Source organism: Anolis sagrei, chromosome 1, assembly GCF_037176765.1.
Source record: "Anolis sagrei isolate rAnoSag1 chromosome 1, rAnoSag1.mat, whole genome shotgun sequence".
In the NCBI taxonomy this organism is placed as follows: domain Eukaryota; kingdom Metazoa; phylum Chordata; class Lepidosauria; order Squamata; family Dactyloidae; genus Anolis; species Anolis sagrei.
This window is the reverse complement of record NC_090021.1, coordinates 75,381,881-75,526,059: the sequence shown is the minus strand read 5'-3', so window position 1 is coordinate 75,526,059 and position 144,179 is coordinate 75,381,881. Positions and strand designations below refer to the sequence as shown.

At 39.5% G+C, this 144,179-nt stretch overlaps 1 protein-coding gene and 2 long non-coding RNA genes across 3 annotated transcripts; all 3 read right to left on the bottom strand.

Moving 5' to 3' along the window:
* Positions 1-1,673: 1,673 nt before the first annotated feature.
* On the bottom strand, positions 1,674-6,973 carry LOC137096578 (uncharacterized). Its single transcript, XM_067466246.1, has 2 exons — positions 6,322-6,973; positions 1,674-4,548 (listed from the first exon to the last, which is right to left on the bottom strand). The coding sequence occupies exons 1-2, from the start codon at positions 6,884-6,886 to the stop codon at positions 4,367-4,369; spliced, it is 747 nt and encodes a 248-aa protein (XP_067322347.1). The 5' UTR covers positions 6,887-6,973; the 3' UTR covers positions 1,674-4,366.
* Positions 6,974-50,285: 43,312 nt separating this feature from the next.
* Positions 50,286-100,341, bottom strand: LOC137096575 (uncharacterized). Its single transcript, XR_010909538.1, has 3 exons — positions 100,264-100,341; positions 60,258-60,454; positions 50,286-51,657 (listed from the first exon to the last, which is right to left on the bottom strand). It is a non-coding gene; the product is annotated as an uncharacterized lncRNA (long non-coding RNA).
* Positions 100,342-121,945: 21,604 nt separating this feature from the next.
* LOC137096574 (uncharacterized) lies at positions 121,946-131,334 on the bottom strand. The gene is made up of 2 exons (XR_010909537.1): positions 126,156-131,334; positions 121,946-125,530 (listed from the first exon to the last, which is right to left on the bottom strand). It is a non-coding gene; the product is annotated as an uncharacterized lncRNA (long non-coding RNA).
* Between the last annotated feature and the right edge of the window lie 12,845 nt (positions 131,335-144,179).

Genomic DNA, 144,179 nt, shown 5'->3' with positions numbered 1-144,179 from the left:
GAGTTCTACACATCTTGCACCAGAAATAATCCCATACATCTATATAAATTGTGAGCAGAAGATAGCTGACTGCCCATTAGAGCTCATTGACCAATTTCTGGTGGCTCACATAGCACTTAGAGATGCTATGATTTTGTACTACTATTTACTCTTACCCTCCCTCTAAAAAAATAGGCTATAGAACCCGGTATTTGTTGCTTTCGTCGCATCAATAATATATAACAAGCAAAAATCTGGTCCTGGTCTAGATTATCCATGGACCAGGAATCCCTATGCAAACACTGATGCAGATACAGTGATACCTTGACTTAAGAGTGTGATTTGTTTGGTGACTGAGCTCTTAACTCAAAACACTCTTATCTCACAGCAAATTTTGCCTTTTTTCATGTCAGGAGCGACTTGAAAAACTGCAAGTTGCTTCTGGTGTGAGAGAATTGTCCATCTGCAAGGAAATTGCTCAGGGGGCGCCCTAATGTTTTTCTGATGTTTTACCATTCTTGTAGGAGGCTTATCTCATGTCCCCACATGGGGCGCTGGAGCTGATAGAGGGAGCTCATCTGCGTTCTTCCTGGATTTGAACTTCCGACCTTCAGTTCTGCCAACACAAGAGTTTAATCCATTGCGCCACCAGGGACTCCTTAATTTTGCCATTGAAATGCTATTAATTTTTCCCCACTCACCCCATTTCTTTTATTACATGTTTTAATATAAGAAAATGTACTTTATAAATAACAAATAATGTATAAATGCATATTTACATGGAACAATGAAAAAGAAAGATCAACTTTAAAATGGCAGAAAGTTGTGTGGTAGAAACACAAAGTTGTGGCAAGGAAGCACAAAGCATAAACTTAAGAGGCAGAAACATCAGTTTCTTCATACTGTACTCATTCCAGACCCCTTCCCTTTCTTGATCTCTCTACCCTCTGCATGAAGCCAAACATACCAGCAATAAAAACCACACAAAATCAACTAACCCAAAATTCTTCCGAGTGGACAATAGTGAAGCAGACAGCAATCTCTCAAAGCTGACATTAGCATGAAGCACAAGGCATGGAGGCACAATGCATGGAGGCTGCTTCCTTGAAGCCTTGAAGCCCTGTACTCTGGCGCTACCACTCCCTCTAGCATTTCCTCTGGTGCTAGCTCTTAACTCAGAACACTGTATACCATGCAGCTGTGGACAAGTCTACATAGGGACCACCAAACGCAGCGCCCAAACACGAATCAAGGAACATGAAAGGCACTGCAGATTACTTCAACCAGAGAAGTCAGCCATAGCAGAGCACCTGATGAACCAGCCTGGACACAGCATATTATTTGAGAACACAGAAGTGCTGGACCACTCTCACAACCACCATGTCAGACTACACAGAGAAGCCATTGAAATCCACAAGCATGTGGACAATTTCAACAGAAAGGAAGAGACCATGAAAATGAACAAAATCTGGCTAGCAGTATTAAAAAACTCTAAAATTACAACAGCAAAACAGCAGAGAGGAAACAACCAGGCACATCTTAACACCTCTCAACAAAAGATTTTCCCAGGCTCAGCCAGGCCTTCAAATGCTAATAAAGGTGGTCAGTTGAAACATTCACACCTAGCTCCAGCAGAGAAGAGCTCTTTGCCCCACCCCAGCCATTCCACAGATATATAAACCCATTGGCCTAATTCCAACAGACCCCACTACCTCTGAGATGCTTGCCATAGATGCAGGTGAAACGTCAGGAGAAATGCCTCTAGAACATGGCCCTATAGCCCGAAAAAACCCACAAGAACCTAGTGATTCCAGCCATGAAAGCCTTCGACAATACATCAAAACACTGTACTTATGTCAAAATGAAACCCGGGCCAACACTTTTAAGTTGGAATGCTCTTAAGTAGAGGTTTTTTACTATAATTCAATTATTAAAGTAGAGGTGAGCAATGGCAAATGGGGGAGCTGGTGATGTGAGTCTGTTTCTCTCAAATCCTCCAAGTTGTCCTTTAGGGCCTGTGAAAGTTTATAAATGGTTAAAACTAGAAAAAAGAATCTATGTAAGAAACCAGATCATTCCTTTGGAGAAGGGACACACTGAATGCATGTTCAAACCACATACAATTATCTCTGGATAATGTGAAAATACAGATATAGAAGAAGGAAAAGGTCCATTGTTCATATGCAGGTGCAAAAGTAAGTCTTCTGATCCAGATCAGGTACTGATGCTAGTCAATACTTTTTTTGTAAATTACTAGCATTGCAATAGGTAAATCCACATCAACATGAATACATTACACTAGTTCTAAAAATATATCAAATACCTCATGAGTTTCTTCACAAATTGAGCTAAGGTTGACTTTCATATAGCATGAAAATTTAGTTTTCAGAATAAATGTCAACCAATTTACTTACCAGCTAAAATGATATCCCCCTTGCTGCTTTACAAAGCCTTGGGACATAGACCACTGTGAATTTGTTCAGTCATCTTTCTAAGCTGCCTGGTCCTCATCTCCTCTCCAGAGGAAAACATTCTTATCATAGCAAAAACTGTCTATAGGAAATGAACACATTTTAGATATATTGAAGAGTGCTGGAATTTCACTTCCAATCCCCAGAAAGTGAAACAGGTTTTTGAAGATAAGCCGGGATCCTTGATTTATCAGGATTTACTGAGAGAAATAAGATTTTCTGATAATGAAAGAGAAAAGGGAGGAGAACTACAAACATTTTCTTTGCAGGTGACAGAGGAGCTTTCAGGGTGGATGAAGTTGTACCCTTTCCAACATTGAATCAATGCTGAAGGAAAATGTTCCTGGCTAAAACAATTAGAGCTGTTTCACACATAAATCAAAAGGCAAAGTATACACATTAAATATGTAAGGCATGAATGCAACCAATGTCTTCGCAAATATGTGCAATAACCATGACACACAGAACAGGAAGTAGTGACTGGTGGAAGTGGCACAGAGGCACACATTGTTAGAAGCACTCTTGGTGGCAAGTTCAGACTGTGCAATAATTCTTACAATCCTAACAAACTCTTGAAGGAGTTGGAAAGGACAACTGAACAAGAAAATGCATTAGGAAATATCTCCAGCCACACTTGGTGGCACTGTGAAAACATGGATATAGCCCTTGTTTTCCTAATTTTCTTTGTTGGTATATAACTACACTTCACAACTTAAACATTTGAATCCCACTTTAACACTCATGGCATCCATGTCAGTATCTTAGAGAATACTGGGGCCTATAATTTGGAGAAGGATTTGGAATTCTGCCTGCAGTACCTGGCCAAACGATAAATCTAGGTTTCCATAGGATGGGGCCATGGCAATTAGAATGGGATCACATTGCCATAAATGTGCATTCTGGATAAACTCTAGATCTTAATGCAATAAAAGATTATCACTAGTCCCAGGCATATTTTTCTGTAAACTGTATAGAAATAAATAGATGAAAACAAGTGAAATGTGAAATTCTTAGTAACATTGAATGCATATAATTGATTCCTATCTTTAGACTGTTTTGAGATTGTCAAAAACAGACTTTCTCATTTTTCAGCACTGGGGCTACTGGTGCTATTAGGACCAGGAGTAATATACACAGTGGGATGGTAGCAAATGAACTGGAATAATAAATTCAATTGTACTATTGTACCTCTGTTAGAATGTACACTTATAAATTCAGATAAAAATTGTTTGCACCTCTAAAGTGTTCCAAAAACTACATGAACTCATGGCACTGTAGACTAAAAAGGTAATAGCTGGCATCTTGTTGGGAAATTACATTATTATAAACAGATATATGATGACATAACTTGTATTATTGCACAGAGTTTGTATTCTCAGGAAGGGATGAAAGATGTTGCTATGCCATCAGGATAATTGCAGAAGGTGTAGCCAATTGCTACAATCCCAATGTGAAAAATTACCTACTGAAGTAGAAGGTGTTGCATTACACAATGTGTCCTGATGTACAGCATCCCTTTGTACAATGGGAGCTCCTATTACTTAACAGGACATTGTATGTAGTTCTCTATTATACATTGTTGCAATTTGCTAGCATGGCCGCATATTGACTCAGCAACATAGCTCCATCATCATACATCTACACATTACCGTCTCTGATTCAGGATCTCAGCCAATGTTGGCAATTTGGATTACCATGTATTTTTTTCTGGTATATTTATATGCCATCTTTCATCGACTATGCATATGTTGGGAGTACTTTGTGCTTTTACTGCATGACAAGGGGTTGGACTGGGTGGCCCATGTGGTCTCTTCCAACTCTATGATCCTATGTAACGGGGCCATGCCTGCCAGATCTTAAGAATGTCAGCACGGGCTTGTAGATACAGGGCCCTGCCGTTAAGAAGGCCCAGATCATTACCTCCGATATGGAGCACCGGCCCAACGAAGGCCCCGAACACCCTTCCACTCGACCAATGCAGTGGAAGCGCAACCCAGATGCTGGCCAAAGGATGAGTTCCTGGCGTATCTCTCCGCCCAGTGGACATAATTATGCCCACAAACAAGGATTCTCCATCTATGCACCAGCCTGGCAGTCCCTGCAAAATAAACAACAAACAACAAGCGCCGAGCGAACCTATCGCCTGTAAGCGTCCTATTTCCCCCTGCCCATTGATTTAATGGCCACATCATTATAACCCAAGTGAGCTGCCAAAGATGCCGCCCCTATACAAAAAGAATGAGTGCCAAATTTATGGGCACCTTAACCCCAGCATCTTCGGCGCCCTATCTGTGATGGCCCAAACTGATATTTTGTGAGGGGGTGGAATCCTGAAGGCAAAACAAATATCCCCTCGACTCAACCCTAGCTCGGGGTCCCTGTATCTAGCTAATGCAGCCAGCACACGCAGGGGATCACATCAGACTTAACATTTTTGGAATTATTCCTATACTAGTTGCAGTTAAATTATGGGTTGAGGCCTTTGCCAATTCGACCGAAGGGGCCTAGCGCCGCACACTATTAAGTCTCCGCTGTCGGCGTTGGCCTACTGGTCAAAAGCACAGGGCCTTTTAGACCCCCACGAACGATTTCCGCCTACATAAAATTATTGCAGGAAGGACCCGTCATCGAGGTCCATTGCAGGATAAGGGGGAACCCCTGTCACCCACAATTTTGAAGGGATTGAAGGGAACATGGGCCAAAGAGTGTCGGTCCGAGTATGAGCAGCGGTTATTTCATGGATCTCAAATTAGAGGATAATGTGGGAAACCGGGGACCCAACACAGGAATATGAAAACCCTCTGAAAAAACCTTCCCATAGGTACTTAACTGCCCCCCTATCTGGGTACTGATCCAGCCAAACCTTCAACTGATTTAACTTAATTGGGCTGGGGCCCTTGTGAAACTGTGGCCTGTCCTGAAGGTTTCTTAACGAATTGGGTGTCCCTAGTATTACCTCTCGCGGCTCTCCCCTTGGGGCAATTTCGGGATGGGTGGGTCCCATAACAAATAGAGCACGAGTGCGCGTATCGACAGTCCTTCTGTGAACAGGCTCCCTGAGCCACAAATTCCCAGCATAAAGGCTTTTGGCGCTGGGACTGCAGCTGGGGAGCCCCCTGCCGAGAGGGCTGTCCCGCTGTGTTCTGAATAGTGTGCCCACTGTCCCCCTTCAAGGCAGAGGAAGCCCTAGATGGATTCATAACTTCAATCCAAATTTGGTCATCAATCAAGTCCCAACGCTTATCCGGGTGGCAAGCCGCTTCGGCTCTAAAGCACCTATCATATTCTAGCCAAGCGTTGGGAGGGCCGCTAACATAAGCCTTGTTAATGATATTCTGGTACTGCCACAAGGCCGTAGCCCTTTCCAGGGCAGCATCAGAAAGCAGGTTCGCGTACATTGTGAAACAAGGGAGCCAGTTCTCCCAATTCTGCTCAACCTTGCGTTTCTTAATTTTCTCCTTACTGTCCTCATCTAACTCCTCCTTCTCCTTCTTATCAAGATCCCTAAAGTATAGAGAAAAGATATCAATATATTCATTTCTCAATATCTTTTCCATAGTTTTGGTTGCCAAATGGGAACCTAAACCTGAAAGGCTGACAGTAGGAGTCGCCTGCGGTGGCCATTTTGCTGTGCCCCAAAATTTGCTGGCTTCCCCAGTTCGGGCCGATTCCAAGGTGACAGTAGCCGGTTTGGCCGATTGAGTGTTGGAATCATCCCTATTACCTCCTATACTGGGTTCCAACCCACCAGCAGACTGAATCCCAACTGCAGCTTGTGACTGAACCCCCATCACAGGTTGAGCCCGCCCCTGGTCCCAGGGCCATGTGAGTGAGGTGGAAGTACTAGCTGATGTGAGTGTGGTGGAAGTACCTGCTGGGACAGCCGTCACCAACTGCTCGCGCCCTGCTACATCTGTGGAAGCAGCAGTCGACCCCACCGACTGAGTGGACCCGGCCACGGCACTGGACGTGGAGGCCAATGCCACGGACTGACTGGGTCCGGCCACAGCAGCCGCCATGGATCCGGACGAAGTCTGCCAAGATGGAGATGCTTCGGAGCTGGTGATGGTCTGCACAGCCGAAGACACCAAAGAAGAGCCCTCCACAGGCCCCGGAGCTGCCGGTTGGTCAGGAAGCCGCACGGCCTTTTCAGCCCCCGCGGTCGAAGCCGACTCTAAAATAGAAACCTGGGACAACAAGGATTTAAACAATTGCTTCTTGCTTGCCCGGCGAGTGGGGCGCGGACCCGCCCCGCCAATCCCCACCCCCCTATTCTTTTCAACTTGGTTAACACGCTGCAGAAGGGCCTCTAAATCTTCCATAGACACTCCGTCTTCATCCGACGATGACCCATCCTGACGTAGAGGGCGCTTGTGACCCATCTTCTCTGCTGGACCCTTTCCCTTAGGGCCCCCCTTATTCTTCTTTGACGGCATCCTAAAGAAATGAAGGGGAGTAGAAGACACCAGTGAGAGCAAGCTACACACACCATGCAATGTTGCTCCGATAGCACCCTCCTAACCGTTCCCAACCATAGAATCAAAGAGTCGAATAAACCAACACAGGTCCACCAATACCCCCATATCTATGCATGTAGCTACCTGCCTCCCAGCTTCTATTAGCCACGCTAATGCTAAAGGTGTGTACAAACATCCCTGAATGGCGGGTGGAGAGTGCCCCTAGCACCATAGAATCATAGAATCAAAGAGTTGGAAGAAACCCCATGTGACATCCGCCAACCCCTGCCCCTGGCGTCATAGAATCATAGAATCAAAGAGTTGGAAGAACCCCCTGTGGCATCCGCCAACCCCTGCCCCTGGCGTCATAGAATCATAGAATCAAAGAGTTGGAAGAGACCCCATGCGCCATCACCATCTCCTACCCACTGGGCAATAAAATAAAAGACCTGGAAGAGATACCACGTGCCTATTTCCCAATCTGCTCCATTAGAACACTAGTCTTCAAGTCATGTTCCATGGTTCTATGCCCACTGGGAGTATATAACCTGCAGCCACAGTTAACATTCCTCCGCACAACATCAACGTATAGCAGAACGTTGATATAACCATCCCACCTTAACTATGCGGATGTGGCTTTATACGTGTTTTGACAACATTCTAACGTTTTATTATTATTATTATTATTATTATTATATATTTTTTATTTTATTTTTATTATTATTATTATTATTATTAAATATTATAACCTAACACAACTTCCTAATGTGGACCCAAAGCCAATGGGAGTCTGCATAGTACAGGACATTCCCTCTGCCAACTTGCGCACGTTGACTTCAGTATGCCAGTAAACAGGCCAATCTATTACCAAGATGGCGGCAGCGCAGCTCACAAAATGGCGGCCGCTACTCAAGGGAATGAAAACCCTCATCCCTTCCCATAACGCGGCTGGCGAAAACCGCCGCCGCCACTAGCGTGGCCGGATCAGGGCCACTGCCTCCTCTGGAGCGCGGCCGGATCGAGGCCTCCACCTTCTCCATGGCTGCACTGCCCAACAGCAAAAGAAATGTAGCTGCGCCATCAACAAGAAGCGCCGCTCACAAAATGGCAGCCAAGGGCTCCAACAGAAAAATTCCTTCAAGATGGCGCCTAGCATAGCGGCGCTCGCATCTAAACACAAGGAGCCCAAGCCGCGAGCCATCTGCGTGTGCGCGCGAGAGACGCGCGAAACTCAGGCCCGGGACTCAACAAAAGCCCGCCAATTTAGCTGCGAGCCAGAGCCAAGCCAAAATGCACTGGACGGGCGGCCAAAGAAGGCGAGAAAAAGCCTTCCCTAGCCCCACCCACGGCGAGGTAATGGCGGCCGCCGCTCGTAACGCCACGAGCGCGGGCCACCCGATCGACCACCCGGGCCGGCTCCTTCCTTCGCGCTGCCGCTCTGCCCAGGATCCGCAAGGGAAGGAGGGAAGGAACCCCCTCCTTCCCAGCCTGCTTCCTTGCTGGAGCGCTCCAGACCGACCTGGAGCAATGGAGAGCACGTCTTGTCTTCTGAAACGTCCAACAAGACTGAGGTAAGGAGGCTGGCTCACGTGATGAGCCAGCCCCCGCCCCTCTTCCAGGAGGTTCTAAAGGAACCTCCTATTCTCTCCCTTCAGGAGGTGGGGCAAATCGCTCTCCCCACCAACTGTGTTGGTGTGGAGAGTCCCTTACGTTCTGAGAAAAAGTTTGTGGTTCTCACTTGCCTTGCAAAGGGATCCATAAAACAAAAAAGGATAAGAATCCTTGGTCAAGTGCAGGCCTGCACAACATGTGCTCCATGTGCAGGATGTGGCTTGCAAAGGCCTTCCCTGCATCTCACGGGTGAGTTCAAGCCTCTCCCTGCTTTGCACCATTCCCATGGGAATTACGAGAAGCTGAGAAAAGGAGAGGATTCCTGCTTGGTCTTTTGCATGCCTGCCTCCCTGATCAGGCAAGAATGCAAAGGGCCAAGTGCTCAGACCCTTCCACAGCTTTGCACCATTCCCATGGTGCTCAGCCCTTGGCATTTCAGACATACCAAGGGCCAAGCGCTGAGGGAGAAGCTCAGGCCGGGAAGGGGCAGGGAGGGAGGTATGTCAAGTTGTGTAAAGGTCCAAGTTGCACAAGCTTGATCTAGAGCAACTCTCATTGCGTCCATAGAGCTTACTTCTGAATAAAAATCCAAAGGATCAGACTAGAGAGAAACATCCCTAACAGACTGACCATCCATACTGCAGAATTTTATCACTTAGAATCATAGAATAATAGAGTTGGAGGATAACCACATGGGCCATCTAGTCCAACTTCCTGCCATACAGGAAAAGCACAATTAAAGTACCCCTGACAGATGGACATCCAGCCTCTGCTTAAAAGCTTCTAAGGAAGGAGCTTTTGCTTAGATACCACTTTAATTGTCACAGCTTTATCCTGTGGAATGCTGGCATATGAATTTTGTTGTTACAATACAGCTTTTTTCAAAGAAAAGGGTAAATAAAAAATACAAATCCCATGGATCCATGACAGTCAATATGATGTCAAACTAATATAATTCCGTTGTGTGTGTGTATGTCCCTTTGATTTCATTATTGTGCCCCAATATTTTGTGAAGGCCTTCTATACTGTTCTTTGGGATAAGGTATCTCATGCCTACAAATGCCTATGCAGAAAGCACCTGTTTCAAGTAGTGCATGCAAAATATTTTATTACATATGGCTCTAGTCCATGCATGCTTTTTTTTTCTTTTTTCTTGGAAGAAAATGCTTGTTGAATATTTTAAACTCCAAATTAAGGACAACATTTCTGAATATTAGATCATTTATAAGCAGAAAAACTGAACTTAATTCATAAACATTGCTGTAGGCTTTTATTGCTCAGACAAATGTTGTTTCTCACACGAATGGCCTGGGGACTATTGTACTGTCAGATTTGAATAAGTTTTTAGGATCAAGGAAGAACATAAAGCTTAGCCAAGATGTTAGGGAGTAGGATGCAAATGACTTGAACATACATGTCACGTTAGGTATGATATTTGGGGAGCATCTTCAGTGTAGAATTAACGCGACCTTTTTGCCATGCCTCAGTGTGATGGAGCCATGAGATGTGCAATTTTATAAGGTCTTCAGTCTTCTTTTCCAAAGAATGCTTGTATCTCACTCAGGTTCAGCCCCTAGGATTCTATAGCATTGAGCCTTAGCAATGAAACTAGGGTCAAACTGCATTGATTCTACAGTGTAGATGCACTATTAATGGGAATACACAAGCCTCTGCCACACAGCTGTATAAAATCCCACATTATCTGCTTTGAACTGGGTTATATGGCAGTGTGGACTCAGATAATCCAGTTCAAAGCAGATATTGTGGGATTTTCTGCCTTGATATTCTGGGATATAGAGCTGTGTGGAAGGGCTCTCCATTTCAAGGAGAAGTAACTCTTTAAAAAAGCATTTTAAAGTATTATATCTTGCCCTTATGGCACAAGTTACTTTAAGTAAAAAGCCATCCATTAGCATATGGAATTACCATGCCACACAAGGCTGCCAGAATATAAAAATGCATCCCAGATTCAGGGCCCTTCCATGCAGCCACATTACCCAGGATATCAAGAGAGAAAATCCCACAATATCTGCTTTGAACTGGGTTATCTGACTCCACATTGCCATATATAGAGCTTTACCTCCACCGCGAAGCTGTGGAGGGAAAGAGGATTGCCTCTATCAACGAAGAGAGACTTCCGGTTCTGGATAGAATGATCTGAAAAGGGGGCGGAGCTAGGCTCCTTGATCTGGCCGGCCCCCTTTCCTCATTCTGAAGCTGAGCATCGAGGAGGAAGGTCGCTTGAGGAGGGAAGAAGGCCAGGTCGGTCTCGGGGCTGGCGGGGCAGTGAGGCCTTTGGCCCTCCCCTCCCCCCCCCATCGTCACCCTGGAAAACAGCGGGCCTGGGCTTTACACCGGGGGAGGCACCGGGAGGGCAGGTGGTGCCCTCGGGTATGGGCTCCTCTTCCTCCTGGGATCCCTTACTTTCTCCCCACCGGGGGATGGCATCAAGGGGACAGATGGTGCCTTCAGGGATGGGCCCCTCTTCCCCCGGGGATCCCTTACTTCCTTCCCGCCGCCTGGCCATAGCGCCGGGCGGCTTTTTACCTGAGAGCCCGCAGTCTGTTGAGCCGGCCTCAGGCCTGCGCCGGCTTTAAAGGCGCGCCACAGCTGGGCGCACGCATGCCGTTCCCTCTCTCCCTCTTGCTCTGGCCGGCTGGGTTCTTGCATTGCCGCGGCGCCCTAAGGCCCCGTCGGCGCGTTTTCTTGGCCGGCTGTTGCTGGCATCGGGCCTATTCCGGAGTTTTGGGTGCGGTGCCGCTTGCGTACGCGCACCACCCCCTCTCTTGCTTTGCTTGGGTGGCTGGGTTCCCTTGCGGCGCCGCGGCGCTGCGCAGCCTGGCCAGCGGGGAATTTTTCGGCCGGCACTTTAAGCCTCCGAACTTCACTAGAATTGCGGTGCGGTGCCGCTTGTGTGTGTGGGCGTCGCACCCTTTGCTCGTCCCTCTGGTGGGTCACTGAGGGTCGCGGGGCACAGGCCGGCTGGCTCTTCACAGCGCTATGGCGCTGTGAGGCCCTGCCAGCGGTTTTTTCCAGCCGGCGCTAGCGGCCTCGTGCCAGAGCACGCTGCAGGGCCTGTGCTGGCCCTCAAGGTGCAGCACCGCTGGCGCGTGCATGCACCACCTCCCTCTCCCTTTTTTGCATTGCCTGAAGGGGGCTCTGGGCCTTGCTCGCTCCCATGGCACGGCGGCCATATTGGCCACGTGGCAGCGACCATTGCAGCTCCCGGGTTGGCCGCCATTTTCTCCTTATCCCAGACTGCCATTTAAGCCAGGCCAGCCACAGTGACCTCATGGTCGGCAGCCATTTTATAGAGGCCATCAACCATTTTGATCAGGCTCATAATACGTCACCCAATTATGTGACTTTCATAAGGCCAACACATGATTGTTGATATTAAAGCCATTATACGATGGGCTTATATATATGTGTGTGTGTATATATATAAAAATACACTTGACCAATAATAAGAACTGCCCACTGTTGACAGCCCTCAGGGGCACAGTGGTTAAAAGGACAGAGCAGCTCAACTAGCTGACCAAAGGATATTAGGTTCCTCCTCTATGTTCGGTTCTTGAATGAGGAAGAAGGCAGGGGATGGGTGCCGTGATCCGGGGCCTACAGGACTGACTTCATGTCAGGGGAAAACCTTTTATATATATATATATACACATACACATACGCACACACATCTAAAACAACAATCACAATTACCTGAGGTTGTGAACAGTTTAATGGAGGAACTCTCCGCCTGGGCGTGTGAAGGAGGTTGCCTTTGGGTGAATTTGAGCAGAGGCTGGATGGCCATAGGTTGGCGTTCGTTTCGATGCAACTTTCAGGTTTGTTGACATCACGGTGGGACTGGATGTCCCATGGGGTCTCTTCCAACTCTTTGATTATATGATGTCATATTTAACTACCAACATTACCATTAAAAATTAATGATTGGTTTTATTATCTAGTTCAACTATCTCTACAAAGCTTAAAACACAAAAGCTTGTGAACAAGTGGACAAATTACAAGGTCAACAAGAAGGGCTAGCAAACATACACAATATTATAAAACAAATTATCTTATGGTCGCCGAAGCCAATCATATGGCATTCAAACTATAAAAGATCCCATCTTGATGGCAAGAAGAGCTCCTTAATGTCAAGGGCTGTTTAACAGTGGAACTCTCTGCCCCGGCGTGTGGTGAGTTTCCTTATTAGAGGAGTTTTTAGGCAGAGGCTGGATGGCCATAGGCCGGCGAGGTTTTTTCAATGCATGCTTCTGGCTTCTTGTCAACTCTTGGAGGTTTGACTGGTTTGTCATGGTTTCTCTTCCAACTCTATGTTTCTATGAGCACATAGCTCGATAGATAAATATTAACAAAATACAGTTAAGCTTACTTAACCGATATGAAAATCGAATAGGATGTGGCCCAATTCCTAAAATAAGGAGCCAGGCCCCATCCTAACCAGGATATGGCCTCAGATATAATTGGTGCTCATCATTAAATCTCAAGGTTCACCCAGACAGTGTTGGATTACCCATTATTATAACTAAACATTGTTTTTTCACCAAAGGTTTTTTCACTCTGACATAAAAGAAGCTCGATGGTGAGAGTGCGTCATGGAGCTGGCTACAACGGCGTTTGTGAGTTTTAAAATGTATGTCACATAAGTACTATGACGCTAACAATTAACGTGCCTACCCTTGTTGTTTTATTCATACAGGTTTTGGCCCAAGAAAACACATGGGCCCAAAGTCTAGTCACATATTTGAGAACAGAAGCCCGAGTCAGCGAGGCATGGCCGGAATGAATAATTAAATAAAATCGATAGGCACAATATAAATTATTGCGGTGATGACTCTCTACATAATTGCTTTCCCACCGTCAGCTTTTGTGCCTAAACAACTGGTCGGCGAATACTCAGTTAGTGAAGCTGGGCCCCCAGAAGTCGTGATTTCTCACTAAGATTTATCAGTAATTCGACTTTGTTGGGGAGGGTGGGACTTACTAATCAACCCTGGAGGCATTATACTACAAATAGAGAGCCTTGCCCCTTCTTCCCGTTTGAAGGGCCCCAGCCATGGGGGCTGATACAATTTAAAATGTTGTAAGGCTACACGATGCAGCCCAGCCACTAAATTGTTAACGGTTTTTATTATTTTCCACAGTTCAGATAAAGGCTGATTTACAAAATTTAATATTATTTGGTTCCCCCCCCCCCCTTTTCTTACAGGACTTACGTGAGACTTATTATACACACACATACATACTTATAAGCGCTCAAACAGTCACGTTAAAGCATGTCAGCTATAAAGCCTACACCAGCTGGTGACTATCGTGTGGTTACCTAGGACTAGATAATTATATGTCTGAATGGATTCGGTTGACAATGTACAGCTACGGCCAATTCATCATAACCAGGGATGCTATAATGCATCCAACAATATAATATATGGCAGTATATTATAATAATATAATTATAATGAGAGACGAATTCAAGGCTACACTGGGCGGCTGCAGCCAGTTATTTATTAATGGCTCATATTTATTGTCCTCATATTTTAGAGTTCTGCATGTTTGTCTCTCTATTCAACTGGTTTGAGTTGCCTCACTAAAGTCAGTGAACTTAAAGGCTCGATTTAGATAAAATGCCGCCCGAGGGAATTCCACAAATTAACCGGCTATCAAGCTGGTTTATAAAATTCTTGTGCCAGATCGGTTTGCTATATATAGTTGGCGATCTCATTCCACACGCAGGGTCACCCCATCATTATGGCAGGTTGACGCCTCTGATAGAGCTGACCTGCTCGATGCCTAGATGCCTAGGCTTACCTAAATTAACAGTCTCCTAATTTGAAACAGGATGAGAGGCCAAATATACTAGTCGGTCCGTGATGCTCCCGAGCCATTACGACTAGAGTTTATTTCAAGGGCCGATGGGAACTAAGAGCTGGCCGCTCTAGAGATGTAAGCGACTTATTAGATATAATTAACTCTTATGTTCGTCCACTCGGGAAGCTATGAGGCTACGTGCCAAAGATTGGCTAACGCAGCTACAATTCAGTCGATAATTTGGCTACAGATATAGTCATCAATAATCATATATACTTGAGTTCACATGATAAGAAGGACACGGGACAAGGTGTACCGCATTGTTTAAAAAGAAAGCACCTGTGTTTGGCATTTCAAGCCAGGGGCTGGACAGTTGATAAAAAGATCTCATGTTCAGCTTACGCGTGCGGACGGTTAGCTGGGATGCGACGCAAGCACCTACACAGTTGGGGCCATCACCCAATCTACATTTGGAGGTATTTTCTTTGTGACAGCTTTCTAACCCAAGATATTGGCCAGCTAACAACTAAGGTTTGGATTGTGGTCATTAAGGCCCCCCCCCTTTTCTACGGGCTTCATACACATAACTTGAGTTATATTTATATTCAGTGGGGGTGCCTCAAAAGTTATTTGACCAGGCAGAAGGTGAGGCGACCCTGAGAGAGCCACGACTAAAAATTCATTCAAAGATCAATATTCATGTCATTTTCTTTACAACTACCTTGTTTCAGAAACAGTTGCGTTGGTCATTGATGGAAGCCCCCTCACTTTTGGTATAGTTCCAATGCTATGCCCACAGGGATGATCACAGTTCAATACCCATGATGACCATTTCTGGCCCCGTTCCCGGTCATCAATGATTTCTTGCCGTGGGTGTCATGATGGCGTTGATGTCCGGAAGCTGGCTAACTCAGGAGGAGAGCCAGGTGTTTTGTGCGGACCTGATGTCCGGAAGCTGGCTAACTCAGGAGGAGAGCCAGGTGTTTTGTGCGGACCTGATGTCCGGAAGCTGGCTAAATCAAGAGGAGAGCCAGGTGTTTTTGTGCGGACCTGATGTCCGGAAGCTGGCTAAATCAAGAGGAGAGCCAGGTGTTTTGTGCGGACCTGATGTCCGGAAGCTGGCTAAATCATGAGGAGAGCCAGGTGTTTTTTGTGCGGACCCAAGACAAAGGGGGCTCGCTGGCTGCTCAGTGTTTTTGACCCGTTACGAGACGCAATTTTTTAAAACAGATGGTATCCATCTTTCTAACTTTGCCAACATGTTTGGTTATTGGAGGCTGGTTTTTAGAACCCATCAGATGTCCCGGTCATCAATGATTCCTTGCCATGCGTGGCATGATGGTGGTGATGTCCGGAAGGGGGCTCGCTGGCTGCTCAGTGTTTTTTGACCCGTTACGAGACACAATTTTTAAAACAGATGGTATCCATCTTTCTGACTTTACCAACATGTTGGTTATTGAAGGCTGGTTTTTAGAGCCCATCAGATGTCCCGGTCATCAATGATTCCTTGCCATGCGTGGCACGATGGTGGTGAGGTCCGAAAGGGGGCTCGCTGGCTGCTCAGTGTTTTTTGACCCCTTACGAGACGCAATTTTTGAAACAGATGATATCCATCTTTCTGACTTACCAACATGCTTGGTTAATGGAGGCTGGTTTTTAGAGCCCATCAGATGTCCCGGTCAGCAATGATTCCTTGCCATGCGTGGCATGATGGTGATGATGTCCGGAAGGGGGCTCGCTGGCTGCTCAGTGTTTTTGACCCGTTACGAGACGCAATTTTGAAACAGATGATATCCATCTTTCTGACTTACCAACATGTTTGGTTAATGGAGGCTGGTTTTTTAGAGCCCATCAGATATCCTGGTCATCAATGATTCCTTGCCGTGGGTGGCATGATGGTGGTGATGTCCGAAAGCGGGCTAAATCAAGATGAGAGCCAGGTGTTTTTTCTGCGGACCCAAGAGAAAAGTGGGGATTGCTGGCTACACAGTGTTTTTGACCCGTTACAAGACCCAATTTTTGATACAGAGGATATCCATCTCTCTGACTTTACCAACATGTCTTGGTGAATGGCGGCTGGTGTGAGAGCAGTGGGGAGGACTTGGTGGGGGATGGGGGCGAAATGGACATTTGCCCCCAATCCGTGGCGATAATCAGTTAGGAAAAACTAAGAATTGGTATACGCCCAAGGCACCCCCTTCAGGGTCGAAGGCCATTAACTAAACACTCACCCAAGATTCAAGTTGATTAGGGGAGGGGAATTAGAATGGCCTAGAAATAAAGAAAATATGGTCTCAGATACACTGAGAGAGACTTCTCTGACACATTTCCTTCAGAAGTTGCCTAGAGTGGGTGTCCAGGGGACACGGGTGTTTTGCCCTAACTATCCGAGGGGTAGGCCAGACAGCGAGGCTACCTCGGCTTTGCCACCAAGTTCAAGATCCATTGATCGAGATACAGTCAAAGTTAAACAGGTAACAATAAATAAAAGTTGCCCATATTTTAAACCCAAATACTGGTGTGTGGTCTCGTTATTTCGGGGATTAGCAGGCAATCCAGTTCAAAACAGATAATATGGGATTTTATTCAGCTGTGTGGAAGGGATCTCCAAGACCTACTATGGACTAGGCATATCAGGAAAACTAACGTATATATCCTGTTTTCTTCTTGTTAATATATGCACGCATACAATGAAGATGTTTATCTTCTGTCTTATGTATCAAAACCCTAATTCAAGCAGCTGAAGGCAACTGAGTGATAACACAAACTGAAAGTACGAACTGGCTTCAAGGGTCTGAAAGAAGAACAGGATTTGGATCTGGTTAACCCTTTCCATTGATTGCTCCTGAGCAAAGGTTGCATGAAAGTTATATCTGACAGAGCCTTGAGCCCACTCAGATTTTTTAGTCAGGCTATGGAAATATTTTAATCTCAAAAGTTATGTAAGGGTTTCTAGAGCTTGCAGACAAGATGCTCTGGGCCAAGTGTAAGAAGTCTTGTCACATTAGAGTCATCATGAAACCTGTGTGCCTGAGGTACTGTTAATATCTGCTTACCCCCAGAAGGCTGTGAAAGATATGATTTCCTAAATGAAGCTCATGAAATGTCATTAAAATGAATGCTCCCATCATAACCTACATCTACTGTCTTCAATTGTGAGATATCCTGAAGCAACAAAAAGAACCCCATGCTGAATAAAGTGAATTAGACTATGGAACTTGTATCCCTTAGCTTTTAAAAACGTCTGATAGAAAATTTGGGAATAGGTGGATCTCCAGATATGACCTAAAAGGATGTCTTGGAGAAATTCATGCCAGAAAAACCTACATTTTCTACTACTGGAGATTTTCAGCAAACATGGAGCAACTGAGATAGACACATGGAATGTTGTTCAATGCTTGTATTTTTCAGATTGGATTAATCACATGATGTTCTAGTGTCACTGACTGTACTTGAGGCTTTAATCCTAAATTCGTTTACCTCGGGATAAAACACATTTAATTCATTGAGACTTATGCCTGAACAGACCAGTATAGCATTTTGCTTGTAGAAATTGCATCCCATACTATCATTACATGTGTTTCTAGATGGATTACATTATTCCTAGGCAATTCACTCATGGAAGGTTTTCCTACTGACTTTTTAATAGGCATAAAGATTCTCTTTGCTTTGTTATTATAGCAAGCTGCAAAAAGTGGCATGTCTTTGGTTTTTTAAAAATACTACTTTTGTCTAGACAGCTATCCATTTCAATATTTGCATAACTTTTTTATTGTGGAAATTCAATTTCCGAGCTTTGGATAAAGAATGCAATCTCCAGCGCCACAAATTGAAGGTGCAGAGAGCATAAAATGTTCATGTTCTGCCATGAAGTCAAATAATATTGTTAAAATCCAATGTTATTCAGAATTTTGAAAATCATTTTTTCTGTCTGTTTATGCTATAAGGAGCCCCCTTCTGATTTCATTTCTTTTTAACCCCTCCTCCCTCAGCAGTATTTGCCTTGTAGGGTACATCTACACTGTAGGATTAAAGAAGTTTGACACCATTTAACTCCCATGGCTCAATGCTATGGAATCATGAGACTTGTAGGTTTACAAGGTCTTACACCTTCTCTGCCAAAGAAGGCTGGTGCCTCACCAAACTACAACTCCCCTGATTCCACAGCATTGGTTCATGGCAGTTAAAATGGTATCAAACTGCATTTATTCTACAGTGTAGATGCACCGCAGTCATGTTGCTGTAGGTATCCGATCCTATCCTTCATGATCAGGCATGTCTACTTCCTTGAGAAATATTAAATACATAAATGAAATAAATAAATACATTCCAGTAGAAATTAATTATACGAGTATAAATAAATACTACTCCCTTAATATAATTGGGTCTTTGCAATCAATTCCAGGCAGAGACTGTAGCTTTGACACAAAGTGAACATTTCTTTGGACTTGATGACAATGTGCTTGAATCCTGTGACAACTCTGTGCTCTTGCTGCCTGATCAGAGAGCTGTCATGTCTCTCAGTTTGCTTATTTCTATTTTCCTCTGGACATAAAAACTCTGGCTGGTTGAATCCTCCTTGTCTGGCTCTTGATTTCTCTCACACAGATCCTTGAGGTGCTATTTTCCATTTTCTCCTTTTGTGCATTTTTCTTGTCTGTTCTTTTCTGTGGGTTTTTCTTTCATTATCTGCTCTACTGCTCCTCCCTTAAGACAGTCTCTCTCCTAATTCATTTTCTATGGTGAGATCTGCTAAGGCACAAGGCAAGGCATTTTCTGTAAAACTACCCATGTTATAGAATTGTCTCTCAAAAATACATTTGCTTCTTCCCCTCTTTGCTGGCAGATTTTTTTTCTGATCAGGTAAGCATTCACAAGGCATATTAGAACTTTTAAAAAGTTGGATACAACTGTTTTTGTCTCTGGTTTTAATATAAATTATTTAATTATCATGCATTACACAGAGTATTCCCTGGAGTATAATGTCTATAGGTAAATATTACTAATAGAGAAAAATAAAAAATAAAAAATTATTAATTGCTCTTTTACACGCTTTTACAAGAATGGCCAATTTTTGGCACTTGCACCAGAAAATAAATCCTCAGGAACTCCTCTCTAGAAATAAAAATCTAGTAAGAATATACTAGATATGCAACCCTCTCCCCCAGTTTTCATTACACCCAAAACTAGGTGGTTGAGAAGGCTGGCTGCCAAATAGGACAGAATAGCTATGCAGATTGCAGGTCCTGTCTATAAGTCTTGCAAAGAATGCTTACTAAACAGCAGCTGTACTTGTTACCACTTGTAGTAGATGAGTGGCTTCCACATTAGTGAAATGATTTCTTTTTTTCATGTCAGGAGCAGCTTGAGAAAGTGCAAGTTGCTTCTGGTGTGAGAGAATTGGCTGTTTACAAGGAAGCTGCCCAGGGGATGCCCTGATGTTTTACCATCCTCTGGGAGGCTTCTCTCATGTCCCCACATGAGAAGCTGGAGCTGACAGACAGGTGCTCACCCTGCTCCCTGGATTCAAACTGCTGAACTTTCAGCCGGCAGTCCTGCCAGCACAAGGGTTTAACCCATTGCACCACCAGAGGCTCCAGTGGAGTGATAAATCTGCAAGGTTTTAGGAGCTATCCAAGGTGCTGAAGCTCTTTGGGGTGATCGAGTTCCATGTCTTGTTTGGTTCTTTAAAATACTGATGAAAAGCCTCAATGCTAGAAGAAAGTTTTAAGATTAAACTCACAATGAGACTACAGTTTTATTTATACGGAATGCTGGGTGGCAATTTAACAAGAAAATTTGGAAGATTATTTCAATATATGATAATTGCAGTGAGATTTGTTGGTGCTCAGAAATGGAAGGAATTAGTTATTCCAACAAAAGAAAATTGGCAGATGAAGATTTGTAAACTGGCTGGGATGGTCAAATTGACTATGGTAATTAAAAATGAATCTTTGACCAATTTTAAGAAAGATTTGGATTTATTTATTACTTTTTCACGACAACAATAGGAGCATTTGTCAGATGCAGTACTCATGAATTAGTACTACCAAAAATAAAAGCATGTCCAATAATATTATTCAAAAGTAGTATACTAATAAGGTAGTGGTTGTGAGCTTTGTAAATATGTCTTTTTGTGTTTTTTTGTAAGTTTGTGTGTGTGTGAGTGTGTGTGTTTATGTTCTGTTATTTTAAATAGGGATTTAGTGGTTGTTCCATAGTAGTAGATAGACTGTAGATTGTTGCTGTACAGTATAAGTGTTATATATCCCCCAAAATTGGTTGTTTGGTTTTATCATTGCTGTTCTATTATTTTTTTCTTCCTTGTACTTATTTTTTAAAAATTCAGATGCAAGCCAGAGCACCTTGCAATGCTACAGCTCACTCTCTATGTGTTAAAGCTATACACAAAGCCCAAATACATTATTTTTAAAAAGAGTCCTACTATTCTATCACACATACATGTCCTGCTACGAAGCAATTTTATCCTAAAAGAAGGTTTCACATTGCATAATAGAGTTAAAACTGAGAACTTGGAAACTTCAGAAGATTGTTCTGAGACATAAGGAATCCACATTTGTTTAATGTCAGTCTTTGGATTATGAACAAGATTGGTTCTGCAGGTTTGTTCTTAAGTTGAGTTGGTATACAAGTTGAAACAGATACATTTTTAAAGTGTAACTCCAGCCCATTTTTTAAAACGTTTTGAATAGCACAGGGAAGTTTTAATAATCCTGTGATGTTTGTTTTACTGTCTGTGCCCTTGTTTAGAAGACAATTTCACCCGATGTCTGGAGGCTCTGTCGAACTGGCTAATTGCTAGCAGACTGAAGGTGAACCCGGCGAAGACTGAGATTCTCTGGCATGGCCGCTCAGCAGGTCTGACTCATCCGTTACCCACCTTTGATGGTTCCGCCCTATCTCCATCGACCACTGTTAAGAGCTTAGGTGTCGTCCTGGATTCGCAGCTGACAATGGTAGCTCAGGTCGCTGCTGCCGGCAAACAGGCCTTTTTCCATCTACGACAAGCAAGGCAACTGGCACACTATCTATCTGACAAGGCTCTGGCAACTGTCATCCATGCCATGGTCACGTCTAGGCTGGACTATTGCAATGCCCTGTATGTTGGCCTTCCTATGTCTACGACCCGAAAGCTCCGTATTGTTCAGAATGCGGCAGCCAGGTTACTCACAAGAACACCCATGAAATGCCATGTAACACCAGTGCTGCAATATTTACATTGGCTTTCAATTGAGTACCGTGGCCTGTATAAGATGTTAGTTCTGATCTTTAAAATTCTTTACGGCCAGGGTCCATCGTACCTTAGGGACCGCCTCTCCTTCTCCCATCATCGGAGGTCGCAACGACCAGCCCAACGTGACTTACTCTATATACCGGGTCTTAGAGAAGCGCACTTGGAAAGTACCAGACGCAGGGCTTTTTCTATTTCTGCCCCTGCCTTATGGAATTCCTTGCCACCCTATATGAGAGCCATGCGTGACTTAGGGCCTTGTACTCTAGCACTTAAGACCTGGCTTTTTACTAGAGCATTCGATCTCTGTTAATTTTTAATTTCTGTATGTATGTATTTTATCTTTTATAATTTAGCTGTTAATCGCCTAGAGCATTCTCGGATAGAGGGCGATTAATAAGTAATTAAATATGATGATGATGATTTCACCTCACTTTCTCTCCCTGTGAGAACTGAAGTTTGGCTTGTTGTAGAAACAAAGATTGGTGACAAATATTCAGTAGAGGCACCTGTTTTCCCATGATAATTCTTACAGGAGTGAATTTCCCTTTCTAGGGGTAGGCTTCCCATCACTTTCTGTTGGTTGGCCCTATTTGTAACTCTGAGTTGTATGTAAATCTGATGTTTGTAACTCAGTGTCTTCCTGCTTTTGTTTAAAGCCCAGACCAGGGGAAATGGACCTGGCCAGTGAAAACAGATACTTCCAGCTGAGTACAGTAAACCATCAACTGCCCAGAAGCTCCCTTTTGACTTTAGAAGTGATACATTTTACACCTAAGGACCACCTGGTGACACCAATGTGTGCAACTTCATGCTGCATAACTTTTTAGAAGGTTTGCTAGTTATTAGATAATAGCCATGATTTCAGACATCATAAAGTCTGCTTTAATTCGCTATTTAGAAATTCAGCTCAGTCATCTGAACATTATTGAAAATATATCTTTTTTTACCTCTCTATATGGAATCTAGGAATGGTCCTATGGCACTCAGTGTTAATCCACTTCCCCTTCCCTCAGTACTTCACTGTATCACAGGAATGCAGGAGACAAAGCTTAAAAATAAGGACTGATATAGTTTCACAAAGGTGTGTATTATATGGCAACTTGCACTTGATGACAAATTATAGATGAAACATCATCAACTTCACTTGATCTGAGGAATGACAGCAGTGAATGATACTGAACCACATATTCAGTTTTGAGCTCTCGGAGTAATAGGAATTCAAGCAATCTTCACACATGCGTGAGTCAGGTTTTCTGAAAATGCCATAATCACAAGCCAAGACAAAACATTTTGCCAAGGGAGAACAGTGCAAATACATGTTACACAAAGAATTGAGAAAGACTGCAGAGAGAAATAATAATAGGTTGAGAAGGATGTCTTCTTCTTTTTATTTATTTGACGTGTCCCCATTTGTGAAGCAAACTGAGAGTTTTAGGAATGACTTCACTTTCCTTCCTCATCAGTTCTCTTCAAGCTTTCTCCAAAGATTGTCACTCATTTTGTATAGTATTTTTAGCTAGGAAAATTGGTAAAAATTTTAAGGCATTTAGTATATCATTAATCATTATATATATATTCAATTGCATATACAGTAGAAGAGAGTGAATTATTTGTTTTTGTTGAATTACCATGTAGATTTAAGCTAAATGCCTGCATTATAACAGCTAGTGCATTACTCCCATTTTAAACAATGCTGCTAGCTGCCTATGTGTTTCCAGGCAGAATTCAAAGTGATGGACATGACTCATAAAACCTGAAAGCAAACCATATTCCGTGGTTTTACTTAAGATATTTTCCAATCGGTCATAAGTCAGAGAATAGTCTCAGTACTGAAACTTCTACTATTTATGTTTATCAAAGTCTCAAACAGTGCAGATCTGTACTTGTTCATTCAGAAGTAAGTCCAGTTGAGGTCAATGGGGGTGCTTCCTAGGTAAGCAAGGACCGTAGTCTTTATTGGGGTTTTTTAAAGGCAAGGAATACTCAGAGAAGATTTGCCTTTATTTTCTTCTGAAATATAACACCTTGGCTTTCAATATCAAATACGATCAGGTGTCTTCATGATATTTAGGTTGTACATTCTTTCACACCAAAGTGGGTCACTTAAAATGACTTGCATAAATTTTAGGAGGCTAGAAATGGAAATGGAGATAGTTTGGGATTATACAGACATTTGTTATTGTTATCATGTCACTGCTACTATAATTTTAAAGGGCCGATATATTTATAAGTTTCAATATTTATATTGGAAAGTGCTTATTGTACTTATTGTATTGTACTTTTAAAGGTTGTATATTATGTGATATCATGGCCTATGGCTAGTATAATAAACAATTCATTCCTTGTCTTGCAGAAACCAAGAAATTATATATGCAGGATTTCTTGAAGATGAAAATTTCAATGTTTGGTCTATTTGAGATCATCAAATCATATATATTGCTGACACATATTGTTAAACATTTAGCTCTATACTGCAGGAAAGTAGTTAGAAAAGTTATTCCAGAGAGAAAATATATTTTTATAAAGCCCTCCAAGACTACATAAATATAGAGGGATGAGGATTTAGTAGCATTATGGGAAACATTCAATGCCTATTTCCAACACATATAATTACCTCTACATACTGTAACCATTAGTTTTGAAATATCTTCATATCTCTGTGCAGTTAAATAGTGCTAGTCTGTTGAATAATGTATTTGCTTTATTGGCTGGTTTAATGCATAACAGAAACTAAACAGTATATTTTAAATCATGAACAAATGCAAAAAAGAAACCCACCCAGGAATGAAACAGGAAAAAAATAGCATCATCTCTTTGGACATGTTGGTCTGATGGTTGGAAGTAATAGTGTCTGGATATTCTCAGAACAAAATATGATGCATGTGAAAAGGGTCATCTAAATTCTTCAATCACATCTTAAACAACTTCAATGCAAATGTATTAAATTTTTAATCTCACTGACCATTAACTAACATTTTAAGACTTTAGTTATATATATATGCAAGTTCAAATTAAGCATTTAAAAACAATGATAGCAGTACTTTATATATTTTATGCAATGGAAAGAAGGAGGATTTTTTGCCATCCAGATGTGCTGAACTACATCTCTCCCAGTCCCTTACCTTTGAGTTTTAAGTGAAAACATCGGGACAGCAAAAGGCAAATTATGCTCTACAGTCATCCCTTCATGTTTGTGGTTTTGACTTTTGCAGATTTGATAGTTCATAAATCTGATTTAAAATGTTCTCTCTAGATATGTCTAGTTCTTCCAGAATGAGTCTATGGTCCATTTCTTCCAAATCATGTGGGAGAACCTAGAGATTTCTAGAGAGAGATTTCTCGAGCATAGCTGGAGGAAGTCTGGGTCTTGTAACATCTCTCTAGGAATGTCTAGGTCCTTCAGTGTGATTCTGTCCTCAGTTTCCAGTGAAAGCTGTCCACAGGACCATGCTGATAAACCTAGAAATTTCTAGAGAGGTCTTCTCTGTGGGGAAATAATAGCAATTTCTTTAGTCACACTTCTTTACAACTGTGCTCCTAACTCCAGATAATGTGGAAGACCGTATTTTGGATTTGATGAATATCTCCAGATTATTTCCAAAAACATCCAGAAGAAGAACCCACTACCTCTACAGGCAATTGGTTTCAACTGGCAAACCACTCTGTCAAGAAATATCTTCTAATGTTCAGTCAAAATCTACTCTTCTATAATTTATAACTGTGCACCCTTCGGACTTCTCTTTACTGGGCCGAAAAAGGCCACGTATGTTTTGTTCTCCCTATCTTGTATCATACTTATTATCCTCCTTTGAACCTGATCTGTCTTGTATATATCCCTTTTAAAATGATGTTACAAGCCTGAACACATTATCCCAGATGAGACTTGACCAGCACAGAATAGAGTGGGATTGTTTGCGTTAACTTGGAAACTATGCTTCTTTTAATGCAAGCCAAAATTCTTTTTGCCTTCTTTGATGGGTCATGTTCAGCTTGTGATCAGCACTCATTGCATGATACTTCTCACACGCAATAGTTTGGCCCGTAGATTCATCTAGTCCTTCAGTTTTGCATTCATTTAGGCTAAATAAAGGATTCTTGATTACGTCTTCATCAATCTTGATTTGTAATGCAGATGCATGGAAGCACACAGTGTTGTTTTGGGAGGGAAAACTGAAGCAAAATTGGTGTTGAGTTGTTCTGCCTAATTCTTTTTATTTGTCAGCATTTTATTACCAGACTTGCTTTCCCAAATTTAATCTCTTCTATGTCTCTTTATTTACCTTTCCTAACTAATTAACCTATATAATTAAATAGTCAAATACTTTGCTTTCCCTGCAGTTAAATTGGACATGGTCTCCTTTGCCAGCTGGATAATCAGAAGACAACTATTTCATTTGAAACTACATAGACCGTTTTAGGCATGTATTCCTGTAATATGACTTTAGGACAAAGATGTCACCAAGAAAGTGTATTTAAAAACTTAATGAGTCCTATGGTTGTGATAGGACTTGTATAACTTTTGCTAAGGGAAATTATATGCCTTGAACTATATACTCTCATTTCATTTCTGATATCCAGTCTATGGCTCATATACATTATAATTACTTATTTCAACATAGTTAACATCAGGAAACATGAGTGTTAGTGATTGCAAGAGGGAGTTGATATTGCCATAATTTTTATAGTGAACTTTTATATCTAGCACACTTTAGAGATCAACTGAAAGGATGTGAAACTGTGGTTGAGAGCAGAAATGACAAGAATTGCAACTTGAATATTTTTTTTTATTCTGATGATCAAAAACTGATTATTTTTGGCTCATTAAATTTTTCATTTTGTTATGTACAATAGTGATAGCTGTTGTCATTGTGGGCTTGTTTTGTGGGGTAATTTGATAGTGTTTCCCCACTTATAATAAAAATAGTTGTCTCTTTAAACAGGGACTTCAAAGTTTATTTTCAACACATCATCAGAAGCATAACTATGATGAAGGGGTTCTGAGCAACTATATTTGTATAGCACTAGAACTTGGATTATAGTCAACTCTCCTTGTTTGCTGAGGTTAAAGACACAAAAACCCTGTGAAAAGCCTCAAATAAAGAAATTGGTTTTTTCTTACTAGGAATGTCTAGGTCTTCTAGCATGACTCTATGGTCAACTTCTACTGGAAGCTGAACATTGAATCATATTGGATGCCCTAGAGATTCCTAAAGAGATATTCTTTCTAGAACTCCCTATGTCCTCCAACATGACTGGAGGAAGTTGACCATAGAGTCACACTGGAGGATCTATAGATTCCCAGAAAGAATGTTTTTAATCAAATGAGTGAATAATAAAATACACAAAAGTCAAAAATGCAAAAGTGAACAGACGACTGTACATACTTTAAAAAACCCACAGTTCCTGGAATCCCCTAGCGACTAAGAGCCACAATGTAAATTTTCCAAGGTCTGGTGATTCTTCCTTTTCAGCACAAATATATGTAGCTGCTGGGAAGAACATTTGCTGATACTGCAAACAGAATCCATATAATGGAAGTAGGGCTGAGGGAGGAGGGGTTAGAACAATTTAAGAGCCTTATTAAATTAGGGCAGTACTCCAGCTACTGCAAGCAACTCATTTCCTGCAGTGGCTAAGTACATATCCTTGGGGAGATCTCAAGCGATTATGAAAATATGTTGGTGACTTTGAATTTACTGGTATTCCATGGCTACTGGTGTCTGATCCTATAGTTTCCTCCATCCATCATCATGTTCCATGAATTTACCTAATTCCATTCTAAAGCTACCCACAGGTCAAACAACATTCAATTTAATTTGATTTTTAAAATATCTGCAGGTGTGATTGAGATGTTCTCATAGAGGATCATAAGATACTATCTTTGACTTCATCAACTACTTATAATGAAAAGCCTTGACTACCATTGACAGGGAAGAAAATAATGTTTTGTTACTGACAGAAGAAGATGCTGTTGCATTGGCTATAATGGGGAGGAAGGGGATAAACTTTCCTTTTTCCTATGCTGTGATCCCCTCAGAACACTCATTGAAGCTAAAGAAAGCATGAAGCTTTCTGGTCCATGATTAATTGTTTAAAATTAAACAAATATTATATTGATTTTCTTCAATATAACTCTGAAATAATTGGATATAGAATGGGATATAATATCCACTCTAGGTTTTATCATTGCTGTTGTCACAGTAGCCCCACATTCTCTCAGTTCTGAGTCTCTGTAAGGAATAGGATCCAGAACCTGGATGGTTTACATCCAACCCAGAATTGTTGTGCACATCAATCTGACAATGTATCCACATGCTTATACAGTGCTAGAGAGGTCATCTCATAAGCATATGGTATAGAGGATCTTTTTTAAGGATGCATGAAGAGAAATGGAAGGATGGCAGCACTCCATCGATGAGAGATGTAATATTGGAGCCCCTTCCTCTATTTCCCGCAGAACCAGTTGCTCTCTCTGAAAAGCTGAGCAGAGAAATATGCTGGGGTTGAATCTGCCAGAATAGACTGTAGTTTCAAAATCTCTCTCTTTCTCTCTCTCTTCTCTGTCTTCATGTAAACCTAGCCACAAACCATCTGTTAAAAACAAGTAGTAGACCAGTTCCTTCCCACTGGTTTTAGGTAGGTTGGTGGGAATTACAAACATTCCATCAGTAGGCTAGGAAATTATTCAAATGAATAACCTGTGCCTGCTGGAAGAATATGCCCGCAAAGTCTGGAAGGTATTAATAAATATTCCTAGTTACCTGCCCAAGGTGTCAATAGTATTAGATGGATGTGGGTGCAGTTTTTTGAGAGTTAAATGACTCATCAAAAGCTGACAATGTTATCCAGTCTTCAAATAAAGAAGCAATGTTTGATCCCTAAAGATCAAAGTAAAACAAAACATCACAACTAAGCTGAATCATCCACTATTTGGATCGCCAATGGTAATGATCTGAGATATGATTAATCTCTGTAACTACACAAACAAGAATGACATAACAGGACACACTTAAGTACCAAAAATAGGACAGGAGATGATATTGTTTCAAGGAAAGGAGAGAAGATATATAACGAGTGGTATAATTACTTCTAACTGTAACCATTCAATTTAATCTCAATTTGATAAGGAAATGGAAAATTTGCTAACATGTATTTATGTAATAGGATTTTTCTCCAACTCATTTCCAGAGACTTTGGGGGGAATATATAGACATAAAACTTTATGCATGATGAGAGTGCTTCATAGATTAATGATGCTGAAAGTAAATTAGAAGGCACAGTGCAGGCAATAAATAACAAATGTAATTGAAAAGGCCCAGGGGCTGACAAATTAGCCCCCCTAAAATTTGTGGTGAGTTAAAAAAAAGTCTCTTTAATGCATTAGAAATGAAGAAACATTTAAATGCAGAAATCAGACTCATCATTAATCGTATAGTTTTCTGGTGTGAGAGCGCTAATTTGTATGTGTGAAGAGACACTAAGTTGCCGAGTGAATCTAATCAGAACGATGTGTTAGCTTTTCCCCAACAATTGTAGGATCTCTTTCTAATGCTGGATATATTTCTTTCTGAATAGATCCAGCTTCCTATTGGTTTCATTCAGAGCAAGTGATATGCAATAAGCTGTCAAAACATTAACAGGAAAAACTTCCTAACAGAAGCATCACCTAGCAGCCAAAAGAAAGAGTTAAAATTCCAGAGAGAGGAAAAGGAATAATTGGAGAGTCACAAAAAGATGTTAAGTCAACAGTTCCAGGAACTCTCCATATTTCACAAACATAATGGTTGGATCCTTCCTCCCTTCATGACAAACAGACACGTATATGTAAGTGCCATTCTGGCGTTCACAAAAAGGATACAGACTAACACATGCAAATTGGAATGTGCTATGTCCACCCCTTTCCCTCTGTCATCACTCAACTCCTGCAGAAAGTGACCATCTAAAGAGAAACATCTCTGCTGGACAGAAGGCACTGTTCTCTATTTGTTGTTGTTGCTGCTGCTGCTGTGTGCCATGAGGTTGACCCTGATGTATATGTATATCATAGTGTTTTCTTGGCAAAATGTATTGCTGTCTTCCTTTGCGACTGAGTGTGACTTGCCCAAGGTCACCCAATGAGTTTGCATGATCGAATAGTCATTTTGCTCTGGTCTCCTGGAAACCAACACTGAAACTACTGTTACACTGGCTTTTTATACTGCCACCACTTTGTAAACACAGCGAGTGACAATAGAGGAAACAGAGTCAGTGTACTCTCATTCTCTGGTGTGTTGATTTTAACCTTTAATGTTGTTTTATCAATCTTAAAATGTTGGTAAACTGAAAAGATAGCCGTAGTCAGGTATTCACAACAAAATATTTTAAAAACCTATTTTCAGTGACACTTGGGCTAAAATCCAATAGGCAGTTTGCACAGCCAGCCTAAGAAGGTTTTAGGCCTTGTACGTAGGACAGTGAACAAGGTGGTGCCTGCCTATCTTTCATGAAGATTGCAATAATTTTATTTCCATATCAGTAATAAGGCAAAATCTGCCACCATCACCTGAGGGCAGGAGCCTAGGTTGCAGGGCACAGGACAAGAAACATAATGCAATAAGCTATTCCTTTTTATCTGCTTCCTGAGGAGTCTGCCTCACACTGCCAGTTTAGGACTGAAACAGTTTGAGTTTCAGATTTAGATATAAAAGAGAAATAGGCAGTGATGGAATCAGCAGACTGGTGATATCAAACACGAGATCTCTAGACCAGAGTTTCCCAAACTGTGCTCCTCTAGATGTTTTGGACTTTAGCTCTGCCAATTCCTAACAGCTGGTAAACCAGCTGAGATTTCTGGGAGAAAAAGTGCTATGCACCTAGAGGAACACAGTTTGAGAAACACTGCTCTAGACAATCTCGTTGGTTTCATAAAGGCAAGAAAAGAAGTTCAGAGAGATTCCATGGTTCATTTCTCAGGGCATCAAATGATAATACCCCCTATCACTTTCTAAACCCATTGCTCCAGGAAGAACCACATCAGTGTTTCTAAATGTCATTCCAGAGAGGTAGCACTGAAAGTTTTTGTGAGATCCAGTAGTTATCAGCAAGATAACTAAAATAATTATCTTATCAATAGCACTGAAAATTGCCAAGAGATCCAACAGAACTATCAAGTGATCCTGGTGTAGGTCATCCACAAAAGCTTTGTTTTGTAACTAGGCATGAAGTCAAGCTGAAATCTAGCTAGTATGCCCACTCCAGGAGCCCAGATGCCATTCCCATACTAAAATTGCTTCACAGTTGTCATTATATGCCAGTAAAATAGTAAACATAGCATGTTTCCATTGAGCTGGAAGAAATGTTTACAGACATGGATTTATGTATACCTTGGATAGAGTGTTTGGCAGTCCAAATTTCTGGAAAATGAAGTTGTAACAATGGTGAACATTACAGATCAAAATGTAACATTTTGTTGGAAATGACTGTTGCCAATATTCACTGGAGCAAAGAAAAGTTACAACATTAAAATGTTAAACACCTTTTTGGTATATGTAGAAATATCAGTAATTGCTTAAAAAAATGTTGGCTATGTTGCCTGAGGCTAATGGCAACTGCATTAGTTATGCTGTGTAAAGCTGATGAGAAGTGCAGGCAAATAATATCTCAAGGGCTAAGAGTGACCCAACCCTGTTGCATGAAATGAAAACAAGTTTGAAGGACAAATGTGTATGTTTGTGTGTGTGTGTGACAGAGAGAATTAGAATTCCCTTGCTTCCTGACAGCAGTAAAGGTGATGAATACAGAAAGACAGAACTCCATTTGAAGCTCAATATGCTTGAGGAGTAGGGAGCAGGGAGGAACAGAGATGGGAAACATCATGGAACATGTATTAGAAAATGCAAAATTCAACGCTTCTATTTACATAAGAAGTAAATATCATTTTAACTCTTGTCCACAAGGTCAGAATTTAGTGGAGGAGAGTAATGAACATCTTCAAATTGCACTACTAAACGGAATATGACATTAATGAGACACTGTTTAATGCAATTCAACTCTGCTTTGATGGCCATTTTAATTGGGTTGCTGCAGCACTGAACAGTAAACCTGCTGACAACATCAGAAAGACATGGTTTGCACTGTGCAATGCCTCCTAAGATGTTAGTAAAGTCTAATCTGCATGTATAATGAATATGTTGAGTCTCTCAGCATGGCTGCCTTCCAGGAGAGATAATTTGCTTCAGTCTTTCAAGAGCACAAAGGGATTCATTATCAGGCCTGAGGCCAATGACCTGGTCTGTGTTTTCCCCTGTTGGGAAGACATAGAAGAAGAACATAACTCATCAGTTTTTTGTTGGTTACCATTATTGTTCATGTGGCTATTGGTATCTTAATTGGTAACTTAATTGAAAGGCCTTTGCATGTGAAAAAAGTGTGAAATAAATATGGGTCGTACAGGAAAAGAGCAAGACTACTGATTGTTATGAATTCAATACTCTTTCCTAAGATTGTAAAGGCACATCCATATTGTAACTCATTATTCCCAGTCTAACAGCTTCAGAAATGAGCAACAGATATTTCTCCCTTAGAAAAAACTAATGAGATATTTATGTCCATATCGCTTTGCCTATGTGCATTTGCTTAAGTTGAGAAAGGACTGATTACTGTGTGCAACCATTATTACACTGAGTTTGATTATTAGAAGTTGCAAATCTCCAATCACAATACCCACGTGATTTTTTTTTATCCTTAGATGAATTGTCCAAAACATTGAGTTTGTGATTATCTAGTAAAACCTTTCTTTTTAACCAGGGACCACTTTGACCAGGGATCACTTTTACCAAGGACAACGCTCCAACATTAGTACTAAAACGGTTACGAATCAGTTTTTGGTCAACTTTAGATTCGGCTTGGCTATTTGGGGTTCTGATTCAGAAAATTGCATTGGATAGACCAAATCAGCTCTAGTTTCTGATACAAAACATATGTCATCCAATAGATACCATCTGCTCGCCCATAGAAAACCATATGTAATAATCTAGAGCTGATGTGGTCTATCCAATGCAATTTTCTGAATCAGCACCACAAATAACCCCAAGAACTGGCCTAAAAACAAAGACACTAAGGTGCCCTCCTATTTGCAAGTACTATATGGATTGGCTCCAGTCAAGGGGAGGGAGGAGGAGAATACATAGTTCCACTCCCTTGAAATGTCAATTGCAGGGGAAACAAACTGATGTGTTATATTACAGAACAACTACTGCAATTTTATAAATAGGCATGAAGGCCACTATGGGCACATAATGAGGGGACAATTTGCACATAATGTTTAATTCATATTAATGCATAATGCATGTGTTACTTAGTCATTATTTTTGTCTGTATAACAATTTCGTCCATACAGATATGTAGCAGGAAAAGGTTGCATTCTACTGTACTGTTGTATAAGCAATTTCCAGTGAGAGGTCTTAGTGGGGAAAAAAATGTAAAGCTGCAAGCCTAAATTTACTTCCTTGGGAATTAGTCCTATTTAAATCAATGAATTTTATTTTTGCAAGACATAGAAAAGAATGGTTGGCTACCTGTATGAGCTGAGCAGAAGTCTCTATGTAATTACAAAACCCAAACAGTCTGAAACCAAATTGTTGGACAGAAAATGGTATGCTTTCACAGAATTGCCCTGGAGGACCTCTCTAGGGATTTACTGAGTCTTCCTGGCAATTCTATGGTATGTTTCTGCCAGAAATTGCCACAGACTTGCCCTGGAGGACCCATTCAGCAATTTTATAGGTCATTCAGTGGGATTATATGGTATCATCCAACAGAAGTTGTTAATTGCAATAGATCTCACTACTGGGCTTACCCACGAGGAGACCTGCAGCCACACCCTCATTCCAGCCAGCTGACTCAGCAGGGAGGGAACACGACCCCCACAACTTCGCCGCTACTTTAATGGCTGCACCACTCATTGCCTGGCTGCTGGAATACCTGCGCCAGGTACCTCCATAGCCACACTGCCCATCATTTGGACATTGGAACACCTGTGCGAGCTCTCGTTTTCAGGGTTCCCCTGCCTCTCCTGTTGCTTCAGACTACTTTTTCCATCAGCCCACTTTGGTTGGGATTCAATGTTTACTTTTAAGCTCTTTTTTGTATTTATATTTGAATTATTGTATGTTTACTTTTAAGCTTTTTTAATTGTATTTCTATTTGAATTACTTCTAAGCTTGTTATTGTATTTATAATCGAATGATTATCTCATGTTCATTATTGTATGTTTAAATTGATATGTTAATTGTTTAAATTGATATGTTATGTTTATTATTATATGTGTAATGCGGCATTATATGCCATGGATTGTAAGCCACCCTGAGTGAGAAGGGTGGGGTATAAATGTAGTAGAATAATAATAATAATAATAATAATAATAATAATAATAATTGTGCACATGTTTCCTTTGTTCATTGTAAGTTCAGGAATTTAAGTACAGGTAGATGCAGGGAATGCTGTGGATCTTAACAGAGAGATGGGCCAAAACTAACAAAATGAAGTTCAACAAGGAGAAATGCAAGATATTCCGCTTAGGTGGAAAAAATGAAATGCAAAGATACCTAATGGGGATGCCTGGCTCAACAACAGTACATGTGAAAAAGATCTTGGAATCCTCGTGGACAACAAGTTAAAGATAAACCAACAATGTAATGTGGTGGCAAAAATAAAGCCAATAAGATTTTGGCCTGCATAAATAGGAGTATAGTGCCTAGATCCAGGAAAATCATGCTACCCCTCTATTCCGCTTTGGTCAGACCACACCTGGAATCCTGTGTCCAATTCTGGCCACCACAATTGAAGGCAGTTGTTGACAAGTTGGAATGTGTCCAGAGGAATGCAACTAAAATGATCAAGGGTCTGGAGAACAAGCCCTATGAGGAGCAGCTTAAAGAGCTGGGCGTGTTTAGCCTGAAGAAGAGAAGGCTGAGAGAAGATATGATGGCCATGTATAAATATGTGAGGGGAAGTCCTAGGGAAGAAGGAGCAAGCTTCCCTAGGATGCAGAACAATGGCTTCAAACTAAAGGAAAGGACATTCCACCTGAACATTAGGAAGAACATCCTGACTGTGAGAGTTGTTCAGCAATAGAACTCTCTGTCTTAGAGTGTGGTGGAGATTCCTTCTTTGAAGGATTTTAAACAGATGCTAGATTGTCATCAGTCAGGGGTGCTTTGAATGCAATTTTCCTGCTTCTTGGAAGGGGATTAGGCTGGGTGGCCCATGGGGTCTCTTCCAACTCAATGATTCTGTGATTCTATGTTATCTCCAGTGAATATGAGGTCTATACAGTAATGTTTATAAAATTGCAGAATTTTATGAGAGATGTTTAAAAGTGTGACCCTATAGATCACATCACTGTGTGGTATGAATTAGCTGGGGGGGGGGGGGGGTGTCCCTTAGTTTCTTGTCCAATAAATGGGGAGAGTGTGATCGGATTCCCAGAACTCTTCTAAAGTTGAATAGGAGAACTATAATAACAACCTACCTCCTCCAAGGTGAACCGAATCACAGTTCTGTTACAGATGTTGCTAACTCCCTTCCTCCCTTCCTCTCTCTGAGTGAAGGCTTTGAAGTAACTGTTTATGTAATGTTTATGTTGTTATCTCTGCCCCTTAGAGAACCACACCTACCCTTGAGGCAACATCGGAGAGAAGAGCTCCCAGAGAATATATTTTTTCAATTATTTAGAATGAAACATGACAGATGTAAATAACCTGCCAGTTTCTTTCTTAAAAGACAAGGATGAAAAATGCAAGCTGCATCCATTGTGCTTGTCAGGGTCCTTCAGTATTTGGGCAATATGATTTAAGAAGAAACAGCATTTGTAATATTTATATTCTGAAAGTGTGTTTCTAGATTTCCTTATTTTTTTGCTACTATTTAAGTTCACTGTTTGCTATATTTTAAGAGAGAAGGGGGATTTACAGCAGATATCTGTGCTAATTTAACCAAAGGTAAGTCCAGTTGTGTTTGGTGGGGAATCACACCCTAGTATGTGTATATAGGATGTCATAGATGTTTATCTGATTATATATGGAAGAGACTAAGGGGGGGGGGAGTTATTCTTCACTCCTTCATAACACAAATCTCAAGCTCATCTCCTAACGCTAGTTGGCAAAAAAAATCAGGAGATACAAAAGAAAATACTTCTTCACAGAATGCATAAAACATTTAGGGCATTAGCTGTCGCAAGAAATTATTACCGCTATCCGCTTTATAGTGAAGATTGTGATGACTGCCATGTTAACTTTAAAGGGGGATTAAATCATTTCATATGTATTTTCACGTTCAAATATGTGCAACATTTCTCATTCTCAACTAAGAATAGTAGTAAAATCCATCATTACTACCAGAGATGTTTTCATACAACATAGCATTGTGATTTCAATTATTATGGAAGCATCCTATAAAAACCTAGCGGTTGCTGTTTGATAAGGTATTTGGGGTTCTCTGGATGGCAATTCTAAATATCCTCCCTTAAACTGCAAATCCAAGGCTCCATAATATATGTATCCGATACTTAAAATGGAATGATAGGGCATAGATTCTGGAAGATTCCTTAAAATACCAGACTAATTTTTGTCTTGAAGTATCAGCAACCATCAAATTATTTAAATTATATAATTTAAATAAAAATTGTTTACTTCTGCAAATTTCCGTATCTTGAGGAAGAAGGGGATTTTTTTTTTCTGCCACCCGCACCAGCTATTCCAGTAATATACAATGATTTATAATGTCTAATTCCATCACCCTCTCCTTCTGTCTGGGACATGATGATGAACGAGATGCAAATTTTAAAAAAAAAGGAAAAAGAAGGTTCCTGCCTATAAATCTGTGTATACATAGAAAAATATGTATTATTTTTGTATCACTTGTACACATCAGATGGTGGTGAAAAAATTGCCTCTTCTGGAAAAAATTATGATACTTCCAGAATTTTATTAAAACCTGAAGTTTCTGTGAATCACACAGAAAGTATCTATGCAAAACCATTTTCGTGCTTCCTTGTGAAGCAAAGAACACAAGCACATCAAGCACAGAAGTACTGATTAGTGAGAAAGATCCAGACAATCAATCTACTGTTTCTAATTTGTAGAAATCCATTCAACATAGCAATTGCAATGTTTGCTTCATGTGATTTGAGTACAGATCAAAATATGGGCAGCACAGTCAATAACAGCTCATCATCTTTAAGAGGAGACCAGTTCAACTACCTGAAGTGGTCAAGAGCAACAAGAGGAAAAGCAGTACAAAGGGGGGCACGAGGAAAGAGTGATGTGGTCAAGAGCTACAAAAATACTGACTGGTTTGTCATATCATTTTTTAAAATAACACAGTGTTTTTTTACAGCACGGCTCTGGTTTTAATGAATATGCGGAAGAGGAAAACAGAAGGTTGTAAACATGAGAAGGTTTTTATTATCTGAATGCATAGAATGCAAGAGAACAAATCACTGTGGGGCTCATTGCTGAGAATCAAGGTTGTCAACATGGAAATAAAAACACATGTGGTTTCAATATGCTGAACAACGGACAAAGAAAGTAGCAGCTGCATGGCCCTATGGGTCACAGGACTTAACAGAAAAAAATCCTTAGCAGGGGTGTCTTACAACGATATTTCCATTTCTTCAATTAAGAAGATATTTCTCACTGCTACAGCAGATTCTCTTGCCTCCACAAAAACAAAGTAATGGCTGTCTGTTCATGTGACCTACAAATAGCACAATTTAACGGTTATTGGTGCCATGAATGACTGGATTCATAGTCACTGGTTATCAACTCCCTCATCAGAGGCAATGGGCTTCTGTATATTATCTGTTATTGTGCGGAAAGTGATGAGCAGCCAGGTACCCCTGTTCTGCTCTTGAACTAAACTTTGGTCTCTTCCAGCATCACTGGTGCTAAAAAGGATTATTCGCATACCAGCATCAAAATGTTCAGGCACAATCTAAATTGCACTGTGACTAACCTACAGACAAAATGTTGCAGTGCAATCTAGCCAATGGGGGATTCATTTTTACAGTTCCTTTAAAGCATTTAACTTAATTAGGTTAACTTTGAAGATTTGCTATGAATTTAGTAAAGTACCTGTCTATAGCAAGGGCTGATATAATTGCATAACTAAGAAGTACTGTCAGAAGCTAAATACCTTAGGTGTAATCCATACATAGCCTATATAATTTTGGCATGTTTTAGTGAAGTTAGTTTGTCATGTTGACATAATGAGGGCAAGCCATTAAAAAACCCTGTGATACTAAGATGTTGCACTTGCTCTAAATCTTACAAAGCCAAGCAAAATATTAGTAAATCAGAGGCTTTCTAGTAATTACAATGAATTATGACCATTTCAAAAGTGGGAAGGGTAATTCAGGTTTAAATTACATCATTTGAATGAAGCTGAGTCCTCAGTGTTTCAGTGCCATTGAAGAGTATAATCCCAACATACAAAACTGTGCCATGAGTGCAACAACACACATGCACATTGGATTTTCATCTTTGTTGAGTATGTATTTCTTGTATCTTCATTGTGGGTTATATGAATTTTATTGTTCACTTTAAGGAATCACTTTCACTGAGTGCTCTTCTACACATACCCTAAAATGCTAAAAGAACTGTGATAAAAGGTGTGTGTGTGGCTAAATTACATTTGCCAAAAATGTACGCTGGATCACATTAACAGCCAAAAAACACATGTTAAAATGTGTGCTTAAAATCTGATTTTGGCTGAAAAATTCACAAGGAAGATATGTGACTTCAAGGAAGACATGTGACTTCATTCCTATATGTTGGTGTGGACTCCAACCTCATGTCCACATTTTAAAATCCCAAAAATAGCTGATGAAGGCTATAAATAAATGGAGTCATGGACACACAGGTGGCTAAATGGAAGCACAGTTGGAAAGCAATCCCCATGAGAACTCTCTGCAACCATTCCTTTTTTTCCTGATGTTTATGAAATTATGCTTTAATTTAGATAGTGGGCACCAGCATGGGAGGCAAGTGATCCCAAAGGGAAATGGGGCTCACAAGGGAAAAGGTAAAGGCAGCGGGGGAGGGGGGGTGAGGAGAGATAATGACAAGAAATCTGCTTGAGTGCACATTCAGATATCCAGGACAAATAATTGGGGCAAAGAAATGTGTTTTGAGGCCCAGAGCATATTGGAGAGTCAATTAAAAACATAAAGTAAAAGTAAACCTCCACCAGGTGTCCCTCAGATGTCCCCATTCATCTTATGGATTTCTAAAATCCACTACAAATGCACATGTCAGGATGGCAGGGAGCATTTATCGGAGCTGACAGCTTTGTATTTGGAATTGCTGTGAAGTACCACAATTTTTTGCCCCACTTATGTGTCTGGAAGCATCCTGAGTTCAAAGCAAAAGAATGTCATGTACTCTTCCGCATTTATCACAGATTAAAACCCCTTTCTTGTATGGTAATCAGCTTTTGCTGCTGGTCAGTTATTTGCATTTGACCCAAAAAATATAAATAAAAGTTTAAAAAAGCCAGACAACCATAAGATAAAGACTTTTTCTGATTGATTTGATAAAAACAATTACTTGAATAATTTAAGTGTTCAGAAAGAGGACTTCAGCCTCAATTTAAGTTTTTGATATAACCTAGGTCACAGCTATGAAATGAAATAAAGACCAGAATAGCAAAGCCAACTTTTTTTTTTGGTACTTTCAGTATCTGTAGGTGTGCCCTAGTTCTCACTGTTGGTGTTATTTTTACATTAAGTTTCATGCCACTTTCCCACAAAGGTGTGCCAATGTGGCTTACAAGACGCAAATAGCAATGTAATAATAGCAAAACATGGTCAAGTTTTATAACATTTGCAGTCTTATTAAGAAAACATTTATAATCCTGATTTGCATTCCAAGCAAACTGGCACTGTAGCTGAATCATCATCAGCATTGCAGCTGATTGCCCATCTCACAAAACGCCATATGTATCCATTGATGGTTTAGATTCACCCCTCCCCCCATGAAAGCCTTTCCCCCTAACTATTAATGGGTAAAATCCATCAATAGTTCCTACTCCCAATGTTACTGTTATCTACCTTGATGTAATAGTTTCATTTAACTTATATGCCAACAGTAACCTGATCTCAGGAGATGGGAGTGTCTTCCCCTTCTCTCTCCCTCACTATTCCCAATTTGTTTGTTTTTCCTTTTATTTTATATTTTTCATTCATATTTGCTTTTTTGTTTTTGTTTTTATGTGGGTATGGATGTATTTTTTTCTCATTAGTCTAGTAAAGAGGGCTTTATTTGTAACTCTCTCTGCAAATAGAACATGCTTCATGGCTTTATATTTAAGCTTCCTTTGGTTAGTCTTCATGGGGCCCACTTGAATGAGAACAGAAAATGAATCCCACTGGATCAGAATGAAATCCTTTCTAGACCAGCACCCTGTTCGTATCAAGGCCAATTAGTTATATGGAAAGTCCACTAGCAGGACATGAGTGCAACATTATCTTCTATGTCATGATTTCCAGCAGGTGGCAATCTATGGAAATGAGGACAAATAAGAAATTTTACTTCTTGCCTTGGGGGTATTTTCCTTCAATCACTAAATTTCTAGCATTGGAGCAACTTGAGTCAAGCATTTAGGAATATACTTCAGTTGACCAAAGAAAAGGGATAGGCATTAAGCAAATTTACCAAGGGAATGCAAACATCGCAAATACATATGAAGTGTTCTAGGTGTGAACAATTTCAATATCTCACTCTTTGAAATGCTACAGAGGAAAAATTCAGGAAATATATTACCATCTTTCATAGGCACTGATCATCCTTACATTCATGGATTTATGTAATCCCATTTTAGCTTTCACTGTCTTTTGTGATGTAGTGAACGTCATGGTTTTGCTATGCTCTCTATGAGGAAGTGCTTCTTTTCGGTTTCTTGCATCTCCTGCCATTCAACTTCAACCAAATGGGCTCTGGTATTATAAAAGATAAGCTTTTCTTTTTTACATTTTCCCCATGCTATGCATATGTTTTAGACATCTGTTGTGCAACTTCTTGTTTGCCTTTTTATTTTTTACTCTTGAGTTAAGCAGCCAGATATCTTGTCGCCTTTCCTCCAAGGAAAATAATCTCCTGATAATTTTGGTTTACCATTTCTGCAGTTTCAAACTCCATAAAATTATTTCTTCAGAGTTGAGGATCAATTACATTAAACCAATAGAATTGACAGGGGCGGCTCAAGCATTACGCAAAGTAAGCCGTCGCGGAACACTTTATTTTGGCAGGGGCGCCGCGAGCGAGGGACGCGGGAAGCTAGCAGAGGCCAGAGGGACCCTGCTGGTGGTGGTATGGAAGCCTGCTGCTCCTCCTCCTCCCATCCTCCTCCTTCTCCGCCTCCACTACCAGCAGCAGCAGCAGCAGCAGCAGAGTCCCTCTTCCTCCCCGGCCCCGCCGAGCGGCGCAGCCTGCTGCTCTTGCCCGCCCCTGTGGATGGCCCCTCCCACTGCCGGCACGCCCCGTCACTCCAGGCTTGAGAGGGAGCCAGGGGCAGGGACAGCTCAGCTGGCCACCACCCCCGCCAGTCTCCCTGGTCATGGGGCCTTCCGTTCCTCCCCCTCCCAGCCCATCTTCCGTCCCTTTCTCTTCCTCCTCCTCCTCAGGCCGCGCTGCTCGGAGATGCCGAGGGCGAGGGGGAGGAAGAGGAGGAGGAGCGGCAGGCCCCGTTATCAGGGAGACTGGTGGGGTGGTGGCCAGCTGAGCTGTCCCCGCCCCCCGCTCCCTCTCAAGCTTGGAGTGCCTGGGCAGCGGCAGCAGGAGCATCCATGGGGGCAGGGCAAGAGCAGCCGGGGGCGACCTCTCCCGCCGACTTCCTCACTCCACTCCCAGCCACCCACTCCCTGTGAGTATCGGCAGTGTAGAGGGAGGTTTAGAGCCCTTCTGCACAACGACATAATCCAGAATATCAATGGCAGGGGGATGTGCACAAACAAAAACAAAAAAACCCCAGAGTTGAGGGTTTTTTTTCTTTTTCTTATTTTTTTTTCATATTATCTGCTTTGAACTGGATTGTCACAGGGCCCTTCCAGGCAGACCTTATATCCCAGGATCTGATCCCAGGTTATCAGTTTATCCCAGATTATCTGGCAGTGCAGACTCATATAATCCAGTTCAAAGCAGAAAATCTGGGATCAGATCCTAGGATATAGGACCTGTCAGGGACCTTCCACACAAACATATAACCCAGAATATCAAGGCAGAAAATCCCACAATACCTGCTTTGAACTGGGTTATCTGAGTCCACACTCAGATAATGTGGGTTTTTCTGCCTTGATATTCTGAGATATGGGGCTATGTGGAAGGGCCCTGAGTCTACAGTACCATATAACTCGGTTCAAAGCAGAGAATCTGGATACAGCTGTGTAGAAGGGGTTTTGGATCTACACTGCCCTATAACCCAGGATCTAAACCCAGATTATTTTCTTATCCCACATTAATAAATAAAGCTCATCATCATCATCATCATCATCATCTGGCAGTGTTTAAACCAGTTTAAAGCAAATAATGTCAGTTCAGATCCCAGGGTATAAGGCAGTGTAGAAAGGGTTTTCAGCCCCATCTATGCTGCCATATAAAATACAGATAGAATCATAGAATCAAAGAGTTGGAAGAGACCTCCTGGGTCATCATCCAGTCCAACTCCATTCTGCCAAGAAGCAGGAATATTGCATTCAAATCACCCCTGACAGATGGCCATCCAGCCTCTGTTTAAAAGCTTCCAAAGAAGGAGCGTGCACCACACTCCCTCCGGGGCAGAGAGTTCCACTGCTGAATGGCTCTCACAGTCAAGAAGTTCTTCCTCATGTTCAGATGGAATCTCCTCTCTTGTAGTTTGAAGCCATTGTTCCCTTGCGTCCTAGTCTCCAGGGAAGCAGAAAACAAGCTTGCTCCCTCCTCCTCCCTGTGGCTTCCTCTCACATATTTATACATGGCTCTCATCATATCTCCTCTCAGCCTTCTCTTCTTCAGGCTAACTATGCCCAGCTCCTTAAGCCGTTCCTCATAGGGCTTGTTCTCCAGATCCCTGATCATTTTAGTCGCCCTCCTCTGGACACATTCCAGCTTAGAGTCAATATCTCTTGAATTGTGGTGCCCAGAATTGGACACACTATTCCAGGTGTGGTTTCACCAAAGCAGAATAGAGAATGGGGACCATGACTTCCCTAGATCTAGACACTATGCTCCTCTTGATGCAGCCCAAAATCCCATTGGCTTTTTTTGCTGCCACATCACATTGTTGGCTCAAGTTTAACTTCCTCCCCACGAGGACTCCAAGATTTTTTTCACACGTACTGCTCTCGAGCCAGGCATTGTCCCCCATTTTGTATCTTTGCATTTCGTTTTTCCTGCCTAAGTGGAGTATCTTGCATTTGTTACTGTTAAACTTCATTTTGTTAGTTTTGGCCATTCATCTCTCTAATCTGTCAAGATCCCTTTGAATCCTGCTCCTGTCCTCTGGAGTCTTGGCTCTCCCTCCCAATTTGGTGTCGTCTGCAAACTTGATGATCATGCCTTCTAGCCCTTCATCTGAGTCATTAATAAAGATCCTGATCAGGACCGGGCCCAGGATAGAACCCTGCGGCACTCCGCTCGTCGCTTCTTTCCAGGATGAAGGGGAAGCATTGGTGAGCACCCTTTGGGTTCGTCCATTTAACCAATTACAGATCCACCTCACCGTAGTTTTGCCTAGCCCACATTGGACTAGTTTGTTTGCCAGAAGGCCATGGGGGACCTTGTCGAAGGCCTTCCTGAAATCCATTCTCTGCTTTGAACTGGATTATATGGCAGTGTGAACTCAGATAACCCAGTTCAAAGAAGATAATGTGGATTATCTGCCTTGTTATTCTGGGTTACATGGCAGTGTTGAAGGGCCCTTTGATACCTGATAAATTGCACTTTGTTATGTTTGCCTTAGGGTACCCATAAATTGGAAATGACTTGAGGGCACACAACAACAACAATTTAAAACACTTTAATCTGATCAGAGGATAACCTTGTTAGTCAGATAATGTAACAGAGCTGCTTATTTGTGGTCCGGCTGCATTTACTTAGATGATTGTTAGCTTGGAAATTCTGCCTCAAATAGATATTTATGTACTGCATGGCCATCCAGACCAACTCCCTTCACCAGAGCAAGAAAACATAAAGTCCTCCTGACAAAGAGCTATCCAGCCATAGATATAGATCTATATGATTCTCTCTCTCTCTCACACACACACACATATGGAAGAAATAATATCATAGATTTGAAAGGGATCCCTAAAGAAGGACAATGATATGTTGCATGTTCCAGAGTAGGCAAACCAGACAATCTCCACATCAACACTGACAAAGAAAGAAGAAATACTGTTTACCCACAAGCAGAAAGGCATTACATAGATTAGAAACCAACTTTCTCATTACTTTCTTTTCAAGATCACCAGACTGGATCACAGCAACGCGTGGCAGGGGACGGCTAGTGTGTGTGTGTGTGTGTGTATATATATATGGATGGCATAGGCCAACTTTGGCCCTCCATGTGTTTTGGACTTCAACTCCCACAAATCCAAACAGCCAGTAGGAAGTCCAAAATACCCGGAGGGCCAAAATTTGTCCATGCCCATATGTGTGTGTGTGTGTGTGTATCACAGTGATTGGTTGGGGGGGGGGGGCGCCAAAATATTCTTTGCTTACCATTGAAAATTACCTAGGGCCGCCTCTGAGAATTGACAAGAAAAATAATAAATATACAGGATATTTGTGCCCCCTCCCCACACACATAAGTACTAGAGCACCCCAAAGTGTGGTCTTACTACTAATAGTTCACCTTACTCACCCTCAATCCCTTCTGTCACCTTAAATTCATTCATTCATTCATTCATTCATTGCACTTTTTTTCTTTGTTCCAACTGCATCTTTTCACTCTCCAACTCCAGACTTTGTAATGTATGGTGGATTAATTTTATAAAGGATTTAATGGAACATGGTCTCATCCCCATTGGCAAAAGTATGTGTTCTTTGCATTTGAACTTGAAATGTATTTTATCACTAGTTTATCCTTGTCATTGAATGGTCACTCTTTGAATACAAGATAGCTATTCATGCTCAGGGACAATGTTATGAAATATGCATGCAGAAAATATAAGCTAATGAGAATGTCCATTGTATTCATTAAGGAGTGAAATTAAATGGTATAGGGAGTTTTAGAAAAAACACTCTGACATAAAATAATGCATGTGAAGAAGACTACCATTAATGTAGCAGGAGTTCAGTATGAATACAATAATATATCTAGGATAATATAAACACTTAATATTTATCAGTTTACAAATGAGATATAATTTTAGCCTGCATATTAATGATGAACTTTTTATGCTATGCATAATTCAAAGGTCCAGAACATTTTTAGTGCTGGAAACATTTTCAGCACCCAAAACTTCCTTGTCAGTTATATTTATTTCCTCATTCACAGTTCTTGAAATCACATGTGTTAGCTCCATATTTTTTATTTTTTTTCTCTTTGTGATAAAAATATGTCCAAGAAAGATACAAGTTATGTGGGTTTCCAAATATGCAATTTTATCCTAATTAACAGAACACTAGGCAAGTCCCGTTAGCTGTGGTAATAATCTAATGGGTTTCATTACTGAATCTGCAGCTTTCATTCCCACTTATAATACACACACAAAAAGCATTGATGCTTCAAGCTTCAGAAATGTCACTAGAGTAAATAGATGTGAAATTGAACTGTACACTAGGGAATGTTTTCTATTCGAAGCTACACATTAATGAATAAAATTGTTTAGATTCCTCTTGTTCTGGTTTGCACAAAGGGATTATTTTATGCATCTTTTCATGGAGGAACCTAGATTTTGCAGGTACAGATAAATAGGAATCAGAATATTTAAAAATGAGAATGATTCAGGTGGAAGTCAAGGTTAAGTGAACTGAGGAAAAACTATCAAGTACAAGTTGAGTCCAAAATACTTGGAACCTCAGGCTTTTCAGATTTTGGATTTCCCCCCATTGTTTGGAATTCTTGTATTTATGAATGAGGGAAATGGGGAAAAGGGACTAATTTCACACTGATTTTTTTCCCCCAAGGAGCTATCACTCTGCCATACTCCACCTATGGGGTAAAAGAAAGAAGGGTCTCTGGGTTCTGCTACTATATTTACACAAATCTCCTGTAAAAAGAAAACATCAGAGGAGGGAAATGTTCAAATACATCTGGCTGCTTGCCAAAACAGGGAATGTAGCAAAACTATGATTGCCTGGCAAATATGTGCCACATTTGATCTCCATTTCCAGCTGAACCACTCTACCACTGGCTGGGTGGAAACAAGAATTAAAATTCAATTCTTTTTCTGTTGATGGCATGTAAGAAGACAAATTTCATGATATCAGTTTTCTTTCTTATTCAAAACAACATATAGCCTTTTTAAAATCAAGGTGGATTTGGGGCATAGAGCCACTGGAGGTATCCAGTTTAGTTTTAGGGATGTAAAGAATATAAATTTCTTGCTTTGGACAAAAACATGTCTTAAGATGTCAAGACATTTTGTTGAAAAAAGTCAACTACCACCATTTTTGTTTTAATTTTATTGTTTCATTTTGGGGTTTTTTCACTCTCTGAGCAAAAGTGAAAACATTGGCACATTAAAAATGTTCGTTTTGAACATTTTTTTTTTCATGAAAAGAAATTTCACTCCATTTCTGTAGTTCAATCTAGTAAGGTTCTCACCATAATATGGACTTTTTCTGTTTTCACAATTAACTGGAAAAGGTACAGAAGTATACAAGAAAAAAAGCTAATAAACCCATCTAATTGAGAGAAACCTGTTGATCCCCCCCCCCCATTTTGAATGTGAGAATAAAATAATTAAATATTTACTTGGTTTTTTAACCAGACAAAATACATGGCTTCAAAAACTTATGCCCAGAACTCATGAAAACCTACACTGTGGCAGATTATTAATGGTGCATTTAGTGAATCACCCCAGTCCGCTCAGAATCTATGGGTCCTGTAGTGAGGAAGAAAAGGTGTATCTTGTTCTGCTTATTCCTTGGTCTCTTGATACTTCTGATGTCATTAACATTTTGTGCATCATGGAACAAATAGTAATGACATCAGTTTGTTGGTTTCATTGAACTAAGAGAGCTGAAAATGGGTTCAAACATGAATATTTTGCTAACACCAATTTGGTTTGCATTTCATATTATACGATCTGTACCTATCTTTTCATCATCTATCCATTCCACTTATTTAAAATGTTTTGTTCCCTTCTCAATCAGGAAGCAGTTGACTGATGTTTTAATCCCTTCCTGGAAGACACAGTCCTTTTGCTGCAATCCCTCTGACTAGATATTATTTATGGGAAAGGGGTGAAAACTTCCTGATCAAATGGTTCAAATTGCTCACAATTACTGCTGCCCGGTAAGTGGAGGCTGGGGGATCTTCACATTTCTGACATATTCTGTAAACTAGAAAATATATAGGGATCATGAATAGTCCACCGTTGCGAATGTTATGCATTCGCAATGGTGTTAGTAAATTTTGTTCCATGTTGCTTTGCCAATCATAGTTAGCCAGTAGTTTTTCTACTGAAAACATTAGCTTGAGGAACCTTAAGTTGTTTGGCCATCCCATTACAAAGTCCTATACAGTTCTTGGCTGTTCTGCCTATTGAAGAAAAAAGGAGGAGCTCTTGTAGCCTATAAGCCAGATCTGCACAACATACTGCCTGTGGACCACTTGCAGCCCATGAAAGGATTTTGAGCAGCCCATAAAAAATGTAGAGGTTATTTTAAAAAGTACAGCTGTAATACATATACTGCCTTCCACTAATCACTATTGTGCTTATCATGTAACCTGGCAAGGACATTGCCAATGTGCACTCTCTCCTGTTAGTCATGTGATCCACAGCAACCATATCATCATGTCTGTCTCTAATCTGAGAGGAGCAAGACTTATTGTATTTTTTCACTGTTTTTGGTCATTACTAGCAACAGTGTGTGGGATGCCTAGTGCTTACCCTCCCTTTTTACATGAATGTCTGCCACGTTACATGAATGTTAGTCACTCTTTCCAAGATCAGACACTCAGTTCAATATATCTGTGTATGTAAGCAGCTGCTATGGAGTATAATTAATTGATATTAATTGAACATTTCCCTTTTATAATCTGGTTTATTTGCAAAATAGTTCAATTATACCTTTACTTGGAAAGTGAGGCACTAAAAAACTAACTACAGCTTGAAGAAGTTTAACTTATTAAAATTTTGGTTCCTATCTACTGCCAGGTTCTGCCATATGATATGAACAGAACAAGCATATCATTGAAGTATGGTTACATGTATGCATTTTGCACCATCAGTAAGGACAAGAGGAAAAACGGTGTGTAGTGATGGACAAAGAGTGCTATGCCAGTCATATCTTGTGACTCGGGTGAGTGAAGTGAATTCATATCTTCTCCCCTTGAGTTATTAGCTCCATCAAAGTTGACAGCACCAGCCATCTGTTTGGGGATCTATGTGAATTCACCTTCCTGCTTAATGCAAAAGTCTTTGGATCACTGCTACATGAGCCAAGCCCCTACAGTGATTAAGAATGGCATTCCGTGAATACGGTCGGTTCTCATGGGGGAATAATTGTAAGTGGTTTTGAGTGGGAATTAGTATAATGATGTCTAGAAATGCCAATGAAGAGTAAGAGCCAAGCTTTGCGGTCAACAGATTCAACTGAGGCTTCTGTAATTTGATTACTTCAGATTGCAGGTGAAGGATTGAATATTTGACTACCAGAAGAGGAAAACATTCATGGACAAAGTTTGATGCTTTCAGTTAGCGATTATGTGTTTGTACCTTCAGATCACCTGTTGACATATGGTCATCCCATGAATTTCATATGGTTTTCTCAGGCAAGGAATACTCAGAAGAATTTATGCCAGTTCCTTTTTTTTCGAATATAGCCTATGGCACTTGGTATTCATTGCCATGTACCATTCAAGTATTAACCAGGGCTGATTCTCCTTAACTTCCAAGGTTAGATGGGATCTGGTGCTTTAAAAATATTTAGGTTACAAGCAAATTCAAATATCTAATTTGCTTGTTTTAACCTTTGAAGAAAGAGAGTTTTATCATTGTTAATTTGTTACCTTTTTGTCTTATATGATATGTTTTATTTGATATTTCATGATTGTTTTACTTTTATTGTTTGTGAATTGTCTATTATATTTGTACCAACACTGAATGTTTGCCATTTCATTTTGGGAGCTGCCCTGAGTCCCCTTGGGGAGAGAGGGTGGGTTAAAATTTATTATTATTATTATTATTATTATTATTATTATTTCCTTGGGTTTCATTAAAAAAATAGTACGCATAAAGATTGATGCTCTTGTTTATATTTTATTTTTGCTTGTTCAAAAATGGTCTTTGAGGTATTGATGTTGCCTTCCCTATCCTGACACTTTCTAAATACCTTTAAATGCCTCTGTTTTCTGCTGGCAGGGAATCTGTAACACAACAGGCATTATTTAAATCTGAAGCTCAATGCATTTTTATGCAGTAGGAAATAAAATACAAAAATGTCACTCCATACCTGGCCAAATTTAAATGTAATGTGGGCATGGAACCTTACCTCTCTTTTATACTTCCACTCTATATTAGAATTTTTTTTACCCGGGCTAGATTTGAGCAGCTCGACATTAAGTCCAAGTTGGGACGACATCAGAATATCCCCTACACGAGGAGAACCTGTGGGTGCCGTGAGGTAGATGCAGAAGTGGAGGACTCAGAACATTTTTTCTTAAAATGTCCCTACTACAACAGGATCCAGTCTTACTACCTAGAGCCTCTGCTGGAGAACCATACTTATTCAGAGAATAAGGAGAAATTGCACATCCTTCTTCAGGGTTCAGATAAAAACTTTATTTTAAAATTGACCCTTTTTACCAAAAAGCGCTGGCCATCCGTGAGAAGATAGAAGCAGAGAGAGGCGACCTTGCTGCCATCAACCAAACTCAAACTTAAAAACTTAATATGGACACGCCGCTAGTTTTACCTACCCATGCCCCCCACCCTAACCCTATTTTAAGGAATTAATCCATTTTTAATCTTTTAACCTCTTTATCTTGTAGTTGCTCAATTATTTAGGAGTGGGTCGACAGGCCAGTAGGCCATGATGCCTTGTAGTCATATATGGTTTTACTGTATGTGTATGTTTTGTATATTTTGCATGTTTTGATATGGTCAAAATTGACTAATCAATAAAGAATTGTTGTTGTACAGTAACTGTTTATTTTAACTGTTTTGTATTGATTATTGTTGTTGCTTTTGTTTATTGATGTGCTGTGGGCTTGGCCTCATGTAAGCCGCACTGAGTCCCTTGGGGAGATGGTAGTGGGGTACAAATAAAGTTTTATTTTATTATTATTATTTATTTGTAGTTGACAGTAGCAGCTTTAATCAGAAGAAAGGTTAATTCTTAAAACAAAGAGAAGAGAAAAAAGATAAAGAAATGGAACATTGAAATTATTCCTCTTCATAATTTATTATTCCTCTTCATAATTTATTCAGAATTAATTAATTCAGCCATACACAGTTGTTAATTTATTTATTCATTTATTTATTTATTTATTTATTTACCTTACTTATATACCGCTGTTCTCAGCCCGAAGGCGACTCACAGCAGTTCACAACAAATACGAACAGCAAAAATTCAGTGCTACAGTATAGAAACAGTTAACAACCTAACACATTACACAATTAATAAACAGTTACTACAGTACCCATTCACTGTCGTCTCGTCATCAAAAACATGTTCCAGATTTGTCATCCATTGCTCCATTCCAGTGTTCATTAACCAATCATTGCACTAATTAATTGACATCAAGTCAGCTTCAGCTATGAATGCGAGACCTTTAAGGCTGTATGTACACTGCCAAATTATGCAGCTTGAACTGCATTATATGGTCAATGTAGACTCACGTATCAATGTGTCCAACATCATCATCATCATCATCATTTCTTTGCTTTCAAAACTCTATTTCAAAACTCTATTTAAAGCTCAGGGAGTGCTTTGCGCTTTTACTGCATGGCAGAAGAGAGTTGAACTGGATGGCCCCTGGGATTTCCATCATCATGATCATCATCATCATCATCACCACCACCACAAAGGCTAGGTGGCCATATGTTACGGGTGCTTTGATTGTGCTTCTACTGCATGGCAGAAGGGGGTTGGCCTATTACTACTACTACTACTACTACTACTACTGTTGTTCTATTTATTTATTTATTTATTTATTTATTTATTTATTTACAGCATTTCTATCCCACTCCCCTCAGTCCGAAGGTGACTCAGGGCAGTGCACAGACTGGCAACAACTAGACACCATAAACATACATACATATGAACCCAAAACATTTAATATCACACAATAAAAATCCATATAAAAACCAATTAAAACTATAATAATTAATGTCTACCAGTTCAACTCCTTATCTATTTTGCATCATCTAAGCCGTTCTGTGTTCATATTCTACAGAGGCTGGATGCCATCTTCCAGGGGCGCTTTGTGCTTTTCCTGCATGGCATAAGGCAGTTGACTTGATGATCCCTCCTGGTGTTGCTCCTATTATTATTACCATTATTATTATTACAAAGGCTGGATGTCCATCTGTTGGAGGTGCTTTGATTGTGCTTTTCCTGCATGGCAGATGGTGGTTGGACTGGATGGCGCCTGGGGTCTTCCACTTTTTTTCCAAGTCAGGAGTGACTTGAGAAACTGCAAGTTGCTTCTGGTGTGACAGAATTGGCTGTCTGCAAGGATGTTGCCCAGGGGACACCCAGAAGTTTGATGTTTTTACCATCCTTGTGAAAGGCTTATCTCATGTCCCTGCATGGGGAGCTGGAGCTGACAGAGGGAGCTCAACCCACTCTCCCTGGATTTGAACTACTGACTTGTTGGTCAGTAGTCCTTCCAGCACAACCCATTGCACTACCGGGGGCTCCAGGGTCTTCCACTGAAATACAGTTAAATTTATGTTAGTTAAAATTGTTATTCATTTTAAATATTCTATTGTTCTTTCTTTCTTTTTCTTTTTTTTTGTACTACAAGCAAGATATGTACAGTGTGCATAGGAATTTGTTTATTTTTTTCCAATTAGTTCACACAAACACTTTCTATCCATCTGCCACTGGCCCGGCCCATCTGTCAAAATTTAAAACGCAATGTGACCCCTGTGTCCAAAAGCTCTCCCCCTAAACACACACACACACACACACACATTTCTTGGGGGTCCAGTGGGTCTAGAAGTGACTGTAGAGACCTATTCTACATCAGCATAGTCTTAAACAATGAGGATTTCCAGATGGAAGGAAGTCCTGACAAGGGTTTGCTTGAGGTGCAACAGCTGTGGTGGCAGGTGAAGACTGAAGAGAAGAGGCCATTAGTCATCATGTTAACCATGCCATTGGATCTTTCTGTGTGTTGTTGCTGTGCCCTGATCTCCACACATAAAACAAATTCATGCACGGATGTCTCTCAAGACAAACCAAAACCAACAAAAATTCCATGGTGATCAGTGTTTGGCAAGTGAAATCTGGACGTCCCTAACTACAGATCAGCACATGGGGGCTAGGAATAGTACCATAAACAGAGCCGGCCTCTTTTACTTCTCCCTGACTGGACTGCCAAATCCAGAGGGGTCTCCAACCTGTGGTCAAAAAAGACAGATGATGGAGTTCAATGCAGCTGAAACTGGATTATATGGGTTTACGCTAACCATATTGCAGTCGAAACTGCATTATTTGGCAGTGTATATCCTAAAATAGTGCTGTTATTATTAGTCCTGGTGCTCTTAAAACCTTGGGCCGTGGCATCCTCCACTTTCTACTCCTCTTTTCCTACAGCCTTCCACTTTTTATTGCATTATTCTCTTTGCCATTGGGTCATGTCATATTGTGACAAGTCCAAAGTACAGTAGCCCCAGTTTGGTCATTTTAGCTACTAGAAGAGTTAAGTCTTGATTTATTATTGGACCCATTCAATTGTTTTTTGGGTAACTGAACTCTCCTCCAGTGTTGCCTTTCTTTTTGTCTAATATTTTTACTGTCCAGCTTTCACATATTAATTATTTGTTATTAGTACTTATTACTTACTACTACTTTATAATTTGTGATAAGGAAGCTTGCATGCGTTGAATGTGATTTTCCTGCTTCTTGACAGGGGGTGGACTGGATGGCCCATGAGGTCTCTTCCAACTCAAGATTCTATGATTCTATGATTCTATGATTCTATGAATCATGGCAGCACTTAAAGAGTTCTTTTCATCACAATGGGTACATCTACAATGTAGAATTAATAGAGTTTAACACCACTAACTGCCATGGCTTAATGCTGTGGTGCCAGCACTATTTGACCAAGAAAGCTAAAGATGTTATAAAAGTACAAGCCCCATGATTCCCAGCATTGAGCCATACCATTTAAAGTGGTGTCAAAATACATGAATTCTACAGTGTAGATATGCCCCATATTTTGTAATGACTTTCAGAATTACAAAAAAAAATTATTGCAATCCCACCACAAGGACAACAGCAATGTGTGTGTAGTCAATGTTTTATGAGGTTCTCTCTGTCACATTATATTGCATACTGTATGGCTAGAATAGCATGTGGTGAAGATGACAAAGGGACTAACCTATGATAAGGACCTGTGATGTTTCTTATCTACTGTAAGGACTGGCAGAGATAAAATATATAAAAGATAAAAGAAATCTGTGTGTCATCTTATGTAGGTTTTTTTAAAAAGAAAAAATCAGAATTTAGAAATTTGAAACTAAAAAAGGACCTTTGGTAGCATTAGCATAAGAAAGAGAAATTGATTAACTATCTCCAGAAGAAGAACACAGGTGGGTATAATGCAGACATATATAATGAGCTATTTTTAAATCTTTTGAAGAAACTACAAAGTGAGTTTCATTTCATTAAGCAGGATTTCTTTCCAATAATATGACATTTCTGCTTACAGGTTTCACATTTTCTGACAACAGGTACTCACATAAAATACTGTGAACTCTGGAAAAAGAGAAAAAAACTGGAATATAAAATGATTTTTTTCAACCTATTTAAAAGTGAGGAATAGTGCATGGAACCAAACATAACCATGGGGGATTTTATGAGACTGTGTGGAGCAAGACTCCAAATGCTCTATGACTGTGTTTTGTGCTAATGCTGCTTATTACACAAACAGTGAAATATTATCTTATTGTTGGTGGTAAATTTCCAAGATTTGTGAAAAGTGTGTATATTTTGCCAGGGATATGCATGCTCCACCTCACCTCACTCACCAGAGTTCAGCTCATGTATAGATTCTGCAATTCAGAACTGACCCCATTGTGGTCTGAATCAAGCTAGACCTGACCTCAGTCATTCTGGAAGCTGGATCCTAACCCTAATCAAATTTTGGAAATCATGGTTTCCAATCCTGTCATTGAAGGTGCTTCCAGACAGTATCACAATGCGTACTTTAATATTCAGGTAAAAAATCCTGGGACCTAAGCAGGTCCACACACAAACCTGTCTATCCTGGGAAATGGCCTCTCTCCGTCCTCATAGCCTTCCTTTGTAGCAGATCAAGATTGAGGACAGGGGACATCTGGAGGAAATTTTTTTAAAAAACCCTCAGTTATGCACTGGACCTCATATGCGCACTTGCAAATATCTTAATGTAAACACAAGCAGATTTCTTATCTCTCTCTTAACCCAATTGTTAATTCAAGCTGTGTTTAATATTATCAAGTTTTTTTTTGTGTGTGTGTCAGGAGTGACTTGAGAAACTGCAGGTCACTTCTGGTGTGACAGAGTTGGCCATGTGCAAGGACGTTGCCCAGAGGATGCCCGGATGTTTGATGTTTTACCATCCATGTGGGAGGATTTCTAATGTCCCCCATATGGGAAGCTGGAGCTGAGTTGGGAGCTCACTCCTTTCCATGGATTTGAACCGCCAACCTGTCAGTTAACAGTCCTGCTGGCACAAGTGTTTAGCCCAATGGTTCTCAATCTGTGGTCCCCAGGTGTTTTGGCCTACAACTTCCAGAAATCCCAGCCAGTTTACCAGCTGTTAGGATTTCTGGGAGTTGAAGGCCAAAACATCAGGCAACCTGCAGTTTGAGAACCACTGGTTTAACCCACTGCACCACCAGGGGTAAGTTTAAAAGTTCCAATTGCTTTACACTTGTGCTTCCCTTGTGCCACCTGTGTGTCCATGGTTCCATGTTTTGACAGTCCAATAGACTGATCAGCTAGAGCAGTCCACACAGGGAGAAGGGAAGGTAAGCATATGTTTTGCATTACTGCAGGGATATGCAATCATGTGAAGGTCACATTTTTTGGGTGGAATCAGGTTTTAAATGCATCTTTTTAACATGTCTTTTTCAGCTATTAACTTGATTCTGCCCACACTTTGGCTAAATGTCATTTAGCCACACACAGCCCTTCCAACCCAGTTACTGTTACAGTAAGTTGTAGCAGGACCAAGTGTGTGTGTTGAAGAAAAACCTTATGATGGTAATTATGTGGAGCTGGTAATGTAGGTCAACCAGCAAGCTTGGACCACACCCGATGGGGTATAACTGTATGTTTTTTTAGAATACAAACTGTGGTGGAGAGCTTTTTCTCTGAGGAGATCTATGCTCAAAGGCTCTGCTCTGGGGAGAAGTTTGGAGAAAAGCTGCAATGCTGCTCTAGAGGAGGCTATGGTGGAATGGCTGTTTATTCAAGGTTTATGTTTTGCTCTCTCATTTGAATTAAGATGAAGATGTCTTATTCTGTGTTACTTACAAGGACTATGAAAGTTTCTTGCACTGTTTGTTTTTTGTATGCAACATTGCAAGTTTATGTTCCATCTCTGCTATTAAGAGTAAAGATTTTTCTGTTCATTTTTCCTCTGGTCTGTGAATCTTTTGCATTTGGGCTTGGGACGTTGAATAGAATTTGCTTGCTGCGCAACATACTTCTGGGTTTATTTATTTATTTATTTATTTGCAACATTTATATCCTGTCCTCACCCCGAAGGGGACTCAGTGTGGCTTACATAGAAGGGCCCTGAGTTCTATTTGTCATATAATTTTCAAATATATAATTATAAAATTTGAAGACATGATGAGGATTGACTAGAAGAGCAGATTTCCTCTCCAAATATCCATCTTCTCTGAAATTTCTTGGTTCCTCATTTCTTTCTATTGAAAGTAAAGAATCAATGTTGATCCACTACTTTTAGCATGGTATCAATACAAGGACCAAATAAAAGGAGGAAAAGGAGTGGATCCTCAGCAGATTCTCCACGTATATGGACTTCTTTTGTCTGCTCCTTTTGATTTCCTTTGGTAGACTTTTGTTTTTCCTCACTGAGTATAGTGTAGAAACTTTGGATTTTAATTCATAACTGAGATTTCAAGGAACTGATCAAACTTTATTCTCTTTTAAGACATGGTCAAGCAATTCTTTAGTTCAGTGGTGGGCAGTCTTGCAATGTTCTTGGATTGTGGTTTCAGACATTTTTCAGCACTCATCATGCTGGTGAAGACCGCTGGAGATTGCAGTCCTGGAGTGACACATTTTCCCTACCTCTGTCCTAATTCACTTCTGAATCTTGATTCAGAGAATCTCATGACACCTCTAGGTTTCAGGTGGTGAAACAAATGTAAATCTAGTCAACATCATAGAAGAAGTTGCAGGATTGACTCTGCCTGAAAAATAGTCCTGTAGATATCATTTAAGTAGCTCTTGTGGAAAATGATATAAATGGAGATAAACCCATGTTATGCCTTTTTTTTTAAACTGGGACAACCCAATGGGAAAGTGGGGTGTCTTGTTTGGGAAAGGAATATATTTTTATCCTTTTCTCTACTGAGACCTTTAGCATTTAATATATAGATGGGAAGATTATTAAGCTATTACCTGTGCTGTGATTCCCCAGCACATTTACATACTCAATTTCAGTAGCAAGATAATGTTGCATGTAATCTCTCCAGAAAAAAAGGGAAATTTTTTGAGGCACCTCTTGGGGGCACAGGTCACGATGATATTATGGTTGTTCGGGAAATTACAGTAATTACTTTTTCTATTAAAAAAAGAAGTTGCATGAAAGGTTTTGTGCAAAACACATTAATATGCTCAGTAGAAAGCTACAGTAAAGTTGGAAAACTATTTCAGAAGAAAGAGCTAGAGCACAACTAAGTGAACAGAACTTATACTTGTGATACAGAGATATCTACTGTAGGGGGATTATCTGTAATGAACATTAGATATTCTAGGTATATTTCCTTGAATTGCTGGATTTTCCTAATAGATGTGGTGATAGTATTTCAATAGTTACACTATGAGGAAATCATACAACAGGCAGAAATAAATATTACACTTAATAGCTGTAAGTTTTTTGGGCTGTATGGCCATGTTCCAGAAGCATTTTCTCCTGATGTTTCACCTGCATCTATGGAAGGCATCCTCAGAAGTTGTGAGGTTCCTAGTTTCCAACAGAACTAAAAACCTCTGAGGATTCCTGACATAGATGCAGGTGAAACATCAGGAAAGAATGCTTCTGGATCATGGTCATACAGCCCAAAAAACTTACAGCAACCCACTTCCATTATTCCTAGGCTCAGAAACAGAAGAAAGGATTCCTCTCCATCTCAAATGCCATTCTCATGGCTTCAAAGAGATAGAAGTAGAGGCAGTATCTGATGGATTTCATCCCTTCCCACAATGCCATTTCCTTCTTGTATGATTTGTCTTATTTAATTTATAAACCCAAGGGGCATGGGACAATCCAGTTTACAACTGACAACTTTGTTTGAGAGATTTTATGGCTGTAGAGCAGGATATAAATATTATGAATGAAGTATATTGATTTGGAATCTGTCATCTAGAGAGCCCTTTTGGCCCTCATAAGTTAAATGAAGACTTGTATTCAAAAGCAGATAAAAATATTGCTGAAAATAGAAATTGAAATGAGTCACAGTAAGGAATGGTGAGCAAAAGAATATGGTCCCAGCTGAATGGATTTGGGGAAAATTTGTTGCTGTTGCTCTTGGCAAGTACATTCATTTTTGGCAAAGGGAGGTGTTTGCCAAGCTGTAGAATACAAGGAGAATTCAGTAACAAACAAAATAAAATTCATGCTCCTAATAGTCATCTTTGCTGACTCTTGTGACTAGAAGTAGTTTCCCAAAATGAGGTCTGTTCTTATGACCTGAGGAGGTTCATGGAGCTTTTAACAACCTTGATAACAGATAGAAGAAAGATGGGAAGACACAAGACAGGACCCTAGGGAAATGAGAGGTGTGAGGTGTTCCTCCAAGGTAGTGCAGTGAATGGATGCAACTATCACACTTCTCTTAGACTCCATTTACACTGCCATACAATGCAGTTTCAGAATGCAGTTCAACTGCATCGAAATGCATTATACGGCAGTGTAGATGCGTATAATCCAGTTCAATGCAGTTAAATTTCATTCTAAAACTGCATTATATGGCAGTGTAGATGGGGCCTTAGTCTGCAATGTTAATGTTGGAGTTTGATATCTCTCTCAGCAGACAAAAGGAGAAAAGAGAAGGATGGGGAGAAGGAATTGTGATTTACATTAGTTCAAAGCTTCTGAACAAAAAAGTTCCAGTTTGGATTTAATCATTACAGTCCTAACAGGTTCCAAAATCAAATCAAATCCTATCTCTGCTGGCCCCTTAGAACTAAATTGGGGATGCAAAAAGGTTTAAATTTCTACTTTGTTTGTGCAAGGAAGTACAGATTAACATGCTGCCAAAAGCATTACCTGATGGCCATTTTCACAGCTGCATCTGATGCATGATTCACAGTGTTATAAACTGTATGTATTATTTACAGTTTTGTAAACAAAGATTACAACACTCTGTGTAGAGACCATAGGTGACTAAGTTTGCAAAGGCATACCAGTGCAATGATGACATTGTCAGAGGCATTTCCTTGAATGTTCATTGCTTGAATTCCAACAATGGCAGATGTTTTCGCTTGTTTTTCTTAAAAGGAAACTGATCCCCTTTCTTCAGCTATGTCTGCCATTCCCACAATAGCTTTCTAACATCATAGTCAGACTAGAACACATGAGCCAAATACAATATGTCTGCCTTGGCCAAATATAATGGACTCACCTTGAAATCCTTTCAAGTAGTCCACATGACTTACGGCCAATTTCTCAGCAGAAGCACCACTTCTAACCAATTATTCAGCAGAAGGACAACCAAATTTTTCACTGGATCTTCAAGGAAACTCCAAGCCCTGGTGTTTTTTTAGTGGTGGGCAGCTGGATCTCACTGGATCCAGACTAATCCAGTGTCCAAATGTCAAAGTCCAACTGCTATGGCTAGAAACATTCCCGGCAGAACCTTGCTGCTGGTGGTTGCTTCTACTGATCATATTGTTGGATGCCCTGTTGTGACCTCACCAGAAGTGACAGTAATGCTTTGCCAAGGAAGTACTTTGTAGTTGGTGAAACAGTAATGGAAGTGGTGGTGTTAATGCACTTTCAGCTTAGTTGGCCATCTAGACTCAATAAGGGTTTTTGGGCACTCCCATGATTTATACAGGGGCAGTTCCAGACAGGGAAGAAGCCAGCGCCAACCAGGGCTTTAAAAACCAAGGTCAGGGCAGCCTTCTGTCCCTACACCAACCTGAAAGCCTGCACTGGATGTCCAAATACACTCCCGGAACCTTCCAGGAGAACACCCAAACACCCTAACCCCCTCCCCAAAACCCCTTAAAACCCCCTTTAAAAAAGAAAATAACATACGAGGCTGGCACTTCCCTGCTGTTGGCCCTCTCCTAGTGCTTAGGAATGATGTGTCAGGAGAAGGGGGGGGGGCAGGAGCGATTCTCCTCCTTCTCCAGGAGAGCTCCGACTCTGGGTAAGTTCTTTTTTTAAAGGTTTTTTTTTTTGGGTTTTCGGAAGGGTGTTTTCCAGGATAATTCAGCCCAGAAAATGTGAGATGGTTGTGTAGATGGTCCTGAGACTTCCAGACTCCACCCACAGTGGGGGGAAAAGGTCTTTCAAGAAGACCTACTTCTTTTTCGATAACAAAAAAAAAATCTCAGCATAAAGCAGAGTTTTCCAAATGCACTCGCTTTTCTGTGGAGCGTCATCTGGGAGGGTTCACATTTTAGGGCCTGTCTGGATGGTCCCTAGGACAGCTCTAAAGCACAGTATTCTGGATTATTTCAGAAGGTGTAGATGCAGCCTACAACAGGCAGCCTCTTCTTGCTGCCATGCTCTGAAATTCATTCCTGCTTCTAACAGAGCTTGGCAGAAAGTGTGTTTAACTCATGGCTCTTCTATGCATGCATTATAACCCAGGTTAAATCAGGTTAAAAAGTGGGGTGGCTAAACAATGTTTAGCCAAAATGCAAGAGGAATCAGAAGAAATCAGATTAAGATTGGAAAACACATATTAAAAAGGATCCCTTTAAGCACAATTCCTCCTGAAAAAAGCACACATTTCCATGCCTGTGTATCCCTGTAGTCATGGAAAACATTTGTTTTCCTCCCTTCCCTCCGGTAGACTCCCTCGGTGTCCTCATTTCTCTCTCAACTTACTGGAAGCAGTCTCTGATGCAGGCTTGGAGCTTTCCTCCCCTCTCCCTTCTCTCTGGAAGAATGAACAGGGGGCCTTGGAGAAGGAATCTCGCATCCCCCTCCCTTCAATGCTCTCTTTTGGCTCTTGCAATCCCAATTCCTCTCGAATTTTTGGCCTGTGTAGAAGGACCCTCATGCATGTTTCCAGACTTTACAACCTACAACAACATTAAACAGTTATTTTAAAATACATTTGATTACCCATGCATTTGGTGCAAATTTTATTCCATTGAAAGCACACAGGCTTTGCATACAGAAACATTTTTGGTTAGTCCCTCGTACCTTTAGCTTAAAGAAACAGATGGCACAAAAGACACCAGGCTAAATCCCTGGAGGAGGCATAATATTCCAGCTAAATGGTCCAGTAGTAGTCTCATCTGTTCTGGGTCAGTGCTGTTTATTATTAGGTATGAAGAAGACTCAGACTTAGAAAAGACAATTTTTATGATTTACCTAATTTGTCTTTCAACACCAAACACACATTCATAGTGCAATCTATAGCTGAGACCAAACTGAAATGGTTGGGCCTGTGGAGCAGTTCCAAAAATAGAGGTCCATTTGTGCACAAGTATTAGCTTTTATAAGAATGGTGTCATATAATTTAAATAAAATGTCAAGCACAATAGACAGCTGTACACAACTCTTCATGTGAATTATTCTACCAACCTCAGTGAGCCCTGTGGTCTGATCCCACATGTTTTATTGAATTAGCACAGAAAAAAAAAGGAGAGTTGGATAGGGACTGGGGAAACACAATAAACTTTTTCCTGCAGCACTGGGCTGGAGGGAGCCTTGAGCATTTGAACCAAGTCAACCATTGATATCACCATGTAACAAAATTTGCATAGTGATACCAATGTGTTATTTCCTGTTTAATTGTATAGTGCTTACTTTGAAAGTAGTTGTTATACTCCATAAACTTCACTTTTGTGGCTGCCACAAACTATGTTGAATTGGTTGAGACTTTATGGGATATTCATTGAAAAACTATAGCAAAAAAATACTGCAGGATGTCTCACAAAAACAACGTTTTTGCAATTTAATAAACCTTTTCCAGTTTTTTTTATAACAGAACCAATTAGGATATGACATTTATAACCCAGGAACAAAAATGTGTTGCATAGAGTAATGTACCCTTAACACAGCCAGCTAATACATCTGTATGAATATACAAGTGATTTTGTGTTTTACCTCACATCCGCTTTGAGTTCCCCTAGGGATGAGAAAGGCTGTATATAAATGCTGTAAATAAATAAATAATAAATACTTGAATCTGCTTCCTTCCCCATTCTTGATTGTAAGGTATGAGCTTTGGTTCTGATGTTTTAATCTTATGTCTCATATAACAGATTGTGGTTTTTCTTTAATTTTAGTTGTTAAGGCATAATTTGTTTTTATATGTTGGGTTGTCAATTTTAGTTATTATGGGTGTATTGTTGTTGTGTTGGGCAATAAATGTTTGCCTTTTATGTCTGGTATCCACCCTGAGTCCCTCTGGGGAGATAGGGTGGAATAATAATAACAATAATAATAATAATAATAATTCAATCATGAGCTCTCAATTTGTCTTCCACTTATTATTGTGGCCTTATGGATGAGAGAGCTGCTAGAAAAGCTGTTATTACTGTAACAGTTCTACTGAGATTCTGTGAACTCAGGATTATGGTTTCCTTGACTGAGTCAATCCAAGTGTAAAGTAAGATTAATTAAAACCACCTCAATGAAACTTATGCTCATGCAATATCTCTACTTGTGTATCCCATATCTAACTATTCACTACACTGTATTTGACCTAGGGATGTATTCTTCAGGATTTCTGTAAGGGATGAGGGATGGGTGGAAAATTAATTTGGCTCACACTTTGTAAGGTTAGCAATTGAATGTTCTAGTACTGGGAAGGATCCCAAATGGAGTTTTCTTCTGAAAACTATAAATGTCTCAGTTGGGTCACAGAAGTAACAAAAATATTCAAATATGCAAACTTTTGAAAAATTAGTACAAGAGTTCTCAAGCTTGTGAACAATATGTGAACAAAAATACACACAACTTTCTATGCTTCTTTCCAACTCACAACCTAAGGATTGTGAGTTTTGAAAAACTCAAATCCTTGGGGTTGAATTGGGGGAGTGGTCATTTTTTCACCCAGTATTGCAATGGTTGGGTTTTTCTTGGGGCTCCTGGTATCATGAAACTCAGTGACAGAAAAGCAAGAACCTGAATGAGATCAGGCTTGACAGATTTTCCTATCCTTTGCAGGGAGTAGTAGAAAGGAGAATTAAAAGCATTCTTCAAATAGACATTACTATGGAAACAAGTCTTGAAATCTTAATGTAAGAAGTATAACTGAGCTTAATATAAGTGATGTGATGAAATATATTTTAAATAATTCTGATGGGCAGCAATTACGGGAATCTTGGCCTCTGCAACTGGCCCGTGTAAAAATATTATTTCCATATGAGGTACTTACTTGTCTCTTTAACTATATACAAATTGCCAGAAATACTTCTTTCGGGGCCAATAGTTGGTTTAGGTAATTTAAGTGAGATAATAATATAATGGACCTTTTAATGTGTAGGAGCCATAGGAATCATAAATTAGATTATTGGCTAATTTGATGTCAGTGAAACAAGGACAGTAACATTTAACCATTATTTTTGTTCTTTAAAATGTCTTGTTGAATATTTGCCACTTGGTAATGCCCATAACTTTGTGCATGTTACCTTAATGTCTGGGGAAAATGATCTAAAAGAAAATGAGGACAAAAAAAGGTCATTTAGTTTTTTTCAATTTACTGAAGATAGTATAATCCATATTGAGGACAGTGACCAGAAAAAAAAAACCAGAATATCACAAAGTCAAACAAAAATAGCCCTACTCATTCATCATAATGTGACATTTTTTACAAAGGCTTTTGTTGTAGACAAAGCCCAATGGGCCTCTTTAATAAAACAGCAGATGGTAAAAGGAAGCCATTTTGAAGTATATAGTAGAAGTCAACAGCAAAGTGGACAGAAAGTTAACCAGCCTTGCCTTTAATTTAATCTCTGCTATACAGGGGGCTCAGCTGCGTGTATAGCAAAATACAGGACTGGTCTGGAACATGTTTGCTCTGGACCAGTCCCCAATCTGCGACAGTCCAGGCAAGCATTACTACTATGCAGTAATACCACTGGATGGACATCCTTACTGAGCCTGTTGTTGATTTCAACATGGCAGCTGGCCATGGAACTTCGAAGATATTTTGAAAGTTATGGGATGCATTTGCTTTTCATCCCCTCCTTTTTCCTGGTCACACAACCATCTTTGGTGATGTCAGGAGTTCTCTGTGGTGAGCTTCTACAGAAACAGATACAACATGGCCCTGTTCTGTCCCTTTTCTCTGTGGAATTGTGGGAGTTATAATTTGGTGAAATTCCAGCACTATTTGGCAGAGAAGATTAAAGATATTATAAAATGACAGCTCCTATGATTACATAGCTTTGAGCTATGGCAAATAAAGAGGTATCAAGCTGCAATGATTCTAAAGTATAGGTGCATTCTTAAAGCATTTTTAATTAAGCAGCTGATCAAAGATCTCAGCTACTGACATTAGTGCTACTATCAGCAACACTGCAGTTTCCAAACTGTGTTATAAAAAGTGGCACCTGCTGAAACCGGCCACCCAAACTGTTTTGTTGCTTTTTTATACTAGTTCAAAATCTTTCAAAGCGTTTCCAGGAAAATTATCCCACTGGCAAGAGGGAATTGGGGGGGGGGGGGAGCGAGGCAAAAGCGTTTTGAATAGTGGGGACCCATCTTGCCCTGGTAAGGTCTGTTTTCAGGGATGGCCAACCATTCCACAATATTTTCCCATCTTCTTTACGCTTTCCTCCGCTTCCTGCTGCTTTCTTCATTCAGGAGTCAGCGAACACCCAACTCCTGAAAATGGAGTCTTCTTGACTTCTTTGCATGCTGTCAAGATGGATTTCCGCAGGCAGCCACCAGAAGTGGCTGTGCTTCATGGGATGGGCTCCGTGGGACTCCATTTTGCCAGTGTACAAAGACAGTAAGAAAACAGGGGAAAGTTAAGGTGGGGTAACATCACATAACTCTATGAGATACTATGGTATGCTCATGATATGCTATCGCTCAGGAGGTCTGTTCTAGCATCTTCCTGCTGCCCTATAGCCACTGCAATAACCACCAAAATTTGATGACAACTATGGTCCACAAATGAAAGATATTGCAACTTCCAAACCTGAATTACCCATGTATTTTTTTAAAGGATCAATGACCTAAAACAGAATGCTTTTCTGAAAGGACTCAGCAAATGCAATCAAGAACCTAACAAGGAAATCCAGGTTTTCTGTTTGGTTCATCTCCTGTACCTAGTCCATTTACATCTATTCAGAATATGTTTTTCAGTTTTCATTATTATATTTGACCCTAGAACTTAACTGAATAGTTTTACAATTCAGTTTTCATTTCACTTGTTTTTAGACAAAGGAACCAATTTTTGCTAGATTAATTTGGGAAAAGGAGGCCCACATAGTATAGATTTTTTATGTTATGCATATTGAAGAAGATTATAGGCATGGACACCTGATTACGGCAAACAGGAAAGCTTTTATGTTTTGCAAGAAAAGTGCGGTTGAGTCTGTGAGGCAAATTTCTGAACCGTGTGGAAGAAGGGAAACATCTATTCAATAAATGACAAGAAGGACAAGGCTTTTCATCTTAAGAAGACAGAGAATGGAATTATTGATTTAAGCTATTTTTAGTCTAGATGATCAGGAAATCAGATTCAGTCATTTGATTACAATTGATTGTTTTTTTTCTTGCTTATAAAATGGGTTTTTAAAAAAACGAAGTGAAAAAGACAAGGTGTTTCATATCTATTATGCAGTTAATAATTTTATTTTGATTATAACAAATCAGATTTAGTCATGGGGGGGGGGGGGGTTAATGAAAAAGACAGGGGAAAAAGTGGAAGATTCCACTCTCTTTATAGATAGTGATTTGCTCAGCCTAACAAGAATGTTAGTATCTACTGTGGGCAAGCTGATGTCCTTGAACACATAAAAATCATTTTAACCAAGTGTTTCTTGGTATTTTAAAAAACACTTTTAAATATAAATCCAAAAAAATGAACATCTCCTTTCAAATCTGAGATTCTCCTTCTTCCAAACCCGTTTTGGAAATTTGAAATATCCTGCCTACAAAACAAATGTAAGCACCTGTGCATGGGGTGGTGGGGAATTATTTTGACATTCAATGAGATTTTTATATGAAAAGTTGAATATGGTGCTCCTATCTTTTGAGCAAGCCCAGGCTTTTTTTGCATCACAGAAGTTGTGTGCATTTTCTGCCATGGAGTATCATAAATGCCTCACACACATCCCCTACATTATTCTCGTTTTTAAAATTTTCACATTAGATTGAAATGAAAAAGAAAAATTTTACTCATCAAAAATTTTATTAATAACTGACACCTGGTTTCTGTCTGCCATGGAACTGGAAGTCAAACCCAATATTAGTATCACCTAGAGAACAGGTTCTTGGAGAAGAGGTGAGATGACAAAGGAGTGGAGAAGAACAACCATGATCCCTATCTTCAAACAAAAAGGCAAAAACCTCCAGGAAATTATGGTCAGTTGGACCTCAATACCAGGACAAATATTACAACTGGTTATACAAAAGTCTGTCTGCAAGTATCCTGATGAGAATGCAATGATGAGTAGGAGCCAATGTGGGGTTTGTCTAGCTAAAATCCTGCCAAATTAGCATATTAACTCAAATTTAATGTCCACCTTTTTTTGCTAAATGACCTTGCCAAGACTGGGGTGTGCATTAGATTCACGCCATACAGTAATCCTAGTACTGAGCCAAAAGGGGATGTTGCTTCAGGAGCTGCACCCGGAGCTCATATGTGAAAGACATCAACTCTAATTAAGTGGCCAAGACTTGCTGCTATGGGATCCTGGGATTTGTAGTTTGGTGAGGCACAAGCATTCTTTGGCAGCCCCCAGGATTCCATAGCATCGAACCAAGGCAATTAAGGTGGATTAATTCTACAGCATAGATCCTAAGGTTTTCTTCTCCATCACTGAAAGCTTTGGTGTTCTAACACAATTGTTTATTACAAAGGAATTCTAAGAAGATTACAAAGAGTGCACTTTTTGCTAATGCACATTACATTCAGCAGCAATTTTTTTTTTTTTTGGTTTCAGAATTTTGAAAATTGAGGTGGGCATTAGATTCAAAGGCACATTAGACTTGGATAAAAAGGGGTATTCTCTTTTATTTCAGACGTCATTTACAGAGAGAGTGGGAATGCTCTGGATATCATTTAAGATGTATCATTTATGATACATCTTAAATGAAGCATTGTTGTCAGCCATTTTAATGTAATGTCTCATAATTTGTTTTTAGGGTGTACATTTTCATATTTATTTTTGGTTTTTTTGTGTCTTAATGGATTGTTCTTGTTTTATTTTATTTTGATGCTTAATTCCTTTGTTATAAGTTTTCTGTTGTTACTATCCATTATTCTGTATTATTTTGATGTGTCTGTATCTTTTTTGAGGCACTGAATGTTTGCCTTTTTTTATTTGTAAACCACCCTAAGTCCTTCTGGTGAGACAGGGCATTCTAGAAATAAAGTTTTTATTATTATTTTACTGACACAAAAACATAGTATGACACAGCAAATGATATGGATATCATCATCATCATCATCATCATCATCATCATCATCATCATCATCATCTGGATTCCATCTAAGTATTTGCTAAGGCCACCCATAACATTTTTATTAACAAAAAAATGGAAACATTATAAGATGGATTCATAACTGGTTGACAAACCATGCTCAAAGAGTCAATGGCTATGCATTTAATTGAGATGAAATCTTGAATGGAGTTGCCTCAAAGTTCTATCTTAGAGACATTACTCATCATTTTTAAAATCAAATTACTTAGATGACAAGATGGAAGGGATCCTTATCAAGTTTGCAGATGATGCAAAATTGAAAGGGTTGGCTACAACATTAGAAGACAGCACAAAATTCAAAGGAGCCTTGATAAACTAGAAAAATGGGCAAAAATAAAAAAAAATATTTAATAGAGACAAATGCAAAATTCTACATTTAGACCATAAATCCCAAATGAAGGGTATATAATAGCTCTGCAGTATTATTGTTGGACATAAATTGAACATGAGTGTGATCTGGGGCAAAAAAGGAAATGCTATTTTAGCTTGCAATAACAGAAGCACAGTTTTCAGTTGATGTGGGGAGGGTGATAGTTCTCCTATATTATGTGGTGGTCAGACCCTAGCTGGCATGTTACATTCAGCTCTGGACTCTCCATTTTAAAAAGAATGTAGACAGGTTGGAGCAGATTAGGGAAAGAGCAATGGGTATGATAAGAGTTATGGAGAACAAAATATCTGAGGAAAGGGTGAAGAAGGTGGACATGTTCAGCTTGATAAAGAGAGGGTGATAAGATTGTACTCTTAAGTACATCAAGGGCTGCCACAAAGAGGAGGATACAGGGTTGCTCTCTAGAACTAGGTGTAAAAAGTTCAGGGTTGGGGTTAGATTTTGATTCAGCATGAAAAAGAACTTTTTAAAAGTGAAAGTAACCTGGTAGTGGAAGCAATTGCCTAGAAAGGTTCAAAAAGAGGCTGAGCAACTACCTTCTGGAGATGTTTTAGCATTTTTCATTGAGCAGTGGATTGGACTTGATGGTCCATGTGGCTCCTTCCAGCTCTATGATTCTGTGACTCCATGACTAGAGCAGATCTATTGTAATCAATGGGACTTATATAGATGCTGAATAATGAGTGTCATTCATTTCAGTCAGTGTTCGCTGGTTGAAATTAACCCTGGATTTTGTCCTATACACAGTCATTTTTAAAAGCAACTTTCCAAGCTTTGGATATACTATCAGTTCCAACATAGATCTATATATACTATTATAGTTCATTTTCTGGAAATGATGACTGTAAAAGTATGAGTCATTGAAAAACAGCACAGCTACATAGGAGCCAACTGGTGCATTAAAATATATTTTGTGGGGAAATAGTCTATATACTAAACAACTGAAATGACTCAGATTGTTTTAGGTCACACAAATGCACTGGAAAAGAATGCATCAATAAATATGAAACTGAGTGTACATATAGCTGCTATTTGGCTCTAAAATGGTATGAGAGCAAAAAAAGCAAGAATTGCTTTAGACAGATCTAATTTTGTCAACATAGAACTGAACTAGAGGTTAGGAGACAAAACCAATGGAATACATTCATTAACATGGAAAAGATTTACCAACCAATAAAGAAATAAGCTATCCATCTTCTAGATCATACTGTCAAAAATATGGTATTGTGAGGTTCTGGGTGATATTTTGTGTTTGGTGGTATGAGCTCTACGAGTGCAACATTTCAAAAAAAAAGCAGGGAGTTTTCAAGGATTGGGACACTTGTAGGGACACCAAGATGCCTGTTTATAAAGCTATTGTCCTTCCAATTCTGTTAGATCCCTGCGAAACATGGACCATCTACAAACATCACTCTCAACTTCTGGAAAGATTTCATCAGCACTGCCACTGAAAAATCCTGCAAATTTCTTGGGGAAAAGGCAGACAAACGTCAGCATTCTGGAAGAAGCAAAGACCACCAGCGTTGAAACAATGATTATCTGCCATCAGCATTGCTGTGCTGGTCACATTGTCCAAATATCTGATCACCATCTCCCAAAGCAGTCACTTTACTCTCAGCTAAAGAATGGAAAATGCAATGTTTTTGGACAGCAAAAGAAGTTTAAAGATGGACTTAAAGCTAACTGGAAAAAATGTGGAATAAAAACCGAGAACTGGGAAGCTCAGGCCCTTGAATGTCAGCTGGAGGTCAGCTGTTACTAACAGTGCATTTTGAAGAGGCACGAATAGAGAGCAAAAAAGAGAAACGTGAAAGGCGCATTAAGCAAACCCTTCTTGCAACTGCTTTCTACCTATTAATCTATGTCTTCATTGTGAAATACCATGCAAATATAGAATACGTCTCTACTGTCACTTACAGATCCACCACCAAGACTCTACCCTTGGAACACAATCATACTCCGCCATGAGTAATCACCTATGATGATGACTCAGCACTTTATATGTTGTATATGTTTTTAATTTGTTTCATTGTTTTATGTGTTTTAATTGCTTATATGTTTTAAATAATATGTTTAAACTATTTTATAGTCTGAAAGGGTATATTTTATTGTTATATCTATGTTGCAGCATTGAATTTTTGCCGGAGTATGTAAGCCGCTTTGAGTCCCCATTTGGGGTGAGAAAGGTGGGATATCAATAAAGTAAATAAAATGTATATTCATTCAGTCGCTTCTGACTCTTCGTGACCTCATGGATCAGCCCACACCAGAGCTCCCTGTTGGCCATGGCTCCTTCAAAGTCAAGCCAGTCACTTTAAGGATACCATCCATCCTTATGATGGGGATTTCTTAGCAAGATATGTTCAAGAGGGTTTGCTATTGCCTTCCTCTGAGGAATAGAGAATGTGACTCTCCCCCTCCCCCCTAAGTTTCCCCTTTATGTGAATGGAGTGGTTGTATTCTAACCTTTAAAAAGCTCTGAAACTCTTGTTTAGCACCTTGAATCACTCCTTTAACGTTCAGACTAAGACCCAGAAATGATGTATTATCCTGCTGATGTATTATCCCACTGGAGAGCATCAGCCACCAGCAGGATGCCAATGATTTATTCCCAGAAAGAGAAGAAAGTAGGAAACCTTAAAAGTCATTATTCTGCATACTACTCACCCAGAGAACTTGACAAAAAAGATTTTACACAGCAGAAACAGAGCTGGCAGCTGCTGATTAGAATAGCAGAAAAGAATGTGCAAACATGGCATCTTTGTGATGAAGGTATTGTGTTTTATGTGTCATCTCGTCACCATTCCTTGATTAGATGGGATATAATTTGCACTTTGGTCTGAGGGGATGCTTCTGAGGTGGAAAAGAAAAGATTTATGGATGTACCAAAGCAAAGAATTGTTTGCTTCTGCAGCCGGAATATGGGCTATGAGACTGTCGCTTAAAAGAAGAATGTCAGCTCCAAGGTCTCAGGTGACATCTTTGGTGTCTCATGATGAGGCTGAGAAAGATTGCTGACTGGAGCCTTGGGCAATTGTGGACAGATACTGGGTTGAGCTGGGGAGAGAATAGGTGCTTAATATTTGCTTTTCAACTGCTTTCTGAAGCAAAAAATCTCCACACATATCTGGACAAGAGAGCTTCAATCATCTCATACAGCCCTAGGAGTCTTTGTGAAATTTATTTCACAGATTTTCTTCCTGACTGCATTCTCCTAAGGGAAAAATTGTGCCAAGACACTAGATAAAATAATGGACTACACTGCAGGGTTATCATACATTCAGTTCTTTCCTGTTGCTTTCTGTCTCTCTCTCCCCCCAAGCTAGATGAAAAGAAGAAGATTGATATAACTCATATTCTTGTATGCTGCTCTGCAATAGAATGTGTGTAGTGATGATTGTTTATTTACATTTGTAAATAGACCACCAGTTTGTAAAGATGGCACCAGTATGTAACGATGCCACCAATTTGTAACAGTTTGTAAAGGAACCACTACTTTGTAATGGCTTACTAAATTGATAACACAACTAATAGCTTGCAATGTTGATTTGTGCTTTCTTCAATGTGTAGCGTGGCTTAACTTGAAAGTATTTGTAACAGAGACTTGGCTTTGGAAGAAACTGTAACAAGTTTATTGAAGTATAGAAGAAGCTTGATGGTTTCAATGTATCTTAACTCTTAGAGGCACATATCTTCAGAGGTTATATTTTTAACATTTCATAAACCAACTCTTAAGAGGTCTATTCCTTCCACTAAAAAGGTTTCAAACTTATTTTCCTTCAAAATGTGTTTCTTTCTTTAACAGATTACTTCAGGTACAAGCTTATCTTTCTCTTATGTTATTTCTGTTGCAGTAAAGATTCTTATTAGGGTTCTCTCCCCCTTTTGCTCTTACACTGACTAATAATATAAATAAGTCAACTCGACCTATCTAAACTACACAGGCTAAAAACCTGCAGAATCCCAGTAGAATCAGCCTTTCCCTGTAGCTCTTAGACTACAGACTACCTTACTGGTTCTCAACACACTACAGAACCAGCCTTCCCTGGAGTTCACTGACTACAGACTGTTTTAAAATGGCCGCCCTGCCAAGTGGCAGTTGGCTCTGCCCCTTTTTCCATGGCAACTCAGCTCAAAGTGAGTTGTGCTGGCTACCATCCCCCCAATTATACAATTCTATATACTTATCCTTTTAAACACCTATCTATAATTACACATAACTGCAGATTAAAATTAACACTTCAGCACAACATTTATATTAGAAGTTTTAAAACAACATGTATTATAAAGGATGTAAAATCTTTGCCATTATCTTTTGGGTTTTTGCACCTCTGTCAAGTCACAGCTACAGAAAACTATGGGATTGTTGAATAGTTTTCCCCAGGCCAATAGCATCCTTCCTATCAAATAGTGTGATCACAACAAAAAAGAGGACAATAGTATGGAAGAAGACATTTTTAGCAGGCTTGCTGCTATTATCTTTTCTGGCTGGTAGCCCACAAAGATTATGTCTGGTGAAACCCGGTCTTTAGAACGCCACAAGACAATGTAACTTTTGATACAACAGACTAATGCAACAATTCCTCTGAAAAAAGGCATAAAGCAGTCTCTCCATAGGAATGTTGATGTATCCATGTAATATGTCTCAGGGTGCATTGGCACTACAGAAGTAATGCAGTTTGACACCATTTTAATAGCCATGGCCCAAAGCTATGGATTCCTTGGATTTGAACTTTTTGGCAGAGAAAGCTAAATATATTGCAAAGCTATAAAGCTACAATTCCCATGATTTCATAGCATTGGGCCATGACAGTTAAAGTGATGCCAAGATGCTTTAATTCTACAGTGTAGATGCACCCTCTGTCTGCTCCTTTAAAGTTGTTCTTAAAATAATTATTTATAACCTGCCCTCTCTCCTCGAGGGGACTCAGGGTGGCTTACAAAGACAAAAAAAATAGAGATAAACAGCAATAAAAACAATTAAAACAAGCAATTAAAAATTCACAAGTAACACAGAAATCATTAAAACAAGTAATAAGGTCCATAATTAACAAAGTGAATTAATAGGATCAACATGAGAAATGAACAATAAAAATGTGGCTGTGCAAAACGTGGCTGTGCAAACCTTTGAGATATATAATGAATAAATAAAAGATAACTTTCAATCCAAACCTTTTAAAGGCAGACCTTGCTTTTTGGTTTTTGAATATTTTCATATCGTTACAGAAATTATCTAGCCAGTCATACTAACTGCATCATCACAAAGCATGCTGAGGCATAGTCTGAAAGCTCTTGCTCAGAGCAAAGTGGGAAATCATTGGCCACCTAGCATGGGTGACCCTGAGCTCCTTGAAGGAGAAAAGGTGAGATGTGACTGAAATGAAATAATGAAATTTTAGCTGGAGCAAGAACATTGCCCTTTGAGGAAAAAAAAAAGGTTGGGAGCATTCATTCACTGCAAGCAGAATTACAGGACAGAATGGAAGATTCTTGAGTTGCTGTGTGATTTTTAAATCTCCCTGATGTGTCGAAGTTGCCTGAGTCAGCTGCTTCCCCATAAGAAAAGCTGCAAGACAGTCATCGATTCATGACCCCTATGGTTCTCAAGAGGACATTTATTGCCACAGGATTTGATTTTTAGACACCAATGCACATTCTGTATTGACTCTTAGCTGCTTGGCTCAAAAGATCATAACCTTTAAAAAACATAAAACTAAACAGTGAACTACCAGTGTCTTTCAGAGAATCTCCCTTTGTGTTTAAGAGAACATTTATATAGTGGGAATAGTTACAAAGAATGATCCCCATAACTCCACCATCCCACTATGCCCATTCTTCACTCACCCCTGTTTTTTTTTTAAACTTAGAATCATAGACTCATTGAGTTGGAAGGGACTTCATGGGCCATCCAGTCCAACCCCCTACCAAGACCAGGAAAATCACATTCAAAGTACCCCTGACAAATGGCCATCCAGCCTCTGTTTAAAAGCCTCCAAAGAAGGAGCCTCCAGCACATTCCGGGGCAGAGAGTTCCTCTGCTGAACAGCTCTCACAGTTAGGAAGTTCTTCCTAATGTTCAGGTGGAGGTAGGTTTAATTTCGAATAATTAAATTGAAAAACGATATATTTGAGCCATTACATTGAAAAATTATACTGTATTTCAAATATAAAGTGCAAATAATTAATGTTGAGAAATGTCAGCTATAAAATACAAAATGTATTACATGTATAATATATTTAATAATGTAAAATGTGCCAATTTTAATGGGGCCTTCAATTAATAAAAATGTCGCCCTGAAATATGAATTTTAATGTATTTTGAACCAAATTATGATACTCCTTTTCAATATTCTAGATTTCTGCTAAATAATCAGCATATTACTGTGGTGACTACACATCAGTATCAGTACTAAATAAGGCTGTAAAACTTGTTAATCACTGTAGTCTGTGTATTGACTTGCACAATGGACAAAACCACAAGGAATCACATGATGGAAGAATATAATGATGGAATAATAAAAGCATATAATATAGACAAATAAATGGAGTAAGATCACAAGGCAAAATCTAGAGACTAAACAAGAAGTTACCTATTGAAGAATCCTAAAGAGAGCATAGGAAGTGTCCCATGAATTTTCCAGAAGCATCGACATATAATTTAAAAGGCTGGTTTTTTTCAATGAAGTCCTGTCTGACCCTAACTCTGGAGTCCCTTTCATGATATTAATAGCAAATTTATCTACAGCGAGTCTTCCATTTTCATGGAGATTGTGGGTGCAGGAGACCCACGAAAGTGTTTAAACCATGAATTTATATTCTTTTTGTTTCCTTTTTTATTTGTCATTTATTTCTCTAGGCATTGATATGGTCACCCTCTGGAAGAAGCTGCCAGAATCATTCTGAAGGCTCTACAAACATCTAGAAACAACATAATTTTTCAGAATATACAGCAATATGCAAACCCACAAATGTGGAGGCATGGCTGTAGTTTCCATTCTCTCTGGGCTACAGATTTTGCATGAAGTGGATTAAAATGTTTGTGACTTTCTATAAACTCTTCCAATATTCTGATTTGGTGAACACTTCCAATTAATCCCGTGTTCTCCCACTTTAACAGCAGTTCTCAAAATGCTCCAGATTCTCTTTCTACTTTCTGGTTTCCCCGTGTGTCCTTACCTTGTTGCCAACTGAGCAAAAAGTAGTGTGTCCCAATTTTCATTTGTGACATGTTGACAGATCTGCAAATGTAATATAAAGTGTGCACATATAGATATACTTTGAAGAAAGCTGAAGCAGGAAATGCAGGGGAGAAGGACAGTGAATAAGAATAAAGATTTATCTACAACACATAGAGGAATAGCTTCACAAAATAAAAGCCAGAAAAAGCCATTACTGCTAGGGTCATGTGCTTTATCTGAAATTGGCAAAGGGTCTCTTTTTCTCAGGGCAGATGTCAAATTCATTTAACTCTTGTAACATCCGCCTTGCTAGTTATTGCCACTCATGTTAAAGGTCCAATTTAATTTTTGTTACTAATATAATTAGCTAGCTACTGCTTCTATATGAAGAGGATAGGTCTGCCTCACTTGGAAATTATCTGTAATGAGGGGCATCATCAGCTGAGCACATCTCCATATAGAGTCTGTTCTATAGGCATCAACATTGCAATCAACCTCTTTGCTCCCTCTCTACACTTCATGCCCTTGCAGCTAACCTTCTGATCAAACAACTCAGGAATGCTATAAGACCTTATTGTACTTCTCTCTAATCATAGCTGTCATAATTTCATATAATGGACTTTCTGCAAAGTGCTATCCTTTTAATTCTACTACTCTACTGAAATATCGGAGCCCCTGGTGGCGCAGTGGGTTAAAGCACTGAGCTGCTGAGCTTGTTGATCGAAAGGTCGCAGGTTTGATTCCGGGGAGCGGCGTGTGCTTCCGTTGTCAGCCCTAGCTTCTGCCAACCTAGCAGTTCAAAAACATGCAAATGTGAGTAGATCAATAGGTACCGCTCTGGTGGGAAGGTAACGGCGCTCCATGCAGTCATGCCAGCCACATGACCTTGGAGGTGTCTACGGACAACGCTGGCTCTTCGGCTTAGAAATGGAGATGAGCACCATACCCCAGAGTCAGACATGACTGGACTTAATGTCAGGGGACTACCTTTACCTTTACCTTACTGAAATATCATACAGAACCATAGAGTTGGGAGAGCTCACAAGGGACATCCAGTAGAAACCCATTCTGCCATGTGAGAATACACAATTAAACCACTTCCATTGGATGGTCATCCAACTTCTGTTTAAAATATTTCCAAGAAGGTGTCTCTACCACACACCAAGGTAGCATATTCTGCTGTCAAACAGCTCCTACCATCCAGGAGTTCTTCCTAATATTCAAATATAGAATCTCTTTGCCTATACTTCGAATCTATTTGGAGAGCTCCTGGCCATTGCTGGACACCTTTCTGATGTCAGCAAAGGCACCACACAATCAGAGACTGATGCTGGCCAGGAGCTCTCCAGAATGACATGGTTAGCTCCCATCATGTCAGTAACAAGAGCCCAAGTCAGGGTGACCACTCAACAGGTTTGATCCTGGTTTGGCCCTACTGGATGATCTGGATTGATTCAGCTCCTGCTGCTGCTGGCATTGCTCAGGGGCAGAGCATGGAATCTGGGGCTGGTTGGGAGCATGAACTCACAGGTAAGATTTACATTCCTACCCATGCTGATTTATCTTTTATTTGGGATGTTGAATCAATTATGAGAAGGTGTGAAGTAAGGAAAAAATTGATGTGGTCCCTACTTTTTTTTTTACAAAGGAATTGATAGATTGCATTTCTCAATCATCCCTTAATATTTACTTATTGAACATTAGGGGAAAAAAGTATAATACAATAAGTGCATGGAATTACAGAGTTATCAGGAATAATAAGCAACCTTTTAAAGCCCTTGTGTCATGTTTACCTTCCTATACTTTTTTTTTTGGGGGGGGGGGGGATACTTTAAGCTTTTTAGAAATGCAATTGGTGTTATCGTGATCTTGGTCATTGCTAATTGACGTGGTGAGTACCAAGGAGCTACTGAGGTTAGATCTACACTGTCATATAATGCAGATTGTCAAAACAGATAGTTCAGATTATCCACTTTGAACTGGATTATATGAGTCTACACTGTCATATAATCCAGTTTAAATCAGATAGTCTGGATTTTATATGGCAGTGTAGATTTGACCTGAGATCAATACTCTAAATATATTAAAACTAGTGCCTGATGATTACTACGCAGTTAACCGGTAAGAGTGTTTCCATGTTACTAACTAGGTTGATTGAGTAGTTCTTTTTGAATCCAATTTGGATGTCATTGGGACAATTGATCCAAATCTTTCCCAGTTGAGGAGCCAATATACAAGTACTCCTGTAGACTTTCACACCATGTAATGGACCTGTATCTTGTGCTTTCGAGACACCAGAACACCTCAAATGTCATGAGCTCAATAGCCAAAGCCAAACCAGCAAAAACATCAAGAGGTCCTGGGTGGGAGGTAGCCCTGATAACACAGAACAGACTGGAATGCCTAGAGGCTGGGCAAAGGAACTTTATGTATTTGAGGGGTGTGGGGTTTTGGATTGAAAGTGAGAAGTTGCCATATTTTCTTTTATTTGTAATTTTGCTGTATACTAGTAACTTAGCATTAAAGAAATTTCCAGGACTTCCTTGTGAGGTGAATTAAATTATTACCAAGGTTTTGCAAACATCACACACCATCTGTAACATAGTGTACAACACTGGGCATGGACTGCTAAAATGCTTTCCAAAACGGATTATGAGGAAACTTGCAATCTATGCAGGAATGCGTCCAACCAAGTTCAGTGGGACTTCTTCCCAGATGTAATGATATAAAATTACAGCTTTGCTTTTTAATTTTCTAAATGCAAAACAAATTGCTTACATATTTACAAACAGAACCTCTCAACAAAAGATCCAATGCCACAAGACTTTACAACAGCAGAAATATCACTGGAACTCAAAAAGGAGAGAGAAGAGAGCTTTCTAAAACCTCATACATAGTCCCCAAATTACAGAGACTAGTGGTGGTAATGTGTATGTGAAGGAATGGCCAGAGTGAAATCCACATAGGGTTTCTGTATCTTTAAAGGTTCTGTAGAATAGGCAATTTCAGCAAAAGCTGCTTGTTATCTGGTTGTGTGAAAAGCAATACAGATTGAGCATTGCTTCTCTGGAATTCCAACACTCTAAAATCATTTACACAAATGGATGAGACTGTGATACTGTTGCTTTCTGTTGGTTCAATGTACACAAACTTTACTTTCATGCATGGAATTATTAAATTATTGTGTAAAATATTACCCTGAGACTATGTGAATAAGATGTTTAAGTAAGGGTCTCCTCTTCAGGATAACTCATTATGTATGTTCATCCAAAATTCCAAAACCTTCTGGTCCCAAGTATTGTGAATAACTGACGCCACTTCCAGGCAGCACTTTAATCTTTGCTGAAGAGGGTTTTAAAAACCCATTAAGTTTTATTTTTATTTTTAAAGGTTTTGTGGGGGGGGGAGAATGGGCACCATCTCACATCTCTGGACTCCAGGAGTCCAAAACATGCAAGATGGGTGTGTGGACAGGCCCCTGGGTAGTCCTGGGACTACCCAAGGGACTGTCCCCACAGGACCCATAGCCCATTCACAAAGGTGCAGGTCTAATGGGATATCACAAAGGCACGATAGTCTATGGACTATCAAATTAATTTGAAATAAAGCAGGGTTTTCCTGCTTTGTCTCAAATCAATCCTCTTTCACTGGAGGCATTGTTTGGATGTGTCCAGTAAAAGTGTGAGAGGGCCCAGGATATGGTCCCTGAATCTTTCATTCCCTTTTCTAAACCAGGGCTTCTTAAACTTTTCCATTCGGGACCCCTTCTGACCTAAAACATAAAAATGTTTCAGGCGTGACCTATATATCTGTATACATAAATATAAAACTCAAACATTTACTGCCAACAAAGTAGCGCTTGCAAGGATTTTTATGAAATACAACTGTAGCATTTTTCGCAGGGTTCACTAAAAACACTTGCCAATAGATTCATATAAATGTTAAAAATAGCTACTAGGGGTTGTGTTCAGAAAAAAAATGGGACCCCAACACTGAGCTCAGGGGACTCCATTTGGGGTGGGAACCACAGTTTAAGAAGCCCTGTTCTTTTCAAATTAAAGGAACTCTTTCCTGTTTTTGTTCTGGTAAATCTTATAAAGTATGATTTCACCATAAGAGAAACTAGAAGAGATCTATAGGTAGGCTTGTGTAGTATTGGTCTCCCTTCACTTTTTCTATCAGAATTCAAAATCAGTGGTCCAAGGAACTAGGCCAGGATAAATGAGAGCACAGAATTTCAAAGCCAATAAGCTGCTATGAAAACACTTGCTGCCAGTCTACAAAAACACTTTCCATGAGGCAGTAAGCTCTATCAGACAAGCCACTCTGCCCAAACATATCTAGTTTCCAATTTGAAGCTACCTGCCTTTGTGTTTGCTGACTGCTTGGCAGCCATTTGTCCGCTCTAGCTTCCCTGCCTAGACAGCACCTGTACTAATTAAGTAACAATCAGCAATCTGACGGTAAAACACCTGGGAACTCTCTCATTAAGATTTATTGGAAAGCATTTTCCTGCTTTTTATTGCCAGGATCCATCCTTCCTGTGCCTCTGTACTAATGAGGTATTTCCAAATGAACCTTTTTCCCCATTAGGTTTTTGTTGTTGTGGTTGTGGTTGTAGTTGTTGCTGTTGTAGAGCAAAAAGCTTTTCAATTCCCCCCTGCTGCTTAACCAAGAGGTGGCACAGACTGGGCATTAATAGATGGGCACCTGTTCAGATGAAGCAATAGAGTAAAAATGTAGAAACCTGCAAGGTGCATTTGTGAGTGACATACTAGGAACATTAGAATAAGGAATGGAAAAGGAAGGAAGGAAGGAAAGAAAGAAAGAAAGAAGGAATGAGACATTTCCACAGAATCTGGCAGAGTTTCTTTTTTAGTAAGAGTGTGCAGTGTTTGGTGGGAAATAATACATTGGACCACCCCTCCATGACCATTGGGAAAGCTTCTGTTCTGTTAACACTTCTATACCTAGTGGACATTCAAAGCTTTTTCTTCTGCTCTGAGATGCTGTGTTTGTGGCTTTTTGACCAGTGAAAACTGATAGAGTTATCAGCCTGAAAGCTGGAAAGGTCTTCTATACCATTTATGACTCTGTAGAAGAGGATATTTAAGCAAGTGTTACTTGTAATGCAGCTAGGTAACAAGCAACACTTGTAAATAATCTCTCTTCTATGCAACTCTAGAAGCTGGTGTAAGTGGAAAAAAACCATTGTGGTGAAATGTTAACAGAAATTGAAAATAAGACATTAGGGGGCATACTAATGGGGCTACAAAGTTGAATCCACGACATGCGAGTGTGGAGAAGAGCAAACCACTGACCACCTGCTGCAATGCACCCTGAGCCCTGCCACATGCACGATGGAGGACCTTCTTGCGGCAACACCAGTGTTACTCCAAGTGGCCAGATACTGGTCAAAGGACATTTAATCAGCTACCAAATTTGCAAAAATTTTGTGTTTTTTTAAAAATCTGTTTGTTTGTTTTGTTCTGTTAGAAATGTAATACAGTGTTCTGGTTGCGGATGACACGATGACACGATAAATAAATAAAGGGGGCATACTGAAATTAACTCTGCAAAGATGACAAACTGATATTTGTAATGCTTAACTTTTTCAGAAAAAAATCTGCTTAGTTTGTTTTTGTTTTTTTTTACAACCAGTTGTTAGGGTGGTTAGACAAAACCAGGGAGCATATTCTATTTATCAGGTGAAGCATCAGAAGCTAGCATGGGAATCTTGGATAACTGTCAAATATATTAAATATGCTCTGTATTTTCAATTGTATTGTGTCAGTTCTTTGGAGTGCTTTGTCTTCTGACATCCTCTCTAACCATTGAGAATAAACTTCTGTTCTTGCCTTCCGCCCATCTGTGTCTCAACTGACCTCCTGGGAGCTAGATATGCTGGGCCTGCAAACCTGCAATTCTGGCAAAAGGTGAAATCACAATATTTTGAGATGAATTATGAATGATTTTTGAAAGTCACTTTATAATATAAGGTACTATTTGCCTAAGTTTGTTTTTAACAGTTTTATCCCCTTACATGGGAAGCACTCTGATCAGCAACGATGCATTATCTTGCTTGTTTTGGACTTTCTAGTGAGTTTTTTTTAACCCACTCTTTCTGGCTTGATGTATGCACTGATTTTGTTTTGCTGAGTGCTGAAGCATGCATTGGGGTATGCACTTTGTGTCTACATTTATGTAAATCCCATTGATTGAACAGGTGTATTCTGTACTGGATTTAACCTATTATATTTGGAATTTGACCTCTAGTTTATCTTGCTTTTGACTCTTACATTTCTAAGTTGACATACCCTGCTGTTTAACAACACACAACCCATCAACACCTCAATGGATTTGAGCACCCATTTTGGTTTCAGTGCCTGTATCTTTGTAGAGACATTGGGAAGCAGATGTGCACTGCTCTCTGTAATTACTTTCAGCTCTTGCCATGACCTTTGTTATCTGTTTGAAATGTAACCTTAATAGAAACAGAATGGCATTTACCCAGGGATCATGGATGGAATGCCTGGAACTCACAGCAATAAAGGTTAGAAGAATCTCAAGCAATTCCGCCATTCTAATGTTTTCATGGTTGGAAATGTTTAGTTTTTCAAGCAAGAAAAAAATAAAGTGACCATGGTTTAGGAGATGGGAAAAGGTGTTTTTAATGGGTAGAATAATAACAAAAAAAACCTACAAAAGGAGATTGAAAACTGAAACAGACATGGAATATATCCACCAAAACCTCCAATCTACACTATATTCCAGTAACTGTCTCCCACATTCATATGTTCATCTACTTACTTTGGCTTTAGGCAATATTTTTCTCCCTATGGCTCCTTCCACACAGCTGAATTGAATCCCACATTTTCTGCTTTAAACTGGAATATATGGCAGTGTGGACTCAGATACCCAATTCAAAGCAGATATTGTGAGATTTTCTAGGTTATATGACTGTGTGGAAGGGCCCTGCGTTTATCCTCCAAAAACCACTGGTAAAACTGAATTTTTCACTTCATCACCATACCCACAAGGTTTACAGTTCTATGGCTGTTCACACTTATCCCCTGCTCATTCACAGCTTTAAAGGTCTGTTCCTAGGCACGTCATCTTATTTATCCGATGAAGTAAACTCAAGAGCTCACTTACACCGATTTCCTCCTCCTTTTGCTGGTTGCACAGTTAACCTGTTCTGGCATTACAGACACAATAGACTATAGCCAGGCACTTGCATGGAGCTCCAAAATCCAAATATTAATCACCAGGTTAAAAAATCTCTGCAGGTCAATGGGCTCTTCAAAGAGCAGATGCAAAGACTGCTATACTAATGTTACCCAGTATGCAGAATTTGCTTCTTCAGTAAGACAATATGGCTAAATACACAGACTTTGGAAAAGCAGGTTTTGGACATTGGTTTCAGAATCTCCTAGCACTAGTTACACAGGTGGGGGTTGTGGAAGCTGCATTTCAAAATCGAATGGCTGACATTCTTTGAACTGCTGGAGGTTTGTTTTTAAAGCCATGAACAGTCCTGAACACAGAGACATCTGAAGGACCTAGATATTCCTAGAAAAGTCTTCTCTCAGATTAAAAAAGATATTTTAAGATTAATGATTTTTCCATTTTCTCAGCAATACTGCAACAGTAATCCTTCCCCATAAAAGCGGAGAACATACTGTAAATATTCTCCTTAAATGCTTCAGGAGTTTATGGTATTGTAAATATGTCATGTTAAGATTAATTGAAAAGTAATTGCTATTTCAAAGTAAGATCTGATAATACATGGACTTGCACAGTAGCTTTCAAAATCTAGAAAGGGAAGTCATCCCCAAACCAATTAAAATATTATGTCACTATCATTTAAAAATACACTGAGGCCTTGGTATATGCTGGGGTTTAGTCCAGGACCGCCTAGTGCCAATGGATATCAGAATTCATTGATCTTGAAGTACCATTGCATATAATGTTATATTAAAATAGTGTACCTCCTATAAAATGGCAAAACCAAGATTTGTTTTCGGGAATTTTTGAAAATATTTTCAAGCCATGAATGGCTGAATTCACAGAAACAGACTGTGAAGTCTTTTTTTTTTAATGGCATTTTCCAAACTATACAAAACCTCTCTGTTTGCTTTATGAGAAAATGTTAGCTTCAAGGTTTTTATTCCAAGATTTTCCTAGAGAGGTTATATTATGAATTATATACTTAGATTCTTTATGTTACTCATGAAGGAAAATAAACTGTTTCTGTGATACATCCACTTTAGTGTCAGACAGACAGTATTCATTTGTGGTCTTCAGTGTCTGACAGACTAGAAAATGATCTCATTTAAATTTAATGCACAGGTAAATGTATCAATACTCATATGATAGTTAGCAGTACAAACACACCTGGATGCTGACAACTGAGGGCCATTGCAGACAGGCCCTATATCCCAGAATTTGATCCCAGGTTTTCTGTTTATCCCAGATTATCTGGTAGGGTGGACTCATAATCCAGTTTAAAGCAGAAAAGCTAGGATCCAATCCTGGGATATAAGGCCTGTCTGGAAGAGCCCTGACTTTCCAGAGCTGCTTCTTGTATAATCACTTGTCCGATGAAATTGAACTCAGTATGTGCCAGGTTTCATCCAATGATCTTATGAAAAAGATTAAGGGCAGTTCCAGACAGCTCTTTATCCCAAAAGCATCTGTGTTTAAAAAATGTGGATGTTTTTGAGGGGCTGTCCATACCCACCCCAGAAAATGGGCGCTTTCTGGGGTGGGCTGTCTACACATTCTCTTGGGACTAGCCTAGGAGAATGTGTGCAGGCCCTCTCCCCTCCCCCCAGGCCTCCAGACCCCTTAGAAAAGTTTTTTTAAAAGCTTACCAGCACTGCAGTTTCCCCACAGAGCAGCTCTCCCAGTGTGTAGAAATGATGCGCCAGGAGAACGGGGAGGAAACCCCCCCCCCTCTCCTGACCTGTCATTTCTACATGCCGGAAGAGCTGCTCTGGGGGTAACTGCAGTGCTGGTAAGCTTTTTAAAACTTTTCTAAAGGGTCTGGGGGCTTGGGGAGAGAGGTGGGTATTCTCAAGTTTACCAGGCTTATTTAGCCTGGTAAATTGTGGGAAGGGTGCCTGGACTATAGTGCATTTATCCCATAACTTCCAATAAGGCATGGAATAAATGCACTATCAAATTAATTCATTGCAAACCAGGGTTTTCCTGGTTTGTAGCGAATTAATGCGGAGCTGTCCAGAATGTTAACTGGATACCCCCTCCTTTATTGCGGGAGTTCCCACAATAAAGGCCCTGTCTGGACAGGCCCTCAGTTTTCACAGTCAAATATTTACAGAGTCACACAGAAATATAAGAACAAAATCAGGTAGTTTTTATTACTCTATTTCAATATTTGTCTTCATATGTATGCAGCAATATATATTGTTATCATACAGAAAATGAAACAGATATTTTTCTAGTGTGCCACAGCATGGAAAAGAAAATGGGCTTTTATCAATGAACAGGTTATTTTAATTGTTGAATACAATGTTGAAATTTAGCCAAAGTGCCACAATAGTTTAAAGAGTTCCAAGTGGTGTGCTTGTTCTCTTAAGCAAACCCTTAAGCAAACCTCCCTTACACACACCCAATCAATTCTTTAACCATTTTAGCCCAAAATCCATCATAATATGTAAAATTACATGTTGCAGATTTGAGAGTGGGCATAGAGGGGGGAAATTGGAAATGGGGCAACCCATGGAGGAGATCTGAAGAAGAACTCCCCCCCTCCCATGGTTAACCACTAATCTACAACAATGTGTATTATCTACAACAGTTAGGATCCAGGATTGGACCTCTATGATCCAGTATTGGACCTCTATGACCGACAGAAGGCATCCTCCACTGAGATTGAGGAGCTACACATAGCAACAACAACCAATCAACCATATCTCACAATTCTTTCAGCTGTTCCACATTGAAGGGAGCCTTAGACTGAATTAGTATTTGCCACTTCTGCAGTGGCAGATCCACCAATTATCCTAGGGCCACCTGGAAGTACATTAATCAAAATACACTGCTGTAGTGATCAAATTTGAAGTGTAGACTCTCACCTAGACAATCTTTGTAGAACCTAGTACTTTGAACTGTAATGAAATAATTCACACCAGTACACCATTGTTGGGAAAAACCCATCTCTTTACTCTGTGGTAGAAATGGCAGCTAATTGCAGCTAAAATGAGAAAGTATTAGAAAGTATCATAGATGATTTCATAATCCATATTAATCAAGATGTTTTGGAGCTTCAGTCTCACAAGCCTTGGTTCTACTATACCACCGGCTAAACAACTATGTAAAGCAAGATTGTGAAACAGTTGTTATTCCAAATGGAACTTCCATTGTCCATCTTCTTCTTTGGAAACTATAGTCCACCAACACAGGAAGAGCCATGTGTTTTATAAGTTTAGTGAGAAGCAAAGAATGCATGACACACTTTCCTGAAGTCCATGGAAGGGAGAGGAAAGTGTAACTGTTACCATGGAGACTGTTTCAGCTCATTACATATACCCTTCTGCTCATAGTGACTTTTCTCCACAAACTTGTTGGTTTGTATATGATTTTGCACAGCAGTTGTGTAGCAGGGTGAGACAATCTGCTGTGTAATGAAATGTTTCCAATTGTTTGTCCATTTGTTTGTCTATACAGCCGCCAGCTATATAGATTGTTTTCTCCCCCTGAAAATATACAACAATAACACATCCACCTTTTCATATCTAGTAGCAAATACACACAGAAAAATATGTAACCTCATGTTAACCTAATCCAGACAATTTTAGAATGTGAAAAACAACTTGTAGTCATCTTTCTCAGCATGTCTAGGAAATGGCTATAAAACTGTAATGAAACAAAATATTAGGAAGACTTCTTCCGATTTTAAATGTCCATTGATGTACTACTCATTGGCCTACTATTATCAGATTGGAAAACAAAGACAGTTAAAAACAATGGCAAAACGTAATTCTGTTTCAAGGTAACATAGAAATATGGAACACATTTGCCAGCCAATACCATGAATGTAGCTCAGGTAATTTAGTAAGACATTATCATGGAGGTAAGCAGGCTTAGACTTAAATATTGATTTCCTGTCTCTTAATTGTTTTGATGGGGGCTGATGTACTTGAATAACCTTAACTGGCTCTTTGAACAGAGGTCTTACCTCTTCTTATGGGAGGACAAAGTAATTGATAATACTTTTAATTAGACTTTCTCTGTTTTGCTTACTTCATAATCTGGGCAATTTAATGGAACCTGTAAGGTTAAGGCCCAAAATATAAAGGCTGCAGGAAAAAAATGAAGAAGAAGCAAGAGAAGAGACAAAAGAAGAGGAGAAAGAAGAGTTTTTCTATTTGTTTGTTGATGTTTGATCCCTTTCCTTGTTGTTTGCTGTTAAGTTCATAAATGCTGTAAACATCCATAAATGCTGTAAACTGTTACCACCTGTACATAAGCTAACAAATAAAGATAAACAATATTTTTTCACCAGAAGAAGAACTGAAATCACGTGAGAAGAAGGAGAAAGATGTGAAATGCACAAATCTTTCATTTGGCTTCCCAAAAGGATTTCAACAATGCCAACAACATTTTCTTGATGAATATTTGGTAAATGAAAGGGCATTCATGAAGTGCAAACAAGAAAACATGGAGCAGGTCCAAATAGCTGTCTCTAATTCATCCTCTTGAGCATTGAAAAGACCCAATTTGCCTAAACTCTGTTTCAGATGTCATCAGACTTTGTGGGCTTTCTCCTCTAAACAAAAAAAAGAAAGTATGTGTGTTTTTAATAACAGTTGAAATTTTCAGCCTGCAAGTTTCTATTTGCAATTAACACACTTTGGAAACATACAGAGAGAACAGAGATAGTACTGTTTTCTAAGGAGGCTTCCAAACAATGCTGAAACCCACAATGAAACGGGTTTAAGAAACCTGCTTCATTGTGGGTTTAGGTCCCCACGCCCTTCCCAAAAATCTAGGGATTCCTGGGTGGGGAGAGTGTCCCCTCCTGGTAACTCCCAGTGGGCCTCCTGCCATGTAAAAATGATTATTCTCTCCCCCCCCCCCCCCCCCACACACACACACCACCTGGAGCATCATTTCTACTTGTAGGAGGCCTGTTGGAGAGGCATAATGGTGACCCAATAAATTTTCTTTTATTTAAAGAGCTTTTTGAGGGGGTTGGGGTGAGGGTTGGTGTCCTCTCACTTCTCTGTGCTTATGGAGCCCAAAGAAGCTGGATGGGAAGTGAGGACTGCCCCCTGGAGTACCTGACAGTCAATCTCTATAGGCCCCATACCCCATTAGATCTGTTGTAATTCAGCCATTGATTATGCCTAATGTCATTGAGGAAGTGGATCATGGGATTTCTGGGTCTTCTGGGCCTGTTGAGTCTGTGAGCCAGCATGAAATTTTAAGTCCTGAAATTGAGCGTTCTGTGTCTCCTGCAGTTAGTGAAAGCGAAGGTCACATTCCAGAGAGGGGCCAAGAGAAGTCTTTCTCTAGGGAAGCAAGTTCAGAGGATAAACTGCCAGGTGGAGAGGGTAATGAGCTGATAGATAGGAGATTTAGCTTTTGCAAACTTGAATCTGATTCACAGACTTGGCAAAGGTGCTTGTTAGAGAAAAAGACGTTATCAGTTTGCCAGGGAAAATGGAAAGATTTCATGGCTGTATTAGAGAAACCAAATAAATTTTTCAGCAGTCTGGTAAACATTGGAGTTGAAGCTACATCTCTTGTCAAGTCCTAGTCAAGCCTGCTAAGGGAATTCTAGTTTCATGTTGTTCATGTTCCATGCTTCCAAGTTTAAAGGATTGTTCTTTAATTTTGTGCATTGGATTTTATGCTGCCTTGTGTATCCTGATTCTTTTGCGTTTCTGGTTTTTTACGCAACTCTTGTACCTTTAATAAGTCCAACAGGGCCTGAATTTTGAGCCTCGTCTGGAAGAGCCCTAAGTTGTTTGTAAAGAATCAAGCTATTACATATCATCAGACTTGCGGGCCCTCCGTTAAGCAAGTCATTTAACACAATGTCTAAACTCAATATCTGACAAAATTAGAAGGAAAGAAAACTCACTTGAGACAAACTTTGCTTTCATTTCTCAGGGGCTCTAGTGCATATAATGAACCAGGTGGGGGAGGGGGGAACAGGACACGGGGCATGTTAAGGATTTTTTTTTAAGTAAAAATGTAATTTTAAAATTATTAGGCATCATTACACTCTTCAAAAAAGTAATAAAGACCAATGTTACCTTTTTATTTAAAATTCAAAGGGATATTGCAGCAGTTTAGAGTATGTTAGGGGTTGCCAAAATGATGCCATCAGTAAACATCATGCAGTTGATTTTCTCTAATTCGGTAGCTGTAACATACTGGGATACAACAGCATCCTTAATTATCACCCCACTCTCTGTTTGAGAAAGCCATGTGGCTGCCAGCAAGGAGCCAAAATTAAAGTTAGTTGTAATGTAAATATGTGCTCATTGATGTAGCTCTTTAGCTGTAACCTTACTAGCCATCTGGTTGCTGCTAATTTTAAGATAATTTCACTGGAGGGAAAAGGGCAAAAGAATGATTTGAGCTTTGGCACTTTACAACCCTTAGGAGTGAAACAGCTTCAGAAAAGTTGTGCATGTAAGTCATCTTCTTATAAAATGTTTCCATATGCCACTTTCATCTTATCAGATTTCAGAATGGCATTAGCAACATAAAAGCAATAAAATAAAATTCATCAATCATTTAAAAAAATTAAGTCCAAACCTTTAAAAAGAAATATTGCAGTCTCCTCTTTTGAGAAATGACTTTACACAGCTGGAGTGCCATATCCCTTCCTTCCAAAAAAAAAAAAACCAAACAAACAAAAAACAAAAGCAGCCAACTGTTCAATGAGTCTTTTCTTATTAATGTTTATTTCACTATAATAAAAAACCACCAACATTATTTGCAAAGATACTTAATCTGTGATATCTGATTAGATATCTCTGATTAAGCATCTCTGCAAGTAAGATACAGTATCTACAAAAAGAAATTTTGAGGTAAAAATCACAGTGGACATAAACAATGTTCTAAACTCATTGATCCTGCTTCTCTCTGATTAAGCGAAAAAAATATTATTTTGATGTGCAGAGAAAGTTGGTACTATGCTATTTTTCCCATAACACAGTCACACTGGCGATAAAGAATTTCACTCTCTGTAATGAAAAAAGTAAATGAATAGAATTGTGATGTAGTAATAAGAGAAAAGCGAGGAAGATAAAAATAATCCCTACAGTTTCATCACCCGCTTTGTACCATATGAAAACTTCTGGTCATGGGTTTTATAAATGAAGCCAGCAGTCATTCATTTTATAAATGAACTTCTGGAGTAAAGATAACTCACTCATTCTTTTTCTTCCTCAGTCATCATAGAATCAAAGAAAAAATGACACTGATGCAGCTTCAGCTCTTGAGAAACATCCACTACATCTTGCATTCTTTTCTGTTAATTTAGCTAACTCAATAGGATTACATGCTTGCACAGATTCATTTATATTTCATTTAATATGCAAGATAATCAGAAACTATTAACTGCGCTACGAGACTGAATGATATAAACTAACATGTGAATTCCAGTGTAGATGACATCAAATTGTCTGAAGCTGGTGACAGAGCTATTGGGCTAATGTTCTTGGCAGGAAGAGGGTATATAACAGTGGTTCCAAACCTATTATTGACCAAGGACCACTCTCCAACATTAGTACCAAAAGGGTTACAAATGAGTTTTGGTCAACTTTAGATCCAGTTTGGTTATTTGGGATGCTGATTCAGAAAATTACATTGCATAGAACACATCAGCTCTAGTTTCTGATACAGAACATATGCCGTCCAGTAGTTGCCATCTGCTTTCTTACAGAAAACCATATTTAATAAGCTTCGGCACTATAAGAGGGTTTCACTAGACCAGTTGCTCTCATTGCAATGGTGTAGTAACAGTGACACCGCGGACCATATCTGAGTTCTTACAGATGACTGGTGGTCCACGGACCACAGGTTGTGAACCACTGGCATATAACATGTGTGTAAGAGAGAGGTGGGGGTGGGGTGCTTACAACATTTTCATTTTTTCCACATTCGTGTGGGTCTTGCATCCCTAACACCCATGAAAGTGGGTGACAGAGTTCATATCTACTATAGCATATTTGACTTCATTCACTCTCTGAACGTTTTGTCAGATACATGTTCAAATTGAGAAAAATGTGATTCGGTCTAACTGAATATTATGTTTCACTAGAAAAGGGATATCAGTCTGCGGGCACAGGTAACTTATCATATTTTGCCTTGACTATATCTGCTTGTGATTGATTGCTAAAACAAAAGTCTTTGCTAAACAGAAACAAGGTTAGCAGTGTTTTCACTTGTTGGTCCAGTCCTCTTATTTGTCTTTATTGATCTGAAAAGCTTCCATTTTTTCCCCATAAGAATCTGCTGTTGGTGGAATTTTTAGTGCAATTCTCGACAATATGTTGCCATAGCATTTCCACCATAGAAGAGGATACACATTCTTTCCAGCTTGATCTTTCTTTCATATTTTTAAATTTGCAACATGCAACACCATTCAAAACAGCCATTATACCATTGTGTTTCATACTGATGTATGAAAAGCAGAAGATATTTCAAGTGCTTTCCTCTGTGTCAAGGGCCCAAATATAAACTTGATGTGAGCAGAATCCAGATCTATCAACAAACTTTTGTTTTACTTCCTTTGTGTGTGTGTGTGTGGGGGGGGGGGGGGGGGACAAAAGTAGTTTTAAAAAGGCAAGGACACTTTTAGCCTCTTTGATCAATACATCAGTTATGTGTTAATTTATGATTAAAATATTTTATAATTGTTTGAAGGGATCTTGATTCAGGGCTAGCAAACATAATATTCAATAAATGATTTCCCATATATCAATCCATCCTTAGAACTCTGTCATATTCCATTTGAATTTTGCCATCCTCTTTTTCTAAGAGAGTAAATAGTGACAATATTTGGTATGATAGCCAATTTAGTTTGTAATGTTCTTTCCAGTACTGGTTTTGAATTGTGGAAACAGGTGTTACGATTTACAAATATATCTTGAGCCAATGTTTTTGTCTGCTTTTTCTTGTTCCTTCTTTTGTCCTCATAACCTGAGAAAGAGAAACTGAATGTCTTGAACTGCAACTCACAGGCAATAAATCTGGTTTCCCTATCTTGTATTTCCTCTCTCCATGCCTGGCAGCTCAACACTGTTATCTTCTATTTCTGGCAAATCTCCTATTTTACTTGAGCTCCAACATTCCACCAGCAAGAAGAATACAATATTTTTATTTAACAGAGGAATCAATGGCAGATACCTTACTTTCTCATTGCTTGGAAGAAAAAAAACAAGTGGTTGCTTACGTTACTACTTGATGCCTGAGACAAGACTACAAAACAAAGGAACCTAAATTTGAGCACTGCCACCATTGGTTTCACTGTACTGCAATGGAGACTAAAATTATATCTTTTTTCTAAAAAATAGTATAATAAATTCTGAGCATTTTCAATGCAAACAAAATAGCCGGATACATTTTTTTTTGCAAATTAGTTAAATAGCAAAACTCAGAGCTTGTTTAAATTAATGACTTAAAATGCTTTATAGCTTTAAAGCTAAAATATTTTCAAAGAAATGCTAATTTGTTTAAGATGTTAATTTGTTTACCCACATAGGATTCTTGAAATAGATTTTCCCCCAGATGGTGTTCCACCTCTCCTTTATAGTAGTTTTCTCTGTGTGTCTTGTATTTTTTTTCTCCAGGACAGTTCCTATATGTTGTTAATTATGTATTTCTTCATTCTTGTTGCACTGTTAAAATACTCTTGCCAATAATGTTTACATTTGCAAAAAAATTGACTTCCTCCATTTTATCACTGTCATGATGTCAAATGATACTTACTGTGTTTTGGAATTATGGATTAGGTTCCATTTACACTGGCATATAATGCCATTTTAACTGCATTGTACTGCATTATATGAGTCTACTACACTGGCCATATAATGCTGTTTCAAACTGGATTATATGGCAGTGTATATGGGGCCTCATTTCAAAGCCAGCATAAACACTACATGCTGAAGACATTTTATAGAAGCATTTATAACTTCCTGAGCAGAAAATAAATGAAACATTTATCTGAAGTAATTGAAAGAAGCACCACATTATTTGGCTACAATCCACATCTGCAAAAGAATTAAGTTACAGCACACAGTATCTTATTTTGTTTTGACTGATTTGTTATACAGACATCCTTATAACCTGAACCTAAGGAGAATTGACAGACAGAAATTCCCCCCACCCAAAGTAATATCCTACCATATGCATGCGTTCACAGCGTTGGATTGTTTTCCTTTCCAACATGCATAAACCTATTAACTAATAGATTTCCTCATTTTCCTGACAATCTTACCACCCACCTTGCACTTTCATTTCCTGGTTTCTCCACCCAACCCCCCTTTTTTTCTTTTGCAACCCAGTGAGTGATCATGAGTCAGTGAGGGAACACTGAAAGTGTCCTGACAGACAACGCACAGGCTCACACACTAGGCAGAGAGAGGATGGGGCATTGATTTCCAGGTGGAGAGAGGAAGCAGGATGAGGTGAGTGGATGAGGAGAGAGCAAGGGCAGACCAATGGGTGGCATGACATTTGGAAGGAGGAGGAAGTGGAAAGCAGGAGGAAGTACTTCTCTCAGAGCAGTGATTTCAACAGATCCAGTGGCATCACTTCAGGGTACAGGGGACAGATTTACCCACTGTTGATCATTATTCTAATGAATGTTAACACAATCAAATCCCTTTACATCCCTCGGTGAGAGACCAAAAGTAACTTTTCAACAACAGAAAGAGGTTGCCATACATAGGCTACGCTGAAACCTTACTGTATGCTATGAGTGTCGAAAATGTGCAACGAGTAAGCAGAGAATCACCAAGGATAAGGAGGGACAATTACTGAAACTCTGGAGTTTTCTCCAACTTCTAATAATACAGAGTAAAATTACATGTTATAGACTAGAAGTCCCAGGACATCAATTGGATATTCAGGTTCAACTTAGGAACTCATCAGATGGGCAAATGTGCCCATCCTACAAGTGGATTTCTCTTCAGGCATGGAGCCCGCTGGATCCCATCACATGACATTCATCAACTTCTGGCAGGACTTCGTGCCTGAAGTGAGGTCCAAGTGTTACATGAGGTAGCTTAGGCAGCAAGAGAGGCTTCCCATGTTGCAAAGACAATGGGGAGAAGCTGGACAGCAACGCTTCCCCCTGTGGGATGAGGTGAGGGATGATGCAAGTGATGGGTTCCCCATGCTGGATTTGCCATGATCTATGGCAAATCCCCTCGCTATCACCCGGATAGGTGACTTCAATGTGATGATGAGGTCCCTCTAGCCAAACTTAGGGTTTGTTGCCTCTGAGTCAGGTTTCTGCTTTAGAATTTAGTAAAGAGCAGCGCATATGGGAATGGTTTTACTTCAGACTCCAGTCCCTGCCTATGCTGAAAATGAACTTCACATAATCTATGCAAATAACAAAACAGAACAAAAGTCTTCACATTATATATAAAAAATCATTTGGCCAAGTGCTCCTGTTTAATTACATTTGAGACTATGTGGATATTTTGGGAATCCCTCAAGTTATTTAGAGGAAATGCAGTTCCATTACATATTTGCAATGAGTGCTGCATAATGCTTAATGAGCAAAAGCAGCCCTTGATTTATCATACCCTTCTAGGGAAATAAATGATGACATTGGGAAAATTAAGGGATGGCAATTATGTTCCTATGAAAAAATTCCTTTTGTAGTTTTGGTATATTTTGAAAACTTATCAGTTGACTTCCCTTTGCCACTCAGAACCTTTGCCTCTATCTGCTCATCAAATTTAGGAGGGAAATTGCATTCCAAATTCATTATGTTTCTTATTAGAAACACAAACTTGCCTGTTATGAAAGAAGCAGTTCATCTTTAGCTGCAAAATTAGAAATATTAAGAATGCTTGTGACCTTACTAGAATATAATTTCTGGCATCTATATATATACTGCTCCAAAAAGTGGGAGAGGAGGAGTGAAGAATCCCTGACTGTTCTGTCTATTTAAAAGAAAAATTGCCTACGTGGGAGGGGAGTAAAAGATAAAAGCCATATGGAGGAGTGCTGCTTTTGTGTTGAGAAGTGGCTGTGATTCTGCCATTATTCCAGCACAATCATTTCATGACAGCCTTGATCTATGTGTTTGCACTGGCATCACCCAGTGCAATGCATTTTAATAACATTTTGAGTGGGTTTCAGAGTGGCCCAGTGTCCTATTTTACAGACGTCAGTCCTCTGTTTGAACGTGTCCTCTATTTGAAGGTACATCTGATCCTCCTCTGTTTGAAGAGAAAGAAACAAAATAGTGTTGAGGTGCCAGTATCCTGACTGGCACCTCAACAGCAGATTGAATGGGCTGCAAATATCAGCTATGGCCCTCTCATAATACACAATTATTGCATTAGTGGTCTATTTTAATTAATGTGACAACATCCTGTGAAATCCTTAGGTTTGTAGCCTCTCTTAAATGCCAGACCATGGGATTCCCTAGAACTTTGCCATGACAATTAAAGTGGAATCATAGTGCTATAATTTTGTAGTCTAAAAGGGTCACCGTCTTTCCAACTAGATGGAAAGGATGGAAAGGATTTCTGTTCAGATTCCAGCAAGTATATCTACATTTCTATCTATTCAAAGAAACAAAGATATCCAAATGTTATATAGATCTGTGGCCCTATTTTGTGGAGTTACATTTTCTCTTTTGTAGAAATTCTTAATTAGCCACCCTGCATGGTGGCGCTACAACATGGTCTTCATTACTACCACAGTTTTATACTGAAACAGGTTTAGAAACAAAATTATTCTGACTTGGACATGACTCAGCTTTATTCACTTTGGCATGGACTGGCCTGAGCAGACCAAATTGGCTTGCATGTTAGTTGTGAGCACTAAACTATGCAGTGATGTATTGAATAACTGCAGTGCCCTGTAGGGATGACACTTTGGCACACTTTTTAAAACAGACATCCTTTAAGGCAGCACTACCTTCAAGACTCTTCCACTGAAGGAGATTTAAGCCATTTTTCTAAGGTGGCACATTCCATGGGGTCATTTGCACTCAAGCCCCTTCCACTGAAACAGAAGCACCTTTCTTAAGGTGGTACTGGGTTGTTTGCACTGAAATTTCCACCCATTGTCCCTCCAGAATTTAATTTATCTTTTAAAAAAAACATCACCCTGGGTCGTAGGAAGTGCTTTTAAATTAACCCTCGTCTTTCATAGAACCTTTGCATTGGTGATTGTAGGAAGTAGGAAGTGGTTTTAATTTAACCCTATCCCCAAGCCTCTACATTGGTGATCTGGGGAAATGGGCATTTCGGCTCCTCCCACACACGGTGCTGTTGTTTTATTTACAAGTGGGCAGCAAAAACTGTCAACAGGGATTAACATCACACAGGGAAATTGGACATTTTACCCATCTCTATGCAGGGAATTTAAAAATAAGTTAATTGCCAACTGGCTTAGGAGTTGTTGGAAACAACCCATAGTTAAAGTTTGTGTTGTGTGAAGGGCACAGTGGGTTACCATTTCTTAAATGTGTAGAAATGCTGATTTTATTGTGTGTGCATGTAAGTCCTTACATGCTATGTGACAAAATAATTCATAAGTTTAAGTGTCAGCCAAATCCAGAATAGGCACCCATAAAAATGATAAGAATATTGGGGACCACATGTTCCATACGACATATGGAAGTAAATACTTACTATGGGTTTTTTTTACATTTATTTTCTTTTCTTTCCTCTCCCCTCTTTATTTCTCTTCTGTACCCTGGCAGCATGAACAACAGTACCAGGGAAGGTTGCTTCAGGCAGAATATCTCAAGACTTTGGCAAATATTTCTTCCTTGTGGATTTTGGAGGATGTGAGAAATAATTACATTTGATTAAATATACCAGCTGTACATTAGAGGACTCTTCAATAAAACATATTGACCATTTCTTGAATGTACTACTTATTTGTACAGCTCATTGCTCTTTGGAGTCCAAAAATTAGGAGGGGCGTACATAGTGAAAATTAGCAGAAGTTTTAATTAGGTAATAAACTTATATTATACTATGTGGGTGGATGGAAAGAGAGGATCATAACCCTGTACCTACTGTGCTAATGGCCTTGTCTTTCCTATTGATGAAGTTATTCATCATTTGCCCAGCCTTGCTGTAATTCATTTGATAGTTTCAGACAATAGTGAACACGCTTTGATGTCTCCTGAAATAGTTCTTTATGGTTCTGCAAGGTTCTGCAAGATGGAAACATCTAGATCACTTAAAAAAGAGTTAGTTCACCTTTGCCAGGTAGAGGTATGCAGTAATCACTGTTTCTCTTTTGGTAAGTTGTCAAATGGTGCTAAACTTTCAAATTGCACTACCTTTTAGAACCGCAGGGAACTGAGGACAGTAAGGAATATAACCTATTTTGTCAAGTAAAAGATGTAAATAAAAATAAGACAGAAGGTAATCATCACAGACAAATTTACACAAAAGAAAAGATACAAAGGAAATGACAAAAAATAATCCAATTAAAGCAAAACAAGACAAAATCAATGCAATCTCTTATGCCAACAAATGATTGCCAAGTGTAATTCAGTTTGCTAAGCCAAAACAGACTTGATTGACCAGATTCTGTTATTTGTGATTTAGGAAACAAATGTTAATGGAGATGGAGATCTCTTTTCTATTGTTATTTAATATTTGTATTGCAGAGGCATCTCAATGCTGACCAATTTCAGGTCCAATTTCTATTAGACTAGACATTGAACCAATATGTACCAATTGTTGTTTTCTTCCCCTAAACATTTCCTCATGAAAATTATTCTAACTAATATAAAGTATTTGCAAAACAATGCCCACAAACTGGCACTGTTCATGGAATGGGGCAAGTATTGAGAAATAAGAGATGTTGTACTGGATCTCTCAAAAAGAGGAATCAAATTGCAAAGGCAGAATCCGAACAATAACCAATCCCATGCCCACCTTCCCCCACAAGGTCTAGCAGAGAAAAGAAAACAAGCTGAGTGTTCTCCGCAAAATATGTATAGGCAGGTTTATTTGCAAAATATGTTTTCATTAGAAAACATGATCTAATGGAGAAGAGAAAAGGAAGAAAGACAATGACTTCTAGAGTAATGCAGAAAAAAAGAGATGTAATAAAACAAGAAGTCATCGTGAGGCAAACAAGCAATTCATAAATGAAGGCATCCAAAGACGGTTAACTCTAATAGTTAAACTACACCCTGCACTCTTTTATATATTCTCATGCCTAAAGACAGCTAAAGACCCATCAGTTGTGGAAAGGATATGTATAAAAGCATAGCTGACTGTCCAAACTCTTCTTAGAAAATAATAATAATAATTTAGCATGCTATGGATAGATCCCTTGAAAACCACTGAAAGGACTATTTGGATCATTGGACATGAAACTGCAGTAAATAATATTTGAAAACCCCCACTAGCTCTGTGTGTTTTCAGCCAAAGTCTGGATTAAAAATAGTACAAAGAAGACAGAAACATTGCCTTTAGCACAAGTTCCAGAAGGGCACCTATGTTTGTTTCAGAAAAACAGGGAAGACTCTTGTGATATCTTAAAGCTGAAGACATTTATGGCATATGTTGACATATATAACATTCCATTTCAGTTTTAGCCGAGGAAAGATTATATCACAAAATTGCTATTCCATTACAGACAGCAGTGTACACATGACATTGTGGGATAGAACCAGGAGCAATGCCAGTTTGCCTGCCATGTCAGTCCTGTATGTTATGCACAGTTGGCTTATGCCACAAGACATTTGTTAGTGTATAAGATGTCCCATGATATGTACTTTGTTATCAGGAGTGAAACAACAGATGTGTTTCTCTATAAGTGCAATACTTTATTAAGCTTCTTTCTTTGCTTCTTTAAAAAGTCACTTAGTTTATAATAGTCAGACATACCAGCAGCCATGTTTTTCTGCACCACAGAAAGATCGGCTAGACAGTCTTATGCTGACTCTTGACAAATAAGGCAGGAGAGCCTGAGAAGGTGGGGGGAGAGGAAACGGTTCTGCTTATCAGAGAACTATTTCAAGTATTTCTAAGATTTACACTCTCTTCCCCCAGTTACTGCACTTGGTGGTTTTTGGCAGCCTCTACAGACAAGAACAATATCACAAGCAACTGCTGATCTAAATGCACGGGGAAGGTGCTTGAGATTGGAGAAGGATGAGGTTGCAGGGCTTGCTGTTGCACCTGTCTTGCTTCTCTCACTCAATGTCCTTTTTTCTTTTCTGTAAATTGATTTGCACTGTCAGATCTCTACCCAAACACTCCACTAGCCCATAGCACTCTAGGTCTTTCAGCATCTCACTAGGTTTGCTGTGTTGCCATGGGAATACAGGTATGCTTTAAATTAAACCATGACACACAATCACTTGGATATCTAATATCTAAATGATAAAAAGACCATACTCACTTGCCCCATGAAGGTCCAAAATGCAAATTCTTTCAGTCTTCTTACTGTACCTCATTGCCAATAATATTGGAAGAGGATAGTGGAAATGAGTGTTGACAAAGTGCTTAGAATCTGTTCCAGTTTTGATAAACACTGAAAGACATTAACTGGGGCAGAAATGGTACTGGAACTTAAGGGGCTGAGGAATACTGTCACCATTGCGATGCACTCCTCACACCTCAAGCTGCTAAGAGTTGCTTGTGCGCCTGTTGCAATGTTGTGTTCTGTATTCCAATCAGAGTCTTGTTTCCTGAGAACACTATCCTCTGTCAATCTGGATAAATGACCTACTGTAACAGGCTGTAGAGTACAACTGTACATCAATAAAGCAGAGCCCACTCACATAAAAGTCACACAGTTTTATTAGTGTTGCAGGTATTGAAGTACCCACGAGATTTTAACCATTTAGGCATGGCCTGTTTGCTACTAGAAACACTGGTGAAGCCACTGCAAACTGGAATGAGTGGAATAAAGCATGGAACTCATTTGAAATAGCATGGGATGCAGACTGTGCTTCTAAAAGTGACAGATTTACACTAAGGATGAAAAATTTGTCACTTTCATTTTCAATGCATTTCTCATAACTTCATCAGCATTTTTTTCCTATCCAAGTTCTGCGTTAGATTATAACATTTGCTTTCTTCCTCTATGTACATTCATCTTTTAATACACCTTTTCCTCCAAATGTACATAAATATACATTTTTAATCATGCACATTTTTAAGCATATGCATTGTTTCATTATCATTTTTCTCCATTGGAACACATTATGATCATTAGAAATATATAGAATTTCAAGGCAGGATGTACTTCTATTTCATTGCTAATTTCAGGAGCTACAAAAGAGATATTCATATAAAAATACAAAAACCTCATGCTCTTCATTATTTCCTCATGCAAATAACTCCTGAATTCAAAGCCTACTGTTGTTCATGGATTTAAGACAGACATGGTTTCCTTGCATAAGATGGCAGCTAAAATTCTTTGCTGTACATATACGGTATTTCTCATCATGAGTGTGATCAGTGTGATGCTTCTTTAAAAATGCACTACTACCACTCAGCCATAAAGTCACGTGGAGATATGAGTTTGCATACATGGTGCCTCCTCCATCTAAGTATGTTCTAGCCATGAGTGCAACAGCAATAGTACCAGCTATATCCATTCCAAAAGCACCTGCACAAGGAAACACTAAGCAGTCAGCTAGTACATGAACTTGCCTTGGCTCATCACAGTAAATGAAGCAGACAAAAGCCTGCCATCCTCAACTGACAGACTGAGAGTACAATATCATTCAGGACAAACATGTCACCTAGGTGTATATATAGATTAAAGACAGGAACTCCTCCTCTTTGTACTCTGATGGGTTCTGACATAAAGATGTGAAACAGAATAAAAATAGCAAGGGTCAATGCAATGACAGCAACACTGTCACCACCAGAATGATGTTGGCGCCATTTAAATGATTTTGAAGGACCTAGCCCTTGTTATAGTATTTCACCAAGCACTGTAAGAAAGCTTTTTCTTACAGAAGGAGGAAAGGCAGTCAAAGAATTTAAAATAATGCAGTTCTGAAGATAACTTGAGAGACCTTAGATGAACTGGATGAACCCAAATGTATCCAGGAAAATAATTCTTCAAGCACTCTGTGAATTCTTTGTTTATAGAAAAGCAAAAATAAAATAAAAGATAAATAGTCACAGATGAAACAGTTCACTTGTCTTTGTATAGACGGGTAAAATATGGAAAAGCTTGTTCAATTGAATACCACTAAGGATTTTGAGAAAAATCTGCTTGTTTGGCTTTCTTCTCTTGTCATATTTTTAAAGATATGCATTTCCAGTGTGAAAAGGAAACAGTTCAAATTAGATCAATCAAACAGAAATTTAGAGAAAATAATGCATTATTGTAAGCTTCAAATTATTTTCTACTCATGGTGACCCTAAGGAGACTATCATGGGGTTTTCTCAGCTAGATTTGTTCAGAACAATTTTACCTTTGAGAAAGCAGAATGGACTCATACTTTTCTGGTTAGGCCGCAGCCTTTAGAGACAGTGAGCCGGCTTCCATCTTAGTGAGGGAAATGCAAGGAAAGTCAGATCAGCAGAGGGGAGGAGTTTAGCTATGCCAGGATTGGCTAGGACAGATGGGAGGAGCTGGAGCTGTCAGTGAAAAGAGGCAGGCAGCTTCTGACAGAGAGGGAGAAGGGATTTAACATCACTGAGAGAAGGGATTTAACTTCAGAGGGAGAAGGGTTTTAACAACTGAAGAGAAATGTTGGATTTTAAGCTGAAGGGAGAGGGTATTTTTCGAGTGAGCTGAAGATTTCCTGAGGGAGAGTGTTTTGAAGGCAGGTGGGGCTATAGAGTGGCCTGGAGAGCCAATAGCCGCCTGTGAACTGGTGTGGGAGAAGAACACACTGGTTGTCTGTACTCTCTAAAGGCCACAGTATTCTAGTGGGATCTAGATACACTGAGGAGACAGATAGGTTTAGTCTGTTTGAAGGAATTTGCTCACGTCGAAGTACAGATACCCAGTTGGGGAATTCAGCAAGCTTGTTAAGACTTAGTAACCATTTAAGAAGATCGTGCTGTGTTAACCATATACGCTTTTGTAACTCAAAGAAGATTCCAGTTGTTTGTTCTAGTAATTATAAATAAACTTTGTTCTAGTTCAACTTTACATGAAGTCCTCATGTTGATTCATTTCATCAAGTCAGTTCCAGTAATCTCTAACATCTTTTGGCATCAGACACTTTAGTGGGAGTTAAAGGAAGGGCTGGGGCACAACAAGCTTTACCTCAGACATAACATCAAGTTAAATTCTCAAAATCTATTTGAGTGGTGGCAGTAATACCTTAATACACATTGAGCTTTGTGACAGGTGTCCAGTTGGAGCCTTAGAAAACAAAGTCTTCTACTCCGTTCCTTCAAATTGGTATCAACGGCTGAATGGTCATTCAGTCCGGTTTACATAGATGAACAGCTGTGTGCAATATAACAGCCGAAAGAACGTGAGAGTGTGTGTGCTAGGGAATAAATTAGAAGTATTATTCCTTAGAGCTCAGGCTGATCATTGCACATGACTTGCCTAGGGTCACCCAGTGAGTTTCCATGCCTTAGAGGGGATCTGAACCCTCATCTCTCCAAGCCCCAGATTCTCAAATGGATTTTACACACATGATTCATATAAACTCACACTCAGTTGGGCAGCTAGGGTTGGTGTCACCCAGTATGGTCACCCATGGTGCCACCCCCATGAAACTCCTCCAGACCATATTTATTTATTTATTTACAATATTTCTATTCTGCCTTTCTCAGCCTGAAGACAACTCAAGGCATCTTACAAGTTGGCAGCAATTCAATGCCATAACAATCACAGTGTACAATTAAAAACATTTAAAGCAACACTATAAAATCAATACAATACTATTAAAAACATAAAATAACCAATGCCTTCCTGTTAATCACATTTCCCAGTAGCATTGTCTAAGCCATTCCATATTTCAGACTTACATAATTCCATATTTGTCTATTGCCCTGCATTTCCACTTTGAGTCGCCTGAGGGCTGAGAAAAGCAGTATATAAATAAAGTAAATAGTAAATCAATCAATAAATAAATTAATAATAATAATAAATAAATTTCCAAAGGCCTGTTCAAAGAGCCAGCAATTTTTTTAAAAAAAACCAGCAATTATACCTAAGATGTCTGAGATAAGAGGAAAAATGAATGTAATTAGAGGTGATTTGTATGAATGATAGATCTCCAAGTACCTCTGTTATCAACAGCCTACTGAAGTATGGCAAAGTGAGGGCTGCAGCTTGTTGGAATGAGCGATCTGCTTGTAATCCAGTCTTCCTCATTTCTTACTGCCTTTTACCTTGCCAAACACAGTTACTCTTTCTAGTAATTTCGTTTCATGATATGTCCAAAGTACAACAGTTCAGTTTATGCATCTTGCTTTTAGGGAGAGCAAAGGCTTGATTTGCAATAGTAACTATTCATTTGTCTTTTTGGCAGACCACTAGTTTCCACCGAACTCTTCTCCTGCCCCACATTTCAAACAAAAATATTTTCATCCAATCAGTTTTCTTCACTATTCAGCTTTCACAACCATACATAGTGGACATGCAATGGCATGGATAACAGATCTTGTTAAGTCCTTTCAAGTCTAATCTTCTTCCAAAATCTTTGATAATTTCAATATCTTCAGAGTCCACTTTAAAGTTACATGAATAATCTATGCTCATTACAATGGGCCTGCCATATATGATGTGTGGATTCAACCCATCACAGACTCAAAATCGCAGACTGTACACAATACACAACAGCTGTGCTGTATTTTACACAGCACATTTGTGAGGCTGGAGAGGCTACAGAAAGATGCAAGTATGAGGAATCTAATATGCTCCATTTGTGCATGTGCACATAGATAGGCAATATGATTGAGGGCAGCATGTCCAGGGGAAAGCCGCATGCATTAGCTCCTTTCCCTTGCAGTTAGATTGGGGCAACTGTATTGTCCACCCAATTTTGTGGAGAACTCTAATTAGTAGTGTGACCATAGCAGCTGGAAACAGCAGTACTGTGGTTGTGAAAATCTCTACTGAATATTTCCAAGCCCAGAAATATTGATCAGCATCCTACTAGTGACTAGATGTGCACAAGTACCATTATGTACAAGGCACAGAGGGATGTTCTCTTATCCTTATGGTTTGTCCAAAAACCTCCTGCACACAACAGCCTCAATGGGGGAGTGCAGCAGTGACTGCTGCTTTTTCTTAACTGAGGGAATGAGTGAGGGATTCAGAATACAGTGCAGTATTCAGGAAAAAAAGACCTCCCATATAAATCGCTTATTCATAAAATGATGTAGGGCAGAAGTGGAGGCAATGGCAAGCCCCAGCTGGCAGGCATAGTTTGCACTCCCCTGATTCCAGAAAGCCTGTGAGCCAAGAACGACGTGAAGAACAGTATTTCTCAACCATAGAGCAACAGAGATTGAGAGATCGTTTTGCTGTTCTTATGAGGACCGAGACCTGCTGTACATGTGTCCTGGCATGATTAGCCAGGAGATGAGGAGAGCGATGGGACTAGCCTGCTTTTAAGAGGCAGCCTCAGCCTCCACCATCCCACCTCCTTACACTGTGTAATAATTTTTATTGCTATGGGGCTGGGTAGAGATCCCCCCTTATGGGTTTTTTTCACCTACCCTACACTGTTGTGGAGAATTCGACAATTAGCTAAAGGTAGTGTCTTAAATAAATCTCCATGGCAGGTGTTGGGGAGAGATACAAACTGGTGATACACCTTCTGGCACATCTGTGTAGGATGGGAATTTGTAACTGCCTCTCAATACCTCGGGATATGGGGGGTTGGAGAAAAATCTCCTGTTCTCCTAGTCTCTGGGTCTTTGCCCTCACTGGAGGCCCAGCCTCTCTCTCACCAAATTGCACCCCCTTTTTAGATTTGCTAATCAGCAAAAACAATTAAATAGACAAAAGTTAATAAAGTTGAGCTTATTTTATTCCATCTTTCGATGTTGGATCACTTACTTCCTCAGGTTGGGCAGCAAATGAGCAAAAGCTCCTGAGCTGCCACCTTGAAGGCAGAATTGAGCAGCTGTTGTTCCCCAGAAGCCAGGCATGTAGCCGGGGGGGGGGGGGGGCTCGGGGGGCTTCAGCCCCTCCCCCCCCCCGAAATTCTCATGGTGGTTCGCGAAAAGGCCTTACTGGTGCATTATTTAAACTGTTATGTTTATTCATATCATGATCTGATCACCATACTCAATATATCCCATATGCAGGCCCGTAGCGAGGGGGGGGGGTTAGGGGTTCAAACCCCCCCCCCTGAAATGTTTCAGATTTTTTTTTAAGAAACCTGGTTTACTCATGAATTTTAACTGGTTAACCAAATCCCCATGCTAAGTCTATGAGATGCAAAAAATCAAGAGTCCCTCCAGAACTGCAAGCACTATCTCAAGCAAATATTAGCAATTTATTCACACTGTCATTACTTGCAGCAATAGCTGATGTAGTTGTTCTGGTACAGCTGTACCAGGAGCTCCAACTTTATTTGCTTTGTATTAAATGTTTGCTTGCAGTCCTAGGTTTCAGGGTGGCTGCTTTGGTTGCAGTCATAGGGCAAGTCACCTGTCCTCATTGTTAAGTTTTGGTTCCGCCCCTTGCTCAGGGCAATTGGGAAGGGAAGGGAGCCATTTTTAGTTAGTCTCAGCAAGGTAAGCTTATATATAGGATGTGTGCAAGCTTCCCCTGTACAAAAGCTTCAACCCTTAAGACCTTCTGGGGGAGAAAGGTCTTAAGAGTCTCCAAAGAATTTCCAGGAAAACAGCCCTAAAGACCAAAGAACTCCAGCTGGAGAACATCTACTGCCTTGCTGGTAGGTCCACTCAGCGTTCGAGACGCAGTTCGACCCGGTAGCAGAGCCCACATCAATAAGGGTTAGATTACAGTCAGCCTGGGAGAAGTTAAAAAGGGGATTTTCCTTTAAAGAAGAAGTTATTGAAGACAGTTGCCTGTCCTTCGTGGGCAAGATTAGGAATTCACCAGTTGCCTAAAAGATTGGAATCATTTGCTTAATTTTACTGAAGACAAGAAAAGTTTCTGTTTGATTGTTCATTAATAAAAGACTTTGTTGTACTTCTCAAGCCATCTAAAGACTGTTTGTGGTAGAAACCTCTGAGAACTTCTCCTTGGGCCCCCTGGCTTCCCGCTGGACAAAGGTTGCACATCCTGTTCTAAAGACCATTATTTACAGGCCCAGTGCACGACAGAACAGTAGTGAAGCAACCAAGTTGGGGGGGGGGGGGTGTTGAATGCTCTCATTAAGGAGGCCAGACTTGGTGGAGGTGGTTGACAAGGGCAGAGCTGCAGGCTATTGAAGGCTGCTCTGCCCTCTACTGTGCTCTTTGCTTCAGCGTGAGCTAGGAGGCAGATTTCAACCCCCCCCCCCCGTGAAATTTTCAACCCCCCCCCCCCAATTTTCAACCCCTCCTGAATTTTTTTTCTGGCTACAGCCCTGCCCATATGCATGGGGGTATTGGGGTAATGATACAAAAGGTTTGCTAGGCTAGACCCTCTTTCACTCAGACTCAGCCCCCCCTGAAACTCAGCCCCCCCAAACCCACCCTCCCCCGAAAAAAATTCGCACCCCCCCCCCCCCGAAACGAAATCCTGGCTACGGGCCTGCCAGACGCACAGATGCCTAGAGAATGTGTGTCTAGCAGCACGCCTGAGAACCACATATCCCCTCCCTTATTTGCTGTTTCCCTATGCCATGTTATTAATAGCAATTTCATCATCCAATTATTATTTTTTTAGCTATCTACACTGTGCCCTGGAAACAAACTCCTGTGGAGACCACCCACTGAATTTGGTTTCCTTAATGTTCAACTTAAAATCCGCATTTCACTTTGTTTTTGACTTCAGTAATTGCTCAAACTCTTTGATATTTTCTGCTGGTGTCATCTGTATACCTGAAATTGTCAATATTCTTTCTTCCAATTTTCATGCCTTCTTCCTCAAAAAAACTCTAATCCGGTTTTTCATGTGCTACATTCAGCCAGCATGTTTAAACAGATAGGGTGACAAAGTACAGTCTTGCCTGATCCTCTTGCCAATTGGAAATCCTTACAATTTTTTTGGTGGTATCTTGTCCTGGATACAGTTTACACATCAGGACAATCAAATATTGTAGTATACTTATTTCTTTAAGAGCGATCCATGACCTTTCATGATCTACACAACCAAAGGTTTTGTGCAATAACCTAGAAAACACAGAGTTATTTTCTTTTGAATTTTTTGGTATGCTCTATTATCCAACATAAATTATGTTTGCAATATGATTCTTAATGCCTCTTCTTCTTCTGAACCCAGCTTGGAAATTTTGAATATCCCACCCCATATATGATAAAAAAAATGTTGTTGCTGGAATTTTAATGTCAGTTTGCTTTCATGAAAGATTTGCAATGATCCTGTGGTTACTGAAATCCATGATATCCTTTTTCTTAGAGACTGCAATGTTAGCTGAGCGTTTCTAGTCTGTGGGCCCTTGTTTTATTTTCTATATTTGCTAACATATTTTAACTTCAAGCATTTCTATTAGAATGCCATCTGTTCCTAGTGGATTATTTCTCCCAAACATATACCCAGTTATTACTGTATTTACTCAAATCTAGTGTGCTACTGAATCTAATGCGCACCTCAAATTTCAAGACCAAAAAACCAAAAAAATGGATTTGCTCCCAAATATAATGTGCAGCAGAAAGAAACCCCTTTAGCCAATTTTACTGCTCCTAAAATACCACTATGAAAGACAGAAATTACAATAACAATAATAATATCAAACATCGAATAGAAACAACAATTTCCCAGTTCCTTGGGGCAAATAGATTAATCATTGCTCAAAATATCTATTGAGCTGGTGGGGTGAGCAGGGCACAGATATGGATGGTAACTATTTATCAGAGGTGTGTGTTGTTCATTCGTTCAGTCGTCTCTGACTCTTCGTGACCTCATGGACCAGCCCACGCCAGAGCTCCCTGTCGGCCGTCACCACCCCCAGCTCCTTCAAGGTCAATCCAGTCACTTCAAGGATGCCATCCATCCATCTTGCCCTTGGTCGGCCCCTCTTCCTTTTTCCTTCTACTTTCCCCAGCATAATTGTCTTCTCTAGGCTTTGCTGTCTCCTCATGATGTGGCCAAAGTACTTCAGCTTTGTCTGTAGTATCCTTCCCTCCAATGAGCAGTCGGGCTTTATTTCCTGGAGGATGGACTGGTTGGATCTTCTCGCAGTCCAAGGCACTCTCAGAACTTTCCTCCAACACCACAGTTCAAAAGCATCGATCTTCCTTCGCTCAGCCTTCCCTAAGGTCCAGCTCTCATATCCATAGGTTACTACAGGGAATACCATGGCTTTGACTATGCGGATCTTTGTTACCAGAGTGATGTCTCTACGCTTTACTATTTTATCGAGATTGGACATTGCTCTTCTCCCAAGAAATAAGCGTCTTCTGATTTCCTGGCCACAGACTGCATCTGCAGTAATCTTTGCGCCTAGAAATACAAAGTCTGTCACGGCCTCCAAATTTTCTCCCTCTATTTCCCAGTTGTCAATCATTCTTGTTGCCATAATCTTGGTGTTTTTGATGTTTAGCTGCAACCCGGCTTTTGCGCTTTCTTCTTTCACCTTGATTAGAAGGCTCCTCAGCTCCTCCTCGCTTTCGGCCATCAGAGTGGTGTCATCTGCATATCTGAGGTTGTTAATGTTTCTTCCAGCAATTTTCACCCCAGCTTTGCATTCATCCAGCCCCGCACATCGCATGATGTGTTCTGCATACAAGTTAAAAAGGTTGGGTGAGAGTATGCAGCCTTGCCGTACGCCTTTCCCAATCTTGAACCAGTCTGTTGTTCCGTGGTCAGTTCTTACTGTTGCTACTTGGTCCTTGTACAGATTCCTCAGGAGAGAGACAAGGTGGCTTGGTATGCCCATCCCACCAAGAACTTGCCACAATTTATTATGATCCACACAGTCAAAGGCTTTAGAGTAGTCAATGAAGCAGAAGTAGATGTTTTTCTGAAACTCCCTGCCTTTCTCCATTATCCAGCGGATATTGGCAATCTGGTCTCTTGTTCCTCTGCCTTTTCTAAACCCAGCTTGAACATCTGGCAACTCTCGCTCCATGTATTGCTGGAGTCTTCCTTGCAGGATCTTGAGCATTACCTTACTGGCATGAGAAATAAGGGCCACTGTACGGAAGTTTGAGCAGTCTTTCACATTTCCCTTTTTTGGTATGGGGATATAAGTTGATTTTTTCCAGTCTGATGGCCATTCTTGTGTTTTCCATATTTGCTGGCATATGGCATGCATCACCTTGACAGCATCCTCTTTTAAAATTTTGAACAGTTCAGCTGGGATCCTGTCGTCTCCTGCTGCCTTGTTGTTAGCAATGCTTCTTAAGGCCCATTCAACCTCACTCCTCAGGATGTCTGGTTCTAATTCACTCACCACATCGTCAAAACTATCCTCAATATTATTATCCTTCCTATACAGATCTTCTGTATAGTCTCACCACCTTCTCTTGATCTCTTCAGCTTCTGTTAGGTCCCTGCCATCTTTGTTTCTTATCATACCAATTTTTGCCTGAAATTTACCTCCAATGTTTCTAATTTTCTGGAAGAGGTCTCTTGTCCTTATCAGAGGTATAATGGTAATTATACCAATTCCTCCTCCTCCTCCTTGGAAGCCAGTGTGCAAAGGAACATCTTCAGCTGTTTCTTGAAAGCCCTTTTCAGTGGTTCAAGTTTTCAGTACCAGGTTGAAATCCCATGTGGGAGGCTCAAGAACCATTAGTGGAGTCTGTCCAGTTAATCCTCAAAGAAACTTTTAGCATGAGGACTGGACAGAGAGAGGGAAATAAAATAGAAAGAATGTACAAGAAGGAAGGAGAGAAACAAGACTTACAAGAAAAGGCAGAAAGAGGGAAAGAGAATAGAAAGGTGCAAGAAGGAAGGGGAGAAAGAAACCTTGAAAGATGTTGGGTTTCATCCCTAGACTGCACAAGTTCTTGTGTCATCAAGTTTTTAGTCCTCAATGAGTAGCTAGACTAGAGACAGGGCTAAGCTGAGGGATTCCTTTCTCCCACATTCCTACGCATGTTTCCCAAAAGGGGTTTGTCTTTCCTTTTCACTGCTAGCCACTGTCTCCTCCCGCTTAGTTGATGTAGTAATGGAATTTCTGTGAGGGAACTCCCCCTTAAGTTTAAAGTGCTCCTGGGTTGATCGTGCAATCTCCACCATTTTATTCTATTGCTTTTCTGTCTCCCTGTGAGGATGCACACTTTGCCTCTCTCAAAATGTAGCTGCGTGGACATTTTACCTTTCACCTACTTTAGAAGATGAGATTTAGTAAGCTAGTTAGCTCCAAGATTTTTCTATCAAGAATGTATTTCTTTTTAACTTCAATAAATATTTTTGAACCAAAATTCTGACTCTGCAATCCCGAGCCATTCTAAGGAATAGAAGGCTATCCCTTCTCACCACACCTAAGTTTCTGCTGGATATGAAGTTTGCTCCTGGTATTCTGCTATATTTTTGGTGGAATTACTGTAACTGAGGTTTATTTTTGAGCCTAACAACTCAGATTCCCCAACAAACAAAAAGGCAGAGAGAAGGAAAGAGAATAGAATGCAGGTACAGGAAAGAAAAGACAGAGAGAAGAAAGGGCGGAAGGGAGAGAAAGAGAAAGAAGGAAAGGAACTCTGTGTTAGCAGAGCCAAGGTGGGCTCCACTGAGGGGGAGACCCTGGGAAGTCTAGGCAAAGGAGGCCACCTTCACCTCCTCCTCCTCAGCTTCAAGGACTGTGGCTAATGAGGCAGTGGCCCTGGCAAGCCAAGGAGGAATATGCAAAGCTGGCCGCAGTACCTTCAAAAGTTGTCACCTCTACCTCCTTGGCTCCTGGGGCTGCTCAGTGCTTCGCCAGCCTGCTCCTTTGACAGTAAACCCTTTCGCCAGCTGCTTTGCTGGCTCACCTCTTTGGTAGCCACTTTGCTGTGAGAGGAGTGGGATTGAGGCACTGCATAGCTCTGCCTGCCCTGACTAAGAGGAGCTTGGCATTGGTGCTAAGAAGAGGAGGGCAGTTTAGGTGTGATTGTAATGTGTCATCTAATACAGTACACGCCTCAATTTTGACTAATCAATTTAGCCGAAAAGCTGCACACTAGAATCGTGTAAATATAGTATTAATTGTACAATTTGGAAGGAACTAACTACAAATGACTAGTGACACATAAATAATTATGTTTCTAACAACTATGACATTCCTAAATCATATCTAAGAAGAGATATCACTTCCTTTGTAATGTAATTGAGAGGTTATATAATGACTACCTTTAAACAGCTGATTTGCTATGTAGACGATGATGCAAACAAAATTTCTTCTATTTCAGACATCAGGATATGGACTGATGGAATCAAACTATAGTGGACCCTTGGTATCTGCTGGGGTTTTGTTCAAGGACCTTCGGTATATATCAAAATTGTAGCTGTTTAGATCCCATTAAATACAATGGCATAAGAAATGGTGCCCCTTATATAAAATGGAACACTTATATAAAGTGTTAGAGACAGCCTGAAAACCTGTTAAATGGCTGGAGCTACAACAGAGGATGCCTACACATTAGAATAGCCTTTGGTTCGTGAAAAAAAATCAGGATTTGCTTTTCAATTGTTGTTGGTTGAATCTATGGATATAGAACCTGTGGTCACAGAGGGACAACTGTATAAGAAAAAAAATATCTTAATATTATGGGGGGATTGCTGCCAGCAAGACTTGTTTGTTGATTCACCTTTATTTGAAGTTTTAAAATTAAATATAGGTTGGATGGATGTTTCTTGGGAGTGTAGTAGCCATCTCAGGAGAGCATGGCAGGAGCTTGATTAGATGCGTCTTGAAGTTCCTAAACTCTGTAATTTTATGATTCTATGAGCTACTTTACTGAAAAGCTTCCACAAGCAATTTCAAGGTATATCCCATAACCCAAAACAGTTCCTGGCACAAGTAGAGTTATGAATCTGTTTCTCCAATCTTTTCTCAACTATTTTTTCTGTCTTCTTTATCACCTAGGCTTCATAACAACTTATCTCCCAGCTACCAGGTCATCCAATATACTGGAATAAAATCTTGTTATACCAGGATTCAGGTAGCAGAATAAAAACTTCAAAATATGGAAAAGCTGCTCAAGCTAAACACGCATGTCCTTCTTCCTACACACCAATTACAGCAAGGTTGAAGAAGATGCAGACTTCTAAAACTGGTACTATTGCAACTCCCATCTGTTCCAGTGAATAGTGTGGGATAAGATGAATCACAGTCCAATAAAATATAAAGGGAAAATCTTTCACCCTCCTAAGCTAGAGCATTGATATTTGCTGAGCTAATTCGAAACAGAGGAAACAGCTATTCTAGACATACAGATTTGGCTGGGTAATCTGTATTTATCATGCTGCTTCTAATATTTCCACAGTATGAATATGAGGAATAAGAGTATTTCTGACCCTATTTTATTTGAAATTAAATATTTAGTTAAGGCAATTCTTAGGACTACTGAGCAGATATTTGAACAGTTAATCTATAATAGTCAAGAAAAGATTGGAAGACATTGTTATAATCTCTAACTAGGTGTTAAATGATTAAAAGGACATAAGAAGTGCCCATTTATAGTACTTAAAAATGAGTTTTTAATAAATCCAGAGCCCCATGGATATGATTTTCCATATGAACTTCAGTATTTTAACTATAATATCATTGGGTTGTTGTAGGTTTTTCTGGGCTATATGGCCATGTTCTGGAGGCAATTTTTCTCCTGACGTTTCGCCTGCATCTATGGCAAGCATCCTCAGAGGTAATGAGGTCTGTTGGAACTAGGAAAAATGGGTTTATATATCTGTGGAATTACCAGGGTGAGACAAAGGATTTTTGTTTGCTGGGGCTAGCTGTGAATGTTTCAGCTGATCACCTTGATTTGCATTCAATGGCTTGGAAGCGCCTGGGGGGATAATATCATTGTTTTGCATGGGGCTCAGTATATGGAAAAGTAATAATTTTTGTCACTTAAAGGCTTTAAGTGGGCAGTTGGTTCCTGAAGATCAGTTTCTTTTTTGGGGAGGCAAGTATTTCTTTCCATCTCCAACCCCAGGCAGAGCATGGACAAGAGAGAAACTATGACTGAATAAGATTCAATCATGGGAATTTCCCCCTTTTTAAAATATATTTCCCAGCCTCTTCCAGTTGTCATCACGCATACATAAAACCCTATGAGAGTGTGTTACATTTGTCAGTAGAAGAGACAATTATATCTATTCATGCTGCAGTCCAGACAAGCACTATTGCCCCTGCCCAATACCTGTAATGAAACAAGGCATCATTAAACAATTACCAACCTTGACCATGATTACCAAGGTTGAACCTCTTTAGCACTTAGATGGGAAAGCATCAGAGATCTTCATTTAGGACTAAGAATGAATCTGTCCTAAAACCAAAGAGAGTTCAGCCAGTCAGAGTTGAGAACACTGGGATGGATGGACTAGCCATCTTATTTTGTGTAAACCTGCCTCCTATGTTGAAAATGTACGGTTTTACTGTTAAGTATCACATCACATTTGGATTTGTGTTGTCAAGCCATGCTACCACCCTCACCCCTGAAAGATCTATAGTTTACCAAGAGATTGCAAGCAAATATATAACTTTTTCTTTTTATTAAAAAACCTTTTTGGAGAACTGGAGTTGCAAAATGTTAAAGCGTAGACACTCTGGAATGGGCCTAGCAGCAGCTGTACCCTACAAACTCTATCATGTCTAACCCTTGAAAAAAATGTACTGATTTGATGATTTTTATACAACTTGTGTCTTCTATGTACTGTGTACTGTGTCAATTCCTATTAGATGAAGTGCACAAACTCTTCCTAATACAGTCGAGTCTCACTTATCCAACCTTCACTCATCCAACATTGTGTATTATCCAACGCAGTCTGCCTCCCACCCTGATCCACACCTGTTTCAATATGTTATGATGTTTTGGTGCTAGATTCGTAAATACAGTAACTACACAATGTTAGAGTGTATTGAACTACTTTTTCTGTCCATTTGTTGTAAAACATGATGTTTTTGTGCTTAATGTGTAAAATCATAACATAATTTGACTTTAATAGGCTTTTCCTTCATTCCTTCTTATTATCCAACATTCTGCCGGCCCATTTATGTTGGATAAGTGAGACTCTACTGTATTTGTGTCAAAATGTAACTTGAAGGTAGCCACCACTTCATATCCCCTGTTTGCATAATCTCCTGGGAAAGGGGACCTCTGCCAAGAACCCTCTAGCTATTTCCAAGTCAGATAACTATGTGAACCATTGTGTGTATGCAGGGGCAGCTCAACCCATTACGCAAAGTAAGCATTTGCAGTATAGTTGATTTTGCCCAGGGGCGCTCTTGAGGCGCTCTTGGGGGAAAATAGACCTTGACATATGCGAGTTGTAGTTACTGGGATGTATAGTTCACCTAAAATCAAAGAGCATTCTGAACTCCACCAATGATGGAATTGAACCAAATATGGCACACAGAACTCCCATGACAAACAGAATATATATATCAATGATTGGGTTTTTTTTTGGGGGGGGGGGGTGCCAAAATACTGTTTGCTTACCGTTGAAAATTACCTGGGGCCACCTCTGTGTGTATGTATAAGTAGATGATCCTCTTTACCTACAAAATAAGCTCAGGATGTTTGTCCATTTAACCTGAGGCTGAGAATCTGCTGCTCCTGCAGAAGGGAAGGCTTAGTAGATGTGTATTCATTAACCTTCTATGCCAGCAGTCTAACATTTGAGTTATTCAGAGACTCATCTGAATATCCACACCATTGTTTCATCATGGACTGTGCCATCCAAGGGCACATCTCTGCAATGGATTGGTTCTTTGAACTGACCAACCACTGGTTACCATTCTTCCCACCCTGGAAAACCCTTCTTGCAGGTTGTGACATCAAGGGAACCCCCAAAAAATCCTGGAGCAGATCCTAGCCTGCCTCTTTTTCAGGGGAGGGAGCAAGAAGTCTGAATGGCGGTTAGAAATGAATAAGAAGTCTTGTATTTTTTTGTGAATTCATGCTTGTACCCTTGAAGCAAATTACTTGTACTTGTATCCTTTTTGGCCAAGTTGTAATAAACCTCTGTGACTTGTCTTCAACCTGGGGAATTTGTTTCTCTGTCCTCGCTGATCTGGTCAAGTATATGCTTGCCAGGCCCAGACTCTCTAACCACACTCCGATGTTTCCTGAAATTTAATTGTCTGTTTTCTGTAAATAGTCTGACTGTGACAGGAAAATGGTCAGTACCAGGCAAATGTCTTGATGGAGTGAGGAACCTTTTCCAGTCCAGGGCCAAGGGCAATCCTGCAGTGGCAGACCTGAGGGCATGGGCTGGAAGCAAAATGAGCAGGAACAGATGTCAAGCTTACCAATTTACCCCAATGCCACATTTTCCAAATAAGCAAAGGCTTGCCAGTCTGCAATGAGAGCTCTTGTGCCAGCAAAACCTGGTCAACAATTTAGGACTGGTTTCCAGACAAAACCTTGTCAGTTTGTTGTTGAGGGTGATTAAATGTTTTGGGGTTTTGTTTTTTGTTTTTTTGCAGTTTCTAGCAATTACTCACACAAATGCCAGTATTTCTGAAAAATATGCCATGTATGTTAAAACTATTAATCATGGAGTGCAAATGAGGCTAGAAATGAATTTTCTTCAATGTTTTTCTTTAGTTATTCCCTTCAGAGGTTTTTCTATTCTCTGGGTAGCCTTTGCCTACTTTAATACTGTCAAATATTTATAAGATGTTTGATATCTGTTGAGTTAGAAATACAGTAGATTCCTGGATGTTAACCCCTTTTCTGTGAGAGATGAACACTGATTCAGTTCCCTTTAGCAGAATTCACAAGCTGAAGTGCTGATTCCTTGGTTCTCTTGGAGATTAAGTTTAGCAAAGTAAGGCAAATGGATAGCATGCAAACTGCATAGCTAAAAACTTTACTAATCAGACATGGCAGCTAAACAAAGCCAATGCAATTCCAGGCTACCTCAATAGGAACATAGTGTCCAAGGGTTGTAACAGTCCTACTTTAATGTGCTTTAGTCAAGCCTTACCTGGAATACTGTGTCCCATTCTGGGCACCACAATTCAGGAAGTATATTAACAATTTGGAATATTCTCACAATAGAACAAACAAAATGATAAAAGGTTTGGAAACCATGTCCTATGAGTAAAAGCTTAGGTTAAGCCAAGAAAAGAGAAACTTGAAAAGTGACATGATAGCCATGTTTAAATACTTTAGAGGATGCTATATTGACAGTGGAAGAAGCTTGTTTTCTAATGCTCCAGAGACAAGACATGTGACAATGGATTAAAACTAAAGTAAAACAGATTCCACCAAACATTAGGAAGAGAAGCCTGACAGCATGAGCTGATAGACACTAGAATACATTGTCTTGGAGTCTCCTTCTCTATAATTTTTTTAAACAGAGGACCAATGGTCATCTGTTGGGAATGTTTAAGTCATGGTATAGTTGTTTGGATATATTCCCACAATGGATGATTGAGCAAATGGGAAAAGGTTGTAGTATATATAGGGCAGAATCATGTCTAAAGCACAATTGTCCCAGAAGCAAATGGGTAAAGGGAATCAAAATAATGCTGTACTTGAAACCCATTGTTACATTTTTTTTTATTCCATTAGCTGATATACCAAAAAATATAAGACCAAGACCAGTTCTGGGTCAGTTTGTAGATCAGACCATAGATCCACCTATTAATTCAGTATTCTATTACCACATTTACCAAAGAGATCCCTATGAGAAGGTCACAACTTTGATGTGGGTGCCATACTATCATCCATTAATGTGTCTCAAGAACTGGAATGCAGCATACTATTTCTAATATCAGAGGCAATATACAGCCATCATAACTAATGACCATGAGAGTCCCACCATTAATTTGTTCAATCCCCTTTTTAAATGATCCATGTTGATGATCATCATTATATAACATGGTAGTAAATTATGTAGTTTTATTATATTCTATATAGGGAAGTATTTTATGTTTCTTGAGTCTCCAATGCTTCACCTTTATTGGATGACCCTGAGTTTCTACTATAATGAAAATGGAAACAAAAATGATATTTAGCTATTGATACTGTTACTAAATGTTTTATTTATATCCTGATTTTTCCCTAGAAAGCTAGATTGTAACCTTTCAAGCCTATATTAATTGCTAGTTTATATTACGTTGATCTTGTGTCAATAAGTTTTACCACACTCATCCCTTTCCTGCATCACTCTAAGATACAAACATTTTCTCTCTCTCTTTCTCTTCCATTAAAATATGCATTTCATTATGAATAAGGCATTTATAAATAAAGCTACATTAAGTATTTTACAAATGAAACAAAGATTGCTTTCTTTTCTCTGCTAAACCCTGTGGGTGTGTGAAGTGGTGGATGGCAGTGGAATTGGTTGCTGTTCAGTTTTTTCTGCCTAGGCAGAATGTGAAATCCAGTTGCATCTCCCATTTCCTATCACAAATGAGGACATAGAGTATCTCCCAGAAAGATTTACAAATGTATAAACCAGTGGTTCCCAACCTTTCTTTGACCAGGGACCACTTGTCTGGCGACCATATTGACCCGGGATCACTTTAACTAGACACCATTCTCCAACATTACTACCAAAAGGGTTACAAATCAGATTTTGGTCAATTTTTGATTCAGTTTGGTTATTTAGGGTGCTGATTCAGAAAATTGCATTGGATAGACAACATCAGCTCTAGTTTCTGATACAGAATATGCCATCCAGTAGTCATTCTCTGCTTGCCCACAGAAAATCATATTTAATCATCTAGAGCCATGGACCTTATTTTAGGTCTTGCAGCCCACCAGGTAAAGAACCACTGGTATAAACAAATATTTTAAATAAACACATGAAGAATTATTTTAGAACACTATGAAGAAAAAAATCTACTGTGTTTCTTTGATTCTAAAATGGCTTTAGTTGAAACACGCACACTAATTTCATTATGAACAACAGATAGATATACACACACATATACGTATATACGTATATATGCCACACACACACACACAAGCCGTCCCCTGTCACACGTTGCTGTGGCCCAGTCTGTGTATATGTGTTTTGTGTGTGTATGTTTTTGTGTATAAGTGTGTTTGTGTATATATATGTGGTTTTGCACATGCATTGTAATTTTGGTTTTAGGCTTTTAAAGTCTCTTCTGCTGTGTTTTTCAGTGTTTTTATGAGTGATAGTCACTTGTTGGCCCAAATTTGTATTGTGGCCAAATTTGGTGTCAATTCATCCAGTGGCTTTTGAGTTATGTTAATCCCACAAATGAACATTACATTTTTATTTATATAGATATATCTCGCACACACACCCTATTTCCACTAAAATAAGACATACCTATAAAATAAGCTGTAGCAGGATTTCTAAGATTTTCACAATATAAGCCATATCCTGAAAATAAGTCATAGTGATAGGCATGGCTATGCAGTGTACAAGGTCGGCTCCTCCATCAGGTCCCGGTTGTTTTGTGTATGCTGCAAGCTGAGGCATAGAGGGAGACATAGAAAGTGAAAGTCCTCTCAATGAAGTGAGGAGCAGGACGCTCTGCTTTAGGTATTGTGTGTCCTCGGGGGAAGAAGTAGCTGTGGCTGCCATTTTACTCAGCACTGTGGCTCTCTCTCTCCCAGTACCAACCAGCAACAGTCTGAGTCTCTCTCATCTCCCACAAGCACTAGTAAAGCCGCTGCTCTCTGGCAGTGACCAGCAACAGTCTGTGGGTCTCTCTCACCCCACACAAATACCAGGGGATAGGGGAAAAGCTTCCGCAAGCATTCTGCTACTGAGCCCAGAGAGATCATCCCATAAATGCAGACTGTTGTACCATACTTAATAAAATAAGACATCCCCTAGAAATAAGCATAGTGTGTCTTCTTGAGGAAAAGACAATGTTTATAATTATATGTAACAATATAATATTAGTAAATTATGTAATAGTTTACATACAGTTATCTCTGAAAGCATTTGGTTGATAACATGCAATAGGAATGTGTGTTTAATAGATGATAGTTGATTTCATATTTCAGGTGATTCAGAATCCAAACCATCAAGAAATGTCAGCAAACATATATTTGGCTTGTAATATATGTTTTGTCTTTGTGTGTTATTGTAGTGTAAATCTAATCAAAATAATCAAAAACATGAAAAAAGAAATGTCAGAATCATAAAATATTCAACTTAAAATGTTCAGACACAAGAAATAACTTAAAATTAGATTACTATTTTTTTTGGAGAGGGGTTCAAAACAATTCCTCATTCCAAAACGGATTAGCTTGGGAGGAGAAAATTGAATTTTGAATGTTGGCAAATATTTGTTATTGCTCTGATGCAAATAAACCCAGAGTGGATTGGTTCAATGTCATTTAACATTCCAGCTAGATCCCGTGATGAAAAAACAATCTCTCAGTCTAGTGCTTCACTGAGTTTCAGATGAAGGTGTTGGTTCTATCAGAGTGCCATGAAACAAAGCCCTGGCAAAGAGATGCTCCTTATGAGACAGAACACTTTGAACACCCAGGCAGTTGAATATTGTCTGATTGCTTCAATGCCCATTTCTAATCACACCTTATTTCCAGGATAATACCATTTTTATGTTGCACTGAAACCTGGCAAGACAGAATGCTAAGCTGTCTTTGAGCTTTCCACCCTGGATTTCAAAGACAGTCCAACTAACAGGCAGTAGCAAGTGCATATCTAAATCATGCTAAAAATTAATGGCATGATGAGGACAATAAGACTGCTCCAAGGGAATGATTGTTTCACCTTGGGAAGTTCATGGCACTAAAATCTGCTGGTGTCTGAATTGTTAATGAGGTCTTCCTGCTTGCTCCCCCCCCCCCCCATGTTCTTTTTTTCTTCTTTCCTTGCATTTTTTAATGGTGTACAGTGGCAGTGACTGACAGAGCAGCTGAGAGGGAAAGGGAGTTATCAAAGTCATGCCAGATAGAAATTTCTTTTCTTTTCTTTTGACAACTTGATAAAAAGAAAAAGGGAAATTCTTTTTTTTAAAATCCAAAAGGAGTAAAAGTATAAGCACAACAAAATGTGAATAAAAATTAATTTCCTTCATAATTATTTCTTTAGTTCTAATGGGAAAAATACAATATAGCACACATACTTTTCTTTTTTGATTAAAAATGGGTGCAATCTATGTGTTTTTCCTTGTGTAACCAATCACATTAAATGAGAGCTCCAGAAAAGCAGATTTGTTTTAATTGGAACAGGGGTCGGGCAAGGCTGCATTTTATCACTCTATCTCTTTAACTTGCTTACTTAACATATCTTACAGAAAACAGAACTAGATTCAGAAGAAGGGGACATAAAATCAAATTAAGAAACATTGACAATTTAAGATCTGCAAATAACACCATCCTATTAGCACAAAATAGCAAAGATTTGGAATAAATACTGAAGATGGACGAACATTTGGAAAAGAAAAATAATGACCATTGGCGATGTACATAACTTTAGACATTGAAATATTTCAAGGAACTACATAAAATGGGAGTTATAGCTAAAATTGTTGTTTTCTCACCAAACTGCAAATCCCAAGATTCCATAGCATGGAGCCATGGCAATTAAAGTGATGTCAAACTGCATTGATTCTGCAGTGTAGATGCACCTGTAGTAGAAGAAATCTCCACTAATATCCAAGGAGGACCTCCTTAGGTAAACATCCCACTCTACAAGCATCTAGTGCAGTGGTTCTCAACCTGGAGTCCCCAGATGTTTTTGGCCTACAATTCCCAGAAATCCAAGCAGCTGGTAAACCGGCTGGGATTTCTGGGAGTTGTAGGCCAAAAACATCTGGGGACCCAAGGTTGAGAAGCACTGATCCAGTGGTTCCTGTGAACCCTTCCAGAGCAAAGGATTACAAGTTGTCTAGAATATCTTTACAGTATTCTTGGCCTGAATGGCCCTTGGATCACTCTTTAACTCTATAATTCTATGAAATCTAAATGTATGAGGGGTATGAATGTTTACTGAAGTGCCATTATCTTATCACTAGGATATATGTATTTGTAATCTTGCTCAAAAGAAGGTCACCAGTAGATTAGCCTGTTTTGGTGTTCTTGTTTTTACCTCCATTAAACAGTATTACTCTTTTCTTTTTTTAAAAAAAAGTCACCTTTGAACAGCATCTTACCTCTTTGAGCTAAAAAACCCCAAAACTCATCTAGAGACCTGTGTATATGTAGTCTCTCCTGCCTTCACCTCTGTGATGGGTGGATATGTACCAATATGGGCAAAGGAATGTCTGAACATAGCTGCTCCGCTTACCTCACAAATTAGATTATGCTTGAGGTTGAGGCAGGAATCCTTAAGCAAGCAGTGGATTGACACAAAATAATTTAACCCTCAGATCCTAATATTAGTTCTTAATTACTGCACCTAATTATAGGGCTATGAATAAGCTGATTATAAGAAATGGAAATTTCCCCAGATAACAAAACTGGTAATATTGGTATTTTAAAATTTCCAAGACTACTAGCTTATGTGATGAGGTCAGCATCATATTTTCTGATTTACCCTCTGGTTTTCTCTGCCCCCATTTCTTCCTTTCCTGGAACATCATCAACTTCTGTGCAGTATTCTGTAACAATTTCTACACATTTGATTCACTTCATGTTCCATTTGCTCAAAGTTCCCTATTGAAAGCATGCATGTGTACAAAGTCATGTAATGATGGTGGAAAGGGGTAAACTCTCAATAAAATGACTGTATATGTAAATAGCTTCAGTGATAATCTTCCTGAGATGCCGGGTTTCTTTGCTTCTGTTACAAAAATGGGAAAAGCAGGCTCACTTTCATTGGAAAGGGCTCAAGCTTCAAATGGCACTTTGGTTACTTTGACTGAATATCCATTTTTATGACATTCTTCCAACAATTTGTGCTAAGGGTTGAATAGAAACAGTATAACAATTCAGAGTCTGTTGGGATTCAGACCTGCAAATTAATTGTGTTAGATCCTAAGGTAACTGATACAAGATCATGGAGGGAGAAAATACCCCCCCACCCCCCCCCACCCCCACCCCTCCACCCCCAGCCATATTACACCACTTCTTCTCTTCCAAAGCTTGTCTGAAGTAGTATTCCTCTTAAATGATATCAGCTATTTAGGAGAGGAGGGAGAGCTCTGGAGGGTGAAATTGCTAAAAATTTGGCAGACCTCCACTGAATTTTGAATGATTATCCCATTGCCCAGCATTCTGTATTATTCATGAGTCCTTCTCTAACACCGATACAAAAAAGGGAGGATGGGGATATTAACTTTATAGTCAAACTGTAGAGTCTCAGCTGGCCAGAAAACTAGTAAATGAGGAAAAATTATTGAGAATAACACAGTAAAAAAGTTTGGCCCAGTTCTGTGCTAAGGATGTTTAGGGGCTGAAACAAAAGTAATGCTCTCAACAACATAGCCCAGCAAAAATAGTTATTGGTGTATTGGTTTTTAGGCTTGTTTCTAGAGTTATTTAGGATGCTGATTCAGAAAACAGCATTGGCTAGACTGGACCAGTTGTAGTTTTTTACATATGTTTATCATGATTTTCTATGGTTGAACAGATAATAACTGGTATATGACATATGTTCTGTATCTCAAAAACTAGAATGATGGAGAGGGGGGATCACTAGTGCCATTGTTAGATTCAGCAGGTCAAACATTCCCAGAAACATACAAAGTGACAATCCAGAAGGAATTCTAACATTTGAGGCACCAAAATGTGTGTTGGCCAGTGTCAGGAGAGAATGCCTCTAGACCATGGCCATATAGCCCGAAAAAACCTACAACAACCCAGTGATGCCGGCCATGAAAGCCTTTGACAATACATGTCCAGCGAAGTTGATGGTGGAGGATCATCACTTCAATGCCAGTAGTCTTTGCTTCTTCCAGAAAGCTGATGTTTGTCCACCTGTTTTCCCAAGAGATTTGCAGGATTTTTCAAAGGCAATGCTGATGGAATCATTTCAGAAGTCAGGAGTGATGTTTAAATACTGGTCATGCTTTGCAGGCATACAATAGAGTTGGAAAGATAAAAACTTTACAAACAAGCATCTTGGTATCTCTATGAATGTCCCAGTTATCAAACACTTTCTGCTTCATTTGAAGAGATGCTGTGTTCACAGAGCTCAGACAGTGTTGTAATTCAGTGTTGAGTACATGACTCCGACAATTTTGCTCATAGGTTCACTGGGACACATCAACCCTCTCATCACAAGGTGACAATGCAGAAAGGGGGATTTTTATTGGTATTACTATTATAGGAACATTAATGTGAAAGCTAGAGAAAAGAAAAGATGTTAATCAAGAAACTTCTGTTCAGTTAGAGCTGAAAACTGTATTTGTGTTTTTAAAACATATATCATGTTTCTGGGTATCCTAAAGATGTACATTTATGAAGTGCCCAAATGATAATGTAGCACTTCTGTTCTTCTTTTGTGAACTAAAGTTGCAGAATCAAAGTATCACCAAAAACTCTTCCACAGTCCTTCATCTTGTTTCACATCTAAAGCTTTGTTTCTGTCAATTTGTAACTACATACAAAGACTGATGTCTGAGAGTTTGCTGTCATTATAGCTAATGGCTGTTATGCTTAGTTTGTGATTATTCATTTACATCTGGTTGTTTGCAGCTCTTGGAGGTACTTAAAAGAACCGAAGCGCTTGGTATTTGCCTTTCACAGAATCATTAATTTTTCCTTTCAGAAAGACATTAACATCTTAATGCAATGTGTTCCTCTGATTAATGAGAACAGTTAAAAAGTTCTCTTTCTATTATCATCCTTCTGTCTATCCATGGGACTATACCTTTCCATATATTCAGTGAACATTTTGGCCATAAACTTAAGTATCTCAATGGCTCTGCATTCTTCCATGCACAAGTGGGAACTATCTCATGTCCATCACCGCTCTCAACATGCAATATGCCATTGTTTGCATGATGTACCCTTCAACAGTAAGCAGCATAGCTACTCACCTATAGCAAAAAAAATGCCTCATCAGTTCACATTAAATCTGTGAAAGTCAGAGCCTCCTGCAACACCATTGATTTCTATTGCTCACTTAAAATTTCCAGGTCATAGAACTTTAGTAAAAGGTTACAACTTCCCCAAACCACATTTTTATGGAATTCTTAAAATGAGTCATTTCAGCATCTGGAATGGGAAATCTAAGCTGAAATCATAAGACATAAGATCTCATTTTCATTGCCTTTTCTTGAAAATCCTCTGTTTTTCTCCTTTCTGTACTTTCTCCTCTTCTATCTGCTCTTTCCTCAAATTCTAATTTATTTGAGTGTGTTAGGGATGGAGATGTGCCAACAAGTTTTGGACACAGTTGCACCCCCCTCCAAAGCTTACTATCAGCTTTGGCTGATATTACTACTACTACTACTACCTTGCTTTATCACCCCCGAAGGGGACTGAAAGTGACTTAACATAAAGGCATCAAGAGTGGACTTCTGGAATGTGCTATACATTGTGGTACTATTGTGCCAAGTTCGTAAATTCCAATTAGTTCAAAACGTAGTAGCCAGGCTAGTTACAGGAACATCTAGGAGTGAGTATGTTACACCAATCACTCCACTGGTTGCCAATTATCTTCTGGGCAAAGTACAAAATGTTTGACAGCTAATCAGCTCTCAGAATTCAAGACAGAACTGAAGACCTATCTCTTCCTACAGGTCTACACAGTCAATATTGAACTGTGAATTCTAACTTTCATTTATTTGTATTGGTGTCTGTTTTTGTTGTGTGTATTTTAATGGTGTTGTATTTATCTGTTTTAACAATGTTTTACCCCACCTTAGGAAGAGAAGGGTAACAGATGTTCATCAAGCAGTGAGAGTAGCCCCATAACTATAACATAGTATATGACCACAATTGTACATAACATTCTTTTTTTTACATGAATTTTTCTGGATAGCTTTGCATGTCTACATGAATGGTAGAGTAGGTCAGAACATTTCTTCTTTTGCTCAAATTTATAACAGTCCCCTCCCTTAATTTTCTCTTCTTAAATAGTTAATGGGTCAGTTCATCTTAACTAGATTGTCTGTTCCTTGGGGACCATTTCTCTTATAGAAATTTAACAGATACAGAGTTTTACTTTCTGTTTGACAGAACTGAGCACTTGTTCACTGACATCTAAAAAGGGTTGTGTCTTTTTCCACCCTGATTGGATATTTTCAGATGAAAAGGATAATGAGAATTCCCCCTCCCTTTCATTGCTCAGATGAATTTAAGATGAATAACTTCTTATAGCAATTACTCCTAGGATGACTTCTTTCCACCCATATTCTAATGCTACAGTCCCAATGTTCATTGGCAGCAATGGCCTTTGATAATTTTCTGAGCTTTTGTGCTTTTATCATTAGTTTTTTTTTCTCACACCGGGAACAATTTTTAAAATATTGATGTTTTAAGAATTGGTCAGGAAGAGATTAACTTCCAAAAAAGATTATTGTACATTCAGGATTGGCCCTACTATTAGGCAAAATGAGGCAGCTCCCTCAGGTATCAGATTTTTTTTGTAACGTGGAAGAACAGCAAACAGAGAAGACAAAGACCTGGTAAAACTACAACTCTTGTGATTTCATTGCATTGAGCCATGGCAATGAAAGTGGTCATCACACTGCACTAATTCTTCAAAGTAGATGGACCCAAAGATGCATTAATGGTGTTTATGGAGTCCCAACATTTACGTTTGTTTTAAACAAGGAGCTAAAAGTGCTAGAATAAAATGACCAAGACTTGATGTGATATAATGGGATGGCTTACTTCCTGAATTTCAACTATAATCTTAATCCACCCTTTTTCCAAAACTACCTTGAAATAGAGTCTAACTGAGCAAAAAACCAAAACAAAACAAAACAGCCACCTCTTTCTCCCTGATATTATCAGATTGATTGTTTAGTTTTACTTTTATAGATTTTTTAAAGCTGAGGAGCATTAAAAAATGTGAACATTTTGCCATTCTGAATAGGTACGGTTCTTTGTATCATGCTGTTGTGCATCATTCTGGGCTGGAACTGGATACTGATATGACAAAATAAAACAAAATACTGAATTAAAGAGGCTAGGGTGACTTTTTTGTGGAAAGACAGAAAAATGCCTTTCCAAGGTCCATTGCGCTAGCTTCTCAGGAAGAAAATTTATTTATTTATTTATTTACTTCATTTGTATACCGCCATTCTCAGCCCTAAGGTGACTCATAGTGGTTTACAACAAGCAAAAACAAGGCGAACAATCAAGGCAAAAATTCAATGCGGCATCAACAAGGTACTTAAAAACAGTTAACACAGAAACAAATTAAACAATTTAACAGTAATAAACATTCAGTGGCATCTCATAACTAGAGAGCAATCAGGCACAGTTCCATCCCGTTTTGGCTCCAGTCACTGGTTAAAGTTCTTCCCTTCATATTCCAAGTGCCATTGCTCTGGCCTCTGAGAGAGAGAAGAGCAACCAGCAGCTGCTGAACACAATCCCCTCTTACTTAGGTTCCTTTTCTTTGCATGTCACATCTGAGAGCAAGGGATTTGTAGGCTGTTGTAGAAGACTTTTTAGCTTTAAATAAAGAAAATAAACAAACAAATAAATAATATTTTATGTTATTATTACAGAGATAGGGTGTTATTGGTGGCTGGTGTGTACTGCTGTTAATCAAAAGGCATAATGCAACCATTCCCTCTTTCTCTCCATATGAAGAATTGCTTGGAAAGGGTTACCCTTGCCCTGAGATCTTGGTCAGATCTACACTAAGTTCAAGTGTAAGTCAGTTGAACAAAGTGGTTTTGGTATGGAGATAATTACATACGCAATCCTGGAACTGGATTGTGAGTGCATAAACCGCAAAGCACTGATATGCGTTAAAGGCTTTCTTTACACTTATACTTGAACTTAGTGCTTTTGTGTGCATTCATTGTCTAGTTGATGCAGTTTGAAGCTAGTTCCTAACTGCATTACATGGTTAGTGAAGATGGGGCCCTTGGGGTCAAACCTAATGCCAAGGGATGGACCTTTATTATATGACTTTGGTGATATTGCAAAAATTGTGTTACAAGAGTGGTATTATTAAGTATTATCATACTTAAGTAGACATCTATCAAAATTTAACATAGTATGGCATTCAAATAGAAAGCCTCAAGTAAACTAATGAGAATAAGCATGTTGTGAAAGTCAGTATTCTTACCTTGAACTTCCTATTTCTCATCCTGCATTTTTAATACTGAAAAAAGCAGCTGGAAAGACATAAAGAGGATTACAAATGGAAGACAGCGTCACCTGGCTCCTTTCATAATACACAAGTATAGAACTATAATTCTTTTACTGAAATTTCTGCCTCCTTTATAATCCCGGGATTTGTAGCTTGGTAAGGCACTACAACTCTTTGGCCAATGATTTGTAATATCTCACCATAAACAAAAAGTCCCATAAATCCATAGCTTGTTACCATGGTTGTTAGTGGGATCATAACACTATACCTCTCTATAAAATCCCATAGATAAAACAGAAAAATGAATGCAGTAAAAACTTTGCCTTGAATCGTCTATAATCAAGAGAAAGTTCCTCAAATGACAGTTCTTGGGAAGGATCTCATTTAGGATGTTCTGCATGAAGAACTTTCACCCTCTGAAGAATGAATCTATAAATGAGTTGACTTGTCCACCCTTATTGACTGGAGAATAATGAATCCTCTGAGGTAAACCTAATGAATTTTTAACAGTTGCTGTCAAATCCGTTGCATTACCAGAGGTTGCTATTTTGCATGGTTGTGTAATGGCAGAAATAGCCATGTGCCAATATCATGGTCAATGCATACCAAGCCCCACATATTGATATGGAATGTATGTGCTAAACAACCTTTAATCTGCCCTCTGCGTCATCAGTTTTGCTGGTGATGCAATCCAAAGAAGCAAAGTTGTAAACAATGGATCAGATTTTACAGATTGAAAGTTTTTCTGATGAATTATCAAAGTTTGTTTGTAGGCTGAGAGATTGATTGCCCTTTCCCATTCTCTCGAATGTGTCCATGATCAATAGTCAAGAGAGAAGGGAGAGCTTGAACTTCTCCCCAACTGACTAAGAGCCTTTCAACACTGATCATTTAATGCAGTTTCAAACAACATTGAAGAAAGTGATTTCAATGTACAGGTGATTATGCAGGACACTATTGTTAGTTCAATGTCGTGGTCCCCAAAATGTTGGCAACTGTAAACATTTACTGAATGTCACCCAATGGCTATGTTAGACATGCATACAAACCTGTTGTGCAGTGTTTACAGTGGACTCTGCAGAATAAAAAGGGAAATCAACCTGTTTAACAATTCTTGCAAATGTTGATCAGAAAATATTTGATTTTATACCTATTTTATATACCTATATAAATCCGAAACATATAAAAGCTTTTTGGACCAAAAGGGTCCTGAGTGTAAAAGTGAAAGAAGTCCTGGCACAGGATATACTGGAACCAGTTTGACACTCAGACAGTGGTTACATAAACCACAAAGCATTGATGCATATTCTGAGTTTTGTTTCATGCGCTTTTGTGGACACTTATATGCTAGCTGCCATTCCACAATGCCCTGGAATAAGAGTAAGGCTGGAATATTGTGGAGGATATAAATGGTCAGCAGACTCTGCTTTCCCACTTGTAATCAGAAGTTATCATAACCAGAAGTTATGAGAGATTGTGAATCTTTTAGTATAAATCCGCTTGCTTTCTTTGCTAGACTTTGTGTGAAGAAGGGGTAGATCTGTTGTTCACCTTCTGCTTAAAAAATGTGAATACTCTGTTTTGGAGATACACTGCAGTCATTCACATTTCCCAACAAGGAGAAAGAAAAGTGAATTTTGAGAACTGAAAAGAGAGGAGCATAAGATAGGGAAAGAAAGGTGCCCACTACATAGTGAAAAGAAATGGCAGAAGACAAGCACTTAGGACCATAAAAGAAATACAAGGAAATGCTAACAAGTAGAATAGAGAAACACAAATGTGCTAAATGCAAGCAGCACAGTGAGAGGAAGCACTGATTACATTATGTGCATATTCACTGTAATTTACAATATGTCAGGACTTGGATGCACAGAAGCATAGCAGTTTTGGCCTGACCAAATTGGGATTCAGCCTGTGTACCACTGCCTAGCTGTGGCCAAAAGCGAGTACTACAAGCTGATATGAATGAGTTGCAAGACCTCCAGAGTACCACAGCTATCATGTCTGGCTTCTCTGTGTGATATGAACAATCAATAGAATACACTTCTTTACTGGAGCTCTTTGTCACCAATGCCACTTCTCCTGGCATAGAGATGAAGTGGCATCCCAAGGACGTTGTTTATACCTGTATAGGATAGGTATGAACAAAGTCCTTGGGTAAAGGGGCTGCTGGACCATGAAGAACCTGTTGGAAGGCACATAACATTTCATTTTTCTTCTGCTGCCACCATTCGTATGCATGATATTTGGTGATAGGAACCAATTAATTTGCCCCAGTAATGGTGGCTCTATATATCATAGGAGAATGCCAAAGATGACTGCTTCACCCATGAGAAGCAGGGTTTGAGGGTCTCTGAAATGCTCTGTACCATAATTTTGATATTGATTTGGTGACAATAGTCCATTGGTACTCCTGACCATGAATAGTAAGAGAAGACCCCAAAAGGCTGAAAGGTCACATTCAACTCATGGGCCATAGGATGATCACCCCTCACATAGATGCATTTGCACAAGGATCAGACATTGTGAATCAAACAAAATGTTATATCCATTGAATGGACTCAGTAATGACGCACAAAGAAGGAGAAACAACTTCAGGGCCCAACTATTTAAGATCCAGAATAGATGTGAAATCTGTGATTACATTGCAGCCCGCACTTTTTTTGTGAGAAATACTTATTAATAGTGCTTCTTCCCAACCAAAGAATTGCTTCAAAGAAGATGCTAGTGGCTCAGTATGTTTTTTCTCACTTGTCCTTTTCCTGACACAATGTCTATGGTGAAAAGAGCAATGAAAGAATAGATTTAAAAACACCATCTCACAGACTACCATTTTCTTGATTTTCAAAGCTCTGCTTGGGATTCTTGATGAGCCAAAGGAAAAACATAGGATGCTCTAACACATGTCTCCTTCACTGAGTTAGATTTGTCCATTGCTCAAGAGTTGAGAAAGCTTTATACTATAGTGAAAGCCTGGCACACCAAGGAGTGAAAAATATGCCCATCCCCCAGCAGTTATCAGGTAAAAGACTCTGTGTTCTTTATAATATTATGAAGAAATACTAGGATTTTATTTGGCCAAGTTTTTCAGTCCATATCTTCCTTTAATCCAGGCAAACATGGAAAAGATCCAGTGTGACACTGTGTGAGAAAGTTGCAATAGCAAAACTACTGATTACAGCATTTTTAAAAAATGTCAAATACACAACTTCAGTCCTATAGATTAAAATCAGAAAGGTAATTTCCTCAAAGACTTTCTTGACAGGAGTTGTTCTACAAAATGACCCCTATTTATCCACCTTGGTATTTTGCATATTTTAGGCTCTCCTAATATTTCATCACATCCATTTTTTGTTTTGATTCTGCCAGAGGAGTCCAATCACTAACAGCACCATCCAGAAAGAAGTCTCACTGAGTTTAATGATGCTTCTGGCCAAGTAAGTGTGCACAGACCTGAAGCCAAACATGTTTTGTCTTAATAGCATATATACTTGTCAAGACAGAGTTTTCCCTGAACCAAAATATTCATGCAAAGTTATTCTTGTCAAGCAATGAGTTTGGTTGTATTATGAGCCATGTTGGGTTCATGTCAGTGAAAAAACTTCAGAAATTGTTAGGCAGAACTAGGTCTTTAGTTATATTTAATAGGTACAGGCAAGGACGGAAATAAAGCAGCATCATGGGTTCTGTTGGCTGATTGAAAATTAACAATAGCATATATGCAAGACAACATCGGAACATCTACAACAAAACAGGAGAATGCCTGTGTATCTGGGGAAGCCATAATTCATTCAGCCATTGTGTTAGATGCCTTAGAACTTGACAATTCTTTTGGTTGTCATCCAAGTTGCTATGCCAATTATCAAGTATACAAATATATATATAAATGAGGATTTGCTAGAAGCAGCAAAGGTAAACATCCATAGCTCATCAGGAAATCTTCAAAATCTGACAAGGTGTTTTTGGTTGCAGTCCAAAATGTAGTGCCCAGTTTCTAGCTGAAATTCCAGAGGACAGGATTACTAGCAACAAACAAGGATGCATCCATAATTCGTCAGGTCATTGTGAAAGGCACTTCAAAACCAAATAGAGTGGTTTTGCTTAGTACTCAGGTTGCATTAGTCAGTGTATTATTATTTAAGCCAAAATTCTAAAGATGGGGACTTTTTCGAACCAAACATCAGAACATGCCATAACTCATCAGGAAGATTTTTTGAATGAGCTTGAAGACAGGAAAGGTCTCTCTGAAGCACTGATGCTAAAATTCTTGGTGAGGAGGCAGAAAAACATGAGCATTTCTAGTCATGTTATTATAGCAGTTCAACACCACTTGAACTGCCAAGGCACTATCCGCAGTTTGTTGTGGCACCAGAGCTCTCAGACAGAGGAGGATAAATTTTAGGGCTGTGCAAAAAATCATTTCTGCCTCGTATGTTAGATTTATTTCATAAGATTCATACATACAGCACAATATTAAACAATGCAAGAGGCACCCGCTCAAAAAATGTAAGAATCAAAACACACACTTGTGACTTTTTGTTAAAGTTCAGTAAACCTCATAAGTCTCCCAAAGTCATTTTCATTTTCAACACAAGCAACAAACGGTACCAGTGGTTCAAAGCAAAGAGGCCATTCCTCTTTAAATTAAGGAGAGCCAGGTTGCCTGTCACAGTTTGGGAAGGTAAGAACCTTACTTACTTACTTAGGCGATCCCTCGCTTTCCGAGGATGATTGTCTTCCAATATTCTTGTGGGTCCGTATGTGGCTGTAGAGCCCTATTCTTGCTCTGCATCTTCTTCCGCAGTGAGGGCATTGGTTTCCAGGTGGAAGGCGGTCTCGGCTGGGGTTGGCTTGACGCACCTTCCTCTTGGACCCCTAAGAACCCCTGCGGTAGGGAATTTAAAAGGCCCTGCTCTAAACTGCATTTCCCAGAATTCTGTTTGCATCAGAAAGGCCCAATAAGGTAGGGGAGAGCTATTGTCCATCCAGAGCAACAGCCAGTCATGCACTTTAGAGTTCTAACAAATTATTGAATCAGACCTCTACATGATGGGCATGCCCGAGCATGTTTCAGAGAAGCAATGCTTGGAGATGCTTACTGGATAAAAGGCCCACCCCTGTGCTCGGAGGATGGGGGCCACATGCTTGCTCCTAGGAGCATGTGGGGCCTCTGTGAACCAACGGGAAGGGGTTTCAGGCCCATAATGTGAACATGTGACATTTTCACTTTATATAGGCCAGTAGGAAAGTGGGACAGACTATCTTGGAAGTACAGTTAGTATAATTCTTAATCTTAAAATAAGGAGAGAAAACAAGGGGGCCTTTGGACTTATTTTTGGCTAATAAATATGTATACAGGAAATTTAAGAATTAAAAAAGTGAAAAAATTACTAATTCATGTTAGTTCAAAAATGGTATTGAATACCATATTGAATATCATCCTAACCCCCGTTTTCTATCATAATCCTATTGTATGCCTAACCAGAGGTAAATCTATTGAGTTCAATATGGCATGCTCTAATGTAATCCCATAGACCAGTATTCCTTAATACGGTACATTAAATATATGTTGGATTCCAACTTGTTAATGGACTAGATTTTGCTGGTAGGAGAGAAATTCATGCAGCATTTGGAATCAATTCTTTGTTGTTATTGTTTTACTGCTTCAAGTCATTTCCATGGTATGGACAACCTAAATTGAACCTTTTACTGAGGTTTCTTAGCAATATTTGGTCAGAATGAGTTTTCCTTTGCTTTCCTCTATGTCTGAGAAACTGCGATTTACCCAAGGTCACCTAATATGTTCCTATGGGCATTGCTATCTCAACATGGCTATACAGCCCGAAAATAAAACCTACAACAGCCAAGTTATTCTGGCCATGAAAGCCTTTGACAATGCATATATCATCTTAGCTTCAAATCGTTTTTTTCTAGGACCTATACATTTTTGTTTTTATATCCACTCCAAAAAAGATGATTTGCCAATTCAGTTTTCACATAGGTTGCAACCTTCTTTGCCCTATTTTATATCAAAAGATACCTGTGTTTTTTATTTTGGGGGAAAAGTTTGAGCATGTCACAGGGGATTCTGCAGCAGAAAAGTACTCCCTAACCCACTGCAGTTGCCAACTTGGTGTAGATCTTTGAAGGGAACCTAGTCCCATGGAAAAGCACTGACATCTGAGATAATTTTTTGATTAGAACTATAACAGACATTTTGGATAGCTGCCAAAGCTAATAGTAGTCCTGGGAAGTTAAATCATTGCTCCTTAATTATGAACTAAAGCAAAATTTGATGATTTATTATACAATCTTTGATCTGATCATAATGATCAAAGAGGGGTAATATTCAGACAGCCACAGACAATATCTCAGTCATTTTAGAAGTTTGGGGATGTGGTGGCATTTTGACTTAACTAATGTGAAAAAAGTAAATCTCTAAATGTGTTTCTCAGCAGTTCACCTGTCATTTTTGGCAAACAAAATAGCAGTTTCCACAGTTCTCCACTGAAAAGTTCATAAATAATGTGAAGCAGTTAGGATGCTTCACAATAGAGAGGTAAGGAAGAGAGAACCTCAGAGGTGCATGGAAATAAAGTTTTGATTGGCCTAATGTCTTTCAAAACACACATCTTAAGAAACATGAGAGATAGTCCTGGATCTTTCAAGCAGAATAATCAAATTGGACAGGCAGAAGCTGAACACCAACCAGTCAGTCAGCTAGATCTAGCAGAGAACTTACTTTTTTGTAAAGCATTGGTCCATAATCAAATGCATGGCATAATGGAGGAGATATAAAGAACGAGGAAAAAATTGTCGCACCTTAATATAATGCAGGAAGAGATTGGGTGTGGAAAAATAAACAAACAGGATGTTACCATCTACAATGGCATAACTTAAAGCAGCTTGTAAAGTAGCAAGCAATCTCTACAGGCATGCAAAGTTTTCTAACTGTAACACAGAGGCAAAGTAGTACCGATGATATCCTGCTGACATTGCATGGTGGTGTGTATATTTACTAGCAATGTCCTCAAGGGTTATCTCAATAATAGGGTTGCATTATTAGTATGGTGGCTTATCATCTATAATAATAAAAAGATAATAAATGAGTCCGCTCTTAGGCAGTTCAGCAAAATGTTGTTATATACCCATTTTACTGCTAATCTTTGACTATCTGTTCAGAATCAATGCTGCTATAAATTCTGGGAGAAACAATTAAGTTTTATCAAATAGCCACACTCCTCACAGGTTGCATATACATAGGGCAGTAATATCAGATTGTCATTGTGCTTGCTAAAGATTTTTGGTACTTGAAAACAAAAGGTAAAGATCTACCTTGCAATGGGAAAACCATGTGGATTTTCAAAAGCTTTTTGACCATCCCACCATGTAATTCCATTTTCAGCAGTTGGACTGAATGAATACCACACTGCCACAGGGAGAAATCTTCTGCAGACAAGAAGGGTATTTCCTTATTTGCGTAAGTTCCTTGGGTGGGGAGGTCATATTTTTTCAATAGCTCAAAGCATTGTGCATCTGTTTGCTTAAGGATTTACACAATGTTTCAAAGATATCTATTTGTGGAAGTCACCAGCTTGCTACCTTTTAGAGAAATTCTGCCCCCAAGTTTTCTTTGGCTGGAACATTTCTTCTTCCAGTTCAGAATCTTCCACATCATGTAATGATAGCACAGAGGTGATATGTTGCTAAAGACACATTTTGGGCATGTGATATAGTAGTATTTTAGGCACAGTTCGATATCTACATCAATCAGAAAGTTCCACTGTATTGACTTTAATTTAACTGTGCTGTTAAATATTTAAGTATAACTAATTTCAGCAAGACTTAACATTGCAACCTCATAATATTTACTCAAAAGACAATCATTTTGGATTAAATAGGTTTTACACCCAATTAAGCAGATATGCCAATGATAAGCATGAAACCCTTCAGATCATGTTAGATGGCAATTCACAGCTATGCTGGCTAGAGATATGGTCCAACAGCATCTAGAATCACTTGATTCCCAGGCCAGTATATATAATTGCAGCTTTAAACAAGCTGAATTTGCTTAGGAGTTTATTCAATCAGCACAAAAGCTCTGAAAATGTAAAGTGAAGCAAAAAGAAGCTCAAAGTCTTCCTTTTGTTTTTTTAAATCCCACAACTGTCAACTAGTTTCACAATAGGGAGGTGCTGGCCTATGCATATTTGAGGACAGAAACTTTGAAAAAATTATGTTTGAAACTGAATGTAGTTTCACAACCCCAGTGCCCATGCAAATTTTATGTAAATGATGTCAGTAATATGAATCTGAATATGCAAAATAATCTTACTATTGATACTTATTAATTTGCCCACTACAGCTTTAATGTGATGGTTTAAATAATTTAAATCATTGTCTCTTTCTTGAAATGCTAAGCAGTTTCCCAAATGAACAAAAAATCCTATAACCATGGCAATATGTCCAAATATTGTTTACTAGTATGTTTTCATGGATTTAAGCTTACAGAGCACCAACCATGAATTGCACTATGTTCTTTGCTTCTTTTTTTCTTTTAATTGCAAATGATATAGACACAGAGAATGGACACTTACTTTAAAATCTCATCAGGTTAATTGGCCAGGATGCTCTATATTTGTCTGCCAAATAAAACTTCATAATTTTCAAGCTATTTACTCAGTGTGCAATCTTCTAGATCCAATTAATTCTGTGGCTATTAACAAATGATGGGAATTAATTAAAGTCTTATGTAATTGTTCCTGATATTGATAATAATTAAACTAAATGGGCTAATTATGGTGATTTTTAGTAGAAAATATAAATAGTACAGTACATTTTTTTCTGGGCATTAGACCTACTGAGTTTGATCATGGATGTTTTCAGAGACATTTTTTTAGCATGATTGTCATATACTCTTCCACTTTTGCATATTGCTTTTCTCTGAAATGTCATATACACTATCTTGAGAATATTGGATGTTCATGGTCTGGGGTAAATATACATCGACCACCAAAACCAAGGCCAGTCCAAGGCATAAATGTATCACACAGATTCCCGAGGTTCCTAGTTACATGGGGCTGAAACTGTTACAGTACATACTGCATGGCACCCAGATGATCCTCTGTGTGTTACTACTGCTGCTCCCAGATGGCCATGGAGCTCTAAATGAGTTCCTAGATATCCTGTTCTAGCATTAGCAGAGGTACTCACATGACCAAAAAGAGGGGTGATCTCTCCTCTTCCTTTTTGGTTGTGCAGCCTCTGATTATAACACAATGGGAGACCCATAGTCAGGAGATTGCGCAGAGCTCCATGGCTAACTGGGAGTAGCAATAGTGGCAACACAGGTATGATCCAAGGAAAGGGTGATGGCACTCACATTTTGTTTGGACAACTAACTGGTCTGATTCAGACCCAGCAAAAGGAGATATGTAGATAAATCTCCATCAGTTCATCTTCTCCTAAGAAGGTGCAAGGAGATGAGGGCAATGTCTCTCCTTTCCTTGCAGCTCATACATACAAAAGAACTGAAAATATAATAGACACAAAGTGGGTCTTTCCAGAGTATGCCAGCCTTATCTAGAGTAGGGAGGAAGAAGTGGAGTCACCCTCATCCTGTCAAATTGAAGACCATTTGGTTAGATGTTCCTTTGAGTGTTTTAATTTTAACCAGTCGGGCAAGCTTTCATGGCTCTAGAAGTTTGTTCCTTTGCCAGTGGAAGTTGGGGAACAACACCATGCCAAAGGGAAGAGGATCCATGCTATACTCACCATATTGTAAGATCCCAATACTGCAATTTTATTGCTTCCCTTGAGGATTGATATGCTCTAAACTTAGTACTGGGGTGAACCCAGTTCTGCTACAGTCAGGCCCGTAGCCAGGATTTCGATTTGGGGGGGCTGAGTTTGTTTCGGGGGGGGGGGGTGAGTCTGAGTGAAGGGGGATCTACCCTAGCAAACCTTTTGTATCGTTACCCCAATACCCCCATGCATATGGGATATATTGAGTATGGTGATCAGATTATGATATGAATAAACATAACAGTTTAAATAATGCATCAGTAAGGCCTTCTCGCAGACCACCATGAGAATTTCGGGGGGGAGGGGCTGAAGCCCCTCAAGCCCCCCCCCCCCCCCCGGCTACATGCCTGGCTACAGTGCTTTCCCCAGTTTTGTACTGATTTGGATAGTACTAGTCATCAGAATAGGCTTGATTCTATTGTGATGTCCTAGGCTGGGGACTGAACCATACTGTCCCACTTCAAACTGCCAATTCCTACAATTACAGAAAAATGGGGGTCTCTGGGCTGTGGTGATTAACATTTGTAAGTGGGTTGATGCCTATAAAGATGCGGATTGTAAACAGATCACATGTGTATCACTTCTTGGAGGCTTTAACATGTCACTCCTCAATGTCACTGACTTCTTACCTGCAATAAAGATGAAAAACCTTACAAAATATGGTTGTTGGTTTTTAGAGAGATTCTTCTGAGACACAACAAAATATTATTGAGAAGTTGAATAGAGAAAATTTGTCTCAAACTGTCATTTGATCTTTTAAAAAGGAAGACTGAAAAACTAAACTTGAGGTTTTCTCAACCTCATTGAAAAGCTAATAAAAAAAACTTTAGTGTTCCAAGAATTCAATAAAAGCCTAGCAAGGGAACACTTGATGAGAGAAAGATGTGAAATCAAGTACATTTTGCAAGACAGTTTGAGAGTAGAGAGTTGAAGGAATATGACTGTTTTCCTATTATAGCTCTTCTGGGATGCTGCATTTTGTATATTAGTAATGAAAGAAGGTACTGGTGCGTAGAGCACCATTTAAATAATTGAAGTGGAGTTTTTTCCTGAGGTGTCACTTTACTCTTTGTCACTGCAACTACATTGTATTATGTGAAGCCCAAGAAGATCTATTTCTTTTCTTGGATAGGCCAAATGCCTATCTGCCTGTGCTTTCCCATGTAATTGGAATTTTTGCCTAGGTTGCCTCTACACTGTAGAATTAATGCAGTTTTACAACATTTTAACTGCCATGGCTCAATGTTTGAAATGATGCAAATTGTTGTTTTACAAGATCTTCAGTTTTCTCTGCCAAATAGTGCTTCCTCAACAAAGAAAACATCCAAGAATTCCATAACATTGAGCCACAACAGTTAACGTGGTGTCAAAACTGCATTCATTATACAGTGTAGATGCATGCTTAGAGAAGATATATGATGCAGTCTCTCTTCTCCAAAACTGCACTTTTGGAAGGTAAACCCATTGACTCAAGTTTCCACATCAAACTGGAGCTTTTCACAAACATGATAATCTCCAAATGTTGCTGGAGTACAACTCATACCAACCCACCAATGGGATATATTATCATAACACTTTGGAAGGGAACGTATGGACATCTGTCCTATACAGCTACTTAGGTGAGCAATTAAATCTTTAGTTGGTTGCTCAAACTGTTCATCTAAGGCCCATCCTATATTGTTGTACAATCCAGATTATCAAAGCAGATAGTCCACATTATCTGCTTTGAAATGGATGATATGAATCTACACTGCTATATAATTAATTTGAAAACAGATAATCTGGATTTTGTCTGGCAGTGTAAAAGGATTGCCCCAGCTTGACCTCACTTTAACTCTCATGTCTTTATCCTAAGGCATCATGGGAGTTGTAGTTTCACGACACCTTTAGCTTTCTCTGCCAAAGAGTACAGGACCTTATCAAGATATATAGACATGGAGTCATGGCAACTAAAGTGGTGTCAAACTGCATAATTCTATAGTGTAGTTGTGTACCCATTTCAATAAAAAATGTGGGAATGAGTCATAGGTGTATAGCAGCCTTCTTCAACCCAATTCCCTTCAAATATGTTGGAAGAGCCCTAGCCAACTGGGAGGATAGGAGTTGTAACCCAAAAAAGGTTGGGGGTGGCTGGTCTATGGTTCAAAAAACAGATGAGATATTTCTGGGGGCAAAGAACACACCTTCTTTATCATACTGCCAACTACTAGCTTTTTGGGTGCAGAAAAAAATCATTTTAAATGGGAGTGCTAGAAACTGCTGAGAGGATACTACTTTAATTTAAAGTGTGAAAAAGCCTATTTCCTCTTTCTGTTTGTGTCTTTCTTTTAACTCTAAATTGGTAGATCCGCTCACTCATGGCAATTTCATGGTATTAAAACTGGGGACATTCATTATTCGCAGCATACGTTTGGCCACAGTGTTATTTATACAGCACTCGCCTCCACATAATCCACCCCTGCTCTCCATGAAGTGCAGGAGTCAAATGGAAGGCTGAAAAACAAATATCAAAAAGTCAGTTGCACATAACTCATTTGACAGGGAATACAAAAAAAGGAGGAGGAAACAAGTCACTCAAGCCTGGCCATCCGTGTCTGCATATTCTTTGCTTAAACTCTTGAACATTGTGTTATATGACGTTTTGCGTGAATGCAGCTATGCTACCCATCCAATTTCCTCTGCTCTTAAATATGAACTGAAGAAACATTGAAATGAGCAGCCTAGAATTCAAGCCCTCTGTGTCTCATGTTTAAGAAAATGCTCATTCACACTACACAGTGATAGTGGAATGATTCCATCCCAAGGAATCCTGGAGTTTTACTTTATGGATGCTTATGTAAAATTCTTAATCACAGAGTTCTAGTCTCTCATGATACTGGATGTAGCTATCAGGGCTGTAGCCAGAAAATTTTTTTGGGAGGGGTTGACATTTTCGGGGAGGGGGTGGTTGAAAATTTCACGGGGGGGGGGGGGGTTGAAACCTGCCTTCTAGCTCATGCTGAAGCAAAGAGCACAGCAGGGAGCAGAGCAGCCTTCAATAGCTTCACTACATCGGCTGCTTCACTACATCGGCTATTGCTGCAAGTAATGACAGTGTGAATAAATTGTCAATATTTGCCTGAGATAGTGCTTGCAGTTCTGGAGGGACTCTTAATTTTTTGCATCTCATAGACTTAGCATGGGGATTTGGTTAACCAGTTAAAATTCATGAGTAAACCAGGTTTTTTTTGAAAATTTGAAACATTTCGGGGGGGGGGGGGGTTGAACCCCTAAAAAAACCCCTCGCTACAGGCCTGGTAGCCATGGCAGATAATCAGTAAATAGTCCCATTCTGGTGGCCTTCATTTTAGTTTGGGTATTGCTGTAATTTTGAACCCTTCCATACAGAACTAAATCCCAAAAGGAACCAGTTTTAAATCCTGGCTCCTCTTGGGATTTAGGCCACACTTTTAGTGGGGGGGGGGGGGGGGGATGGCTAGATGCTCTCCTGCATTGGCTATCTACCCATTTCACCCTAAAGGTACCTGACAGGTCTGCCTCCATCCACAGGCCTGTCCAGAAAGTTTAAGGTGGAAATAGAGGGCTAGAAGGAGAGGACGACAGTGCCATCCTAGTTCTTTAGGCTTCTGGAGCCTGAAAAACCAAGATGGAAAGGGGATTGACTCTTGGAACAGCGGAAGATGGTTCCAAGAGTCAATTCCCACAGGACTAATACCTGCAAAAATCCAGACCTTATTGAAAGGTCTGGATCTTTCCAGGTTTTTTTAAATCCAGAATAATTCTGGAAATCCAGGCTTACTCTGGGTCAATCCAGATTAGCCTGAGATGTCGTTTGGATGCTTTAGGCTAATCCAGAACCCATCACAGGTTTTGGCCCTGTCTGAAAGAGCCCTTTATTGCTGCTGTTTGTCATCAAGTTAACTTTTACTTGTGGTGGCTCTGTGAAAGAGAACCTTCTGTGATCCCCAATGGTTATCTGTCTTGCTCTGATCTTGAAAACTTCCTTTATTGATCCAATCCACATATACCTCCTCTTTTCCTACTGCCTTTCAATTTACCAAGCATTATCATCTATTCTAATGAGTCATGCCATCTAATGATATGTCTAAAGTAGAATAGTCTCAGTTTAGTCATCCTCACCTCTAGACAGTTCAATCTCAACTTGCTTTACACATTTTCTTTTAAGCAGTCCATAGTACCTGCTGAACTCTTTTGCAATATGACATTTTAAACTCTTGAACTTTGTTCTTCTGTTTCATTCATTGTGAAACTATTATGACTTATTGTACAATATTCATCTTCTTTTGGACCTTATTTTCAGTAATCAAAACTGAAGGAGAAGAAACAATGATAAGGCAGAAAATTGGAAAAGGTTATCTGTTGGAGTATAGCTCCCAGAATTATTGGCTTTTTTCCATCTGATTATGGTTACTTGAAAGAAGATGGAATGGTTCTGAGGTTTGTTTACTGGAGTGTTAGACAACAATTGATCTCAACAGTTCTTTTCACTAAGAAAGGATAGAACTTAATGCTTCCCCTGAGTCTTCACACCAGCACTTTTAACTTTGGTTTGAATTTTACAAAACACACCCCCCACAATTGCCTGGAAGAGTAGAGCAAATTTTGTCGTATTCATGTATAATGACTTAACATTACCAGCTTCACAAAATTTTGTTCCAATGACTCTAATTTCATTCCTGTTTGTTCTCCCTGGATGGATGAATCCCATCCATTGTGTGCTATTCTCGTACTAAACTTACTACTCCTGGAAAGCCAGGTATCCGCTCTGTCTGGCTGTGCTTCTGCAATCTTAAATTGTGTGCAGATCAGGCACAGTGGTTCATACCACAATTATCTTATATTAGATTACTATAATGCATGGGCCTGTCCTTGAAGTGTGTTGATAAGTTTTAATTAATGCAAACTGTGGTGACCAGATTGTTATCAGATGTGCACTTTACAGACCATACAGCACAGTTTTTGTATCAACTACACTAGGTTCCAATCTGTGTGTGAACTCAGTTCAAGATGCCATGGTAACTGTCCTACCAAGTAACAGCTTTTGCCTTGTCTGGCTTAAACTTAAATTTATTCATCCACATCGAGCCACATGAAGAGTAGAGACATCACATTGGCAATGAAGATATGCATAGTTAAAGCAATGGTATTCCCCATAGTAACCTATGGATGTGAGAGCTGGACCATAAGGAAGGCTGAGTGAAGGAAGATAGACGCTTTTGAACTGTGGAGCTGGAGGAAAATTCTGAGTGCCTTGGATCGCGAGAAGATCCAACCAGTCCATGCTCCAGGAAATAAAGCCCAACTTCTATCTGGAGAGAAGGATATCAGAGGCAAAGATGAAGTACTTTGGCCACATAAGACAGGAAAGCTTGGAGAAGATAATGATGCTGAGGGGAAATGGAAGGAAAAAGGAAGACCAAGGGCAAGATGGATGGATGGTATCATTGAAGTTACTGGCTTGACTTTGAAGGAACCGGGGGTGGCCACAACCAACAGGGAGCTCTGGCATGGGCTGGTCCATGAGGCCACAAAGAGTTCGAAGCGAATGAATGCACAAATAACAAATGGAGCCTTGCAACAATTCAATACTTCTGGGACCTCCTTGAGATCAGTTGCAAAATACCAAAGAAGCTGAGTATCATCAGTATATCAGTAACTCCCAATTCCAGATGATGCGCCCTAGAGGATTTATGTTGGTAGTATCAAATCCTATGAAATGTCACAGACTAGCATCTATAAATTTGAATAACAATCTCTCAGCACCACCTTCCTGGAATATTTAGCCAGAAGGAATTGAACCATTGAAAAACCATGTTTCCAAATCCCACATTAGCTAAATAGCTTTAAAAGAAAACATAACTGAGTGCTCTGATAGAACCAAGGGGATAGAACCAACTCCCTTTGCTCAGATAACAGAGTAGGTTATTTACTTGATACAAAACATTGTCTACATGTTGAAGATAAAATAGGTCAATGATCATCTAGTATTAAGGAGTTCAGTGAATGTCTCTTCAGCAGAGGTCTTTAGAAGAAGAACAAAATCCTCTTTATAGCTTATACCACCTAATTAGTTAGTCCTTCCCGGCCTATCTAATTAACCAGGATGAATATGTGTCTAACAAATAAATGACTAGCCACATTTCTCCAAGCAAATTGTCCATGTTGAGTACATTGAAACTCATGCACCTAAACCAGAGAAGTTTGTAAATCATGTATTTCCATGGAACCTATCTTAACCTTGGAGAAATGATAGAAGGACACCTCACATATTCCTCTTTTTATAGGAACACTTAATGGAAACAACCTCTGAAATAAATCGTATTCTATTTCTTCCCTAATAATATGAAAGCCTAAGAGAACAGACACAGTGTGTTAGATGTGTGGCATTTGGATATGTGTAGGTAATCTGCAGCTTGTTAGATCCTGACATAGCTCTAATGCAGAAGACAGCTTATCTTGTTAAGCAATTATGCTGGGTTAATTGATTTGATTTGTTGAAATTTAAACTCTGCACGTGATGTGAAGTGAACAGCAGAACTAAATTCCAGTCCAACCTATGTGCCTCATCAAATCTTCCAAACAATTGTCAGCAGTCTACTGAAGGTCTTCCCAGTAAGGTATACACCAGTCCACTCTTGAACCAGATTCCTTATTTCAGACAACTCAAAGAAAGGCACTGTGATGGTGAAATGTTATTGCAAAGCTTCTGCATTTACAATTTAATATTGAACTACTAGAATAAAATAATAAGACTCCATTTATTGTGAACAGGACTTTGCAAAAGATGTTATAACCTCTTTTATCAGTCATGGTAACCAATGGGGTGGCAGAGGTCATAGATAGTCCTCACATACAGCAATCACCTGAAATAAAAAGGAGATTTAAATAAGCAAGATCTGGATGTGTTTTTCTTCAAACATAACATTTTACTATAATTTTTCCTGTGGAGCAGATCTGTCTATATACTGCAATATTTCTTTTCTTATCTCATTTGGATGTATTCCATGAAATCTGTTCCCTAGCCTCATTTATTTAGGCAGTATTATGTGCTTTCTTCATTGTTTTGAAGCTGTTAATTTTCACCCATTCTGTAGCTTTATAGCATATTTCATTTTCGTAATCTCTGCTTATGTCATTTACACTTCAGTTTCTGAATACTTTTAAATGCAGCATTGTGTACTTCCAACTGCTCAATCGGCATTAAAATGTTATGAACATGCAAATCCTATTGCTGTCTCAATCAACTCTAATCCTTGCTAAAATATTATTGCCAGACAATTTACATGGTGACACTTCAAATTGTATCTTGCAACCCTATTTTCATCTCTGCTTCCATATTAGATCCTCAAGAATACGTGATAACACCATCCTAGCTCCATCTATAGGATTGCATTATTTATGGACAATTGCAGGGGGTTCAGAGCCAGTTTTCCACTTCTCCAGCAAGTCCAGATATTTCTGTTTCCTCAATATTTCCCTCGAAAAATAGTGACATAAACTGGCATTGTGTCATATCCTGATACTGTATTGAAAGGGACTACAGAGGGAAACTGGTGTATTAAGTTCTAGGTGTAATATCAGGTGGTTTTTTAATAGGATTCTGCATTGTTCGGGGGTATAATCGATTCTAAAACTGTACTGGTTTTTAAATAAAAAATTGAGAGAGGGGACTGGGAAAATGATGAGAGGCCTCAAGCACCATAATGGGTCAACCTGCAATCTTTGGACCTTACTATACTAATCCTTGATCAATGTGACTGGTATTTAGTGTAATTCATAAGTTTCATATGGAGTATACAACATCATCTGAGCTCTGTGAGTGCAGCATTTTTTCAAATGAAGCAGTGTTCGAGGATTGGGACATTAATAGAGATACCCAGATGCTTGTTTATAAGCTTTTATCCTTTCAATTCTAATGTATGCTTGCAAAACATGGATCATCTACAAACATCACTCCCAACTTGCCTCTGAAAAATCCAGCAAATGTTTTGGGAAGAAAGGCAGGCAAACATCAGCTTTCTGGAAGAAGTAAAGACCACTAGCAACTGAAGCGATGATCCTCTGCCATCAACTTCACTGGACTGACCATGTTTTTCAAATGCCCAATCACCGTCTCCCAAAACAGTTACTTTGCTCTCAGCTCATAAATGGAAAACAGAGTGGACAGCAAAAGAG

Excerpts from the sequence above, each read along its gene's own strand:
- LOC137096578 (XM_067466246.1), bottom strand. The coding sequence starts at position 6,886 with ATGCCGTCAAAGAAGAATAAGGGGGGCCCTAAGGGAAAGGGTCCAGCA. Across the intron at positions 4,549-6,321 it reads GGTGACGGCTGTCCCAGCAG|GGACTGCCAGGCTGGTGCAT; the intron begins GTACTTCCACCA and ends TTTATTTTGCAG.